This window comes from Dermacentor albipictus, unplaced genomic scaffold (assembly GCF_038994185.2).
Source record: "Dermacentor albipictus isolate Rhodes 1998 colony unplaced genomic scaffold, USDA_Dalb.pri_finalv2 scaffold_15, whole genome shotgun sequence".
In the NCBI taxonomy this organism is placed as follows: Eukaryota; Metazoa; Arthropoda; class Arachnida; order Ixodida; family Ixodidae; genus Dermacentor; species Dermacentor albipictus.
Window position 1 is genome coordinate 9,477,646 of NW_027225569.1, and position 140,979 is coordinate 9,618,624.

The 140,979-nt window shown below is 51.8% G+C and overlaps 4 protein-coding genes, 1 long non-coding RNA gene and 2 pseudogenes across 6 annotated transcripts; 4 read left to right on the forward strand and 3 right to left on the reverse strand.

The window, feature by feature from the left end:
• Positions 1–56,749: 56,749 nt before the first annotated feature.
• LOC135914110 (uncharacterized) lies at positions 56,750–57,602 on the reverse strand (annotated as a pseudogene).
• Positions 57,603–57,764: 162 nt separating this feature from the next.
• LOC135914111 (uncharacterized) lies at positions 57,765–67,641 on the reverse strand (annotated as a pseudogene).
• Positions 67,642–72,202: 4,561 nt separating this feature from the next.
• LOC139051878 (uncharacterized) lies at positions 72,203–74,468 on the forward strand. Its single transcript, XM_070528912.1, has 3 exons — positions 72,203–72,388; positions 73,992–74,089; positions 74,273–74,468. The coding sequence occupies exons 1-3, from the start codon at positions 72,245–72,247 to the stop codon at positions 74,466–74,468; spliced, it is 438 nt and encodes a 145-aa protein (XP_070385013.1). The 5' UTR covers positions 72,203–72,244.
• Positions 74,469–91,983: 17,515 nt separating this feature from the next.
• On the forward strand, positions 91,984–96,674 carry LOC139051864 (uncharacterized). Its single transcript, XR_011509588.1, has 3 exons — positions 91,984–92,006; positions 95,571–95,783; positions 96,507–96,674. It is a non-coding gene; the product is annotated as an uncharacterized lncRNA (long non-coding RNA).
• A 7,843-nt stretch (positions 96,675–104,517) lies between these two features.
• Positions 104,518–121,661, forward strand: LOC135914132 (uncharacterized). 2 transcript variants are annotated; one of them, XM_070528878.1, is made up of 2 exons: positions 104,518–105,650; positions 121,085–121,661. In XM_070528878.1, exons 1-2 carry the CDS (start codon positions 104,749–104,751, stop codon positions 121,587–121,589), a joined length of 1,407 nt encoding a protein of 468 aa, XP_070384979.1. In that variant the 5' UTR covers positions 104,518–104,748; the 3' UTR covers positions 121,590–121,661. The 2 variants fall into 2 exon arrangements, with proteins under 2 accessions (XP_070384979.1, XP_065302956.1); XM_065446884.2 differs by lacking the exon at positions 121,085–121,661 and adding an exon at positions 110,644–111,094.
• On the reverse strand, positions 117,726–120,392 carry LOC135914133 (uncharacterized). The gene is made up of 2 exons (XM_065446886.2): positions 119,966–120,392; positions 117,726–118,016 (listed from the first exon to the last, which is right to left on the reverse strand). Exons 1-2 carry the CDS (start codon positions 120,250–120,252, stop codon positions 117,848–117,850), a joined length of 456 nt encoding a protein of 151 aa, XP_065302958.1. The 5' UTR covers positions 120,253–120,392; the 3' UTR covers positions 117,726–117,847.
• A 10,923-nt stretch (positions 121,662–132,584) lies between the features above and the next one.
• Positions 132,585–136,960, forward strand: LOC139051823 (uncharacterized). The gene is made up of 2 exons (XM_070528838.1): positions 132,585–134,908; positions 135,018–136,960. The coding sequence occupies exons 1-2, from the start codon at positions 134,036–134,038 to the stop codon at positions 135,285–135,287; spliced, it is 1,143 nt and encodes a 380-aa protein (XP_070384939.1). The 5' UTR covers positions 132,585–134,035; the 3' UTR covers positions 135,288–136,960.
• The last annotated feature ends 4,019 nt before the right edge of the window (positions 136,961–140,979 follow it).

A 140,979-nucleotide genomic window follows, 5' to 3' on the forward strand; every position in this document is an offset into this window, starting at 1 on the left:
AAGTACAACTGTATATGTCTTATATCAGTAGTGCCTTCTTTGTCCTATTCTGAAGTTTCATAAAGCACGTAACGCTATAGTGTCAACCTAACACACTTAACCAACCAAGGTCCAAACGCTCAAAACATGTTCTTTCAACGTTTATGATGCCGCCGCTTTCTCGTCACGGCTTCGACGCCACACCACGACACAAGCATCGTCCCAGTCGCTGGCCCAGCGCTCTATCGCCACTCCGAGCAACATAACAAAGGCAGAGAGCTTTGCGTTGCACTGTCACACTGCAGGTTATAGCAATTGCGCTTGGAGAGAAACCAAAACTGCCAAAAAAAAAATACTTGTAGACTAGTTCGCCAGTCAATAGAATGCCAATCCGAAGCCTGTACTTCCCATCATTCCCATGATGGTTGAACGATCGCAGCGCCAGATTTGCCTCTAGGTATACTAATATGAAACTCTATGGGCAGACTGAACTTCGTCGCGGAGTTGAGAGAGATCCAGTGGTTCGAGCGTGCGGGCGGCGCAGACATCCGGTCGACGCGGGCGCTCGACGCGCTGCTAAATAAAATGTACGACATCATCGACAAAACGCGCACCAAACATCTTCGGCCGGTCCTCCCGCACAAGCCGGGAAAGAGTTGGTGGACGCTGGAACTGCAGCTCGAGAAGAGTAGAACGCGGGCCCTGCGGCGCAGATTCCAAAGATGCCGGGATGACGCGCTCCGGCCGATCCATCGTCAACGATATAGCGAGGCGCTCGCGAAATTGCGCCGCCGTATCGAAAGCGCGAAAGTGAAATGACGTGGGCGAGTGGTGCGCCGCATACAGTCGTAAATGGCTAATTTGCGAACCGTTCCGGGCGGCGTTCGGCAGAGCTAAAGGGCGAACGATTCTGCCGCCGCTGAAAAGAGCGGACGGCGGCCGCACGGAAAGTGTTCTGCAATCCGCAGAACTACTGTTGACAACGCTGATAGCCAAAGACGACGCCGACACAGACCTGCCCGTGCACAGGGAAATCCGCGACCAGTACGCGCGGCCCTACGCGTCGCAAGTACAGGACAGCAGCTTCACCGCAGGCGAGGTCGAGGCGACGCTGGAAAAAATGGCTGTGGCTTAGCTAAGGTTAAGCCCAGGATGCGAAGCATACTAGCCTTTATTTTAACGCGACAGCGTTAAGGAGCTCGTGTCGCAGAAAAGCCGGTGTCGTCGGCGTCGGCTCAGGCGTGCGGCGCTTGCTCAGGCGCACATTTCGTTGTCGCGCCGAACGCTGCGTTGCTCGACGCGCACCGCGTCCGATGCGGGGCGCGACGCCGCGAGCGACGGCGGGAGTTGGAGCGCCGGTTCTCCTCTGTCGTGACGTCACGGTGTCACGTGATTTCATGGTCACCGCCGCGCCTGAGGAGCTGGGTTGAGCCCTCGTAATATGCTTCGCATAAAACTAGTCATCGGAACGGCGCCGGGCCCGAACGGCCTGACAGTGGACGCGGGGGTCGCGCTCTGCACGTCCCACCGACGGTTCGTACTGACCATTCTCAACGCGGCGCTCGCCCTCGGCTACTTCCCCAAGACGTGGAGGAAGGGCAGAGGAATATTCATAGCCAAACCCGGCAAGCCACCCGCCACGCCACTGGCATACCGCCCCATATGTATGACGTCCATCCTCGGGAAAGCGCTGGAACGACTGATGTACGAGCGATTGCATCACTTTCTGCTCGCGGGAAACCACATACACCCGCATCAGTTCGGCTTCACGCACGGAAGAAGATCGGTAATGGCGCTTCAATCCCTGTGCCAATTCATCGGCGAACACAGGGCGAGGGGAACGCCGGTCACGATGGTCTCCCTGGACTTTTAGGGGGCCCTCGACAGCGTGTGGCACCCCCTCGTCTTGGGTTACTTCAGGGAGCGCCGCTGCCCCTGCAACCTCCTCGGGCTCCTGCGGACGTTTCTGTGCGACCGCTCGGTACAATTCGAGTGTCATTCGGTCGTCGTGGCGACGGAGGCCACCTTGGGCAGCCCACAGGGGTCGCCCCTGCCCCCCTGTTGTGGAACGTGCTTGTTGACGGTCTGCTGCGACTGCGACTGTTGACGGTCAGCTGCGACCGCCAGGTGTTGCTGCCGGCCGTAGCATACGCTTCGCGCGTGTGGTGGAGCGAGAAACCTGACTGCAGGCTCCGAGCGCGGGTGAACGCGGTACAGCGAACGCTATTACTGACGCTTACCGACGCATACCGCACTACGCGCAGGGAGGCGCTACAAGTGCTCCTTGACCAGCCGCCACTTGAATTAGACCTAGACCGCGTGAACGCGGAATTCGACCTTTTTCGAAGGCGACGAGCGGTCACTTATGGCAGACATAGTTACACGCCAGAAGACGTGCTGTAGCCGAGAGAGTGTTGTAGATATCACCCGTTGGAGGCGCGAGGCTTCCGCTTCGAGCGCCTACAAGCGAACGAGGCGACCAGTGCTTCCAGACGCCCGGGCACGCACATATTTACGCACGGGTCATTCACCTCTCGATCGGCTGGAGCCGCGGTCGTGGTTTGGACGCCGCGTGATAAAATAGTCGCTGTGCTGCGGTACCGCCTCAACGCAGCGTCTAGTGCGTATTGTGCCGAGGTGCTCGCCTTTAAAAGAGACTTTTAGCTTGTACGCTATTCCGGTAAACGGGAGCGGTTTGGGTGGATTACCGGATGGTCGGGGCGTAAACGTGCCTGGTGTTGCAGAGCTCAACCAGACAAACGCATACCTAAAACTGCAGTAACTCACCATATCTTGCTTCGCCACTCGTGCAAACTTTTGGCAGCGGCGTAATTGTGAACACGATTACGCCACTGTCGAAAATTTACCCCAGCAGCTAAGCACAATATTGGCCGCGAGGAGTTACGGAGTCGCCATCTATCGGAAGCGCCTCGCTGGCGTAGTATGAGGGATAACTTGGCGCGCCTCTCATAGGTTTTGCTGTCAGCGCTCACTGAATACACCACACGCGAGCTCTCCCAGACATTTCTGTAAGTACTTTCAAAACTAGAGAAGTTTCTTACTGTCTAAATAATAATCTTGGACAAACTGAAAGCACACAATCGTTTACAGACGCTATCTCTTTACCGAATACGTACAGTGAACGCCACTGCGCCCGGTCGCCGCGATGGAGTCTCACAAACCGGCTTCTTGCGTGAAAGGTAGGTAAACGCTGAGAGCAAACTATGTGAAATATGTTATTATAGCCTTCGTATAACTAAATGTAGCGTAATAGAACGAAGCCTCAATGCAGCAATCGCGAAGATTCGCAGCGACCGACTGCGCGTCTGCATGCATGTCCGCGCACTGTTTCGCTTTCTCGGCGCGCGCGTTCTCGCACCGTGCCATGAGCTTTAGGCCGCAGAATATGAGCATTTGACAGTCCACAAGCAACCATTGTTGCGTGGGCGCTATCAGAGCTGTTCAAAAATAATTTCATTGTAGAGACTTCGACGCCTACGGAGACTGTGGTGTACCGTCGCGACGATTCAATCTTTTTTTTTCTTCTAAATTCCTTGACTTTTCAATACTATTTCTTAAGTTGCATCGCACTGTATGTTTATCGGTGTTCTCAGCGTGCAATTTCGCGCTGCTCTTTTTTTGTAATCCAGTGCATTAATTCATAACACAAACATGACCATATGCCATGCTTTTTTTCATGTGCTTCTTACCGCTTCCTTTCCACTCCACTGAACTTGCCAGTATCTATAGCATCGACAAGTTCATAGACCAAACCGTCATGACATTAGTCGGGTAGCGGACTCGGGCGAGCGTCTCAGTGCGCGTTTTCAGAACATCGCAGACCGGGCGCCGTAGCAGAAATCTTCCTCGCGTCTGTGCTTGCTGCATACCCGAGTTGTAGCCGATGACTGTTTGCCGGTTTTATGTTTCACGAGCCAAGCTTCACGCAGCTTCTTGTCCTGCGGCTACGTGTGAATAAGGCTGACACCGGCCTCCGTTACGTGCGTCCGGCCCAGCGGCACCGAGCAGTAGCCTACCATGTTGCGCGCCTTCAAAGGCAGCCACTACGTATTGTAGTGCTTTAAGCGTTGTAAAGGAGACACTCGAAGCGCGAAAATTTCGCCACTAAATGAGGACCGCAGCGTACGAGGGAATTTACACTCGTTTTCAGCTCGCTTCGGTGCGCCCGAAGCAGCCGACGCGGCCGCTATGTCCACGTGATCCCTCCTAGCACGTCACGCCGACGGTGGCGCCTGCTTTTCCAGTGGTGGAGCTCGAGGCCAATAGTAATTAGCTCTGTGTTTGTGTGGTTGAGCTTTGCGCCACCAGCTGGCGCCACCAATCTGGCCGCTCACCTTAACGCCCCCGCTAAACCGGAAAACCGCCCGCGCTTGCCCGAATACCGGACACGCTAAATGTCTCTAAAGAGGCGCTGAACTACGTCTCCTCGCACGCTCATACGCCGCCCTATTATCTATGTTCTGATAGCATCTCGCTGCTCACGACCATCGAACGGCCAGCCACCGAAGACACCAGGATCGACGAAATTAAAAAGCTCCTACACCAATTGGAGAAGCGCGCCCCGCTGACACTCTACCACGTCCCTGCTCACAAGGGCGTCTACGGTAATGAGTTAGCGGACATGGCAGCGAACGCGGCGGCGACTCGAGGTGTCACCAGGCGCACGAAGATCTCGTTCCGCGCCTCGTTCCACGCGGAGACGACGGCGCAATGGAACGCTCGATGGTCGACGGACCACAGAGACAGAGAACTTTACCGGTAGGTCCCGACGACGTACAGGATCGCGCGGTTCTTTCCGCCGTCGCGCCAGTTGGCCACGTTGTTCACGGCGCACGGACGATTTCCGTACTACTTTGCACGGTTCGGACTGCAGCGCGAGCCGAAATGTCCCTGCGGGATGACGTGCGAAAGCGCCGCCCATTACCTGAATGATTGCGAATTAAGTCGCGAAGTAGCGGTCGAGTTTTTTAAAAGAACGTGCGACGAATCAACTCACGCCGCAAATGTACCCCTCGCTGTTACGAAGTGCGCGAGCGCGGGCACTGTTAACAACGATGGTTGAACTCATCAGCACCAGCTTGCCAGACGTCGCACGACGATGATGAGTGACAGACCACCTTAAAGAGACGCTCACACGCCGACGAGCCGAACCAAAGCCACCTAGAAAAAACTGGCTGTGGCTTAGCAAAGGTTAAGCCCAGGATGCGAAGCATACTAGCCTTTATTTTAATGCGACAGCGTTAAGGAGCTCGTGTCGCAGAAAAGCCGGTGTCGTCGGCTCAGGCGTACGGCGCTTGCTCAGGCGCACATTTCGTTGTCGCGCCGAACGCTGCGTTGCTCGACGCTCACCGCGTCCGATGCGGGGCGCGTAGTCGCTGCGCCGTAGCAAAGCCACCCAGAAACAGTCTCTGTAGCACGCCGCAACCTTCGTTTCTCATTCCAACGAGCAGCTCTGTCTCTCTCACCTCGTGAGTGTCTAGCAGAGGCAAGCGCAGCTGCGACGGCGCGAATTGGAGCGCCGTTTCTCCTCTGTCGTGACGTCACGGTGTCACGTGGTATTGAAGGCGACACCGCCGCGCCTGAGGAGCTGGGTTGAGCTCTAGTAATATGCTTCGCATAAAAAATGTAAGGCCACCGCATCACCTCCTCTCCCCTGTTAATACGTCACGAGAGTCGGATGGTGGCGGTGGATGGGGGAGCGCTGCGTTTCTAGAACGCGGCGCGCGTTTTGAAAACAAATTTTCTCCGTGGCTGCAACGCTAGAGCGGCAACGCGTGGAGCATTTGCTCGTCGGCTTTGGTGGGGCATGCTGCACCGTAAACGCGATTGCTTTTCTTCGATTGTGCGTGGTTCGTCGTACACGGAAGCTCAACGATGCCTGGCTGTTGTTGCGCACCAAACTGCAAGTCCAATTATGACGGAGGACCAAGTGTCCGAGTGCACAAGTTCCCATCTGACCGAGCCACTCGGGAAGCATTGACGAGAGCTGTTCCTCGGAAGGACTTCTCGCCAACGAAGTACGCAGTGGTAAGTATTTCTTCTTTCTGTGGTTATTCTGGGTTTCCAGACGAATGGCTTTCGTCAGCATAGTGCGCAAAATATTCGCGCACGCGTGCACAATAGATGGGTCTCTGCACCTGTCGAAGCGCTTGTAAATTCAATGTTTTCGTCGAGCTTTATACGTGTAACGGCTTGTTTTTTATGCGAAGCATATTACGAGGGCTCAACCCAGCTCCTCAGGCGCGGCGGTGACCATGAAATCACGTGACACCGTGACGTCACGACAGAGGAGAACCGGCGCTCCAACTCCCGCCGTCGCTCGCGGCGTCGCGCCCCGCATCGGACGCGGTGCGCGTCGAGCAACGCAGCGTTCGGCGCGACAACGAAATGTGCGCCTGAGCAAGCGCCGCACGCCTGAGCCGACGCCGACGACACCGGCTTTTCTGCGACACGAGCTCCTTAACGCTGTCGCGTTAAAATAAAGGCTAGTATGCTTCGCATCCTGGGCTTAACCTTAGCTAAGCCACAGCCATTTTTTTTAATTTAAGCTCTGTGAAAAGCATTGCTTGTCAACGGATTACTTGACGACATCTTACGCGGACGTCAAGACAGGAAAAGTGGTCGAAGTTGCCATGAAAAACATTCGCCTGAAGAAAACTTCAGTTCCGAGCTTGTTTCCCAGTTGTCCTGCCTATTTATCGCGTCTGCAAGCGCGTGTTCGAGAAGCGCCTGGTGCGAAAAGAGCGCGCGTGGAAGCTACATATTTGCAAAAAGCAATAATGCTTTCTCAGCAAACCCAAGCAGAAGAGGACGCCAAAAATGTGGTTGGTAGCTTTGCGGACTTGCTCAAGGCCTTGCCAAGCTTTCATAGTTCGGACTTCTGGACAGTTTTGAACACGGGCTCCAAGGTTTTCTTTTGAGACTTGTCACTTCAATTTGCTCCTGCAGTCCGTACTTCGGTGATGGTGCCCACAGACCTGCGCGTCGAAGTATTTTTTGGTGAAACGCGTGTGAGGAAGTGTGGTGATGTGTTAGTTCCTGAAAAGCTGTATGACTTGATAGATTTGAAAAGTGTGTTACACGTGATCGAACAGGCACATAAGGATATCAGCACTGAGCATTCTGAAAAGGCCCGTCATCTACGGACATTGGCTTCGACATTGCTAGAGGAAGTAAGTGGAAAACATTTTGCCCGCGAGTTGCAAGAGTGGCATTTGGAAGTGCTTAAATTCTTGAAGAGTAAAGTTCATCGTGTTTTGCTGGCCGATATCCCCTTCGATAATGCTGGCCGATATCCCCCCGATTTATTGGTTTTTGCTAGCGTTTTGTTCACAATTTCACCTCATGCATACAGATTCCTGGGAAGTTCGATGAAGCTTAAGATGCCGCATCCTGATACGATCAGAAGACTGTGCTCATCGTACGATGTACGCCCTGAAACGGAGCAGCAAGAATGTAGCTTTCTTTCCTATGCAAAGCGTATTGTAAGCAGATATGAAGAGCATGAAAAGACTGTAACGTTAATGATTGATGACGTTCACCTTCAATCATTTTTTGATTACAAGGCTGGCTTTGTTACTGGTGCTGCGGTAAATTCGTCGACTGCAGCAAAAACTGCCCACGTATTTATGATACAGAGCCTGCTCTCTTCAAACAAGGATGTTGTACACATTCTTCCTGTGGCACAAATCGATGCTAAGGCGCTGCACGACTTCCTTCGGAAGATTGTTCTTGATCTAGAGGCATCTGGTTTTAGAATAATCGCAGTGATCTCACACAATAACTCTATAAACAGAAAAGCCATGTCCTACTTAGCTAAGACGGCAAGTGTCAGCATTGTTTACGAGCATCCTGCAGACCCATCACAACCCCTGTTTTTCGTGGTGGACCCAGTTCACATACTAAAGTGTAAAAAAAATAACTGGCTGAATCAAAGAAACATTGGCAAATACATGTACTTTACTGAACCGAAGAGTGATGAGGCTGAACCAAAGATAGTTACAGCATCTTTCAAGGTATTATGCCAGTTGCACGAAGCTGAAAAGCATGAGCTCTGGAAGATAGCGCCAAAGCTCACTTTGAAGGCACTGAACCCCTCGAACATGGAACGGCAGAACGTTAAACTGGCCTTCAAGATTTTTAACTTATCTTGTGTTGCTGCTCTCAGCGTCGCAACGTTCCAGCATGCAAAGAAACATCTCAATATGTCGACACCATTTTGACTTGGTGGTACATTGTTAACGTCAAGACGCCAAGGAAAGGACAGCGGTTGCGAGATCAGTTGCAAGGTCCAATAGTTTCATCGTCATGTCCTCAACTAGAATTCTTAGACAGAATAGTTCAATGGCTTGATCACTGGGGAAGTCTCAAACATGACAATGGCCGCCTGACACGTGAAATGCACACAGCTTTCAGCCACACTGCCCACGCCTTGCACCAACTTGCCGTAAACTGTCTCGAAGAGCTTAATTTCGAGTATGTTCTTTTGGGCAAATTTCAAACTGATAGCTTGGAGGATCGCTTTGGAAAGTATCGGCAATTGTCTAGTGCCAATTACCACGTGTCTATAAGGCAGATATATGAATCTGAAAACAAATTGCGCTTGCAGAAGGTCCTGGACCTTCCAGATTTGGACATGCTACTACCACCGAGTGCGAGCACGTTGGAGACAAGTGTAAATTTAGGAAACGGCCAGTTTCACGTCACTTTGACCGACTCTGACATTGAGAAAAAAACGTCAGGGCTACCGGCACTAACATATGTTGCCGGCTATTGTGTCCACGCAGCTCTAAAAAAGTTGACATGCGCATCTGGCAGTGAAAGCCTTGTGATGCAAGACGTCGATCTAGATGACCCTAAGAATGCATTAATCACGAAGATGACGAGGGGTGGCCTGACGTTTCCACGAGCAGTTGTAGTTAATGCTGTACTCTTTACTGAAATTATATTGGACAAGCTCAGGATACCAGAATATGCCATACGATTTTAACCTTCCTAGGCAGAAAGATACTCTTGTCGGCCTTGTGTTCGCTACGTTTCATGACTTTGAGGATGTAGATGTGTGGGATTTCGGTCATCATGCACAGGAGGCAATGGGCAGGGGCGTAGCCAGGGGGGGGGGCGCTTATGGGGCTTCAGCCCCCCCCCCCGAAATTTTTTCGCACTGTCCATACACCGCAGACCAACGCCACCCCCGGCGCCGGAAATCACTGGGGATTTTGTCTAGAATGTCTTTTTGACGCTCGAAAAGACATTTAACCGCGAAGATTGCAAACTCGGCCTGGATTTCGTGGCAACGCCCGTACACCGGGAGTCACATAACGCCAAGCAGTCCCATCCGAGCACAAAGTTTCAAGGGCGCTGTGATGGTGAGCGGGCTCGCCGCTGCATCTTATTGAGGCCACGGAATCTACGGAGCGCATGGATATCGATTGCGAAACTTTATGGGTATAAATCTCATGAGCTCTTGATGTGAAAGGTGCATTGACATTTCCAAAGTTGTACTTTAAATTTTCAGTTGCGGAAATTTGTGGGTTTAATGTTGTTATAAACATTTGACGCCAAAGGTCTATTGACTTTTCTAAAGTCTTGCATCGGAACATACAACGAGACAAGCCGAATCAACACACTAGCAGACGACTTGACAAAGCAGGCACCGAGGTCCAATGAGACGAAGCGTTGCGGTGGTTCATATGTGCTGTCATGTCACATAAAGAAATATCATTTTTTTTAACCTACGCCAGAACATCCATGTCAAGACACTAAAGCCAACCAAAGTAACTACGTTCTTATTTATTTTTTCTACTTTTACTTTTATTCGCGAGGACACATTGAGCCTCTTCAATTTTTTTTTGTTCTCGCTAGCCTACCCGCGGGCTGCCAGGGCCAGCCAGAGCGCATACGTTTTTCTCGTATGGCCCCGACCACCGTGCGGTGCACTTCGGTGCGCGTTCGGTTTGCTCTGGCTGAGTGGATTTTCACCGGACAGTTTCGGACGCTTTCTGGCTAGCAGACGAGAAAAAAAAAACTATGGTCGCTCGCCGCCATCACTGTGGGGACTCGAAGGATTGCACCGCATTCCTTGAGCGGAACCTTTCCGGAAAGTCTTGTTTCGCCGCTGTAGGATACTTAGCAGTATGCATATGGTTCTCAGTGCACCAAGCGTCTCATGTTTTCTTCGGTATTTCTTCCGTAGCCCCATTAGGTGCCCGAAGTAGGCATTAGATTCTGGCCAACATACTTTCCTGTGCGTTTTTTTTTCATTTCGGTGCCTCTGCCTCACAGAAAAAAAAACACATTGTTGCGGCGCAGCGAATTGTCGCAAGGTGAAAGTTCAATTTTGATACTTCTTTTGCGGAAAGTAATGGGTGACGGGACGCTTCAGTTCCCGGATACGTTTATTATATTACTGCAAAAGCAATTATATCGACACTCCAGACGCATTCCTGCCATCGCCCTCATGTTTCGTATAAAGTCCAAGAGTGATAACATCGTTACTACGCGCTGCATGCTGTATGTGCGAGTGAAAGCGTAGGAGGGGAGCTGACGATGGTGGCTCAGTCTTGTGTGTGCAAAGGAGAAAAGCGGGGAGCAAGCGCGCCGCCTTCCGTCGCGCGCAATACATCGGGGGGAGTGGATGGAATGGGGGCGGAATCTAGGATTCTGTGAATCTATGATTGCGCAACATGTTTCTTTGCCTTGTTTGACGCATTTTATACAGTTACTTCTTCTTACATACATAGACTCAATGGAGACTTATACGTATACTTAAATATCTTGTTGCGAGGTATTGTGTATACATGCAGTGAGTTTTGTTTCCAGTGACACTTTTTTGTCTTTTATCAAGCCGTATTTTCGCATTTGCATATCCCATTGTATCTTTGCATTTCTAATGTACGAGGGCGAGTCAAATGAAAGTGAGCCTACCCTAACCGCGCAATAATGGTTCGGTTCATTATCTGCGAGGCATGCGCGTAGGAGAACGGCATGTCTCCTTTACAAAAGTGACACGCAGGTGTGAAGATCAATGTTCTTTAATGCTCTCATACACTGGGTTGAATATGGTTGCCTAACATAATGGACACTTCAAAAGTTGAACAGCTCGGTGTCGCGAAGTTTTTGACAGCTGAAGGTGTTTCCAAAACAGAAATTAATCACCATATGACTGCCGAGTACGTCGAACACTGCATTTCATTGACCACTGTGAAGCGTTGGAGCAAACGGTTCAAAGGACGTTGCAAAGACATTCCAAGACCGGGCCAAAACCATCGTGCACTCAGCCCCCACACAATTTCAAAGGTTCATGAGCTGCTGAAACAAGAACGGAGGATAAGCATCGATGAACTGGCAGACCGTCTGAACATCAGTCACGGTTCGGTTCACGCCATAATTCATGAGATTCTCGGTTATCGGCTCTTTGGTGCGCAATGGATCCCCAAGATTTTCATCCATCGCGAGAAGACGGAGAAGTTTCGCGCTGCCTTGACTCATCTGATCGGGTATCACATTGAGCATGACGACTTCTTGTTTGCAACTGTGATCGGGGACGAACCTTGGTGCCACTACTACGAGCCTGAAACACGACGGCAAAGCTTACAGTGGAAACATTCGAATTTATCACGCCCAAAGAACGTAAAGGCCATCATTTCCTCTGGAAAGGTGTTGTTGACTTTTTTTTTCGATCGGCATGGTCCATTACTGATAGACTTAAATTTGCTAAATCTTGAGAGGCTATCAATTGTTTCCGATATTGTGAAACGCCAGAACAGCAGCGTGTCACAATCAAGAACGAACAACGTGGAAAATTGACGAATGGGGTCATCTTGTTCCACGACAATGTCTGTCCCCACGTCGCTTACGTGGTTAATACAAAACTGGCAAAGTTAAAGTGGGAAACGCTGTGACATCCGCCATACAGCTCAGACCTGTCACCTTGCGACTTCTACATTTTGGGGCAACCGAAAAAACAGCTCAAGGGAACCAGATACAGACTTTCTGAAGCAGCAACCCAAGGAGTTTTATAGGACGGGAATCACGCAACTCGTTCGTCAATAGGACAAATGTCTAAATTCTCATGAAGACTACATTTAAATAAAGTACTCCGTTGTTGGCTCATTCAGTTGACTTGCACTCATATATCTTGCAGAACTCCTGCTTTTTATACGTGGTCTCTGTCGCGACTATAACTTCGGTGCGATTACTCACGATACACGACAAGGGACAGCTACTCCTGCGCGTAATACATTGGAACAAACGACAGCGTCATTGATATTTTTCACTGGCCATTGCATATATACAAGAATGTAAGCACGGTTCTTGAATGACAAAGTTTCATTAACATATTTGTCCTCAACTTGTTCAGTTCATTGCCTTTTAATTTTTCATATCAGCGGCATGCACTGCTTTCCTGGTTTAGAACTGATATAGTTCTAAAGTTCGTGTGATATTTTCGTTACTTAATAGACAAAAAACATGGAAGCATTGACGTCAGTTATGTTGGACACAATTTTTGGCACATACGAGTATAATATTTTATGAAAAAATACATATTTTGCTTGTATTTACAGAGCGTAGCTTTCAAGAATTCGTTTGCAGCATCTTTGGCAACGACAATGCAGTTATTATTCATGTATTTGATTCCTCGATAAATTGTTTAAGAGAATGCTTTGGATGGAGTAATGGAGTAACTTTATAGAAAGGTCCTGCGAGCTACGGGGCGCAAGGTCCCATAGAGCGGGCTACTCCCACGTTGGGACCGGGAGTTGTAACTCCCTGGCCGCATCGTGGGCTCGCTGGACGGCCCAGAGCTGCTCCGCCAGGTCCGTGCTGCGTAATGCGTCTTGTAGCCTGGCGGAGTCTTGATCCTTGTTTGCGTGGGTCCGACCACACGGCCAGAGGAAGTGATGTACGTCTAGTGTGCTATGGCAATTTTCGCAATGTGATGTTTTGTATAGGTCAGGCATGTAGTGATGTAGTCTGTTCTGCGTGGGGTATGTGTTTGTTTGAAGCATTCTGAACGTCAGGGCTTGAGGCCTGGTGAGCTTATTGTGAGGTGTGCTGTATAATCTGCGGTCTAGATAAAAGTGCTTTATGATCTCGTTATATGTGGAGGGAGGGTCCCGATTCTCGCTGGGATGGTCACGACCAGAATAGGTGGCGTCGCGGAAGGTTAGGTCTCGCGCGCTCCTGTGAGCCATCTCATTGAGATTGCGAGAGGCGTCCTCGATCTCTCCGAGGTGTGCCGGGAACCAGCAGATGGTGTGATGCTGCAGCGGTGCGGATCGATTGATTATTTGTAGTGCTTGTCTTGCAACTGTTCCTTTCTGAAAGGCTTTCACGGCTGAGCGTGAATTGCTGTAGACGTGGGTGGTGGTCGGGTCTGTGAGCGCGAGTGCGATGGCAACCTGTTCTGCTATCTCGGACTTGTGGGTCTTGACTGTGAGAGCGTTTCTCACTTGACCTTGCTTGTTGATCGTGGTGGCAACGAAGGCCTTCCTGGTTGGGTACTGTGCCGCGTCAACGAAACAGGCTAGGATTTTCTTATCACGTATTTCGCGCAGGATGAACGATCCGCGTGCCAGCCTTCTGGGTTGATGGTGCGTGGGGTTCATGTTCCGCGGCAGTGGGCGAACCGTGTAGGAGTTGCGTGTGTCCGTCGGAACGCTTTGATATAGAGTCTCGATTACTGTGGTGTCATGGCCTAGTTTGGCTAGGATTTCTCTACCCTGTTTGGTTCCAGAGAGTCTTGTCCATTGAGCCCGTTCTTGAGCTTCGGCGATTTCTTCAAGCGTGTTGTGTACCCCCAGTTGCAGCAGGAGCTCTGTCTCGGTTTTCTTGGGGATTCCCAGCGCTTGTTTGACTAGCTTCCTCAGTTGTACGTTGAGTTTGTCCTTCTCCGCTGCCTTCCATCTGTGCATGGCCGCCTCGTAGGTGAAGTGGCATAGCGCAAAGGCGTGTGTTAGCTTGAGGAGATTTTCTTCCTTAAGGCCGTGTTGTCTGTTGGCTACGCGTCGTATGAGATTCAAGGCATTATTCGACTTTGTCACAATCTTCTCCACTGTAGCGGCGTTAGAGCCGTTGCTCTCAATGAACATCCCAAGGACTCTGATTTTGCTGACGTGTGGAATGGTTCCTCCGTCTTTTGTTCTTAGAGTAACGACGTGTGTGTCTCTGATTTCGTTCTTTGGTTTGGGACCGCTCCTCGATGGTTTGTAGACGAGGAGCTCTGACTTCGCAGGCGAACATCGCAGGCCAGTGGGAGCGAGGTATTCCTCGATCACGTCGATCGCTTCCTGCAGAGCGCTTTCAATTGATCCCAGGCTACCTCCGGGGACCCAGAGCGTTACGTCATCGGCGTATATCGTGTATTTGACGTTCTCGATTTGGTCCAATTTCTTGCCTAGGCCGGCTAGCGCAAGGTTAAAAAGCGTCGGAGAGATGACAGAACCTTGCGGGGTGCCCCTGCCTCCGAGTTTGTATTTCTGGGACTTGATTTCCCCTAGACGGAGGGTGGCCGTTCTGTCGCTCAGGAACGATTTTGTGTAAGCGTAGAGTCTCGTGCCAAGGTCGAGGTTGGAGATCGTGTCGAGTATGTAGTCATGTGATAAGTTATCGAATGTCTTTTCGAGGTCTAGCCCTAGGATTACTCTCGCGTCTCTCGTGTCTGCGTCAATGATCTCATGCTTGAGGAGCTTCATGGCGTCTTGGGTGGATAGGCCGGGTCTAAAGCCGATCATTGCTGCGGGGTAGACATCTTTTTCTTCGAGATGCCTCGAGAGCCTGTTTAGAACCGCGTGCTCGGCTACCTTGCCGACGCAAGACGTCAGCGAGATAGGTCTGAGGTTATTGATGTTGGGCGCCTTGCCAGGCTTTGGGATGAGCACGATGAGGGCCGTTTTCCAATCTTCGGGTAGGGCTCCATTCCTCCAGATTTTGTTGATTTCCTCTGTGAGTGTTTCGATTGAGGTTTCGTCGAGGTTCCTAAGTGCCTTGTTAGTTACGCCGTCCGGCCCGGGCGCTGACTTGCTGTTTAGGTTCTGAAGCGCCGTGCGTATCTCTTCGGTTGAGAATTCCCGATCTAGCTCTGGGTTGGTTTTGCCGCGATATGCTTCGGCGGTCGTGCCTCTAGCATTTTTGGCCAGAGGGAGGTACTTGTCGGCGAGACGGTCAATGAGCTCATTTTCAGTGGTAATTTTGAGTTCCTCGTGCATGATCCTGTTCAGCGTACGACCCTGGTCCGCTTTGGTTTTGGTTCTGTCTAAAAGATGTTTGAGCAGTTGCCACGTCGTCCGGCTGTTGATGCGGCCGTCCGCGGCGTCGCACACCTCGTTCCATTGCTGGTTAGATAGTTGCGTGCAATATTCTGCAATCAGCCCGTTGAGGGGAGAAATTCTTTTCCTGAGCCGTCGATTGTGTCTTTGTTCTTTCCATCTCCTGGTGAGCGATTGTTTGGCTTCGAGCATGTGGGCCAGTCGGCTGTCCATGCTATGAACGGGAAGATCTGTCTCTATTTCTTTCGTGGCCGCCTTAATGTCGGCCTTTAGTTGCGACGTCCATTGTTCCATTGATTCTTTGCCTGTTCGGCGTTTGTGTCTGAACTCGCTGAACTTGTCCCAGTCGACGTACGTCATTTTCCTGGGTCCTCTGGATGGCGTGTCAATTGTTGTCTCAAGAATGTGATGATCGCTGCCGAGATCCTCGAAAAGGTTGTTCTACTGATAGTTTGGAACGTTGCGGACGAAAGTGAGATCTGGCGTTGTGTCGCGGTTGACCGAGTTACCCGTTCTTGTGGGGTGCTCGGCGTTCGTGATGAGCGTTAGGTCAAGTTCATCGGCGTCGTTTAGCAAGTCCTTGCCTTTGGCTCTGCTGGCGACGTATCCCCAGGCCGTGTTAGTGGCGTTGAAGTCCCCGGCCACGATCACGGGGTTGTCGCCGGCACGGTTGCGGGCGAGCTGGAGTATTTGCTTAAATTTTTGTGCTCGGTGCTTGGGGCTGCTGTGAACGTTTAGGATGAATATGCTCTTGGCGTTCTTGGCTCTAGGGAAGACTTCCGTGAGAATGAATTCGCAATTGCTGCGGTCGTGATTAACGTTGTGTGTCGTGTGGGCTAGCTTGGTGCTGACCAACGTGGCGATACCTCTACATTTGTGTTGAGGTGTCGTTGCGGTCACGTCATAGCCGGGTAGCGAAGGTGTAGCGGTATTTGTCTCTTGTAGGAGAATGACTTGGGGTTTGTCTTTTTTGGCTCGAATGTATTGTTGCAGGGGGGCCTTTTTACGGACGTAGCCCCTACAATTTCATTGCCAAAGGCGAAATGTTTCAGTTTGCACAACCATCTTTGTTGTTGGCGTTGGGTGGCATTTGTGAGGCCACGTTGTTGCTATGTCTATCGAGCGACAACGCCCGAGGTAGCTTGGTGATAGCAGGCTGTGACGTCACAGGCGGGTGGTCTGCCATTTCTAGCGCGTTGAGCCTTGCACCATGGATGTTGATCGTCTCCATCATGTGGTTGATCTGTAGCGTTATCTTGTCGTAACCTTCCTTGACGGTTCCTACTCTCGTCGCAAGTTTGTCTTGCCCTTCCTTTAGTGACGCGACGGTAGTTGCAAGCCCGCTGAGCAGTTCCTTGATTTCCCTAATGTCGCTGTCCGTGCCCGATGGATGTGTGTTTGTCACGGCTTTTCTCTTATGCGGATTGCGCGTGGATTCCGCGACCGGTACTTCCACTACCATGGGTTCTGATGTGACTTCGGTTTGATTAGAGTCGGGGGGTGGTGGCGTTTTGAGTTGTCTGATTTCCTCGACAAGTTGTGTGATGGTTTGCCTTAACTCTTTGTTTTCGTGTTCTAGTCTTTTAATCGTATTTGCTATTTCTACTTGCTCCGGCCGTGCCATCGGACTCAACTGGCTGGCGGCCTGCTGTTGGTGCTGCTGAACTCGTTGGGCCCACGTCAACCGGTCATCACCACCAAATCGTGGGCTGGGGGCGAATCGTATCCTTGACGAGGATCTCTGGCTCGGGTTCCTGGAGCGCCCTCCCGATCGTGACGACAGGCGACCGCGGTTCCTCGATCTCGAGCGGCCCCGCTCGCCGGACAAGCGAGCATCTGCGTTGGCAGCCACGTTGTGGTTGATGGCGCTACACTCGGCGTCCTTGAGCGGCGGGAAGTCGTGCTGACTCAGGGCGATTGGCCCTGATCTCGTGGTGCTGTTGCTTGCGTTTGCTGCAATTTTTCTTGCAACTCGTCTTCTTCGGACGACGTAGGGGAGTTGGAAGCGGTTCTTGCATTCCTTGCTTGCCGTGACATGATTTCCCTCGCAGAGCGCACATTTGATCGAGGTGCACACATGATCTGCGGTAGGGTTAGCTAGTCCACAGCCTTTGCAAATTGCGTTGTCGGGCGAGGGGCATACGTCGGCACGATGGCCGAGTCTGCCGCACACATGGCACATGGCGATCTGCTTGCGGTAAAGGGAACACTTGATCAGGGCGTTGTCATATCTGACATAGTTCGGGACTCGAAAGCCGTCGAAGGCGATGATGACCCTGCCAGTTTCCTTGATTCTCTTTGCCGCCAGAGCGAGCGGGTTGCGTGGGTTGACGATCTTGCGGTTTATGGAGTCCTGCGTCTCATCGAGCGGAACCCCTCTTATAACGCCTTTGCATGTTTCGTGCGGCGCCGTCCTATATGCAGTGGTTTCAAACGTTTGCTCTCCTATGGAAATGCTGCGGATCCTGAGGTATTTAGCTGCGTTCGGTTCGGACGGTGTGCTGACCACCATGATGTTCTGCTTCAAATTGGGGCATATCGTGTCCTCGCTTCGCTCGGTAGATTCGATGCAAGCAGCCATGCAAATTGCTTTGGTGACCGTAAGTTGGCCTACCTTGGCTATGTTGATACCGCCACGTATGCGAATCACGATCTTGATGTCATCTTAGGGCAGCGCGGGCATCCTGCTTGCTTTGATCAAGGCGTTTCTGGCTGTTGAGACAGTTCCGTTCGTATTCCCTCCCTTTCGTTGATGGTTAACGAGGTTGGGCTGGCTCAACGCAGTCTTGATTACTGACGGGCGCGGCGCCACGATAGTCCACCCTGCGTCTGCGGTGGAGTCTTCCGGGCTCATGTCTTGCCCATTGACTTCGTATGCCATCGCTGTAGGGTCGTTGTTGGGTGGAAGGCTCGTTTGTTGTGATCGCCGGAGGCCACCGCAGCCGGGGTGGGCGCGGGGACGTCTGGGGTCGGCGGCGGCTTGGTCGGAGTCGAGACGTGGGTTAATGGCGGCGGCCGTACTCGCCGTTAGGCTTAGAGCCCGAAGCGGGGCGGCGAGAGCTGAAATCACTCGTAAAAAAGTCCAGAGGTCACGCACTTGCCAAAATGTGGTCTCCCTAGGTAGAAGAGAACTTCAAGAATCCGATTCCGAGTAGAAAAGGCACAAAACTGGGCGAAAGGCACATTTAAATTGGCGAGAAAGCGGGAGCCGGCGCGGACGCGTCCGCAGCAAGCACATGCTTCTTCTTCCTCCAAGAGAATGCTTTAGCTCGGGACCAATCCGACGCGGCCTATTCAAACACTTGTAAAACGCAGAAACGCTTTTCTGAGATAATCCTGCTAATCGCTTTTATTGAAATTGGTTGCATTTGAGAGAGACAGTTAAATCCTAGTGTCTGTTGGAAACAGAACTTCGATTTAGGGCCTGAATTTTGTTTAAAATATTTTGGAAAATTCGAAAGTTTGAAAGAATAGAAGCACGACGTTTACAAACTAATAGCTATGCATGAAGAACAGATATTGTGGTTCTGTAAACGGCATTTATCATAACAGTCAAAGCGGACAAGTTTGGTGTGTCAATTTGTATCTTACGTGAATTGGTTACGTTGTGTACATCGGTTCTGCAAAAGCCGTATTTCCACAATGCTAAATATTTTTGAGATTCATTTGTAACATATCTATTTTCTCCCCTGTAGATATACTATTAGATGCAATTTACATAATTGTGATATCATTTTTCATTGTTGAGTCACGGAGTTTCTAACTTGATAGTTTCGTTTTCTGAAAATATTCAATTTTGGCCAATTTTTAATAAATAATTGACCACCTAAATGAAAAATTCGAAGCCAGTAGTCACCAGAATTAAACTTTTTCTTTTAAATGCAACAAACCTTCTCAAATTTGGTGATGTGGTTTCATGGAAAAACGAATGCCCCGTCTACATGTACCTAAATAGGAGCACCGGTGCTAAAGCTTCCTCTTGAGGAGGCTGAGCTGCAACGTGCAGCTATATATATATATATATATATATATATATATATATATATATATATATATATATATATATATATATATATATTGTGCCAACGGCGTAGCCCCCTCCGAACAACATTGCTGGCTACGCCACTGGGCGGTACACCCGCCACTTGATAATTCGATAGCGCCAGGGCAAGCTCGGCGCAACAAACTAGGCGGAAACTTCAGTCCTGGATATTTTTCTTGCTTGAAGGGGCAGAGCTAAATGCGAGGACGGGTTCCAAAAACGATTGTTGTATGGCATTTTATTAGAGTGCGTGACCGGACTAAGGAGTCAAAAGCGCTGGCACGTCCAGTTCACCGTATACGGCTCACTAGAGGCCAGCATAAATAAAGTTTACTGGGGCGGTACACCCGCCACGAAAAGCAGGCCCAGCCGACCACTTGCACGAGCGCTCGTGCAAGTGGTCGGCTGGGCCTGCTTTTCGTGCTGCTATATTTTCCACGAAAAATCAGGTATTTCTGATTCGGCTTTGCTAAATTTTAGCTGGGGTTGTTTTCAAACGTATAGGGACCACATTCGACGTGAATACCGGGCGGAAAAGGCTTTCTTTTCATTTATCGGGCGCTTCCCTGTTTGACCAGCCAGCGGGCCCAACATGGCAATGGCTCATACCCCCTGAGCCGACCATGCCCAACACCCGATGAGACCTTAAGATCTCGTCGTCCCCGACTAAGACTGCCAGCGCGGGTGCGTCGCCGAAGTCGGATTTTTCCGAGGACAGTGACGACATCCTCGCGGCAATTCAGTAGGAGGCCACGCACCGGGCCGAGCCGGCGGCGGCGGGCGACGACGAAGACGTGATGTTCTCGGTCTCCCAGGCGATCGCGGTGGCGCCTCCCGCGCTTGCCGGGGACCTCGGCGGGCGGGCGCAGGCTCGCCTCTGTGAGATCGAGAACGACATCTATCTGTTCTGTTCGAATGCGGCGAACAAGGTGCCCGTCGCCGCGAGGAATTACATCACGACCAGGATATACGAAATCGTCACCCTGTGCTCGGACCTGCGGGCGGACGCGGCGACGGAGCGGGTCGCGGTGCGCCGGGAGGCCGCGGCGTTGCAGTGGCGGGCCATAGTCGCCGAGCGGCGCCTTGAGGGATCAATCGCCTTGGCACCCGGTCCCGGGCGTGCGGGACGCGATCCCGGCGCAACCGCGGCGGATTCCGGCTCGGACCCTGGAGTTCCGGCCGCGGTGGCGGGCGCCGTAAGCTACGCCGCGGCGCTGAGGGCGTCGCCCGCGGCGGAGGCGAGCGCCGTCGTACCGGCCGTGGCGGCGGGGGCGTGCGGACGGCGGCCATGTTCGAGCACGTGGCTTTCCTGACGCCCACGGTACCGACGACGACACCGGCGAGGGACATCCTGCGACTGCTGAAGACGAACATCGACCCGGCCGACAAGAACAACAAGGAGGTCACGTTGCGACACACCAGGTACGACCTGACGGTTTTCTCGCACGCGCGCGATTCCATCGATAACTTGAAGGCGGCGACTGCAGAAAATACCGTCACGCGGGCCTCGCTGCTAGTGCGGGTGGGCGAGCAACGCAATCCGCACGTGAAATTCAGTGGGGTCGACCCGGACGTCGCGCTCGACGAATTCATCCGCGTCTTAAACGATAAGAACCCGGGCCTCGACCTGGACGTTGACCCGTGCAAGGTGCGCGTGACGTACAGGGAGAGGTCCGGTACGTGTGCGTGCGTCGCAGAGGTCGACCCGACCGCGTTTGCGCGTATTATGAAGCGGCCCCGACTGTCAGTGGGGTGGACGGCGGTGCGAGCGTCGGAGGACCTTGCACGGGCCCACGTGCACGTTTTGCGCCTCCTACGGACATGGCAGGACGACGTGCCCGCACAAGGCGGACGCGTCGAAAGGCGTGTGTATGAAGTGTTGCGGCAACCACCTGGCCGCCACGTTTCACGCGAAGATGGGGCAGCCGGAAGTCTGCTGCAACACATGCAGGAAGGTCGGCCGCGAGGCGTCCCATCCCGCAGGTTTCCCTGAGTGCGCCATCCGCATGGAGAGGGTGGCTCGCCTCAGGGCCCGCACCAATTACGGCCCCCCGCGATAGAGCGGCGCGGGCAGCCGCGGGAGGGGGGGTGCCGGGGCCCTGGGAGAGCGGGTGGGGCCGGCGGCGCGATCAAGTTCGTTCAATTGACGTTAGACCACGTCTGCCGAGCGACGGCGCTGCTGACTGATTACATGGCACGGAAGGGATGCGAGGTGGCGGCGATTATGGACCCGTACACGGAGCGGGGTCAGATCCCGAAGTTTCCGCCGCACTACCAGGCGTACGCGGCGGCCGACGGCCGCTGTGCGCGATCGTCACGCGCAGGCCCGGCTTCGACGTGTCCCCAACACACGTGTCGAGGCTGGTGGTCGCGGTGGAGTGCTCGACGCGCGAGTTCGCGATTACGGTCGTGGCCGCATACGCGCCGCCCCACAGGACGATGGACGACGTCTTCGAACACCTCGTTCACGCCATTGACAGAGGTCGTACGCCAGACGTTCTCGTCATGGGCGACTTCAATGCGCACAGCGTCCTGTGGGGCCGTCGCGAGGGAGACGCCAGGGGCACCCGGCTGATCGAGTTCGCTGCGGCTGCGGGCCTGGTGGTCCTCAACGACGCGGCCTCGCCCCCGACGTATGTAACCAAATACGTCGACAGTTGGATCGACGTTACCCGCGCGTCACCGGCGCTCGTGCGGCGCGGCTGCACGTGGCACGTTTCCGAACAAGAAACGTTGTCGGAGCATCGGCGCTTAGAAATCACCATCCACACCGGCGAGAGCACGACGGGCAAGCGTCTTACCAATTACGGAAGGCGAAAATGGTTGGAGGCCGTTCGAGACGCACGCTGGTTCGCGAGCGGTGCGGACATCGCCTCGCCGGCCGCCGTGGACGCGGTCCTCGCGAAATTCTATATGATTATTGATCGCGAGCGCGACAAACAGCTTCGTCCGGCACGCGAGAAAAGGGGCGCCGGCGGCAAGTCTTGGTGGATGCCCGAGTTAGACAGCCGACGCAGGGCGGTAAACGCGATGCGGCGGCGCTTTCAGAGGTGTCGCTGCGATGCTCTGCGGGCCATATTTCCAGCGAATATAGCCGGGCGGTAGCGGCATACCGCCGAGACGTGGCGCGCGTCAAAGAGGAGGCGGACAGGGAGGTCTGCAATCAGTGCAGCCGGTGGTCCTTATTCCAAGCCCCCTTCCGCCTGGCTTTCGGGGCCGCTAAGTCAAGGCTAATGCTGCCTCTGACGAGGCAGGACGGCGGCCAGACGGAGAGCGACCTCGAGTCGGCTTCGCTGCTGCTCCAACATCTCTTCGCCCACGACCGTACGACACGGCGGAGAAGGAGAGGCCGTTTTCGCAGGGCGAAATACAGGCAGTGTTAAACAGAATGCCGCTCGGCTCGGCTCCCGGACAGGACGGTCTCACGACCGAGGTCGTTAAAGAACTATTTGCCGCGCACCTGAGATTCCTGTGCGTGTTAATGAATGCAGCTCTGCGGATGGCCTACTTCCCCAGGACTTGCAGGAAGGGCTGGTTGGTCTTCATACAACGGCCCGGCAAGCCGGTGGATTCACCGAGCGCATACCGACCAATCTGCATGAACTCCATTCTGGGGAAGGTGCTCGAGCGGCTGCTGTACGGCCACCTGTACTATTTTAACACCTCGTGAGGCGACACGCACCCCAACCAGTTCGGATTTACGCACGGCAGGAGCGCGGTGGTGGCGCTGCACGCGCTGTGCCAAACCATCAGGTGCCACAGAGACGACCGCACGCCCGTGGTGCTTATATCTCTGGATTTTCGGGGTGCGTTTGATAGCGTCTGGCACCCTCTGGCACTGAAGTACTTCAGAGATCGGGGGGTGCCCAGAAAACTTGGTCGGCCTGTTGGCCTCCTTTCTCGAGGGCCGCATGGTTGAGTACACATCGAACGCCGGCTCGGTCTCGGCGGAGGCGTCGCTGGGCAGTCCTCAGGGGTCGCCCATCTCCCCGCTCCTGTGGAACGTGGTGGTGGACGGGCTGCTTCGGCTGCCGATGCCGCCCGGGGTGCGCGTGCAGGCGTACGCCGACGACACGGTGGTGCTCGTGCCGGGGAAGAAGAGGGCCCAAGTAATGGAGGCCGCGACGGAAGCGATAACACGCATCGAGACTTGGATGGCCGGGTGCAAGCTCGGTCTCAACTATGAGAAAACGTTCTGCGTACTGTTTTCGTTCGGAAAGGGAGGCATGGAGAAGAGCCACGCGATCATCCGGCTGAAAGGCAGCGCGATGGGGCTCCCCGTTCGTTCGTCCCTTACGCTACTGGGAGTGGTGGTCGACAGGAGCCTGTCTTTCTTTGAGCACGCGGAGCACCTGCAGCGCAAGGCGGAGACGTTGGCCATGAAGTCACTCACTTTCATCCGCCTGCACACGATGCTGCTGACGGTCACGGGTGCTTATCGAACGACGAGGACCGCCGCGCTGCAGGTGCTCGCAAACCAGCCGCCCATCGGGCTGGAGCTCGACAGGCTGAATGCGGAGTTCCAGCTGTTCCGCATGCGAAGGGAAGTCACGTTCGGCGCGCGCACTTTCGCGCCGGACGAGACGCTCCATCCGTATGACGCCTGGGGCGCGCATCCATCGGAGGCGCGGTGTTTCCCGTTCGTATGTGTCGGTGTGTTGGAGGCAAACGCGCGGTCTTCGGAGCCATGGACACACGTGTATACGGACGGTTCCTACACGTAGGCGTCCGCGGGCTCGGCGGTCGTGGTCTTAAAGCCGCGGGGCTCTATCGCCGCGGTTCGTAAGTTCCGACTTACGATTGCCTCGAGCGCATACTGCGCCGAGGTGATAGCGATGGCCGAGGCCCTTAATTACTTAGAAACACACGCGTGGGTGCCTCCGGCGCATATATACGCGGACAGCCTGTCGCTCCTCGCGGCGATGTCCCAAGTAACAACCAGGGACACGCGAATCAAGAGCATCAAGAGCGCGTTATACCGGCTACAGAGACGGGGCGCCGTATCCGTGTTCCACGTGCCTGCCCACCGGGGCATCTTCGGCAGTGAGCTTGCGGACCTGTCGGCGAGATCTGCGGCGACCTCGGGAGCGGACCGAAGGTCGCACAGGTCCTTCAGGGTCGTGAGAGCCGCGTTCTCGGCTACAGTGCGAGAGCGCTGAGCCGTGGAGTGGCGCAAAGAACACTCCGACACCGAGTTATATAAGTGGGTGCCGGACGTGACAAACATACCGCGTGACTTCGCGCCGCCTCGCCGGTTGGCGTGTCTCATGACCGCCCACGGCCGGTTCCCGTATTATTTTCATCGATTTGGCATATCGCAGGACATGCGCTGCCCCTGCGGGGCGACCTGTGGAGACGCGCAGCATTTTTCCACCAGCTGCGCGTTAACGGCCCCTATCGTGGAGAGGATTACGGCGTTCGGAAGCGCTATCGCGCCGCGTGGTTACCCGCGCCTCCTCAGGGACCGGACGGCGTGCTCGCTGCTCGCAGAGATGGTTGGAGTAATCAGCGACCCCATGCCCGACCAAGCTCGCCGAGCGACAGAGAGGCGACCGGCGGTGCTCGGCGTTCGATCTCCGCCCCGGTGTACCCAAGCTGGAACTTACTTGGTGGTTTGGCTGAGTTTTGGGTGGATTTGACCTAGTTATCTTACTTATCTTATTTTTGTAGGACTTATCCGTGATTGAAACAACGCTGATGTCTAAAAACTCTCCTGGACAAGGGCCTAGCCCTTGGTCAGCCTCCCTTTCCCCTGATGATTTGCCTTTGCAATCTTTCTTCCGCAGCGGTGTTAGAAGCAACCCTGTCGCGCTGGTGCCCTCGAACGGTGGATTCATCCGGCTGAACAACCCACAAGCTGTTCAGGCCGAGCTCCAGGCCATGACGCGTCATTTCCAGATGATAAGCGATGTTGGACAATTTGTAAGAGGTGGGATAGTCTGTAGGTCATCAGATTCGACCTGTGTCGCAGACCTCCTAAAGTGTAAGACTTTCGCATCTGTCCCGGTGAGTGCGTTTATTCCTCCTCATCTAGCATGCACTAAAGGCATTGTCCGGGGCGTAGACTCCCGATTGAGCCCAACTGAGACTCTGGAGAAACTGTCTGATGCTGGCGTCATAGCTGTATACCGGTGTAACCGACTGGTAAATGGAGAAAAAGTGGCCACAGAATCAGTTATCGCCACGTTTGCTGGCATGTCCTGCCCTTCTGAACTGAAAGCGTGGCCGCTTATTGTTAGAGTGGAACCTCACGCTTCCCGTTCACTTCAGTGTCGGAACTGTTGGCGGTTTGGCCATAGTGCAGGAGGCTGCAAATCAAATGGACGCTGTCGCGCCTGTGGTGCCGATCATTCTCCCAATGAGTGCACAGCTGAAGCCGAAAGTTGCTGCTTATGTGGAGGAAACCATGCGGCTGACTGTGCAAACTGCTCGGCTAGAGCTAACGAAATACAGGTACTCGAGGTAATTGACAGGCGACGATGTTCGCGGCGAGAAGCTATTGCAGTCGTCAAGGAAAGAGACTTTGGATGCGCTGGCGTCACTGCGAGGCAATCTACTTTACAGGAAGACAACTTGTCGAAGCTCATTGAATCGGCCGTAGAAAAAGCAATGACAAAGGCTATGCAACATATTGTCACAAGTGTTACCGACTGTCTTTCCCAAGTGTTTACTGCGCAGATGACACAGCTATTGCAAACAGCTGCAACTCCAATCACAAAATCAATTGTTGTGCTGCAGAACAGGTAGCCAGTGCAGTCCTGGTGCCGAGTACCACATCGGACCCAACATTTCTTGGATGCGATCCTTGTTCTTCGCGTCAGTCAGACTCGCAGGTCGACATGGAAACAGGTCATGATACCAGGCCGCAAAAACGAACTGGGTCTCCAGTAACTGCTTCTTGTCCATATACCAAAAACAAAAAGGGCAATCCAATTTCTCATTCTGGCATCCAAGAAAGTTCATTGCGACGGTAGTCGCTGAAGTAACTAAATCGGTTAGATCATCACCATAGCTTCTTTAAAAGTGCTACAGTGGAACTGTCGTTCCCTGTTTTCTGCTTCAACAGACTTATATTACTTAACAGCTCATCCTAATCCTGACGTCATAATCTTACAAGAAACCTGGCTTACTCCTGAGAAAAATTTTCATTTTAAAGATTTTCGATCTTTTCGTTTAGATCGCCTTACACAAGGAGATGGCTTAATGATTTTGTTGTCATCTAAATTCTGCCATAAGGCGAAAATAGGTTTCAAGTTAATGTCTTCGGAATGTGAAATTTTGGCAGTGCACCTAAGTATCGCAGGCTACCATACATTCTCAATTATAAATGCTTATTTCCCTACGGGCGTACACAGTACATATCAATTGGATAGTGCGCTTGGCAGCTGCAAAAATGAAGTCATTCTTACTGGTGACTTCAACTCGCATCACGTGTCTTGGGGTTACAAAACAGATTTAGGTGGGACACGTCTGTGGAACTGGATCATAGATAAAAACCTTTCATGCCTTAATAGCAGTGGACCTACATTTGTCCGCGGACAATCTCGTTCAGTGTTAGATTTGACGTTTTCTAGCACAAGTGTCACTGTGACATCTTGGACAACGATTGATTTCTGTACAAACAGTGATCATCTCCCGGTATACTTTGAAATTGCATGCCCTTTGACATCAGTTGAACGACCAGGCAGAATATTTGTTAATTGCAAAAAATTTAAAGACTGCTTGCGGTCCACCATTGCATCACTAAATAATAATAATGACGAAGACATTGGCTTGAATGTTTGCTCAGCATTACAGACGTCCCGACAAAAGTCCGAATTTGTAATTCAGACAGCTAAGCGTTCCTCATCTAGTCCCTGGTGGGACAGCGAATGCACACGAGTTTATCGAAGAAGGAAAGCTGCTTGGAAAAAAAACTTCTACATAATCAGAGCCCACAAAATTGGAAAGATTATCACTTTATTTCGGCAACCTTCAAACGATCTATTAAACAGGCAAAAGATGAGTACGATAAAAACCATTTTGATTACCTAATTCCAAAAACAAACGTGCTTTATTTAATTACCTTCGTTTTAGAAACAAACTCCCAATGAGCATTAATGTAAACTCAATCGTATATACCTCACAGGAAATGCAGGAGCCCTTAGAACTACTGGCTAAAGGACTGGAGAGTCGATTCGCAACGCGTCTTCAAACTTCTGCTTTTTCTCCTGCATTCTCAGGCTACAAGGAGATATCCTATTCGGAAGTAGCAAAGGTTATGTTACAGTTGCCAACTACAGCGCCTGGCCCGGACGGCATAACAAATGCAATGTTAAAGATTTTCTGTCAAGTTGCTCCACGTGAGCTTCTGAAGTTGCTAAACTACTCTGTTAGTAACGCATGGATTCCACAAGAATGGAAGATCGCCAAAATTATTCCGTTAATTAAAAAACCAGGGGCAGGGTATACTATCGACATCAGACCAATTGCGTTGACATCAAACATAGTGAAACTTATTGAAAGAGTGCTTATCGGATATATTATAGAGTTTATTGACGACAATCGATTGTTGAGTCCGTGTCAAATTGGATTTCGATCTGGCTATTCAATATGGCATGCGCATGTAGACCTTGAAAGTCGCATTAACATGGCCAGACAGAAAAAACAATACGCGGCTCTAGTTACCTTAGATATATGTAAAGCCTATGACAGCATTGCGTCATTGCGTCCAATTGCGTTGACATCAAACATAGTGAAACTTATTGAAAGAGTGCTTCTCGGACATATTATAGAGTTTATTGACGACAATCGATTGTTGAGTCCGTGTCAAATTGGATTTCGATCTGGCTATTCAATATGGCATGCGCATGTAGACCTTGAAAGTCGCATTAACATGGCCAGACAGAGAAAACAATACGCGGCTCTAGTTACCTTAGATATATGTAAAGCCTATGACAGCATTGAACGTAGAATTTTAACGAATCGGTTACAGAGCCATTGCTTTCCAGGCTATATAGTAGCATGGGTGCATGAATTTTTAAGAGACCGGGAGTTCTATTGTTTTCGAAGTGGCTATTCTTCCAGTAAATGTAAGTAAACAAGAGCTGTGCCTCAGGGATCGGTACTTTCACCAGTATTATTTGATATTTTACTGAGCAGAATCCCCGTTCACCCAGCTGTCAGTACATACGTTTATGCTGATGACATTGCCTTTTTTGGTATGGCTAGCGACATATACTCTCTTTATGAAATACTGCAGTCGTATCTAAGGGAACTGGAAGGCTGGCTGGATAGCTTACACTTAAACCTGAATGCTAATAAGTGTGCTATCCTTGTTTTTCCCGTTAAAGACCCAGTATACATATCGCTTAACTATCATCTCGAAGATATCCCACAAGTAGAATCACTAAAATACCTTGGAGTGATTTACAACAGAAATCTTAACTGGCGGCCGCATATTGAATATATTGCGACAAAAGCAGCTCGTTCAATGGGCATTTTGCGCAAGTTGAGCAACCGAAGAACTGGTATGCGAAGAAAATCCCTCTTGATGGTATACAATATGTATGTTCGTCCGGTGTTAGAATTTGGATGCGTTTTATTCTCAGGTGTTCCAACATACAAGCTTCGACCGCTAGTTTTGTTGGAACGAGAGGCGCTACGTCTGTGCTTAGGCCTCCCCTTGTTTTTCCCGTTAAAGACCCAGTATACATATCGCTTAACTATCATCTCGAAGATATCCCACAAGTAGAATCACTAAAATACCTTGGAGTGATTTACAACGGAAATCTTAACTGGCGGCCGCATATTGAATACATTGCGACAAAAGCAGCTCGTTCAATGGGCATTTTGCGCAAGTTGAGCAACCGAAGAACTGGTATGCGAAGAAAATCCCTCTTGATGGTATACAATATGTATGTTCGTCCGGTGTTAGAATTTGGATGCGTTTTATTCTCAGGTGTTCCAGCATACAAGCTTCGACCGCTAGTTTTGTTGGAACGAGAGGCGCTACGTCTGTGCTTAGGCCTCCCCTTGTTTTTCCCGTTAAAGACCCAGTATACATATCGCTTAACTATCATCTCGAAGATATCCCACAAGTAGAATCACTAAAATACCTTGGAGTGATTTACAACGGAAATCTTAACTGGCGGCCGCATATTGAATACATTGCGACAAAAGCAGCTCGTTCAATGGGCATTTTGCGCAAGTTGAGCAACCGAAGAACTGGTATGCGAAGAAAATCCCTCTTGATGGTATACAATATGTATGTTCGTCCGGTGTTAGAATTTGGATGCGTTTTATTCTCAGATGTTCCAGCATACAGGCTTCGGCCGCTAGTTTTGTTGGAACGAGAGGCGCTACGTCTGTGCTTAGGCCTCCCAAAATACGTTTCGAATGCCGTATTATACCTGGAGGCAAGAATCCCACCCATAATATGCCGATTTCGCCTTCTGACAGTTCAGACTTTCCTAAGGCTATATGAATCCCCATTAAACCGCCTTCAAATTATTTTCCTCTCTGATCCAGAATTATTTTTTCCTATTCATTGGCCCAGGTTTCATAGACCACATATTATATTTGTGCAAACATTACTTGAACCACTAAATGTGCAAATTCGCGAGGTGCTTCATGATAATACGCATTCAATTTACCCAGAGATCAGGTTCGATGACATTTTCCCAAACCACGCGAAACTACTCCCTTACGGCATCTTAAACGCCATGTTACAAGACCACCTGAGCAGCCTAGAAACAAACGTTATCATTGCAACAGATGCCTAAGAGTGCGAGGAAAAAGCTGGCATTCGAATGTTTTGTCCTGCGCTCGACTGGTCTTTTTCTTTAAGGTTGCCTGATTTTGTGCCAATTTTTCTGGCCGAGTTGTTAACAGTAATGCTAGCTTTACGTAAATTAGACCCAATTATTACAACGGCTGCCATTCTGACTGACTCCCTTTCAGTATGCTCATGTCTTACCGCTACTAATGAGTCACCCATGCTAAAACTATTCCGCTTACTAGTTCCTGCTCATGTGCGATCTGTTCATTTGATTTCGGTGCCAGGGCATAAAGGTTTGTTTTTTAATGAAACTGCTGATTCACTGGCAAATGCATCACTATCCGGCCCTGTTCTTCCTATTCTATCAGTGACAGCACAGATCACGGCGACAAGATTTCGCATGCGATCAATAAGATTAGCCTTATCAAACCCACGTTTGACTGCTTCTCCAGAGTATAAGCACCTGGCATTTCCCTGCCATAGCGAATCCTGTGTCACAAAGATGCTTGAGGTCTGCCTCCCCAAATTACGCTGCCGCATACCCTCGCTGAATTTCTACTTACACAGGTCGGGTTTGGTTCCCTCCCCCCTCTGTTCTTTTTGTAATGAGGAAGAGACGATACACCACTTTCTTCTATCTCGTCGCCACTTTACTGCGCTTAGAAAAAGATGGTTGGAAATACCTTTTCGAAGAATTGGCCTGGACTTGACAGAACCTGCAATTCTTTCGTTCGGAGCGTCCACTTTGGGATTCAGCCACACGGATGCATGCTTCGCTGTCCGAACATTCCTTATGGAATCTAAACGAATGCCCTGCTAAATTCCTTTATTTTTGTTTTTACTTTTAAGTTAATTATTACCCATTCAATAGTACCTTCCTGATGTTATTTAACAGGCAATTCTGCGCTATTCAATGTTATTTCAATAACTATTAGGAAATTTATGCTCCATAATAATTTCGAATAATCCACCCATCTCTTGGCCAATCCCCCGTCGTGGGTAGGAGCCACACGCATCACAGGCCACAACAACAACAACCAGCTAGGTATGGCAGGCATAAACCAATCAAAATAAATGAATAGGGGAGGCTAATGCCATCCCTAAGAAAATTTGTAGAAAAGCCAATTAGTAAAAGAAAAAAAACGGAGGGAAGCCTGTAGAAGTTGAGAAGAGATATTGAGGATGCAGAAGAAGAGAAGTAACTAAGCGCAGACTGAAAATTATGCTCCTAACGAGAAACCAACAACCCCCCCCCCCCCCAACTACCCACCCACCGCTCCGGCTGCCATCCGCAGCACGGGCGAGTTTTATTGAGTACAGCAAAGGAGCATGCGCAAGCCTGCCCAACGGTAGGCCGGTACGGCAGATCAGTGATGCTGCAGGTCGGACCGGTCACTGTCCAGGGAAGGCCGGAGGCAAGCAGGTGAGCAGCAGGACCCGGCAAGAAGGTCACACGATCGGGCGGGAGGAGGAGGTGGCGTTAATGAAGCCAACGGCTTGAGCTGCTACCCAGTCCAGGTACGTCCAAGGAGTGCGTGTTGAGACGGGAGGGCATGTGATGGTGACGGCGATGACGTCTGGAGGTCGGTGGTGAATGCAGCAGGACGGGAGCAGCAGGCGCCTAGAAGTGCAATGACTGAAGCCAGGGGCACGAGTAGGCTGAGGATTGAAGGTGGTGGCAGCAGAGCAGGAATCTCCCAGACATCCAGGAATGAAGGCCAGGCACGAGGAGCCGATGCCAATGCCTGCACATGTGGCTAACAAGAGAGTGAGAAAGGCCGGAGTGCACACAAAGAGCCAGAGAGGATCAGGTAGGAAGGGAAAAGGCGGAGCCACGAAGGACAGAAAGAAAGAAGCTAGCAAAATGAATGATGAGGCATGTAACTAGAGCCAGCTGACAAGGAGAAGCCCCACCAATTGTCGGCTGAAACAGTGCATTTGACAGAAGCAAACATGCAAAAGCAACATGGGTGAAAAGAATGAAGATAGTGAAGAAATGATATGGTCGAATTATGAGCCGTCAGGAGTACGAGAAGGAGGAGGAGAGGAAGGGGAAACAGAAAGGACGGCCAGGCGCGCGAGACGCAGAAGTAAAGCTCGTGAGCGGCGAGACCGCAAAAGACCCGCGTAATTGGCTGGAGTTAACGACTGCACGTGAGCGTCGTCACACAATGCCCGAACGACGTGCACAGTGTTCGGGCAGGTGGTAAAGTAGTCTGAGACGTCCGCGCACACAGCGCCACACGTACACACGTTGGACGTGTGGAGGTTGAATCTGTAAAGATAGGAAACAAAATGACCATGGCCGGTAAACAAGTGGCCAAGACGTTTATTAGGTGGAAACCAGCCTGGGATATCGTCGACACGCGGAACCCAGGGGTATAGGTGAGTGGAAGAACCCTCGCGCTGCCAGTAGCCACTCCATTGTAACCACGCGATGCGTCGAAAACGTGCGCGCACCGTCTTGACTGACGCCGCCGCAACGCGGAGGAGTCCCGTGCGAGCCGCAGACATTGCAGCAGTGTCTGCCAACTCGTTGCCCACGACGCCCCGGTGTCCAGGGACGTGGTGCAGGTAAATCCGCCGGCCCTGACGAGCGAGCAAGGTGAGGGTCCGCTTAAATGCCCATATCCAGTAGTCAGTGTCTCGAAGATGCGACAGGGTGGACAATAAGGAAAGGCAGTCAGTGTAGAGATGGACTGGAGCGCTGGTCGGTAACGAGACTATGTACGCGAGCGCCTCGGCGAAGGCGACAGCCTCGACGCTGCACGCACATGTTGCGTTGATGACCCGGAATTTACGGACGGCTGACAAGCAACCGGTCGGGTTAAATGCAACAAATGCCGCCCCCGCCGAAGTACTCGCGTACGCGCCATCAGTATAGACGTGGAAAGCGGAGCGGGTGGCGATGCGAGCAGCTCCTGCGGGGGAGAGCCGCGTGAACATAAACCGGCAGGTTTCGCCTGGGTGGTGGGTCCAACGAGTAAATGAAGATGCAACCTCGGTAGGGTGAAACGTGTCGCACCCAAAGTGCGTGACCTGGCGGAGCGTCAATAAAGAGAACTCCGCATTGAGGCGTTCCAGGTCAATCGTAAGAGGCGGACAGCGGGCTAATATCTGGAGGGCGGAAGTCTGGGTGGTATGGTAGGCGCCGGTTAATGCGATGAACAACGATCGTTGCACCGACAGGACACGCGTCTGCAGATGCGTTGTCGGGAAAGGCGGCCACCATACAGGGGACGCGTATGCAATCGCAGGCAGCAGAACCTGTCTATATAAACGATGCAAAAGAATTGGGCGCAGCATAAAATGCATGCGGACGAAAGTTAGTAATCGAGTAACCAATATCTCGGCTTTTGTCTTAAGAAAATCAACATGGGCGTGAAAGTTGAGTTTGTTATCGAAGACCACGCCGAGGAGTTTAATGTGGTCCTGATGTTTTAGAAAAGCGCCATCCAATCGGATAGACGGACGGCGCTTAGATGTACCAATGTGCCCGTTGTTGAAGAAGACAAAGAAGGATTTTGACTCGCTAATTTTATAACAAATAACAAATAAATAACAAATGCCTTTATTTCCATAAACGTACAATTTATGGGGGATTTAAGGAAAAAGTTGCTCGCAGCAACTTGACGGGCGTTAAACCCGGTTTGAGGGCAGCAGCAGAAGGCACAGGCACTTTTTTGAGCCGACAAAACAATACATAAGCGAAAAAAAAACATAGACAATGACAACTTGGCTTAGACAGTATGCCAGCAAACAGAAGTGCAATGGAGAAAAGAAAAAAAAAGAAAAACGTTACAAATCATAAAAACTACGCGAAACCACAGTGTACAGTATTGTACAAAAGAACCAGCAATAGAACAAGGTAATCATTTCAGGAAAGAGTAAGACATGATTTGACAGAGGCTAATATCAAATTGAGATATGTGACGACAGTCTACTTCAGAAAATAGTCACAAACAACCCATTAAATCGTCTTCAAAATGTCACTGAAACGCTCAAATAAATGCGATACAGGACAGGAGGTGACATCTATGTTATTACATTTAAGCGTGTTTGATAGGCGTGGTAAGCGGTGGTACAACATTTGAAGAGAATAGTTAGTGCGAGGGTGCGGCACATATTAGTGTTCAGGTGACCGTGTACTGTATTCTGTTCTGTTTCTAGTTAGCTGTGCTAACGATGTGATGTATGGCTGACTTAATTGTTTTGCTTCTTTACGATAGGCTAGTAACAGCCTCAACTGCGACAGAGAATGTAGTGTGAGTAAATTCAACTGTTTGAATAGAGTTGCAGTGTGAGCGTCTACTGGAGCACAACAGATACTACGTATTGCCTTTTTTTGAAGCAAGAATAACCGGTTTATGTTTGTAGCAGACGTTGTACTCCACACGAGGCAGCAGTAGTGTACGTGACTCAGGAAGAGAGCGTTGTACAAAAGAAGTTTGACCTTGCGTGGCAGCGGTCTTAAGCTGAAGAGCGCCCCAGCTACTTGCGCAAGTTTGCCTCCAAGGAAGTCGATGCGATTAGTCCATAACATATGGCTGTCAAAAAAGACACCTAACGTCTTCGCAGACTGAACAAGCTCAATTCTTGAAGAACCTATTATAATGTCGATCTCTAAGCTCACACCTTTATTTTTTGGTTGAAATAAAATAGCTTTTGTTTTGTCAGTGTTAATTCTTAAGCCATTATCCTGTGACCATCTGTGTACTTTTTTAAGAACAGAGTTTGCAGTTGAAACCAGCCTTTCAACGTTGTTCGACGAAAAAAGCAGCGTAGTGTCATCTGCATAAATAATGTATTTAGGTTCACTATCGACAAGAACAAGGTCATTGACGTATATGTTGAAAAGCAGGGGGCCCAATATGCTTCCTTGGGGAACACCAACTGTTACTTCCTTGAACTGGGAGCAGATGCCATTAATTTCAACGAGTTGATTCCGCTGATTTAAATAAGATTTCACTATATCCAAAGCAATACCACGAATACCATAGTACTCTAGCTTCTTTAACAAAAGTTCGTGGTTAATAGAGTCAAACGCTTTACTGAAGTCGATAAGAACCCCGAGCGTGAGCAGCTTGTTTTCGAAGTTTTGCAATATTTGTTCCTTTTGTGTTAGTAACGCGAGCTGGGTTGACCGTCTCTTTCGAAAAGCATATTGACAGTCAGTGAACAGGTTATGTTTTTCAAGGAAATCTGAAATACGCCGAAATAATATTTTTTCAAGTCCTTTTGAAAATACTGGAAGTATGGAAATGGGTCTGTAATTAGGTATCACAGTTTTATTGCCTTTTTTAAACAGAGCAAGTACTTTAGCTGTCTGCATTTTGGCAGGAAATACCCCAGATGTCAGGCAGAGGTTGTAAATGTATGTTAAAACAGGCGATATAATGTTCAAGACGTGCTTTACAGGTGTAATCTGTATGCCGTCAATGTCACACGACGTGGTATTACGCAACTCAGAAAATAAATGGACTAGCTCAGACTCAGTAGTAGGATATAAGAATATACTATCGGGGCACCTGACCTGAACATAGCGGGTGGCATTTCTGTGCACACATGAACCAGCTGCATTAACAAACAAATTATTAAAGTAATCGGGAAGCATTTCATCCGGGATGATAATGCCGTTTTTAAAAATCTCAATATTTGCAGGCGACGACGGCGCTCGGTTTAACAGAACATTTAGTTTTTTCCAAGTTTTGCGACTATCATTTTGACAAGACATGAAGTATTCATATTCATAAGAGGCCTTGGCTTTCCGAAGCTCATTTGTTAGCTCATTGCGGTAGCGTTTAAATATGTGTAGATCGGTTATATTACGAGACTTAACAAACTGGTTATAGAGCATGTTTTTAAACTTTATTTTGCGAAAGAGGTCATCCGTGATCCACGGTTTGCGAATGTGCGATGATCGCTTGCGTCTAGTTCGCAGAGGAAAGTTTTCCTGGTAACACGTGATGAAAATACGTAGAAATTCCTCATATGCTGATTGTGCACATTGTGTGGCATATACATCGCTCCAGTCAAGTAAGTGAATCTGTCTGCGAAACGTTTCGAGACGGTTTGGTGTAATCACTTGGCTGGGGAAAAGACGCTGTCTGTTTTTTTCAGTGCATCGTTTGAAACAGAAAAAAACGGGCATATGGTCGCTCAGGTTACATGAAAGAACGCCGGCTTTTATGATAGCCGTTGAAACATTGGTGATAAACAAATCCAGGCAAGTTGACGCGGCATAGGTTACTCGTGTTGGAACAGAGATAACGCTTGAGCAACCATGCGACTCAAGCAGGATATGAAATTCCCGAGTTAAGCACGTGTCAGCTAGGAGATCAATGTTAAAGTCACCACCCCAGATTACGTCATACTTATACGTACATACATATGCAAAGAAATTTTCGAGAAAACTAAATAAACGTGGAATATTGCCTCCAGGTGGACGATAAAACACCGAGTAAACGCTTCTGCCGCTGACAAAGGATAGAACTTCGTAGTCATCTGTGACACATGAGAATCTTTCGATGTAGTCGACATTAATATTGTCACGAACAAGCAAGCTAACACCGCCACCTCGAGAGGTAGTCCTAAATTGGTTGAAACACTGATAGCCCGGTAGATGCCAAACAAGAGAACTGTGGTTGTACCATGTCTCAGATAACATAACGAAATGGAATTTAAAATTAAGACTGGCAAATAACACATCTAGCTCATTATGTTTGTTTCGAGCAGACTGGCAGTTTTACCGAGCCCAATCGCAAATCAAGGTTAATACCGATTCTGCTAAATCCTGCAATTGCAACCGCGACGAGCCGGAGAGCAACACAACGGTGTCATCAGCGTAAGCCTGTATATGGGCGCCCTCGGGTAGCGGGAGACTGAGCAAAGAGTGAATTACCAGATTCCAGAGCAGGGGGTTAATAGGCGAACCCTGGGGACTGCCGATGGAAGGGCGAGCCGAGATGTCCCCATTCTTACATCGGAGGACGACCGTCCGATCTGTGAGAAAGGACTGGAGGAGGCGATATGGGTTTGTCGGGCAACGGTGCTTGCGGAGAAAAAACAGCACGGCATCGTGCCAGACGCTGTCAAAGGCGCCCGTAAAATCCAATGAAACCAATACTGCAGGCGTCTTGTTGGCCTTAAGGACACCAAGCCGCTGCTTTAGGGCGTATAGGGCTAAAGGTGCACTCCGGCCATGGGTGAAACCGAATTGGTTTGCGTGGAAGAGTTGACGGGAGTGTAGAAAATAATAGAGCCGAGAATTAAGAAGCCGTTCAAGAATTTTGCCGAATAATGAATTCATAACGAGCGGGCGATAGGAAGACGGGGCGGACGGGAAGGCTTAAGAATAAAAATGATTCGACCTAATTACCAGTGGGAGGGAAAGTGCCCCAGTCGGAGAGCGGCGTTGAAGAGGTGGAAAAAGAAGGAAGGGTGGGTCCTGAAAAGATTGTGTACAAACATGCCCGTTAGCCCATCTAGCCCTGGTGCCGCGCGCAGATTGCCCAGAAGGAGGGAGTGCTCGATTTCCGGGAGCGTGGAGGGATGATCGTCGGGCACTTCAGGATAGGGAGATCCCGCGATCTCGCGAATGCGGCTGTGGAAGGCGTTGTCCGCTGCAGGATCATCAACCGCAACATGCGTACGCAATAAAAGAGCAGCTAACGCCTGGATGGAGGTGGTAAGGGAGCCGTCCGAGGTCTCAAGCGGGGGAATGGAAGGTATAGGGCGGAGCTTCTGAAACGCCGACTGAAAAGGCCGGCCGCAGAGGGTGCGCGACGTGATGTGCGAGCACAGGGCGCGATCGGCGGCAGCCTTTGCGCAGCGAAGGCTGCGCTCATACGCTCCGAACGCCTGCGCGTACTGTGATCGAAACACCTCGCGCAAGGCGGGGTCACGTACGCGCTGAAATCGCCCGCGCATCGCGCGCACCCGCGACCGTTCCGTAGTCAGCTGAGGCGTCCACCACGGCTTGGCACCCCTTACTATGTGGCCGTGCCCTGCGCGCGTACCGCTGGCATGAGGTGGTATAAGTATGATAAAAACGCTGAATCGCGGCGTCGAGCGCCCAAGCCGACGAAAAGCGGCAGTGACATATGTGTTTAAACCAGGGATCGCGGCCAAGGAGCTCCAAGATCTGCGCCCGAGCGTAGTTAGTGAGGCGTTTCTAGGGCGCACTCGCGGCAGCGCCCAAGGAGAACTCAATATAGCGGTGATCGGATAATGTGTCCGCGTCCAAGACGGACCAACTGTACCCACCGCCCACAATTGAGACAGACGCGAAGGTCACGTCTATCCACGAATGGGCATAGGGCGTCTCAAAAGTCGGAAGGGAGTCGGGGAGATTAAGGATGTGCAGGTTGTTAGCGCACGCAAATTGAACAAGTTGCGCGCCGCGCTCATCCCCGGAGACGGGTCCCCATAACACGTGCTTCGCGTTGAAATCGCCGCCCAATACAAAACTGTTGGAAGGATGCTGCGCGAACACTTGATTTAGTTCGTCGAGTACGGGCCCAAGGGGACGATGTGGCGGCGCATATACAGCGACGATCACAAGAGAAACGCCCGCACCTTCACAGTGTACCGCTACAACCAGCTGCGATACATAAATTGGGAAGAATTGTAGGTACGGAGCCTGTGCCAGCAGGACCACACGGGGATGGTCGCTGGCGTGAAAAGTTTGGAGTGCGTGGGGCACATTAGGCACGCTGTTGCCGCGAGTGTACGGGTCTGAAATCAAGGCAAGCGTAATGTCATGCTCTAGCATGCGATGAATTAAGAGCTTTGTGGCATCGCAGCTGCTGGCAAGGTTTGCTTGAATGAATTTGAACGGTTGCATGTCAGCCATGTCTAAGATAGGAATGGCGGAGCAGGAGCCGGAGGCCATCCAGACGGAACGAAGGTCTGGAAAGCAGTTCGCCCAAGCCACAATGCATATGTGCAACCAAAGACCAGTGCACGTCGAAGACGGTAGGACATAGTAGCGCAAGGTCACCGTGCAGAGTCGGACGCCAAACATGCCAGAGGGCCTCCCCCTCTCCCTCAGACACCCGCGCGAACGCAAACCCGGCAAACAGGAGAAAAGAAAATAGAGATAGGGTCCACAGGAAAGGGACAGTGAACAAGGAGAATGAATAGGAAAAGAAAAAAAACAAAGAAAGTAGTGGGAAGCCGCACGGCGATCCCCCGTCAGGCCGCCACACCGAAGGCCGCGCGCTCCAAGAGGGCGCACAGCACCAAGCGCCGTCAGCGAACGCGAGCGACAGGAGACCGGCAAGTAGCGATGCAAGGATGGAAATAACGAGGTTAGCCATAGTCGGTACGGGCTCGCAAGCGGGCTATGCTGTCCTGGAGGAGCGGGCAGGTCTGAGAGCCCGCAGGGTGCTCGCTCGGTCGTCCCGCGCGCCTACACTCGCTGCAGCAGACGGCCGCATCCCCCAGGCGAACGGTGCACCGCTCGCCGAGGTGCGGCCCCGCACAGCGAGTGCATACCGCGCGATCAGGCTGTGAACGTAGGGGACACGCGCGCCGGGGGTGACCATAGGTGGAGCAAAATGTTCACGTAGGCACGTGGAGGTCTTCCACCACGGTCGCGGAAGTCCACCCCACAGCGACACGCCCGCGGCTCATGAGTGTCCGAAACGTCGGAGGATCGACTGCAATAACGTGGGGGAAATTTCCCGAACGCTCTCGGAACGATACGCGGACCTCACATGACGAAGGGTCAAGCTTAAGGTCGGTGTTGCGCAGGTTCATCTGATCAAGAAGCGCGTGAGCCGGAATGTCAGGGTCGACGCCCGTAAGTTTGACCTGCGGTTTGCGACGATTTATCAGACGAACAGACATAGCTATATTGGTTGTGGTGTTACTTTCGATAGCCTGTTGTAGACGTTGCATGGTGTCAAGGTCGTCTGATAAAACCGTAACACCGCGAGGCGTTCGACGGAACGTCAAATCAACTAAGTTCGCCTGGATAGGGTCAATGTTGCTCTTAAGGAAACGGAACACGTCCTGCGCGGCAGTGGGCGATGGAGCCAGCGGGGTTAGAAACATTATGTGAGCATGCTCACGTTTGGGTGTCGGAGCCTGCGAAGAAGCCAGTGCAGAAGCGACCGGCGGAGCAGACGCCAGCCCCACCTGGACGAGGCCTGATGTACCGGCAGCCGGCGCCAAAGGACTAGCCGGCACACCGGCCCGAGCAACCGCCGCATAGGTCAACCCCGGAGGCACCAGGGAGGCAGCCTCCGGGCGCAACACGGGGACGGCATCACGCACACGTCCCAGCTGGTCGCTGAGTTCATCAGCGCGGCCACACTGCCGCGCCGCCACCGCGCGCATATCAGCACACTCCCGCATCAGCTGCCGCAGTAGGCCCAGGATTTGCGACCTGTGGCAGTTGGTCACCTTGCAAGTACTGTCGAACAGGACGTCGGCAATTTCCTGCTGAAAGCCCACCGCGCGGTGGTAGGTAGCAGTGAGCGCCGCATCGACGGAGCTATACGCTCCGAACCAGGCGCCGGCGCGCCGTGCGACCCATCAGATCCAGCAGCCAGACCGCGCCCCACTGCCACAGGAGCACCTGCTTCCTGCGAGCCGATACGGATATCTGCGATTAAACGATCGCCATCGACGTCAAAGACAGAACCATCCGATCGCGTCGAGTCGCCGGTGGACGATGCATCTCTGCCACTGTCAAGCGGTGAGCCCGCTGCAGGCACCCTCGCATCAGCCATACCCTGCTAGTGGGTATGAGCCAGGAACCGAAGGGCCCGATCCGCCAACCGCTACGAAGGGCGAAAAAAGCTAATTAAAGGCCTCCTTCGCCCTGAAGGCGCGTCCAGAGGAGGCACGAGGCCCTTAAGCAGTGCCTGAATAGCGAAAACGGCAAAAAGGAGCGAAGGAACCGACCTTTGAGCAGGATTTCCGAGGAGCGATGCAGCCAACGGACCAGCAGTGTCACGAGCCGGCTCGTGACCTGCCGGTTTATGTTCACGCGGCTCTCCCCCGCAGGAGCTGCTCGCATCGCCACCCGCTCCGCTTTCCACGTCTATACCGATGGCGCGTACGCGAGGACTTCGGCGGGGGCGGCATTTGTTGCATTTAACCCGACCGGTCGCTTGTCAGCCGACAAGCGTAGAACAAGCCGACAAGCGATCGGCACAGCAAACTTTTAAAAGCAGGCAGCCCTGATCCCTCTTTTATTTTTTCACGTTTTATGTCTTCCTTTCGTTCGACGCGCTTTTAAAAGCGGGTCGTGCACGCCGTGCCCTCCCCGGCACAAGGACCGCCGCTCGTTGTCTCGGCAGAGCCGGCAGGGGCAAAAGCCCCGCCCTACTCGGCCAGGGGCCGGCTCGTCCAGAGGACAGTGCACGACCGGTCCCCCGGCAGGCGGCCGCTCGCACGCGCACGACTAAAGACGAATAGCGAAAGGGCGACCTGTCGCGAAAGTCGCACAGGCGGCCGCGAGCCGCCTCGTACGACGCACGGTGTTCCGCCCCGGCGCGCGGCGCGGCCTACCATGCGTCCGGCGCCGTCCCGACCCCGCCTTGGTCGGGCATGCGATCGCTAATTACACCGACCATCTCCCGGAGCAGCGAGCACGCCGTCCGGTCTCTGAGGAGGCGCGGGTAATCTCGCGGCGCGAGAGCGCGCCCGGACGCCTGAAGCCTCTCCACAATAGAGGCCGTTAACGCGCAGCTCGCGAAAAAATGCTGCGCGTCCGGGCAGGGCGCCCCGCAGGGGCAGCGCATGTCCTGCGATATGCGGAAGCGGTGAAAATAGTATGGGAATCTGCCGTGGGCGGTAATCAGACAAGCCAACCGCCGAGGCGGCGGGCAGCCCCGCGGTATGTGCGTTATATCCGGCACCCACTTGTACAACTCGGTGTCGGAGTGCTCCCCGCGCCACTCCACGGCCCAGCGCGCTCGCACTGCGGCCGAAAACGCAGCCCTCACGACCCGGAAGGACCGGTGCGACCTTCGGTGCACCCCCGAGACCGCCGCAGAGCCCGCGCCATGTCCGCAAGCTCGTTTCCAAAGATGCCCCGGTGGGCGGGCACGTGGAATAATGACAAGGCGCCCCGTCTTCGTAGACGGTACAGCGCGCTCTTAATGCTCGCGATTCGCGCGTCCCTGGTGATTACGTGGCACAGCGCGGCGAGCAGCGACAAGTTGTCCACGTAAATATGCGCCGAAGGCTCCCACGCGTGTATCAAGGTAATTCAAAGCCTCGGTCAGCGCTACCACCTCGGCGCAATAGGCGCTCGAGCCGAACGTGAGGCGATATTAGCGCACGGCGACGATCAAGCCCCGCGGCTTCAAGACCACCAGCGCCGCGCCCGCTGACCCCGACGTGTGGGAGCCGTCGGTATACACGTGCGTGCCTGGTACGGACGACCACGCCCGAGCCGCCGTGACGTCAAGCCGCGCGAAGGGGAACCCTCGCGCCTCCGATGGGTGGGCACCCCAGGAATTATGCGGATACAACGTCTCGTCCGACGCGAAGGTGTGCGCGCCGAACGTGACCGTTCGTCGCATGCGGAACAGGTCAAACTCCGCATTGAGTCTATCGAGCTCCAGCCCGATGGGCGGCTGGTTCGCGAGCACCTGCAGCGCGGCAGTCCGTGTCGTACGATACGCGCCCGTGATCGCCAGCAGCATGGTGCGTTGTACCGTGATCATGCGGGCCTTGAGCCTACAGTCAGGTGACGGCGACCACCATATGAGGGACGCGTATGCCACCGCCGGCAGGAGTACCTGTCGGTACAGGCGGCACCGCATGGTGGAGTCTACGGTCATGTGCATTCTCATGAACGTCAGAGACTTGATGGCAAGCGTCTCTGCCTTCCGCTGCAGGTGCTCGGCGTGCTCGAAGACAGACAGGCGCCTGTCAACCACCACTCCCAGGAGCCTGACAGACGAGCGAAACGGAAGCCCCCTCGCACTGCCCTTCAGCCGGATGGTCGGGTGGCTCTTCTCCATGCCCCCCTTTCCGAAGGAGAAGAGGACGCAGAAGGTCTTATCGTTGTTGAGGGCGAGTTTACATTCGGCCGTCCACGCCTCGATGCGACGCATCGCCTCCGCCGCGACCTCCATAACACGCGCCCTGTTCTTACCCGGCACGAGTACAATCGTGTCGTCGGCGTACGCCTGCACCCGCACCCCGGCCGGCATCGGCAACCGAAGAAGCCCGTTCACAACCACGTCCCACAGGAGCGGGGAGATGGGCGACCCCTGCGGACTGCCGATCGACGTCTCCGCCGAGACCGAACCGGCGTGCGACGCGTACTCGACGCTGCGGCCCTCGAGAAAAGAACCGAGCAGGCCGACCAAGTTGGCCTGGCAGCCGCGGTCCCTAAAATATTTAATGACGAGAGGGTGCCATACACTGACAAACGCGCCCCGGAAGTCAAGTGATATGAGCACCACGGGCGTGCATTCGGCTTTGTGGCGCTTGATGAAATCGCACAGTGCGTGCAGCGCCATCACCGCGCACCTGCCGTGGGTAAACCGTACTGGTGGGGATGCGTGTGACCGCGCGAGGAGGCGAAATAATACAGCCGGCCCTGCAACAGCCTCTCGTGCACCTTCCCTAGGATGGAGGTCGTGCAGATCGGCCGGTACGAGCTCGGCGATTCCACCGGCTTGCCGGGCTTTTGGATAAAGACCAACCTGCCCTTCCTCCAAGTCCTGAGGAAGTACCCCAACCGCAGTGCCGCGTTCATCAGCATACACGCGAATCGGGGGTGTGCGGCAAATAATTCACTGACTACCTCGGTCGTGAGGCCGTCCGGACCAGGAGCGGGGCCGCGCGGCATTCTACTTAGCACCGCCTGAATTTCGCCCAGCGAAAACGGCCTCTCCCTCTCCGCCGTGGCGTACGGCCGGCCAACCGCCGCGCGGATCTCGGCGTGCGCGGGCGCGTCCGTCTCGGGCCTGTCGCGCGCGAGAAGATGTTCCAGCAACAGCGACGCCGACTCGAGGACGCTCGCCGTCCGGCCGCCACCCTGCCTCGTCAGCGGAGGCAGCATGACATGCGACCGGGCGGCCCCGAAAGCCAAACGGAAGGGGGCTTGAAAAAGCAACCGCCGGCTGCACTGGTTGCAGACCTCCCTGTCTGCCTCCTCCTTAACGCGCGCCACGTCGCGGCGGTATTCCGCCAGCGCCCGGCTGTACTCGCTGCGCAAGAGGGCCCGCAGCTGATCGCAGCGACACCGCTGAAAACGGCGCCGCATCGCGTTAACCGCCCTGCGTCGGCCGTCCAGCTCGGGCGTCCACCACGACTTACCGCCCGCCCCCCTCCTCTCGCGCGCCGGCCCGAGTTGCTTGTCGCGCTCGCGATCGATAACAGTGTAAAACTTCGCGAGGACCGCGTCCAGGGCGGCCGACGAGGCGATGTCCGCGCCTCCCGCGCTCGCGAACCATCGCTAGTTGCGGACAGCCTCCAACCACTTAAGGCCAAGATATAGTCCGGCGTTCTCGGCGCGCCAGGCCGCGGCAGGCGAAGTCGGATACGCTGCGCTAGCGACGCCAGGGGTGCAAGAAATTTGCTTCCTCTAGAGTTCGGCGTGCGCGCGCAGCTCGAGGCTGGCGCCATCTGTGCGTCCGGGAGCGCAACTTCGCCACGGCGAACAGCTGTTTACATGGCGCATACGCGTCGTTCGGGTAGCGCGCTGTTTGTGCGCTAAAATGAAAACTTTTGCGGGATGGCGTTAACTTGTCCTGACAGCCAGAAAAAAAACCCATAAGGTTTTACGTGCGAAAACCACTTTCTTTCTCACCTGGGCTTCTTTAACGTGTACCTAAATCTAAGCACACGGGTGTTTTTCGCATTTCGCCCCCATCGAAATGTGGCCGCCGTGCCTGACAGCCAGAACATTCCCCTCATATTGCTAGTACTTCGGCTACGTCGAAAACGGAAGCGGACCATGTATGTACATGCGAAAGCTATTCGACAAGCGCCCTCAACTCGGCGACTACCACCAGCTAGTACAGGAGCTGCGAAATGCAGCTTACCTGTGGCGAGACCACACTGCTTTCGTATAGCTTCCCACGCGTTGTTCTTGCGCTCTGTGTCGCGGTGGTCCATGCGTTTCACATCGTATACACATCATCATCATCATCATCATCAGCCTGGTTACGCCCACTGCAGGGCAAAGGCCTCTCCCATATTTCTCCAACGACCACGGTCATGTACTAATTGTGGCCACGCCGTCCCTGCAAACTTCTTAATCTCATCCGCCCACCTAACTTTCTGCCGCCCCCTGCTACGCTTCCCTTCCCTTGGAATCCAGTCCGTAACCCTTAATGACCATCGGTTATCTTCCCTCCTCATTACATGTCCTGCCCATGCCCATTTCTTTTTCTTGATTTCAACTAAGATGTCATTAACTCGCGTTTGTTCCCTTACCCAATCTGCTCTTTTCTTATCCCTTAACGTTACACCTATCATTCTTCTTTCCATAGCTCGTTGCGTCGTCCTCAATTTGAGTAGAACTCTTTTCGTAAGCCTCCAGGTTTCTGCCCCGTAGGTGAGTACTGGTAAGACACAGCTGTTATATACTTTTCTCTTGAGGGATAATGGCAACCTGCTGTTCATGATCTGAGAATGCCTGCCAAACGCACCCCAGCCCATTCTTATTCTCCTAATTATTTCCGTCTCATGATCCGGATCCGCCGTAACTACCTGCCCCAAGTAGGTGTATTCCCTTACGACTTCCAGTGCCTCGCTGCCCATTGTAAATTGCTGTTGTTTTCCGAGACTGTTAAACATTACTTTAGTTTTCTGGAGATTAATTTTTAGACCCACTCTTCTGCTTTGCCTCTCCAGGTCAGTGAGCATGCATCGCAATTGGTCCCCTGAGTTACTAAGCAAGGCAATATCATCAGCGAATCGCAAGTTACTAAGGTACTCTCCATTAACTTTTATCCCCAATTCTTCCCAATCCAGGTCTCTGAATACCTCCTGTAAACATGCTGTGAATAGCATTGGAGAGATCGTATCTCCCTGCCTGACGCCTTTCTTTATTGGGATTTTGTTGCTTGCTTTATGGAGGACTATGGTGGCTGTGGAGCCGCTATAGATATCTTTCAGTATTTTTACATACGGCTCGTCTACACCCTGATTCCGTAATGCCTCCATGACTGCTGAGGTTTCGACAGAATCAAACGCTTTCTCGTAATCAATGAAAGCTATATATAAGGGTTGGTTATATTCCGCACATTTCTCTATTACCTGATTGATAGTGTGAATATGATCTATTGTTGAGTAGCCTTTACGGAATCCTGCCTGGTCCTTTGCTTGACAGAAGTCTAAGGTGTTCCTGATTCTATTTGCGATTACCTTAGTAAATAGTTTGTAGGCAACGGACAGTAAGCTGATCGGTCTATAATTTTTCAAGTCTTTGGCGTCTCCTTTCTTATGAATTAGGATTATGTTAGCGTTTTTCCAAGATTCCGGTACGCTCGAGGTCATGAGGCATTGCGTATACAGGGTGGCCAGTTTCTCTAGAACAATCTGTCCACCGTCCTTCAACAAATCTGCTGTTACCTGATCCTCCCCAGCCGCCTTCCCCCTTTGCATATCTCCCAAGGCTTTCTTTACTTCTTCCGGCGTTACCTTTGGGACTTCGAGTTCCTCTATACTATTTTCCCTTCCATTATCGTCGTGGTTGCCACTGGTACTGTATAAATCTCTATAGAACTCCTCAGCCACTTGAACTATCTCATCCATATTAGTAATGATATTGCCAGCTTTGTCTCTTAACGCATACATCTGATTCTTGCCGATTCCTAGTTTCTTCTTCACTGTTTTTAGGCTTCCTCCGTTCCTGAGAGCATGTTCAATTCTATCCATATTATACTTCCTTATGTCAGCTGTCTTACGCTTGTTGATTAACTTCGAAAGTTCTGCCAGTTCTATTCTAGCTGTAGTGTTAGAGGCTTTCATGCATTGGCGTTTCTTGATCAGATCTTTCGTTTCCTGCGATAGTTTGCTCGTACCCTGTCTAATGAATTTACCACCGACGTCCATTGCACACTCCTTAATGATGCCCACAAGATTGTCGTTCATTGTTTCAACACTAAGGTCCTCTTTCTGAGTTAAAGCTGAATACCTGTTCTGTAGCTTGATCTGGAATTCTTCTATTTTCCCTCTTACCGCCAACTCATTATTCGGCTTCTTGTGTACTAGTTTCTTCCGTTCCCTCCTCAGGTCTAGGCTAATTCGAGTTCTTACCATCCTGTGGTCACTGCAGCGCACTTTGCCGAGCACGTCCACATCTTGTATGATGCCAGGGTTACCGCAGAGTATGAAGTCTATTTCATTTCTAGTCTCGCCGTTCGGGCTCCTCCACGTCCACTTTCGGCTATCCTGCTTGCGGAAGAAGGTATTCATTATCCTCATATTATTCTGTTCCGCAAACTCTACTAGTAACTCTCCCCTGCTATTCCTAGTGCCTATTCCATAATCCCCCACTGCCTTGTCTCCAGCCTGCTTCTTGCCTACCTTGGCATTAAAGTCGCCCATTAGTATAGTGTATTTAGTTTTCACTCTACCCATCGCCGACTCCACGTCTTCATAGAAGCTTTCGACTTCCTGGTCATCATGACTGGATGTAGGGGCGCAGACTTGTACAATCTTCATTTTGTACCTCTTATTAAGTTTCACAACAAGACTTGCCACCCTCTCGTTAATGCTATAGAATTCCTGTATGTTACCAGCTATATTCTTATTAATCAGGAATCCGACTCCTAGTTCTCTTCTCTCCGCTAAGCCTCTGTAGCACAGGACGTGCCCGCTTTTTAGCACTGTATATGCTTCTTTTTGCCTCCTAACTTCACTGAGCCCTATTATATCCCATTTAGTGCCCTCTAATTCCCCCAATAGGACTGCTAGACTCGCCTCACTAGATAGCGTTCTAGCGTTAAACGTTGCCAGGTTCATATTCCATTGGCGGCCTGTCCGGAGCCAGTGATTCTTAGCACCCTCTGCAGCGTCGCAGGTCTGACCGCCGCCGTGGTCAGTTGCTTCGCAGCTGCTGGGGACTGAGGGCCGGAGTTTGATTGTGTTGTTCATATAGGAGGTTGTGGCCAAGTACTGCACCAGGGTGGCCAATCCTGCTCTGGGTGAGGGAGTGCGTTACCGGTTCTGGTCACCGGGATCAGGCCACACTCCAGGCCTGTTTGTGCAATTTTATCAACACGCGGATTTTTTTCTTTTTAATTTTTTTTTAATCCGGTGGAAAATTGCCGGCACCGGGATTCGAACCACGGACCTCTTGCACGCGAGGCGGGTGTTCTACCTCTACGCCACCGCTGCAACGCTATACACATGCAACGCGTATACACATGGAAGGTTGCAAATCGCTTCAAGCAGGCGTCCTCACTCGCGCTGTCATCCCACACGGATGTTCGAAAAACCACAGCCGCACTGTCAGTACGCGCACCGCAGGCCGCCATTCTGCCTTCTGCTCGCTGCCGCTGCAGCGCGCAGTGCATTCTGGTCTAGCGGCAGCCGCGTGAAATAGAACACGCTCTATGTCCGCGCCGGCGGCGTTGTGCTCGCCAAGCGCGCCTAAGCACGCCGGCTACGCCGGGACGCCGGACTGTAGAGTGCGCGCTTTTCACCGACGTCGCTTAACCGCGCCGCGCGTGGCCGCGCGCGCGCGTTACGCCGGACTATATCTTGCCCTTTAGGAAGGCCACATGCTCGAATGTTGGCGCCGTCCGCGCGCACCCGCCGCCCGCCTCCGCCGCGGCCAGAACACCAGGGCCCGAGCCGGCAGCCGCCACGGACGCGCCGGGATCGCGTCCCGCACTCCCTGGACCGGGTGCCAGGACGATAGAGCCCTCGAGGCGCCCCTCGGCGACTATGGCCCGTCGCTGCAGCGCCGCGACCTCCCGGCGCGCCTCAACCAACTCGCCACGCAGGGTGACGGCCGCGCCCCCCTCCGCCGACGCGTCCGACCGCAGGTCCGAACAGAGGGCGACGATTTCATAGAGACGGGTCGTGATGTAGTTGCGGGCTGCGACGGGCACCTTGTTCGCCCCGTTCGAACAGTATGGGTAGATCTCCTTCTCGATCTCGCACAGGCGAGCCTGCGCCCGTCCGCCGAGGTCCCCCGAGAGCGCGGGAGACGCCACCGCGGTCGCCTGGGAAACCGAGGACATCTAGTCGTCTTCGTCGCCCGCCGCAGCCGGCGCGGTCCGGTCCGTGGTCTCCTCCTGCAACGCGATGGCCGCGAGGATGTCGTCGCCGGCATCGGAAAAATCCGATTTCGGCGACGCACCCGCGCTGGCCGGTTCAGGCGGAAACGGCGAGACCTTATGGTCTCTGTGAGTGTTGGGCACGGCCAGGCTCAGGCTCAAGGGGTATGAGCCATGGCCATCTTGGGCCCGATGGCTGGCCGAACAAGAAAGCCCCCAATTAACGATAATAAAACCCCTTCCCGCCCGGTTATCGCAACGAATGTAGTCCCAACACGTTTAAAAGTAACCCCAGCTAAAATTTGGAAGAGCCGAATCAAAAATACCTTGTTTTTGAGGAAAAATACAGGTGCCCGATGCAGCCGGCCAGCCAAGCACTTGCACGCGCGCGCGTGCAATTGCTTCGGCGGTGTTTCCCGGCGGTTCACACAACTCGGGGTGGTCGCCCCAGCAGCCAGGTACTGATGTGTCGCCAACTTCATCGTCATCTTCATCGTGCCTTCATCGGCACTGCCATGGTCATCATCGCACGTCAGCAGCGGAACACACGGACGCAGGCTGCAATAAAGCTGCGGTGCTTGCGGCGTTATGTCGGACTCATGTCAGTGTCTTAAGCCTAGTGCGACATATCAGTGGCGACGAGGCCTAGCGTCGCTAGGTAAGAAGACCCGCGTCAGCATGAGTGCTGGACGGCCACCGGAATTTGCCGATGCAGAAGGTACGTGGCCTACGTATCGCGTTCGCCTGGAGGCGCACTTTGAGGCTCATAGCATCGTGGACCCAACGAAGAAGCGAGCGCTGCTCATCGCTTCGCTCACGGACAGTGCAGTGCGTGTGGTGCAGGGCCGGTGTCAACCAAAAAAGGTGAATGAACTGAGCTATGAGGAAGTCGTCGGGTATCTGGAAGATCATTATGCTCCGGAGATCAACGAGATCGCTGCAAGTTATGCTTGCTTCATGCGTTCGCAACAAGACGGGGAAGCTGCTGAGGACTTCATTGCGGACATTCGACGCCTAGCTGAGAAGTGTAACTTCGGCACGTCATTGGAGCGCATGTTGAGGGATCGAATCGTTTGCGGAGTGCTGGATGAAGACGTTCGGCGCCATTTACTGACGCGACGGAAGCGTGATCACCTTAGAAGAGGCTGAAGACTTTGCTGTCTCGGCACAGAGAGCTGTTGAAAATGCCAGGAGCATCAACTCGGCGCACTCAGAAGTACATTTTGCCCGACAGAAGAGCCATTCCTCGAAGCGACGTCCCAAGCCGGAACAACGCGATGTGTGTGGAAGGTGTGGAGAATCGCATGCTGAGGACGAGTGCAAACACCTTCGCGCGGTGTGCCACCGGTGTGGAAAACGAGGACATCTACGTCGCATGTGCCGTCTAGCACAAATAGTGACCGTCGGCAGGGACCTTATCCAGCAAGACAACGGAGCCAGGGTTCGTACGCCATGGCAGCCGGACAGGACACAAGCTCCGACGACAACGACGCCTTGCACACGATTACAGCGGTTCTCCATCACGCAGCCAGTATCCGCAAGGTTAGGCCTGTTTACAAGGATATCAGTTGGAATAACGTTCCGCTCACTATGTTGGTGGACACGGGGTCACCTGTAAGCGTCATTCCCGTAACGGTGTTCCGCAAGTACAAGCAGCTCTGGCCTCCGTTGGAGAGTTCACAGCTCAAGCTCTCTTGTCTCTTGGGAGAACTTCCAGTTGTCGGCCAGCTTAGCATGACCGCTACGTGCGACAGGAAAGATATTCCTGGTACTGTCATAGTGGTCGACAGCTCCGGACCATCTTTGTGCGGCAGAGACACCATCAAGGCATTTAATGAAGTTGGAGTGGCAATGTTGTCGAATGTGGTAGCGCATCTGCAACCGGCTGGAATACAGGCCGTCAGCACAGGTCTGCAACAGCTGCTTGACGAATATGCCGACGTGTTTGCTCCGGGACTCGGCCTGTGCAAAGGACCACCGGTCACATTTCAATTGAAAGAAAACGCGTGTCCACGGTTCTTTAAGGCCCGTACTGTACACTACGCTCTCAGAGATCAGATGTCTGAATCGTTGGATCAGCTGGTCGCGGAAGGCGTTTTGACGCCGGTAAAAACCGCTGAATGGGCAACCCCTATGGTACCCGTTTTGAAGGGCGGTGGGTCCCTCCGACTGTGTGGAGACTTCCGTATGACTGTGAATGCGGCCACTGTGGTAGAACAATACCCGTTGCCTCGAGTGGACGACATTTTTGCTAGGTTAAACGGTGGCGAAGTATTCACGACCTTGGATTTGCGTCAAGCCAACAACCAGTTGCCATTGGATGAGGAAGCAAAGAAGATAACAGTCCTTAACACCCGGAAGGGTCTCTTTTGTTTTAGCAGATTACCGTTTGGCGTAAGTTCTGCTCCAGCCATATTCCAAAGGCGAATGGACGGACTGCTGGGGGATATTCCTGGAGTGCAGGTGTACCTGGATGACATTATCATCGCCGAGAAAAAACATGATTCATCTAGGCTCAAAACCGTGCTGCAGCGGCTGCGGGAGTGTGGTCTCCGACTGAACAAGGGAAAGTGCAAGTTTCGGCAAGACGAAGTCACATTTCTCGGTCATCGTATCGACGCGATGGGTCTGCGACCGAAGGACGACAATATCAAATCCGTTGCTGAAGCCCCAAAGCCCACCTCGGTGAGTGAGCTGAAAGCTTTTCTCGGTCTCATAAATTACTACGGCAAGTTCCTGCCCAATCTGGCCACCACGCTAGCTCCGCTACATGCTCTCTTATCCAAAGGAGTCAAGTGGCAATGGAGCCAGGAACAGGAGAAAGCATTTCAGCAAGTTAAGCAGGCAATTGTGGCTTCCAAGTTTCTGGCTCACTTCGACTCGGATAAGTCACTGCGGCTGGAGTGCGATGCATCACCAGTAGGCATTGGGGCCGTTTTGTCGCACCGCGTGAATGGTGTTGACTACCCCATCGGATTCCGGTCCAGGACACTTACCAAGAGCGAGCGCAATTACTCGCAGTTAGAAAAAGAAGCTTTGACACTGGTATTCGGCGTCGCCCGGTTTAAAGACTACCTGTACGCACGTCAGTTCGTCTTAGTAACAGACCACAAGCCTCTTACTGGTTTATTCAATCCAGGTAAAGCCATACCACCGATGGCGGCCGCAAGAATACAGCGTTGGGCCTTGTTTCTTGGCAACTACAACTACACATTGCAGTACCGGAAGGGCAGTGACCATTCTAATGCTGATGCCCTCAGTCGGTTGCACTTGCCAGTAATGGAGGAGCCGCGGCACTTTGCTGCCGACGAGTACGTTTTGTATGCCCACTCTCTTGAGGAAACAGCGCTTAGCGCCCGCGAGGTTGAACATCGGACTAATCGAGACACCAGCCTTCTGCAGGTTAAAAAATGGATTTTCCAGGGATGGCCGTCATATCTACCGCAGGGCCATGAGCATCTCCGGCCGTACTTCAACAGAAGAACAGAGCTTACAGTCAGCCATAATTTGGTGTACTGGGGACATCGCATTGTTCTACCCCTGGCGGCGGCAAGGCGTGTGTTGCGTCTTTTGCACGAGACACACCCCGGCATGACAGCCATGAAAACCACAGCGAGAACGTTGTTTTGGTATCCGGGACTGGATTACGACATAGAGCGACTGGTGAACTCATGTTCCACATGCGCGCAGGCTTCTGCGATGCCACCAGCACAGATACCTTTGGCTTGGCCAGCCACCGGGGAAAGGTGGAGCCGGCTGCACGCAGATTTCGCTGGCCCGTTGGACGGACAAATGGTCTTAGTCGTCGTCGACTCGGAAACGAAATGGATGGAAGTCATTCAAATGAAAACTGCCACTTCGCAAACCACGGCCAACGCGCTAAGATCAATATTTGCACGGTTCGGCCTTCCAAAAATCTTTGTTTCTGATAACGGACCACAATTTATGGGCAAAGTTTTTCGTGAGTTTCTGGCACGGAACAATGTGCAACAACTCACAACAGCCCCTTATCATACACAGTCGAATGGGTTAGCCGAACGAACTGTGCGTACGCTCAAGGAAGGATTAAAGAAGAACCCCGGAATAGACCTCCAAATACGCATATCGCGGGTTTTATGTCGATATCGCCGAACGCCCGTCAAGGATGGAAAGTCGCGGGCGGAACTCTTATTGGGGTACCAAATAAGAACAAAACTGAACTGTATCGCTCCCGATGAAAGGTCACCAGAAAACCAACCACGAGTTGGAGGGTCTCCAGTTCAGGCAGGTGACCCAGTCGGGATGCGCGATTTCCGAACAAGTCGTCGCAGGTGGATACCAGGAGTAGTGCGAGATGAACTGGGGTCCAGAATGGTCACTGTTGATTCCGGGAAAGGAATTCAGCGGCGACACTTGGACCAGGTGAGATGTCGAACTGTCTCAGACTCTTTCTCGACACAGAGGGTAGCCGTAAACCCTGCAGGTAGCACTCCAATCACGTTGCGACATAGTCCGGAAGTGGCCCAGACGGATAGCCCGCCACCGTTACGAAGATCGACCCGACAGCGACGGCCTCCTGAACGCTTGGACCTGTAAGAGGGGAAGAAGTGATGTGTCGCCAACTTCATCGTCATCTTCATCGTGCCTTCATCGGCACTGCCATGGTCATCATCACACGTCAGCAGCGGAACACACGGACGCAGGCTGCAATAAAGCTGCGGTGCTTGCGGCGTTATGTCGGACTGATGTCAGTGTCTTAAGCCTAGTGCGACATATCAGGTGCGACCCCTCGCAGTCCGTGCTCGCGTATGTGTCCTGGGGTGTCCCGACCAAGGCGGCGTCGGGACGGCGCCGGACCCATGGTAGGCCGCGCCGGGCGCCGGGGCGGGACATGGTGCGTTGGGCGAGGTGGCTTGCGGCCGCCTGTGAAACATTCGCGACATGCCGCCATTTTCCCATCTGTTTTAGTCGCCTTCGGGTTGTTCGCGCGCGTGTGAGTGGCCGTCTGCCGGGGCACCGCTCGCGATACTGTCCTCTGGAGGAGCCGGCGTGCCGCGCGTGTCGCGCGGCTGCCTACCTTTCTTTGTTTTGATGTTGTTTTCTCTTTAACTTATTTTTACTTTTCTTTTACTGTTCGCGCCGGGAGGCACCCCCGAAAACTGATGAGACGCGGCCGGACGAGTCGCATCCAGTAGCTGTGACGCCGGAAGTGCAGGGACAGTGAGCACCGACGCCGGGGGCGTCCCTGACGCCCTACGCCTATCCTCGTGTGTGCGCGACACGGGGCCGCGTCCCCTGGGACCTGCGGCGACTCCGCCGCGCGGCGGACCCGTACCGTCGCTTCCGCGTAGCGAAGGTGACGTCCGGAAGGTGTCGGGCTGCGAGAGGGACGTACCTGGCCACCGGAGCGATCTTCCCGAGCCGTGGGTGACGCCGGGAAACACCCCGAAGTCCGCGGCGGCCCCCGCCGAACAGCGGACCAGATCTACCCGTTGCAGCTGGGGTTGTTTTTAAGCGCATAGGGACCTCATTCGACGCAAAAACTGGGGCCAAAAGGGGTTTAATTTGTAATTTTACGTGATTTCTTTGCTGCCAGCCGTTGGGCCCAAGATGGCCTGGGCTCATACCCGCTGAGCCTCGGCCATGGCCAATACGCGCAAGGGAAAGAACGCGTCGCCGTCCTGGTCCACCCCGCGGCCTCCAGCCGCCGGGGAGTCGCCCCGCTCGCGGGGATCCGATTTTTCGGAGGACGGCGACGCGGTCGTTGCTCGCTTCTGCGATCTCGTAGATCAGTTGCCGGCTGCGGAAGACGTCAAACCCCGGCTGCCGGTGGAGACAAGGATGAGGTGTTGTCCTCGGTCTCGGAGAAATCTGCTGTGACGGCTGTGGCAGCGGCGCCTCCTCAAGACGCCATGTTCCGTGCACAGAAGCGGTTGTGGGCGATCGAGGACGTGATCCTCGCGTACGTCAACCGGCCGGCCAACCGAGTCTCCGTGGAGGCACGGACCTTTTTTATGTCCAATATCTTTGAGGCGGTCGCCGTTTGTTCGAGCCTGGTGGCGGAGGCGGCCAGGCGGGACGGTGTGGCCCACACATTGCAGGGCCAACTCGCCGAGGCGCGGCGCGAGGCGGCCGAGTTGCGGGGGCGCCTGGCGGTCGCCGAGGCCCGGCTGGATGGACCCGCGGTCTCGATGGCTGGCCCGGGGCTTGCCGGTCGCGTTCCTGCCGCGCGTGCGGGTGGCGTTCTCGCGCCCTCGGGCGCTGGCGGCTCGGTGGGTGCGCGCGCCGGCCGCATGGACTACGCGGCCGCTTTGAGGGCGGGCTTTGCGTCCTCTGCCGGCGCGGCCCGCGGCGGACCCGGTGATGCTGCGGCGGCGGGCGCCGAGGCGGGGAGGCCCGCCGCGCTGCACAAGCACGTCGCCTTTTTGACACCGGTGTCGGCGACCGCGACGCCGGCGAGGGATGTGCTCCGCCTTTTGAAAACCAACGTGGACCCGCACGCCAAGAACATCAGGGACGTGACGCTCCACCACAACAGGTACGGGCTGACCGTATTTACGGACAACGACCAATCTGTAGCTAACCTCGAACAAGCGATAGCCGCCAATCCGGTCACGCGCGCGTCCATCATAATGCGCGTCGCGCAACAACGTAACCCATGTGTAAAGTTCACGGGAGTTGATCCCGATATCGGCCCGGACGATTTCTTACGCACGCTAAACGAACGCAACGAGGGCCTCGATCTCGACCTCGACAAGTGCAAGGTCCTCGTCACGTTTGGGGAAAGGGCGGGCATGCGGTCTTACGTGGCGGAAGTCGACCCTGATGGGTTCAGGAAAGTCATGTCGCGACCGCGGCTGACGGTGAGGTGGACGTCAGTGCGCGCACGCGAAGACCTGCACGTGCCCACATGTACGTTTTGCGCGACATATGGGCACGGGCGCACGACGTGTCCTCACAAGGCGGACCCGACTAAGGCGCGCTGCATGAAGTGCGGCTGCAACCATCTAGCCGTCACTTGCAAGGTGAAGATGAGAGACGCCGAGGTGCGCTGCTCGGAGTGTGATAGGGCGGGCCACAGCGACAAGAATCACCCTACCGGTTTCCCCGAGTGTCCGGTGCTCGTAGAAAAAGTGGCGCGCCTCAGGGCGCGCACCCACTACGGCGAACCGAAGTAGAAGGAGCGCCGCGGAGTGGGGCGGTGCGGGGATGGAGACGCGTCCGAAAACTGGCGAGCGTCGTGGGAGCGCCCGCTCGATCGTTGAAATGCGGTGACCGGTGGAAACCAGCATTATACACCTGAATTTATACCACGCCAAGCGCGCGCTGGCGGCCGCGACGCGTCGGATGGCGCGACGAAGGGAGGTGTGACCGAGCGCGGCAGTAGGCGTCGACTGACTGAAAAACTTTATTGTTTGAAATATTTACAGGGTGCGTGTGGAGCAGTCCTTAAGGGGACGTTCCTTATAGAGACTAGGTGGGCACCTCATTACAGGAACCCAATGGCTGTAGCCGCGGCTCGGGCACGGCCGACCAGGGCCTTCTGGCTCGCCAGGTCGGAGCAGCCGAGCAGGGCCGCCTCCCAGTCCTCCCGGGTAGGGTTGGGTATAGGGGGAAGGTGAGGGGTTGATTGGCATGCCCACACCATGTGGAAAATGTCCGAATATTTTTCCTCACAGTGCGGGCACTTCCGTGCACGTGTACGCAGGGTTGAAATGTTTTTGGATTGCCGGGCACAACAGTGTTTTAGTATAGAGGCGAAGGAGTAAACGCTCATCCGCCTTCATGAGGCCCTTACAGGGCTTAGGAAAGATTGCATGGCCATATTGGTAGTGTTGGGTGATTTCCTTGAAGGTAAATACCGGATTGGGGTCGGAGTCCGCAGCGACGGGAGGCGAAGGCGATGCCCGGAGAGTGAGCGCGCGGGCAGCGACGTCGGCCGCTTCGTTGCCCTCGAGACCCTCGTGCGCGGGAGTCCATACTATCGTGCGGGGCGCGGGGACCCCGAGATAATTGCTGCCTTAAAGTAAGCGGTACGCCAAATAGGGAATAAAGCCCCTTTCAATGTTCCTGCAGGCCCCTCATGAGTCGCTAATAATGACCCGCGAGTCCTGATCTGCGGCGGCGAGCGCGATGGCCACCTCTTCCGCATGTGTTATGTCTTGTGCTTTGAACGTAAGGCCGTTCACCGCGGTGTTTTGGTGGACGACTGCGGCCGTAAACCAACGCCCATGGTGTGGGCCGGAGGCGTCCACGTAGAATATTTCGTGCGTCTTCCCATAGTGACGTGCCAACGCTTCCGCGCGCGCGAGGCGCCGCCCACTATGGTCGTCTCGTGTCATGTTGGCCGGAAGAGGGCGCACGTGCAGGGCGTATCTCCTGATTTCCAGGATGCGCACGCGCTCTTCCGTCAGTGTTGGATGGCGGATGTGTAGTCGGGCAAGAAGGCGGCGACCCGACGGCGTCTTTGAGAGTCTTGTGTAGTGGTTTGTCAAGGGTGCTTCTCAGAGTTTCGCGAAGGTGTTGACCATTCCCAAGCCGAGGAGGCGCTGGTTGGATGTGTTGATCGGGAGGTCGAGAGCAGGCTTGTAAATTTTACGGAGAATCACCTCGAGGGCGTTCTCGTCAAACCTGCGAAGGTGGAGGTAAGGAGTCGAGTACAACACTCGACTGGTTACGAATGCATGCGCCAGCCACAAAGCGTCTTTGCACCGTAACCCCCCGCGTTTATTGGAAACCCGGCGAACCATGCGGCCCACCTGGTCCCCCACCTTGCACTGTTTGGCCAGTGTTGTGTCGACTCGGCGCTGTTTATGAATAAAGAGACCCATCACAGAATACGATCACATCATGTGATCGTATTCTGTGATGGGTCCATTTGGTAGGGACAGTTCAATTTTGGTAGTGCACTTCGGCGAGGGGCGAATGTGCACAAATTGCGATTTGGCCGGGGAGCATTGAAGGCCGCAGCGGCGGGCGTAGGCATCCGCGATCTCCGCCGCTTGCTGCAGGTTGGCTTCAATGTCTCTTACCGATCCATGTTAAGCCCAGATGGTGATGTCGTCGGCATACAGCGCGTGCTGTATGCCTTCTACATTCCAGCTGAGCCGGGAGTTTCAGCATTGCCAAATTGAATAGTAGGGGTGAGAGGACCGCGCCCTGCGCGGGGTACCTCTGGTGCCTAATTGGTAGGGGCCATGTTCGTCATCTTGTATCGGCATGTACAATTGCCGGTCGGAGAGAAATTGTTTAACGTACTGAAACGTGTTGTGTCCGCAGTTGGTTTGGGAGAGGTGTGTCAGAATTATGTCGTGTGTGACGTTGTCGAAAGCCCCCTTCAAATCGAAGGCGAGTGATGCCTTGTCATTGAGGGGCTATTCGACGGGATTTAGAATTTCGCGGTCTAGTTGAAGCAGAACATCTTGCGCGGACCGGTGCGGGCGGAACCCGAACATGGTGTCTGCGAAAACGTTTTGGTTTTCCAGATACTCGGACAGCCTACTTCGCACCATAGTCTCCATCAGCTTTCCCGCACAAGACGTGAGGGAGATTGAGCGGAGGTTGTCCGTGGTTATGGCTTTGCCGGCTTTCGGAATGAAAGTGACCAGGGCGCTCTTCCATTCGATTGGGAGGATTGCCTCGTAGGCCGGGTCGGGAAGGTTGGCAAGTAGTTTCACTGTTATTTTGTCTCTTCCCGGCGCCGTTCCTCGCTTCATTTTAGTGAGGGCCGCCTTCAGGTCGTGGAGCTGGAACGGTTGGTCCAGCTCCGCGTTCTCGGAACCTGCATACGAGTACGCTGGCCCTCGGGGGTCCTGTTGTATACAAAGCTATTGATCGCGTAGTTTGCATGCTAATTTTGAGATGTCTCCGTCGAAGCTACGGATAGCCCGTTGGAGATGTTTTTTGTGTCTCGGTTCTGGTTTGAGTCGGATCGATCAAGGCGCGAAAGAGACGCCAGGTGCTCCGGCTAGACATTTGTCTAGCGGCCGTGTTGCATCGGTCCACCCAATTCGAGTCGTTGAGCTGGGCCGCGTACTCTGCTGCTCGTTGGGTGAGCTTGGCGATGCGAATTTTGAGCCTCCGATTGTGTTTTTGGCGGCGCCACCTACGGACGAGGCTGTGCCGCGCCTCTCATAGGTGCAGGGGTGGTTGTCGACCTCCGGCGTGGCCTCCGATAGTTGAACTTGAGTTTCCGCCGAACGCAGGTGCGCAACCAATTCTTGCGACCACGTGTGGTAACCTTGTTCGTGGATAGGGGCCGAATTTTAACCGATCTTTGCACGAACAAACCTTTTCAAAAACTCATTTTTTCCGAAAACAATCAATGATTGGAATGCCCTACCTGTAAGTTCCCACTGGTTACAGCCACCCACTTGATGAATCTTGTTGACTGTAAACCTTGTATATATTGTATGTTTGCTTATTTTTGTATCTGCTCACGTAGCCCCCTCCTGCTTGGACAGATGTCCGCAGTATTGTGAAAATAAAATAAATAAATAAAATTAGTGTAGTTTTGCCGGAACTTGGTCCAGTCGGGTAGGCGGGCTTGGGCGTAGGATCTTGCCAATGGTTTGCTTCTGACGGTTGTGTTGAGTATGTAGTGGTCACTGCCGAGGGTTTCCTCGGTGTTGGCCCATTCTGCGTGTCTAATGTTTTAGAGCGCAGCTCTTTGGCGTCCGTTCCTGGGTTTCGCGTCGTCGTCGTCGTCGGCGTTGTCGTCGGCCTCGTAACCAGCTCGCCGACGAATCTGCTGCTCCGCCGCCGCGCATGCGCGCTGTCGGCTCTCCGGGCGAGGGAGGATGATGGAAGGGAGGAGGAGAGACTGTGGAGGAGGGCTGGCTACACAAATGGCTCTTTGGCGTCCGTTCCTGGGTTTCGCGTCGTCGTCGGCGTTGTCGTCGGCGTTGTCGTCGGCCTCGTAACCAGCTCGCTGACGAATCTGCTCCGCCGCCGCGCATGCGCGCTGTCGGCTCTCCGGGCGAGGGAGGATGATGGAAGGGAGGAGGAGAGACTGTGGAGGAGGGCTGGCTACACAAATGGCTCTTTGGCGTCCGTTCCTGGGTTTTGCGTCGTCGTCGGCGTTATCGTCGGCCTCGTAACCAGCTCCGCCCCCCTTTCATCCCCCCAGCGCTAGCAGCGACCGACTGATACCACTTTCGTGAGTCCGCTACCGCACTCACGAAAGACGTCGTGCACTTCCTGCAACTCGCATTAACCGTCCATCGATCCACACCGATGTTAGTAGTGGGGGACTTTAATGTTGACATAAAGACAAACAGCAATTTCCTAATACTTATGCGGGAGAACATCCCGTTCCTCTCGCTCGTAACGCGTCCCACGGCTGTGACAACCTCGCGAGGCACTTGTATAGATCTCGTCTTTGAGAATCAAGCATTGGTGTACCAAGTCGAACATATATCAGTCTATTTCTCGGACCACAAAGCTTCCTTCATGACTGTCAAGAACTGTTAGTGGAGTCTTTGTTAAAGGAATACGTGTGAAAAATAAAAAAAAATTCTGTGATAGCGCATACATGTGTTGCTCGATTTCTTTGCCTCAATCTATCGAAAAGGTGAAACAGCTTATTTGCTGCGTTCAAATTTCGCATTAGGAAGTAACGTAATCGTCGGTAATTTTTTTGGTGAAGGTAAGGTCCGGACACGTGTCGCGAGTCACGGAGTTACCCACCCGCGTTGGATGTGCAGGGTCGGTGTGAAGAGTCAGGCCCAGCGTAGACGCAAGTTCCGCTAGCTTGCGCCCGCGCTTTTCTTCACGCACGTACCCCCAGAGTGTGCTGTGAGCGTTGAAATCGCCCACGATCACCGGAGGGTCCCTGCCCGCAGCCTTCAGGGCGCGACTGAAGAGGGCTGCGAAAGTTACATTTTTGAGCTTGGGAGAACAATAGATGTTGAGTATATGTAATGGTGCGTTTTGTTTCTTAAGGGGAAGAAGGGTGACCATCATATAGAAATAATCAGTATTGAGTTCCAAATCAACCTGGTTGGCTGTATAATTTTTGCGCACGCAGATACAGGAAGAGGGGTCCTGCTGGAACGTGGTATAATTTGTAAGGGTGGCTCCGCTCCCTGGCTCCTGGAGGGCAACCACCGCGGGGAGTGAAGCGAATGTTGACAGGAAAAGCCGGAGGTCCGCCCGCTTGGCGCGGGAGCGGAATCCCCAGCAGTTCCATTGGGTAATTTGGATGGGGGTGGCCGAATCGGTACGGAGAGAACGCTTAATTTGAAGGCTGTCCGCCATGGTCATTGAAGGGAAAGACCGATTGCAGGGACGCTGCTCCGGAGCCAGCACTCGCGGGGAGGGGAGGATCCTCTAGTCCGGAGAGCGGAGCAGCTGTCATTGTCTTCTACTTCAGTTACAATGGTGCGTCGCGACGTTTTCGGACAGCGGCAGACACGTATTTTATAAGACCGCCGGTTCGTCGGATGCCACGCGAGGATTGAGCGATGTACTGTGCGACGATTGTCGGTATGCTTTCAGTTATTTTGGCGATGGCGGAGGTGATTGCCGCGGAAATTTGACTTTCTAGGGTGTTGAAACGGGCATCTATGCGGGCCTCTAGACGGGCCTCAAGTCCAGCTTCCACGCTCAGTGCTGCATTCGGTGCCGCGGGCTCACTCTACATAGCCTCAGTTGCGGGGCTAGAGGGGGGAGTGGTAGGCTGTTTTGACTGCGATTCCAGGAGCGTAACTTTTTTGAGCAGCATCTCAATTTGGCCCTCGAGAGCTGCAATCTTGGCTTGCTCGGCACTGCGTGCCGCAAGGGGGGAGGAGGTAGGGGAAGAGGAGGCAGCCCTGTCCGTACCGCTCACCGGCGTTCCGTGTTTCACGGCGTTGGCCCAGGCCCTGGCCTCGCCTCGTGGTGGCGACGTCGACAGTTTTCCAGTGTCACCGTGTGGTGGCGGCTGCGTCGGCGGTCGCTTGCCGGCTCCTCCGGTAGAGCTTCTCGGTGCCAACTTCTCGGTGTTGCTGTCGTCCCGGCTCGGTGACTCACTGGGGAGGTTAAGATGGCGGCTCTTGTTCTTGGCCGCCATTTTCCTCTTTGTCCCGCCCTTCGGGGCGGCCATCTTGTGTGTGCGGAATTTTGCCGCACACTCACGTGAGTTTACGGCGTGTTCGCCGCCACAAACAGAGCACCGTGGAAGACACTCGTGAGGGGCCCACACCCCCTCCACAAGCGGGGCTTGTTGCCCGCAGAGTCCGCACGTGTTCTACTGCGTGTTGGGACAAGCATCCGCTCGGTGGCCGACAGCCCCACACAGGCCGCATGCCGGGATTGTCCGGTAGTAGGTTTGCACTGGGATGAGCATGTTCTCATAGTGCACAAAACGCGGTTTCTCCCTCCCGGCGAAGGTTACTTGAGCTTTGTTAGACGAGCCGAATTTCCTCACCTCGACAATGGTGCCTGCTTTCCATTGCACCTGCTCTCGAAGCGATTCAGTGGTGTCACAGTTGCTGACGGCGATGACGCCGTGGCAAATATCGCCTCCGCCTTGCCTAAGGTATCCGTGGAGCGGAATCGGCCCACGTCGGTGTTGATTGAGAAGTCTCCGATGAGCCGATCTGCCGCTGCCGGATTCGGGGTGTGGATCAATATCAGGTTTTGTTTACGGGACGGCAGAACCGTAACAGACCTTCCCACCTCAGGCCCGAGGTAGGCCGTAATGGCGGCACCGTAGTGGTTCTCCGAAAAGGCTTGGTGCAGCGACACATGTTAGCGTGGCTTGAGCACGACCACGAAGTCATCAGGGCCCGGTTTTGGAAATGGCCGAGGCTTTCATAAAGTAAGGGCCCTGCAGCAGTAAGCTGTAAGCTGCAGCAGTAAGCTGAAATGGATGAAGAAGGTGCCCTTTAGGCCATCGAATATGCTCCCATCAAGGAGCAGGAGATGGAAAGGTGCGATAACATCTGCTAGAATCTCCCACTTGCAAAGCCGGTACCGTCACAACTGAGAATACAGAATATTGACGAATAGCTGGGCCCACACTTGTAAGAACCACACGAGAGGGCTGTGAGGGCGGCAGCTGCAGAAGCCAAGAGTTCTAAAGCGTCGTTGAGCACTATTCTTCATCAGCTGACTGGTTCACATCTGTATGCAGGGTTCGGCGGCAGCACTGCAGAGCCTATTGCTTTTCCCTTTGTTCGAAGTCACCAATTGTACGAGGCTGGTTGATGGTACCAGTGTACCACAGAATTTATTTGTAGGAGGAATAAAGAGCACCGGCTGGCCAGCAGAGCACACTGTAAACGAAAATAAACCCAGCTGAGAGTTTTTAAGAGGTGATGTGCCCTAAAACCTCCCCTCCTCAAATATTTACTCCGATGTATGGGAGCAAAACAGCGCCATTCCCTCGTTTCACTCCGCTGGCTAGCTGCCGGAGTATTAAGGCGACATGACGCGATTTTACTCCGCTTAAAAATTTTGTTCTCCCGTGAAACTCCGACAGGGAGTTTTGAAAAACTCCCCTCCGCCGATTCAGGTTAGTAACGTGGCGCTTCCCATGAGGCTGTGCGCCTCGCCAGCGACCGGGCGCGTTCGGCGGAGCGGGCAGTGCTCATGGCTGACGGTTTGTTTACGTCTGTGAAGTGTCGTTCCGTGACAGCGTTTCGTCAATTTGTTTCCCGTATCTCCTTCCAGAAAGTGTTATAGGCATGCCTGAAGCTCACTGTATCTCAGCTTCAAGTACATTAGCTGTGATCACTTTGCTGACAACGATGATTGCAAGAACCACGTTTTCAAGTGCGGAAAAAGGCTTAGGTTTACCTCGAAGCTGCTCACTGGCTCGTGATGTCGGCTCACGTTCTGGCTGTGTTTCCGTGCTGCGTCACCCTGTCTTGTGTTCTTCAGTACGTGAAATGCCACTTCTATGTCCTTTTGAGTACATGCTGACAACGTCCGGTGTAATGTTTGTAAGGACCGCGTAGCAATGGCAACAGCAGCCACTGTTCGAGCGACGACATCCGTGCTAGTCGCGCATGAATGGCGTAACCCAAGTTCGTTGCGGTGCTGTGTTGCCAGTGAGAAAGACCGGAGTGCAAGCAACTGTTTTTATTTATCTGTGAACGGATATCCTCGCCCGAAGAAAAACGGTAGGACATAAGTATATATGTGTGCTTAAAATAAAGCTTCTTATTGAGCGATGTGAATCGAATTGTTATCGCGCATATAGGTTTTGGTCACGTCGTTGCTTCCGATATTGCATTAACATTACGCTCTATCCGAGACACTGATTTAGACGCATGCCTGCTGACTACGAGTTTAGGGGTTCACTCGACAGATCAGCGATGTAGCTCCTTTTCGCAACCGAGACAGATTGCTTGTACTCAGAGCAAGTAGTGCGGTGTATAAAATGTATGTCTGCGCATTTTTCGGTGTTACGTCGGCTGCTGCGGGTCATGCTCACACGTAATAATTTCTTGCTACGCTACCACTATATCGAAAAAATGTAATTTTGCTATGCAGCACATGCACTTACATTTTTCTAGCTTACTGTAACTAACGCACTGCTTTTTGGCCGCGAACGCCGGCAGTATGCGAAGTCGCTTCAGCACTCACAGAATGGCATAGTATTGAAAAATAACACCATTAACTTTTTTTATCTCACTATTTTGAATTAACAGTTTTGTGTTGATTAAGGTACTCTGTTAGTTTCAAAGAGGCAGATCTCGTATGAACGAGCATGTGAGTCGTAATTCTGAAAACAGCACAGCTGCTCCCTTGGCGGTTTCGAGGCACACAGTATCGTGGCTATATATACTGGCACCGTTGCATCTTGAGTATCGCGTGTACGTGGGATGTCTTTCAAATTTCTGCATTGGGCGTTTCTGGAATGTTTATGTATGTCATGATATATGTGCTTTCATTGACTTGTTTCATCGAACTTGACGCGGTCTCGTGTGCATATTTCGAAATTTGACCAGCAGCCTCTGCATGTAAACATGTTCGCGCAAACTGACGCGATGCCTCTTTTTATACTCCCGTTGCACCTCGAAAAAACTCCGTCAATTGCAAAGCAAAACATAAAAAAAGACAGAAAAAAACCTCCCATAATTCCACGCGAAAATTCCGCTCGTGCGGAGTAAAAATTCTACTCCGATCATACGGAGCATAATAAACTCCGAACCGGGGGGTCACTAGAGGACAAGCAGTATACTCCCACCTCGGAGTTATTTCCGTTTACAGTGCAGCACGGTGTCATTCAGCCTGGTTGTCTGAAGCATTCTCTAGCTCATGCCTGACCGATCTTTTTCCTCCTCGGCAGGCATCGCAAGCCTTTGCTACTAGTGCCGCTACAGGCACTGAAACACCATGTGGCAAAAGGTCCGTCTGCGGGCTTTATTGGTGCCAAGCGTGATACTGTTCAGATATGCCATGCATTACAGTCTAAGCTTCGCTAGCTTAACCACATGTGCTTGGCCCTTTCCTTCATCTTCTTTCAGGCGTGCCGCAATTTCCAACAGGCCCATCACTAATCGGTCAAAAACCATTCACTCCTTTCATCAAAAAGGTCACAAGTAGTCATAATGCAAACATCACAGACTTGTTAACAACATAATAATTCGAGTTCTATTTGAACAAGTTGATAAGCTTGAAGTAGCTGCATGCTGGTCATTGCATTATGTGTAGAAATGTGTGAACCTGAGCCTCTTGAGATTGTTCATTTCATCAGCAGGAAAACGGTAATCAATGTCCTTCACTGAACGAATTATTTCTAATGACAAGTGATGTTATACCATGTGTCGCGAAGCACAACCGGTGGAGAAGCCGGGTCGTCAGACCCATCGTAAAGGAAGCTTGGTTCGATTTCGTCGGCATAACCAAGACACTCATTGTGGAGCAGCCTAGCAGGGCAAGGAAACAGGTTCAATACGTAAAGTGCGCTCGAGCCTCGTCGAATGGCAAGAAGGGCAAAAGGAAGCAAGAAAGGATGGTGGCGAGCAACAAGCATAGACGGCGTGAAAAGAACTGTGGAGTCGGAAAACCCAACGCAGGAAACGGGTACAAGTGCGGCAGAGTATGGAGGAATCTCGGTGTCGGCGGTGACGAACACACGACCGGAAGTGTCATCAGTATCTTCAAAAACGTTGGTGCCGATTAGCGACAGGGCGAGTTCAGCATGGGCACATATGATAAGAGGACAGAAAGTCCCATCCTAAAATCATGGCATGGGAGCAGTGAGGCATAACAACGAACTCAACATGGTATAAAGCGCCGCTTATAACAACACGCACGGTACACTTCCCTAAGGGTTCAATCGGCGCAGCGCTTGCTGTACGTAATGAAATGGCAGAATATGGCGTCGCGACTATTCTAAGGGAACGACGAAGCTTTTCCGAAATCACTGATATTGCTGCTCCCGTGTCTACAAGCGCATGAACGGCAATGTCTTCTGCATAAACTTCAAGGACGTTCGCGAGAAATAAATGAGGTCTTGAGGAGTTCGCTGAGATCGCAGTTCTTGCCTCCGGAACTGCGGTCCTTAGTTTTCCTCTCGGATAGCTTCAGGACGACGGATAAGCGGCGACAGAAAACGCCGACGGGGAGACGGAGACCGACGGGTATTGAAGGGTCGGGAAAGAGGAGATGAGGCTTCGAAGGGCTGGGCGGCAGTAGCAGAATGGGACGGAGAGTCGAAACCGCTACTGTGTGCCCTCGGAGAATCTGAAGGATACCATCCACGCCGGCGGCAAAGCCGTGCGACATGCCCAGGTAGGCCGCACGAATAACATATAGGCCGATTGTCATGGGTGCGCCATGGATTGAGAACAGCGGGCGAAGACTGTTGGAAATACTGCCGAGGTGGGCGCACGGGCTGCTGTGGCGGCGAGTAGCTGCTTGGGGGGGGGGGGGGGCAGGATAATATGTTGCAGCTGCTTGCGGAGGGGAGGGAAAGCCGCTGGTAAGTCTGGATTGATTACCAGCAGAAGGAGGCCTTGGATTAGCGACAACGGCAGCGTACGTAAGTGGCACAGGCGTAGGAGGCGGTTGATGAGTAAGTGGTACTGCGTTAGCGACTTGTTCTTGTATCATGTGACGGAGATCTGGAGACAAGCGCGGCTCTGAGGCTGGAGCGACTGGCAGAAGAGAGAGTTGGCGCGCCACTTCTTCTCGTACAAATTGCTTGATTCTGTCGAAAATGTCTGAACTGCAAGGAGTAGAAGTGACACCATCACTCAGAGCTGAAAGCGCGACGTCCGGAGCGAGTGCTTGGCGCGTAGAAAGCCGTTGTTTGCGCAGCTCCTCATAGCTCTGGCAAAGCGTTATGATGTCGTTGACCGTCTGAGGATTCCTTGCCAAGAGCATTTGGAAGGCGCAATCTTGTATGCCTTTCAAGATGTTCTTGACCTTGGCATCTTCGGTCATATCTGGGTCTATACGCCAGCAGATGTCAACTACATCTTCACTGTAGCTCGTAAATGTTTCGCCCTTTTGTTGTGCACGACAGCGAAGCTGTTGTTCAGCCCGGAGTTTGCGCACAGCAGGGCGACCGAAGACTTCTTGAAGTGCCGTTCGGAATGCTGGCCAGGTGGAAAAGTCAGCCTCATGGTTGCGGAACCAAAGATGGGCGACCCTGGAAAGGTAGAATGGGACGTAGCCAAGCTTGTCAGCTTCAGACCATTTGTTGTGGGCACTCACGCGGTTGTATGATGACAGCCAGTCCTCTACGTCATGATCGTCAGTGCCATTGACTATGGGAGGATCCCGTTGGCGTGGCGCACCAGGACAGACGACTGGAGGCGGTGCCATGGGTGGCGCGGTAGGACTAGTCTCCTCAGGCACGGGAGATGTGACAGGGATCGTCCGGCTTCGGAGTTCCAGGGTGGCAATATGTCCAGCACCTTCCACCAAATGTCGCGAAGCACTTTGAGCAGTAAGCGTTCGCGACCAGAACGTTGGGGCAGCGAGAGGTAGTGTAGCCAACCGAGTACCGAAACAAGGTTGTTCTTTCGCGTCGTCGTTGTCTCTCTCCTAGCCACAGCCCCACTGCTCCCTATTTTACAGTACACATGAATTAAATATGTGAATGAAACCTGTCAATGAGAAACAACCCCCACAACTTCAAATTGGCAAGTTCCTACAGTCACAGATGTGCAAAGTAACGCAGCAGCATACACATCATGAAAAAACACTACAAACAATACAAACAATAAAAACACTACAAACAATACAAACTACAAACAATACAAACAATACAAACACTACACACAAAAGCTTGTTTTCTCTCGAGACTTCAAATGCATATAAAGTTACCATATTTCCCATTTTGGGACAATGTTTCTGCCATGGTACAAGTCGAGCAGGTAAGGCTGAAACTGGCCTGCAGCTTCCATCATTTGCAACTGCCCTGAACATTTAACGCAAAAGTAGTATGTATGGCGATCAAAATGTTCAATTTCCATAATTCTTGTTAAGACATAAAGCTTGCCTCTTGCAACAAATAGAGACTCAATTCTGTGAAACTCTGGGCCTATATTTTGTTTCACAAGGACGCTTCCACATCTATAATGGCAATGATCAAGGGTTGCACGATGCACTTGATGAGCAGTTGTTGGCAAAACCTTTTTTGCACACTCTGGAAGAGCATCCCACACAACTTGCTTGCTCTGTACTGTCGAAAGACCCTCATACAACTGGTAGCTGTGCAGTTGGTAGCGTTGCTTCAGCTGGTGCCGCATAGCAAGTGTAAATGTAAGGTTCCTAAAATTTTTTACGGCTGCGGCCAGCTTCTTGAACTGTTGATGCTTTGCCTCAAACCTCATCGACCACATATGTTTAAGAGGTCCCACTTCACGCAAAAATCTTGGGTAGTGCACAAGAAAATGCAACTTTGGTATCACTGAATCTCGGCCATAGCGTTTCACAAATTCAGTGAGGAATGCCTGCACCAGCACACTCAAGTATGCGAGGCTTTCAGCTGGGATTTCTGGTGAAAACACAACATCAAGGATTTCTCTGAACTGCAACAGCAGCTCCCAGTCCTCATTGCTCTCTGGTATCTTTCCTCCCAGGATCAATGTAATGAACCTGAGCAGGCACCACTTATTAACGCGATAGCGTTAAGGAGCTCGTGTCGCAGAAAAGCCGGTGTCGTCGGCGTCGGGTGTCGGCGTCGGCGGCGTTGACCGTGAGCGATAAATCACGGCAGGCGCTTCATAAATAAAAAGCAACTTCCAAGATTGGCCCGGTGGGAATCGAACCCGGGTCTCCGGAGTGTGAAACGGAGACGCTACCACTCAGCCACGAGTTCGATGCTTCCAAGCGGTGCAAACGCGCCTCTAGTGAATGCGGTGTTGCCTTCGAAACGAGCCGTGGAAAGTTACACTGCGGTGTATATCGGTAATTATGAACATGTAACGTACAGAAGTCACAATTACACGAGTTGCGAAGTGCGTTTCCGCTGCATTTCTTCTGCGCTTTCCGCACATGCAGAGCCATCTTGCGGCAAACACAGAAGACCCCCTCCTCTCAATGTACGGCGCTGCCCCGACAGGAGGCGCGCCGCGCGCGCATTGGGACCGCTGCCAGGCGCGTCGCGGGACTCCCTCTCCCCTGACGACGCTTCGCCGTGCTCCCGGTTTAGATTACTATCTATCTCTCTGCCCGTGCCGATCACGACGTTTGGCTGGCGTAGATCGTTTCCCCTCCGAGACACCGAGTTCTTTGGTTCGTTTCGTTCGCTCAGGCGCACGTTTCGTTGCCGCGCCGAACGCTGCGTTGCTCGACGCTCACCGCGTGATAGGTGGGCGCTAAGTCCGATGCGGGGCGCATCGTAAGTGATTGCTGTGCCGTAGCGCATTGTCTTATACCCCTTGGCGGGTCGACGGGAACGCTGTCGCGTCCCACTCTTGAAGGCGAAGCTTAAGCGTCCTCCAATTTTTTTTGAAGCTGTTCCTGTTAAACCAGCACTGCCAGTGATGAAAGTCATGTTGAATGGCACAGGCTTGGTTTTCAAGTCATTAGGACCATACTCAAATGCATACAGATCAGACAAGTCTTGCTTGGAGAGCAAGCCAGAAGAAAGAAGTCCTCTCAGAACATGACGCAGCACACACTCTGCTCCTCCTTCTAAGATGCCATGCATTATATCTGGGGGTAGCTGACGGGTTACGTCAAAGTATGGAAGTGTTAAAAGTGGAGATACATCATTTACCCCATAGAGGCGTTTGTTGGTAGTGCCGTTAACAGCAATGGCTGCAAGATGCATCTTGTGCCTTTGTGCAGTGCGCAGTTTGCACATGTCTTCCGATGTTTTATCTGCCAGCTGGTTCTTAAACACCATACAGAATCTGCACACTCGGCCACGGCTGAAACAGCAGGAGAAGCCGCCAAGGTGATTCAAAGACAAATTGTCGCCACAGATGCCAAAACTAGCACTTGAGCACATTTTTTTGATCCTCTGTACTCGAAGCTGAGGTCATGCTCGTACAACTTATTCAAGTCATCTAGCAAAGGCTGCAAGATGGCTGTCAGGCCATAAGTCTTGACATAGGTGTAGCGCACCAGCAATAATAAATAAATGTTCTGCAGCTGTGATCTGTACTTCATATGAAGGTTTAGCAAGCTGCAGTATACAGCCAGTAGCTTATGCATGCCTCGCTTTGGTCCCAAAGGGTTTGCAACTTCCACCTCATCTGTGTAGAGGAACAGCAGTATGGTGCATTCACTCCCTTCTCGCATTATGTTTTTGAAATGTTCTCTGTATATAAGGCCATCATTGAAGTCTTTGTACACAGTAGGTTCTGAAGCCATGAACTCAGGTGTGGTCAAATGAGACACAATGTCTGGCGCTTTGCACAAAGCGTTCAGCAGCTTTGGTAGCGGCACATAGTGATACACAGCATTCTGGCCAAGCAGTTGCTGCTCTGGCTCAACGAAGGGGAAATTCTCTTTGGCATACCTCTCCCTTTGTCGTCTGCTCTTAATACCATCGAATAGTTGTGACACAAAGGAGCACAGAAGCAGACACTCAAGGTCAGCTGCTGTCTGTGGTGCTTTCATAGCATGAGTGATCTCTTCAGAATAAGCTTTGAGCACCAGCTCAAAGACGAACTCCAACTCTGTAAACAGCATCTCCACAGCAGTATGAGGCAAACTGTGCTGCTCAGTTACTTTAAAAAAAAAGTTCCAGATAGTTGACTTCGCCTGCTGGAGAAACTGATGAAACCCGTGAACTTGGGGCTTTTGCTTGTCTGATGAATCACTTGACGGCGCGTCGTCATCAATGTGGCAAAAGTCACTCTGTGAAGCTTGCCGATTTGGAGGCGATTCCCCGGGCTGAGATTATGCTGCGTCATTTTCCTGCGCTTGGAATACACGTTGGAAGTTGCTCCCGTTTTCTTCTAGCACACTCCTGTGACGACGATACAAGTGCGATCGGTAAGAAGAAAAGTTCGTGTACGTACTCGCACAGCCGTTGATGCCACAAAACACACTAAAATTCGGTTCGGCGCTGTGGGTTATGCCTATGTGTTTCACGACTTTTGTCAGCTGACAAGAGAAGTACGGGCACTTAGGGCAATACTTTACATCCATCGTTGTCTTTACAGAAAGGCACACAGCAGGTTTTCTAACTTTGCCTCACGTGTTTTCTCCGACCACTGCCTAGACGTAGCTCCGCATTTACGTATTTCCTTTCAGTTATTGCAAGATCGCCAAAAAAATTTAGCAGTCTGGAAATAAATTTTGCGTAATAATTTGTTATTCATAAAATGGAAATATTGCTTCATACAACACGGGCCGGCCTCAACACGTGTTGTCAACTACTCTACCTCGGCGAGGAATATTTTCGCTTCACTGGTCTGTTTTCACGTGCTCGACCATCTCCTGTCTGTCAACACCTATATCGCGAGCCTTGCTTGACCCGTTAAAGCAATCACTTATTCGATAGCGACGCCGGCATTCTTTAGAACGCGCATCGGGTTATATTACCTGCTTCTTGCTGTGAAGGTGCTTTGCTTGTCAGGCCATGGCGTGCAAATGTTTGGTAACGTTTGGCGACAAGAACGTCGTCGTGCCTTTTGTTGGCCCTTGGAAGCGCGCACAGCTATTCGAATACTTGAAGCGTGAGCGGGCATTCGCCGGTATAGACTTCGGCAGCGCAACACTGACGGTAAGTGTAATTTCAATATATGTTTGCGGTGTCTCCAGTCACGTTCCATTGTTTGCCTTCAACTCGGGCGATTGTGAGGGTTGCATTCAGTTACCTACGGCAAGCTCAAAGTTACAACATTCCGTGCGGTTGTGATTACTGATGTATTACGCAGTGTCAGGCAAAGCTAAGGTGCAACCGACGGCAGAAAGAAAAGTTAGACAGGTTACAGCGGAAAGAGTCTTGTAGACGCTGTTTATTGTCCTGAACTTTTTCCTCCCGTGGTCTAGTCTTAACGTTGCGTAATAAGATGAACCAACTGGCCCAGCAACAAGTATTTATATGGTAGGAAAATAACTGACAGGGATTCAGACAACAGGAGCACTGGCTCAACTGAACGCTTTATCGCATTGACAATAATTTATATACATATACAAGAATGACACGTGTTGTATGCCAGATAGGCAAGGCACATCAAGACAACATGCTGCCCATGAATTCAACTTCATTGTAATGAAGGGCAATAAATGTTTGATGAATGCAAAAGGCACGACCTTAGTGCATATGCCATGTTTCTACTATGTCCTCATGTGCCCTGCATACCTGGCATGCACCACGTGTCTTTGTTTGCATACTAGTTCTTAATAAAATTTACTGGCCTAAACAGACAATGGTAAACAGTCGCACAATACCGTTAATAACTGCACATAATGATTTTAAGGCATGCAAAATATATGCACTCATGCATAAACGTAAGCAGCGAGTGAGACTTTTCGAAAGCCTTGTTAACGTTCTGACATTCACACCATGCTGTGACTTCATATTGTCACGTGGTAGTGACGGTGAAGAAAGAAGCAGTACGGTGGGATACAAAACTAGCTTTTATTGGGCGAACCCGTGCCCACAAAACAGGCTACACTTATAGCACAACGAAAGCGGCGAACACGCTCGGCGATCGTCGAAAATCTGATCAGCGGGTCAAGCGCGTCTGCTTTTATAGATCAGTCGTCGAATGTTCCGGATTAACTGATGGGACCCGCGTGTCTTCCACAAAGTTCTACACCATTCGTGTCACGCGATGAAATCTGATAACACAAGGTTCGGCGACAACAGACACGCGGATAGAAGCGTCGATAACTTTCCAGAAACGTCGGATACATGCAGGCGCGTCCCTCGCTCTGCGATTACAGTTGTTGAGCGGCGAAACGTGGTTGCGCGATAAAGATAAGTACACGTGTCAATATATAAAATTTGACCGCTATGGATGCTCTGTGAACACAGCCTGTAGAACTTTGATAACCATTTGATGCAGAGTTAGATTTTTAAACCTCATGCTGTTTCCCTTTACCAATTTTTGTTTCTTTTTATGAAACACTAGACCCTTACACAAAATTATACTGCCTACAGTTACTAGATTACAGCTTTCTCTCCCAAATGGAGCACATCTCATTTAAAGTGGTCCTTGGGTTATTTCAAAACCTTTTCTAGATTTTACGTGTCTGACCACTGTAGTGGGCCCCGACCTATGGCTTCCTCATAAATTGTCATTTTTTTTTCTAACGCCTAAACTGAGGTCAAGGCTGTGTACAAGTGTTTGCTGATTTGCCACAAACATTTTTGACAGGTTTTTGATGCCGACTTTGGATTGCATGTCGATGTGACCGATGACTTTATCATTGAGGACAAGTCGAAGTTGGAGATAAAAGAAGGGAGCCAGTATCGGTAAGTTTTGTGCTGTATTTAGCAATTGTCGATTTCAAGAAAAAGTCCTTTAGGGGTGAAAAAATAAACAGCATGCCCAGCTGATTTTGTTAAATTGATGACATTTTTTGACATGCACCTAACTTATTAAGGTTTCTATGAGCAAATTGTGCAGTATCAATCATTATTCTAAATGCATTGCAGAATTGTTGATGTCATTGATGTGGAGGTCCTCCCAGCTGCACCACAAGAACCACCTGCACGCAGAGTTTACACCCTGCCGTCGGTGCCTGTAGATATCAGGTTAAGTATCGAGAAGCACCAGCCAGGCCGCTACTTTGCGAATCGACGCAGAGTGGTTGAGTGGCTGTACCACGACCTCTGCACCTACACAATGTAAGCTGGCTAACCCTTACAACTTCTTCATTCAGCTCATCAATGCATTGCTCAGTAGGGTGTGTTATTATATATATATATATATATATATATATATATATATATATATATATAGATAGATAGATAGATAGATAGATAGATAGATAGATAGATAGATAGATAGATAGATAGATAGAGAAATGTTTACTGATATGAAATGCACAGTTCGGCCTGAGGTACATTATTCTGTGTTGGGAGGAGGGAAAGAAAGAGGGAAGAAAAAGGCGCATGATGGGTGACAATGATGAGGAAATATGTAAAACATACAGTAAGCTATTTGCACTTGCATTACCACTACAGGCCACCTTCAGCAGCATGCTGTGGAATACTAGTGGCACTGCCCACCTTTCAGTGTGGTAACAGCCGTTAGTTTGATTAGACTTTGATTTGCCTCTCACGTGGTGAAAATTACGGTCAGTGAACTGTTCATCGAACTTTACTGTACAACTACAAAGGAATGTCACGATCTTATGGATGTTCCTACTTAAATTTACCCAATTGCTTAAAGCAACTTTCTGAAGCTATTCGTTTTGTATACATGAGATTGCATTTGCCGACTCCCATGACGGAAAATTGTCACCTGTTCATTTGCAGCGTGAAGCTGCTAGAAAGAAAGCTTCCTAGTTGATGAAAAATTCTTCCTATGCGAAAAAAACTCCTGGACTGTGCAAGTACAAATTAGGTGGCATACTTGACACGGTAACTGTTCTGCCCATTAAGTTGCTTTTTGGAAGCTTACCCCCGAATGCAGAGATCTAACTTGGCTCGAACTTGACTCCTGGCAGTCTCAAGACAGCTTCACCGAGCATCTGAAATTGTTCTCGAGCTTGCGAACGACTTGGCTGGGTCAAAGTCTCCCCAAGTTTCAAGTCTGCTCCTGGGCTAGCTTTAACCTGACTTCGTGCGTTATTCCAACATGGCAGCCTCCCGAACGGACGTCGTGCGGAGGTTAGCTGCTTTCGAGTTTGCTTGCCACGTCATAGATACAGCATTTTCGGAGGCGCAGCCCTTGCTGAAAATTCCGCGACTCGCCCTACGTGACCGAGGGAATCCGATGGAGCTGTACGATGACGAACAATTCCTTGGTCACTGCAGATTCACAAAGAACGCTGTGCGACAACTTCTCGCTATGTTGCCCATTCGGGAAAGAGGGGAGAACAGAGGACAGCATGTGTGCCTCTAATGCAGCAGTTTCTGATGGCTCTGCTGTTTTACGGTGCTGGCACGTTTCAAACAGTCACCGTGAGTCTGGTCCGCATTCCTCAGTCAACAGTGTGCCGCGCAGTTGGAAAGATGACCCTGCTCATCGCGGAGCACTTGCGACCGATTCTGGTGCGCTTCCCGCAGTCGTGGAAAGATTGATTGCAAGCGTATTTTCTCATCTCTAATGGTTGCACATGCCATCACTAGTTATTAGCGCTCACAACCGTATTTATGCTCAGCATGCCGAACTGTCACGCACTCATCTACCGAATACGAAACATGCACTGAGCATAATAAAAAGTAGCCCAAATGAGCCAGTCATGCAGAACATGTGCGCTTACCTGTCTTGTGGCGCTTTCGCTTTTCTTTCGGAGCTTCCTCCTTTCCGCTTTTGCTTCACATTGTTCCAGCATTTTTTCAGTTGCAGGTGATCGCGCCGCGTAATCCCGTGGTTGGCATTATATTGTTTTGCTATTTCTTTCCATGTCTCGTTCTGTCTGGTCAACGACGCGACATCAGTTTCCTTGCATTCCACAATATGCTTGTATTCGTTCACGAGTGCCGTCAGCAGGCTCTTTTCGCCTTCTGTAAAACGGGGTGCTGTCTTGCATTGCGGTGCATCCTCTTGGGAGGAGAGTGTGTGAGCATGACATTTCAGTGTCAAAGCCTATTGAACAGGACAGCGATTTCGTACCAAATGCGGCCGTCGTGCGAGCCCCACAACTTGTTTTCCTAACATACCACACTTTCCTAGCAGACGACATGCGCTGCCAATTTGCGATGTCTATGACTGTGCCACACTCTCCCTCTTTGTCTCGACAAAGATTCCATGCGAAGTAGACAAATCGTTTGCACGTGTCATTTTATTTATTTATTTTGTTTTTTATTAGGTGTTGTCACCCATATGGGTGCGGACAGGGGACTCTACGGCGCTCGCTACTCCTGGTTCGCAGCACATGTTGCAGGTTTTCTTGTTTATGACTTCGACCTAGCGCATTCGAATAGGTTGGCCTTTTCTTCAAAGGGTCACGTAGCCCGACCAGAACAAGGGCCGTTGCCTTCCTGCTGGAATGCCTATAGGCAAAAAGAGACGTGCGAGCTCCCTCAGAAACCGACCGTATGCCTCGTCTCGGCCTCTTGCATGCAGTTGCCGGCCAAGACGGTGCATGAACGCCTTGCGGCAATCGAGAACAAAAGCTGTTGAAAGACCACTATACGAACCAACCATTTCGTTCGCTTCTCTACGGCCAGTTATACGAATGTACAACAAGACCTCTAAGTTAAAAAGAAGCTAAAACCAAAAAAAATGTGACTATAAAATTAAATTGCACTCAAATACACTGTCGCCTAAAAGTGGAGCACTGACTTGAAAAAATTGTGAAACCTGCAACTCGAAAAGCGCGCCAAAACAACGAAACTTGAAGACCACTTAAACCCGCCGGTAACGGGCACTTTCCGCAAGCAAGACAAACGCGAGTTATTGTCATCTTAGTTGAAATCAAGAAAAAGAAATGGGCATGGGCAGGGCATGTAATAAGGAGGGAAGGTAACCGATGGTCATTAAGGGTTATGGACTGGATTCCAAGGGAAGGGAAGCAGTAGCAGGGGGCGGCAGAAAGTTAGGTGGGCGGATGAGATTAGGAAGTTTGCAAGGACAACATGGCCACAATTAGCACATGGCCGGGGTAGTTGGAAAAGTGTAGGAGAGGCCTTTGCCCTGCAGTGGGCGTAACCAGGCTGATGATGATGATGTGTTATATCCAGGTTTTCGCTTGAACTTGCCGCTCGCATACAAGTGAAGGAATTGTTGGCGGTATCGTAACATTTTTGTTGGTGACAAAAAGTAATTATAATAATGTTTATATATTCCTTTTGTGAGCAGTATAGTGCAGTAATGCTGGAAGCTACAGCAGACAAGCTTGAAAAAGTGTTACATTGAGTAAACGTGTACTTCAGTGATGAAACAGCTTTTTTTAAATCGGAACAACAGCAACTGTCATCAGTGTTCGTGCATGTTTTTGCTGTTTTGTTGTTCTCGATTGTTGTTTCTACACCAAACAAGTAAGCATGCTTGTTAGGTGTTCACTGAAATGAGGCAACCTTCAACTTCTATTATCTGATCAAGTCAACAGCATTACTGCCAACACATTTTGCCTAGAACTTGCAAGGTACTCTGTAAAATAATCATTTTATATTTTGTGCACCAAAATGTATGTCAAGGTCAGGGTGTCGAACCGGAAAAAGTATGGGTTCAGTTCATGTTTAATGTGCTCCCTTTCACTCCATCTTAGATAAAGATCTAGAACGGTTTGTGAACCAGTTGGCAACACCGAACCGGTCCAGCACAATAAACTTATCTGCTACACATTACACAATGCTATCGACTTAAACATGCTAACCTTAAAAACTCCAGACAACACTGCTCAAGTGACTGCACTTGTAAGTTCCCCAGGACTTGTATTTTTAAGTTTCATTACATTTCTTTTTCATTTCCAATCATGTGTCGAGCTCTTGGGACAACCAGAAGTTTTGTCAGGAGGCGGAAGAAATTGTCCTGTTGGCAGACCGGAAAGGGTAATTGGTGTTGTTATATAAATATAAGGGCAATTCATTGGAAATAGCTACAATGGGCATGCTGATAAACCCGGCCATCTTTTGAGGGCTGCATTGTGCGGCAAGCACGTGGACCAATTCGATGCATCCACTCGCAATTCTCCGTGCTCATTTTCCTGCATTTCTTTATATTGCTAATCATACTGAGAGCAAGTAAAACACTAGAAATTTACTCTGATGTTTGGAGAGAGCAAAATATGAGCCTGCTCGAATAGAGGAAAATAATTACCCGTCAAATATAAATTGAAGTGAAATAAAACTAATAGTTTCTAGAGTCTGTTCGGCAGCAAAACTTATTTACATACATGTATTCTACATGTGACAGGGCAAGGCATCATCTGGTGCACAATCACATTGAAAGTTATGATTAATAATGAGCTCTACTTGGATTCAACTAGTGGGTAGTGCAGTGCTTGTTGAGTTGTAGGCTACAGTACTGCGCATCATTTTGAAGGAATACAAACACGTTAAGGTTGGCAAAGCAATAAATTGCTTTGTATAAACCAAAACAGCGAATTGACAGGCACCGCATAAAGGGCAAGAAGCACTGGCGCAACGGTGGGTAATTATTTTAGATAAGTTGACCTCCTTCACACACATATATATATTTTTTTCGGAAATTTAACTGTCAACCCAACAGCTGCAATGTACCAGAATCACTTAGATGAGTCTCCATTTGGATCGGTGGAGAGTTTTAGTTTAGAGGACGCAAGCGGCTTGCATACTCAAAAACTAGGGTCGATGGTACTGCGCATGTGCCGTACCGTGGCCCCTACTTTTTGCGTATGCAAGCAGCTTGCGTACTTTATTCTAAAACTCTACTGTCTCCATGAAGACTCTAACTAGTGTTCTTATTTATACTTCGAGCTGCTTTGTTCTGAACCCATAACCAATATATATATATATATATATATATATAGTTGCGGGAAGAAAGCAGGCCCACGAGTGTAAAATAACTTATATTTACAAATGATGGATATGGCGTTCGGGCAACCGCCAGACTTCGTCTTTCTCTAGTCCAATTCAACGTCTTCCTTCACTTCACCGTAACATCACCCTCCCGGTGGGGGAGCTCCGTCCCGGTGCAAGTTAAACAGCCTCACTTATTGGGGGGACATAGGGCTTGAGCCTGGCGACGTGAACAACATCACTGGTTAAGTTGGGAGGCACGGAAGGCTGACCGAGTGGGGCGATCTTGTAGGTCACGTCGGACAGTTGGCGTAAGATCTGGTACGGACCAGAAAAACGGGACAGTAATTTTTCCGACAAGCCGACACGACGTGAAGGCGTCCAAAGAAGTACAAGGGAACCAGGTGAAAAAATTGGAGGACGCTTAAGCTTCGCCTTCAAGAGTGGGACGCGACAGCGTTCCCGTCGACCCGCCAAGGGGTATAAGACAATGCGCTACGGCACAGCAATCACTTACGATGCGCCCCGCATCGGACTTAGCGCCCACCTATCACGCGGTGAGCGTCAAGCAACGCAGCGCAGCGAAACGAACCAAAGAACTCGGTGTCTCGGAGGGGAAACGATCTACGCGATCTATGTACGTCGTGATCGGCACGGGCAGAGAGATAGATAGTAATCTAAACCGGAAGCACGGCGAAGCGTCGTCAGGGGAGAGGGAGTCCCGCGACGCACCTGGCAGCGGTCCCAATGCGCGCGCGGCGCTCCTCCTGTCGGGGCAGCGCCGTACATTGAGAGGAGGGGGTCTTCTGTGTTTGCCGCAAGATGGCTCTGCGTGTGCGGAAAGCGCAGAAGAAATGCAGCGGAAACGCACTTCGCAACTCGTGTAATTGTGACTTCTGTACGTTACATGTTCATAATTACCGATATACACCGCAGTATAACTTTCCACGGCTCGTTTCGAAGGCAACACCGCATTCACTAGAGGCGCGTTTGCACCGCTTGGAAGCATCGAACTCGTGGCTGAGTGGTAGCGTCTCCGTCTCACACTCCGGAGACCTGGGTTCGATTCCCACCGGGCCAATCTTGGAAGTTGCTTTTTATTTATGAAGCGCCTGCCGTGATTTATCGCTCACGGTCAACGCCGCCGACGCCGACACCCGACGCCGACGACACCGGCTTTTCTGCGACACGAGCTCCTTAACGCTATCGCGTTAAAATGGTGGTCTCGGTGCCGAAGGTCGTAGCGTCGCTTTTGAGAAGCTTGCGAGACTGTGAGGCGATGACGGGCGACATCTCGGGCCTGGGCGGCTAAGTCAATAGCATCGCGAGCGTAAGCAGTGCTGGGTGACTGTACTGCGGAAGGTAGCAACGCGTCAAAAGGCAAGGTGGGGTCGCGGCCGTACAAAAGGAAAAATGGTGAAAATCCGGCAGTGTCGTGACGGGACGAGTTGTATGCGAAAGTGACGTATGGTAAAGCGACGTCCCAGTCGCGGTGATCGTTGGAAACGTACATGGCGAGCATTTCAGTGAGTGTGCGGTTGAGTCGCTCGGTGAGGCCGTTCGTTTGAGGGTGGTACGCGGTAGCAATCCGATGTTCTGTAGAACAGGAGCGGAGCAGATCATCAACGACCTTCGATAGAAAGTAGCGGCCGCGATCCGTCAGCAACTGGCGAGGGGCGCCGTGGTGCAGGATGACGTCTTTTAGTAAGAAGTCGGCGACATCTGCAGCGCAGCTGGTTGGCAGGGCTCGTGCGATGGCATATCTGGTGGCATAATCGGTTGCTACAGCAATCCATTTGTTTCCTTTGATGGAAATTGGAAACGGACCAAGGAGGTCGAGGCCCACACGGAAGAAGGGCTCTGTAGGTATATCAATGGGTTGAGGCAAACCAGCGGGAGGCATAGCAGGCGTCTTCCGGCGCTGACACAGGTCGCAAGAAGCGACATAACGGCGCACAGAGCGATAAATGCCAGGCCAGAAGAAGCGGCGCCGCAGGTGGTCGTAAGTACGAGTGACGCCCAGATGTCCAGCAGTAGGAGCGTCATGAAGTTGCTGGAGCACGGTGAGTCGAAGGTGCTTGGGGACGACTAGGAGGAGCTCCGGGCCGTCAGGACGAACGCTACGACGGTATAAAGTTCCATCGCGCAAGGTGAACATCCGAAGGGACGGGTCATTGGGCGAGGAGCTTAGGCGTTCCATAAGTGTTCGAAGAACAGGATCCTTGCGCTGCTCGCCGCCAATGTGGAGGAAGCCGGAGAGGGACAGAATACTGATGTCCGAGTCTGCATCGGTATCGTCCGGTTGATCCACGGGATTGCGGGACAGGCAGTCAGCGTCTTTATGCAGGCGTCCTGACTTATATATAATAGAAAATGTATATTCTTGTAGGCGCAATGCCCAACGTGCAAGTCGTCCAGTTGGGTCCTTCAAAGAGGAGAGCCAGCAGAGGGCGTGATGGTCGGTGACAACGCAGAAGCTCCGACCGAAAAGGTACGGTCGAAATTTCGCGACCGCCCATACGAGCGCGAGACATTCTCTCTCAGTAATGGAGTAATTTCGCTCGGGCGTGGAAAGGCGGCGGCTAGCGTAAGCGATGACACGGTCTTGGCCCTGTTGACGCTGAGCGAGGACAGCGCCGATGCCATGACCACTCGCGTCAGTTCGTACTTCAGTGGGCGCAGAAGGGTCAAAGTGGGAGAGAATCGGGGAAGTGGTAAGCCGCTCAATCAGGGTAGAGAAGGCTTTCTCCTGTAGCGGTCCCCAAGAGAAAGAGGCGTCTTTCTTAAGAAGGTCAGTGAGAGGGTGAGCGATGTCCGCAAAATTTCTCACAAATCGCCGGAAATAAGAGCATAAGCCCAGAAAACTACGGACATCGTTCGTTGAACAAGGTACAGGAAAATTTCGCACGGCGTGAACTTTCTGTGGATCAGGTTGGATTCCGGCGGCGTTGACGAGATGACCAAGCATGTTAATTTCACGGCGACAGAAATGGCACTTGGAGGAGTTTAGCTGAAGGCCAGCCCTGCGAAACACGGAGAGTATGGTTGTGAGGCGCCGCAGGTGGGTCTCAAAGTTCGGCGAAAACACAATCACATCGTCGAGGTAACACAGGCATGTAGACCACTTCAAGCCGCGCAAGAGAGAGTCCATCATGCGCTCGAATGTAGCTGGCGCATTGCATAATCCAAAGGGCATGACTTTAAATTGGTACAGACCGTCCGGTGTGACAAAGGCGGTTTTCTCGCGGTCCATCTCATCGACGCTAATCTGCCAATAGCCGGAGCGGAGGTCAATTGATGAAAAGTATTGGGATCCGTGAAGGCAGTCAAGAGCGTCATCAATGCGAGGCAAGGGATAAACATCCTTCTTTGTTATCCGGTTGAGGTGACGGTAGTCAACGCAGAAGCGCCACGAGTTGTCTTTTTTCTTTACTAAGACAACCGGTGATGCCCACGGGCTACTGGAGGGTTCAATGATGTCCTTGTCCATCATCCTGTCTACTTCTTGCTGTATGATGGCCCTTTCTGTTGCCGAGACACGATATGGCCGCCTATGAATGGGGCTGGCGTCACCGGTGTGGATGCGATGCGTGACAACAGATGTCTGGCCAAGTGGACGGTCGTCCAAATCAAAGATGTCCCGATAATATGACAGGAGATGACGAAGAGCTGTTGTTTGCTCGGAAGGAAGGTCGGGGGCGATCATCTTAGAAACATCGTCCGCAGGCGTCGAGTACGAAGGAGTGGATGACAAAGGTCCGTTCGTACTGAGGAAGGATTCAGAGGTCAAAAAAGAAATCTGAAATTCTTCCAAAGGAGTGATATGCGCTATGGCGATACCGTGTGGCAAAATATGTGACGAGAACCCAAAATTGAGGATGGGCACGCGAGCGCAGTTTTCGCGGATCCGAATTAAGGTGCTCGGTAGGGCAATATTACGCGACAAAACCACGTCAGTAAGCGGCGACAGGACGTACTCGCCATCAGGTACGGGAGGACAGGGCGTCAGCAGGACATTTGTAGCAGCCTGTGGAGACAGCCTTGCAAATTCAGCAGCACATAAGCGGTGTGGAGCACAAGTGGTTGCGTCGGCAGGAAGCGGCAGGTCCAACTGTACAACACCTGCGGAGCAGTCAATTTGGGCAGAGTGTTTCGAAAGGAAGTCGAGGCCGAGAATTAGGTCGTGTGGGCAGTGTTCAAGGACGATAAATAGAACAACGGTATAATGGCCCCCAATGGTCACACGTGCTGTGCACATTCCAAGGACAGGTGACGTACTCCCATCGGCGACTCGCACGGTGCACGGTACGGCGGGGGTCAGAACCTTTTTGAGCCTGCTGCGGAGAGCAGCGCTCATAACTGAAAGCTGCGCTCCTGTATCAACGAGAGATCTAACAGGAACGCCATCGACTTCAATGTCCAGCAGGTTTCCACATGTAGGCAGGGTCAATAGAGGATTTGTGGGCCCGGTCGGAGTTGCAGCTTCACCTCCGGGAGCTGCACCGCCTAGTTTCCCGAAGCGAAGCGACCGGTTGCAGAAGGGGACGAAGAGCGGTGAACGAGAGGCGAACGGGACCTACGACCTTGCGGAGACGGGGAGCGGCTGGATCTTGGTGGAGCACTGTCGGCGTTGATGTTCCTAGTCGGCGTATAGGGCGAGAAAGTGCGATTGTCGGGTACTTGGCTGTAGTGACTCGGAGACGACCACCGAGGAGGCGACGACCAGTGGTTGCGGCAATGACGGGCGATGTGTCCAATACCGGAACAATTAAAACAGATGGGTTTATCATCCGCTGTGCGCCATTCAGCTGGGTTGCGACGGAGTGGTGGAAAGCTTTGCGTCCGGGAGCGAGCGGTCGGAGAAATTTGGTAGGCGTTGGTATGGCGGACTGAGCAGAGAGATGGAATGCCCAAACTTGCTATTTCCTCCCGAACGACCGCTTGTATAAGGGAGATAGCGGGTACGCTTTCCCGACAGTCTGAACGAACGGGAGCCGGGGCCATGGCCTCAAGCTCACGGCGAACGATGCGCGTTATTTCTTCCGGTCCTGCGGGCTGAACGAACCGCGGCGGGTCTTCGCAAGAAGATGTCGCGGCGGTATTGGGCAACCGGTCGAAAGTTTGAGTGACGCGGCGGCCCTTCGCTTGTTCGAAGCGCCGGCACTCCTTAATAATTGCATCCACAGTGGCACAATCCTTACACATCAAGAGATTGAAGGCATCGTCTGCAATACCTTTCAATATATGGCCAATCTTGTCTGCCTCGGTCATGTTGTCATCAGCCTTGCGACAGAGGGCCAGCACATCCTGTATGTACACGACATAGGATTCTGTGGACGTCTGAGCGCGGCACGCAAGTTCTTTTTTAGCTGCCAGCTGACGACCGACAGGTCTGCCAAACAGGTCTCGCATTTTTTCTTTGCAAACATCCCAGCTCGTTAGGTCAGCTTCATGTGTGTCATACCATTGCTTCGCAGTTCCCTTCAGATAAAATATTACGTTTGCAAGCATCATTGTAGGATCCCACCTGTTGTTGTCGCACACTCGCTCGTACATCGTAAGCCAGTCCTCGACGTCGACATTGTCCGTGACACAAAATGTTCCCGGGTCCCGTGGGTGAGTGAGGATGACCGTGGGCACGGGCTGCCGAGGCGTTGTCGCTTGTGTCGGTTGATTTGCCATTGTGGCAGCAGGTAGATGACGTCCGCTGCGAAGTTCCGTGGTTGTACCCCGCACCTTCCACCAAAATGTTGCGGGAAGAAAGCAGGCCCACGAGTGTAAAATAACTTATATTTACAAATGATGGATATGGCGTTCGGGCAACCGCCAGACTTCGTCTTTCTCTAGTCCAATTCAACGTCTTCCTTCACTTCACCGTAACAATATATATATATATATATATATATATATATATATATATATATATATATATATATATATATATATAGTGCTAAGGTTTGTCAGGTTCAGGCACATTTGAGAATACTGGTTCAGGTTCAGTTCTGGCCGAACTTCCAATTCGGGTACGGGTTTGGTTCGACACCCTGGTTAAGATCCTTTATGCCACCTCTTTACATCATATAAAAAGGAAGGAAATATCTGGCAGCCATCTTTTGTTACATGCAATATCTTTACCAGTCAATAACCTTTGCCTTTTCTTCCTTTCCTTTGCTACCACTTTTACCTTGAGCAGGCGCAGCAGTTATGTGGCCCTTCCTCTGGACAGAGGTGGGGTGCACTCTTCGCTGCTGTATGACAAGGAGGATCTTTGGGATCAATGACAGGGTGATCAATTTTCTGATCCCTCTGCTGTGTCACTCCTTTTACTTTATGGGCATGTCATTGCTGTGAGATGTCTTCATGCTTGCACTTCATCCTGCATGGTTATGTGTGTGATGTGCTACTGTGACACGTTTAATGGGCTGCCATTGTGGCTCTTGTTCTCCTGTAAAAGCTATAAGAAGACTGTTTTTTTCAGTTGTGGGTATGGGCTCCCTGCAATGGTCAGGCGGCGCGGCGATCGGCTCAGCCGTCAGCGCCACCGTGTCAGTTGCGCGAAACACTGAGGCGGCCGCTGCTACGGAGGCATGCTTTTGCGGCACTCGTTTGAAAGCTTTCGGACGTTCTAAATTGCGGTTATTGGCAATCGAAAACGTCGAGGCCCATTTTGGACCACCGACGCTTAAGAAAGGACGTGAAATCTTTTGCTATAACCACGTATACCGTGTCAAAGAAGTAAACAGCACGGACATCCCAGTGAGGTGCTTAAAATAAATTGTGGTGTTTTAAATGCCAAAACCACGATCTGATTAGGAGGCACGCCGTGGTGGGAGACTGCGGAATAATTTGGACCGCCTGGGGTTCTTTAACGTGGACCTAAATCTAATTACACGGGTGTTTTAGTATTTCGACCCCATCGAAATTCCGCCGCGGTGGCCGGGATTTATTCCCGCGACCTCGCGCTCAGCAGCCCAACACCGTAGCCACTAAGCAACCACCGCGGGTAGCGAAGTATTTTTCGCAACAAAGTAAGTATGCTTACGACGTCGATTTCGAAGTGCGTTAACAAATCATTATTTTATGCCACTTAAGTGAGCAAATACGGCCGTGGACGTCTTTGAACTGTCATTTGTCGCTTTCTTACTTAGAGCGTGCCTTGCACCTTACATTGTAGAAGTTTTGGCGAATTGGCAGGTAAGTGCTTTTTTCTCCGTTGACGAAGTGCCTCGAGCATATTCTGGTATTGTCGTTCGGGCTCGAATGTCAGAAGATATTACCGCTGAAGAATCATAGAGAGCAATCAGCTGAGACTAAACAACGTGAAGATTGAAGAAATATGCACTTGTGTGCTCGAGGGAAATGCTAATTTTCGAATACTCGTCGTGTTCTGCAGTGTACTCCAACCTTAGTTCTGTTGTTCTAAGCGCGAGAAAACATCGGCACGAATGAGCTCGGTACCAGCATTCGCGTCTTGATCTTGGCGCAGGAGGAAGCAAGCGCATGCAAAGCTCCAGCACGGAGCGCTTACGAAGCTAGATTTGACACCTAACAACCACTGCGGGTTTGTTTTGGAGCAAGAAGAGCTAAACAACTATCAAAACTGATTTACAACAGCAGGAACCATTTTACGCATTTTCATGCCGTTGACGCTTTATTGTGTCTTTTTACACATGCAGCTCCTGGCTCTTTTTCATTTCTTTTTCTTGTTTTTGCACTTACGTCTTAGTTCGTTAAGCAGAAATTCGCAAGACCGGCACGAACCGCGACGATCCACTTCATCCGCCGGGTTGCTTCCCCCGGTTTCGAAGGGAAGCGGTACAATTTGATACCGACATCCCCTTCGCGGTTGTGACAGTTCTTAACGCAGCAGTATCTGCGCTTGTTCTTTTTGTTCACACTTCTCACAAAGGAGCTGCCAAGAGGCCGCGGGGAATCTATTGGAAAATTTGAAAAGCAGGCTTGCAGGCGCGCCTGAGCGCACCGCGGTCACTGGTGAAATGACGGTGACGGCCTACCCGCGGATGCTCACCGCCGCTGCCAGGTGGCGCGACATGTACAGGCAAACTGCATTGCAGGGTGCCTATAGAAAGAAGATTCAGCAGTTGAGGTAGTAGCTTCCTCGCATTGAAATCTTAAAAACATCATTGTGGGCAGGTATCGCCCACCTTAGTAAAACAGCAGCAGTCAATGTCTACACCACAGACATAGTTTTTTTCTTGTCCATGCTTCGAGCACAGGATTTCGAGCAATATAAGTCTGTAAGGGGCTAGTTGACTTATTTTTCACTTGATTGGTACATACATTAGTGTACATACATAACAAAAGATTATTGGATAAAAGCTGCGTTAACCCGCCGTGGTTGCTCAGTGGCTATGGTGTTAGGCTGCTGAGCATGAGGTCGCGGGATCGAATCCCGGCCCCGGCGGCCGCATTTCGATGGGGGCGAAATGCGAAAACACCCGTGTACTTAGATTTAGGTGCACGTTAAAGAACCCCAGGTGGTCGAAATTTCCGGAGTCCCCCACTACGGCGTGCCTCATTATCAGAAAGTGGTTTTGGCACGTAAAACCCCATAATTTCATTTTTAATTAAAAGCTGCGTTTGAACACCCCGATAAGCCACACTACCCCACATGAAGACAGAAGGCAACAACGTAGCAATGTTTTAATGTAGTACAAATCATAACATGTGATGTAATCAATGAGCAATGGTGAGTCATCACCCCACCTACTTTAATACTACCAAGCTTAGAATGACAGTAAGTTGAGTTAGTTGGTATGGATTCATAATTTGAAAGCAGACTCAAGGGAAGAGAATGAAGCACAAATGCAGACTATCAACTGAAAGTTCTCTCTGAGGCAAAAAAGAAAGACACAAAACTTATCTACGCACACTTGGGTATGGTAGTGCCACCTGTCGATCAGGAGCAAGACAGTCGCTGTTTTTTATGTTTTATCCTATTCTGTTGGATGCTTCACATACACATTACATCATTACTCACCAACTTGCCCAACTGTCAGCCTTGCTAAACGCCGCTACTCAGTATGTTGTGATACCGCATGCAAGTATACCTGTAGCAATGACAGCTGCGTGTTTACTTCCTGCATGGTATAAAAAGAAAGTTTTTTTTGCTTGAAGTAGGTGCGGATGGATTGCTCGTTTCACTTCCTTCAATAACTTTGCGTTGCCATCGTTTTCATGCAGATATAAAGTGTGAATCTATTCCCACACCGTAATTTGTCAGTGTTTTGTAGAGCCAGCCACCTTTATTTTTCGTCTTTTTTTTAACGAGCGTTTGCCTTCTAGAGAAGCTCTATCGTCAATACCAGCTGAATGTATTTGCAGCACCAATTCACAACAAAGCTGTATAATAAAGGCATAGAAATATGAAAATTAACCACAATATTTGCTTATACAGCATACAAATCAACTGAATCAGACTCTCGGCTAAAATACTTTCCACAACAGGCCGTCATTCTGCACCTATGCGTTGCAAAGGCTAGCAGTGGGCGACACCGTAGCAGATGCTCTGCATGTGATCCTACTTTCTACATAATCGGGTGCTGACGGTAGACAGCACCACGATATGTCCTCGGTGCCGATACCACAACAATGCAGCAAGGATACCACACCAATATAAAGTTCCTTTCAGCTGCGGCCGTTTCTACGTAGGGTAGACGGGTCGTTGTATTATTCAATGACTAATAGAGCATAGAAGAACTCTGGTGTAGGCCTGGATGTGTTCCTGATTGACAGATGGCACTAGCGTACTGGAGCATGCACAAATGAGTTTTGTCTCTTTCTTTTCCACCACACAGTGTGCTTTCAGTTGATATTTGGCATTTGTGTTGTCTCATTCTCTTCTCTTGTGTCTGTGTCTGCACGCCTACCTTTTTTCAAATTATGCTTCCAAGCATTTCTTGTACCATAAAGGACTTAAGCATGTTTGAAAAATCCGGTAGCACAGAACACAAATTGCTGTAATGGCACTGACATGTACTGTGTTTATCTAGGAGGCAATGCTGTGAAGGCTACGGAGGCTTTCTTCACTGCTTGCATTTGCGACCAGGAAAGTGAAAAATATAAGTTCCATGTTTTCGGTGCAACACATATACAATCTCATTTTTCGAAAAACTGCCATTTTGAAGGGAATGTGACTTGTGCAAAGATGCGACATATAGACTGAAAAATGCTCTATGTGTCAAGTAATTCTATTAAGTCTTGTACTTGTGCGTAAAAAAATGTGACCCATCTATCACATGAAAAGCTTCACAGTTGGAAAATATTTATCACATCATGACCAAAGTGACCACAGCGCACCGCTAGGTGTTGCAGCCAAAATAGCAGGTCACCTTTTCAAAGTGAAAAAGGTGTACAACTGTATGAAATTTGACATAAGATTATGCCAGAAGTGTTGTTTTAATATACCAAGAAAATAGTTGTTCTGGAGAATGTGCTGATAAACAGCTTCCCTGCAGGACAAGCCTAGTGAAACTTCCATGACCGCACTACTTTCTCGGCTTTTACAGCATTGCTTCCTTTGTGTGGAGCGCAGCTCAGTGCTAACTTGATGCTAGCTTCTAGTACTTTAAATTATTGTGGAACCCACCAGAGTCTTAATAATACCCTGCAAGTGTCAATGCCATGGCATTACTTCGTAACTGTGCAAGGGCACAATGCACACTCTGGTGAAAGTATTTGCAGCGTTGTTCATTCAGGAGCCACCTATGTAGTCCCTTTCAAAAAGCTTGTGTGACGCATAGTGCATGTGCAATTATGAAGTGACACACTTTATGTGCTTTCCAAGTTCCTTCCATATTTCTGGACTTGCACATGTGTGACGGGGTGAAGGTGACGAAACAAACTTAGCAGCATATATGAGGTTATTCTTAGGAATATATAGTAGCAGTGGGGCGTCAGAGATAAAGCAAAACCATGCTAGCTGCAGAAACCCAGGAAAATGTGTAGTTCCTTGGTTATTTCAAATTGCCGCAGTCCTCTAGCTAGCACTGCATTTGTTTCATATCTTTTAGCCTCATACCGAGAAGCAGCAGGCTAGTGAGCGTATTTCTGTATGCTCCTTAAGGTTAGATTTTCCTGGAATAAATATTTGGGAGTTCTTTTTTTTTGCGCTATACGACTTCGTCTTTGCACATTAAACTAACATGCAAGAAGCTCTTGTACGCCTCGATTATTTGCAGTGCACGCTTCGATCCACGCCAAAACACACTAGACTATTAACCTATATAACCCTAATAAGCGCAATATTGGAGTATGCCTTTATCACATGAAATCCCCATCATAAAAAAGACGTTAAACTGTTAGAATCACTAGAGAAAAAAGCTGTTAAGCTTATCTGTCGTCGTTATGATAGATATTTTTCAGCCTCTTGGAACCTTTCTAACCTGAACGTTATCACACTCCAGAAATGTCGCACTTTGTTTTAAGTTGCACACTTATGCAAGTTCGCCATGTTGTTCTCGGCATTATATTTCATTTTCAGACCCCTCAAATACTTGTCAATATCATGCTCGAACTATTTTTCTGCATATAGTTCTCATTTATACTTGGTTTTGTGCAGTTTTTTCCCTCATATGATTCACTGCTGGAATGCTTTGCCTGGGAATGTACATGAATGCCCTTTAGATGAATTTCTTACAGCTATTAGTTGGAATGTATCTGTGAAATTCATTCCTCTTCCTACTCCTGCTATAGCCAAATGTTTGGCTGCAGTATATACAAATAAACAAGTAAAGAAAATAAGAAGCTAGGTTAACATATTTGGAACAGGCTTCTTCTGTTATATTATTACGATATTATCACGAGATGCTCAAAAGACGAGCCGCCGCGAGAACGACGAAGTGGGGCTGTGCCCGTGGCACGAACGAATGTCAGCCTGGTGCTCTGGCTCCAGTGTAAACAGTCTGTAAATAATTTCTTCCGTCTGTGTCTTTCTGCACGTAACATTCTGGTGGAGGTGAGGGGTCTTTCTACACGTAACAATATGCTTGCTTATGTGCTGTACTGCCACCTTGGATGACCTTCTGGCATGTAACTCTTGAGGCCACTGACATTTCGAAAAAGGCTCTGTATGTGAAACTGCCAGTGTGGCTATAATTAGTTTCTGATATATTTTTTTACTTTCTATAGGTACCCAGGAAAACTTTACGAAGAGGCAGCCAGGGAGCTCATCACAAAGTTCCCCTGTCTGGCTGACTCAACAGGAACTGGATATGTAAGCACATGTAACATTTTCTGTGCTGTCAATGCGCAAAATAAGTGTACAGGTCCAAAAATTAGCTGGCACACAATGTGTAATATAAATTTTTGTTGTTCAGTGTCATATGCACACTAGAGAGCAAGGCAATGCCCTGGCACTGTTGTAATGTTGGCTGTTACATAGAAGGGGCAGGGCAACATGCTAATCAATTTTTGCGCTGGCCGCAACATTATGCCGTAAGTGGCAGCACCATCATTAATAGTCTGGACAGCACTCAGCAGCACACATTGAAACGTACATGATGGTGCTTCACTGTGTTCAATTTAGGCGATTTTCCTGCTAATTAATTGTGTTGACTGTTACTTCTATTATGTCTAAAAAAGTTTCAATAGTTGCTTAATTTATTTCCAGGACTCCTGGCGGGTGCAGCTCCGCTTTGAAGCTAAATATCAGCGGAGAAAGCTGGAGACACAAGATGAGGCCGCTGGTTCCCTGCCTCTCAAAAGAACCAGGCACACTGAGGAGGTTGCACAGAAGCGAATCTCCCGGCCATCTCTTGTATGTATTGAAGTGTCTCATTCTTTTGAGGACAGTCCTGCTGTTTAGGTAGCACTCTATTCTGAACATTTAATGGGCTGTACAGTTGTAAAGACATCTACCATAATATCCTACTTAATGAATACCAAAGTATTATGCAGGAAGGATTGGTGCCACCAAAATTTGACAGTATGTAATTAAGCTATTAAGAATAGTTATTTTCTAATCATGTAAACTGAAAAAAAATTATTTGAATGGTTGGTTATCTGTCATTTCGACTGAGAGATATTCATCGAGGACATAATTGCTTTCATATAGCAATCTGCCACAGCCACATTGGAGGAACATACCGTAAAAACCGGACTATAGGTCGATCCCCCAACTAACGAATTCTCAAAATGAAAAAAAAAATTTCAATGGCAAAAGTACCGAAAGACATGACACCCTTACCGTGAAACAAAGGCGACTCAGGGGGTTGCACAATGGTGACAGTATTTATTTAAATGCTGCTCGCATGTGCACCTGGCCAAGTTTTTAGCGGTATCGCGCAACCATCGACCCGCGTGCTTGTCAGCACCTTATTAACGGCGCTGAGCAGCGAAACAAACGAGATACGCGCATGTGTACACATGCCCTTACTTTCGCTATTTCGCCGCTCCGTGCCGTGATGACAAGGTGCTGACAAACACGCGGGTCGATGGTAGTGCGATACTGTTAAAAATTGGCACGGTGTACAGTACACAGAAGGGCACGAAGTGCGCAAGCGCTACTCCGAATCAGAGCAACGCCTTTGATCAGAGTCGGATGACGGGTGCTTCTCGCTGCCCAGTCCATAGGCGCGTGCGATCTCTACCGCTTTCAAACGGATGCATTCGGCAGTCACAGGCAGCGGTCCTACACGCAGCTCTCGGACGGACTCCGCAACCTTGCCTTCCAGTTCTGCAGTCCGCTGCGATCCGGCACGAAATGACGTTTTATTTTGGTTGCTGCAAGTTGTAATACGTTGCTTTTGCCTCCGCCACTACCGAATGCTCTTTTCGGATACTTCAAGTTCGCGCTGTGCCGCCAGGTTGCCGTGGGCTTCCGTGTACTCAATCGCCTTTTTCTTGAAGGCGACGGTGAATTGACGTCGGCTTCCGCTTATTTTGAAACAAAATGAAAATGCAGCCTTTAATTAATATAACTTTGCGACAATAGAAATGCAAAATGCCTGTGTGCTGTGCCACAACGTCGCCACGCCGCCATAGATGCCGCGCTGCTGCTGATGGCGATGGTGGCTGTTTACTTCATCCGCCCATTGTTGCAGGACTTCCGTAGTTTTTCCGCCAATGTCCGGTATATAAGTCGAGGGTCGACTTTTTGCGATGGTTTTTTTGAAAAAAAGTTCGACCTATATTCTGGTTTTTACGGTAATAAAGGGGCCATAAGAGTTATTACAGGGTGGGGCTAAAACAAAGAACTTCGGTTGCTTAGTATAAGAAATGACCAGATTGGTGTTCCTCTGATAAGTGCAAGTGTCAAAAAGGCCAAGTGATGACACATGCAATGAAGTGCAAGCATGTTTCTTTTGTAAAACAAGAACGACAATTATTTGGACATTTGAAGAAGCTTGCTTTTGAAATGTCTGGATAGCATATCTTCTTCCATGCGAGAAATTCACTGTCCTTTTAGAGGTCTAAATGGCACATTGTTCTATTTCCTGTTTTCTGGAAATAGGCCCCAGCCATGTTGCAGTGCGTGCTTGCATGTGTGGGTCCTTCCCCATTATTGATGTCCCCACTCGGTGAAGAACCAACAGCAGTGCCCCTACCTGTCCCCGTCTTATAAGAACTAAACACCACCACCTTTCCCCCCCCCTTTTTTTTATTGACCACTTTGACTTCCTTCACCCTACTCTATACACCAACTTCTTCTCATCTTCCTCCATTGCCTGTCTAGGAGAGTGACCTTTGCTTATATAAATTCACTGCTAAGCAGACCAGTTGTTCTTTGAGGCAGACGAGTCCCCTTGTCAGTCTCGGTAACATTCTTTGTTTGACCATTGTTAATTGCTTAAAGGCTACCTTTTCTTCTTAAGATATCTTCACACGTTAGTATCTGGATGTAATGCAAGAAATATGTTGGTTTTATGAACACCTTGTGTTATAAGCTGAATTTTTTTATTTGCAGTCGAATCCGACTATATCGAACCCATTTAAGTCGAATAATTCTATATACTGAACAATTTCTGGACACAGTATAGTTACGATGAGTATATATAGCAGAAACGACGCTTACATCGAGCAAAAATAGCAGCAACTCCCGATATATCGAACGTCAAGCGGCAGAAAAGTGCCCCCAGAAGTTGGCTTTCCCTTGCGGTGGTGGGGAATCCCGGCGGCGCAGCTCCATCCAACCGCTCTCCCTACCAAGGAATGCGCTGCCTTGGACGAGCTGTCACCACCCCCCTGCAAAATATGATCTTGGCCCTCCCGCAGCGCTTGCTCAGACAGCCTATCGGAGGCTATTGTGCCGGCATCGCGCAAGATGGCGGAAGTGCGAGTTGTCTCGCTGCTTTTCTGGTTAATTGTGTGCGCACCTTGTGTGCCTTCTGCCGCAGTGTTGTCGTGATGAAGCGGTAGAATTTGCCTTTCGTCGTGAAGCTCGAAATTTTAAATCGAGTTGAACGCGGTGAGAAGTCGGATGTCCCCACAGCATGCAAGATTTCGAGGAGCACTCTTAGCATGATCTTAAAAAAATAAGGGGGAGATTAGGGCTAAAGTGGCCAAACTTGCAAACCCATTGCCCGTGGTGCCCGACACGTACGCACGGCCGTGTACGAGTGGTTCATTCAAAATTGTTTCAGCCGTGCCGGCACGGCTTCTGCATGCTTGGTGATGACTGTAAATTCTGATAAATGCAACCAACCCGTTGCCGAAGTTTGGAGTCAGCTGTCAGAATTTTTGGAAGCTGTTGACAAATCAACAGTGAATAAGTTTGTGAGTGCAAATAATGGTGCCGCAACCACGGGAGAGCCCGAAAGCGAAGACTACATTGCTGAGATTGTACCGAGCACAAGTGAAAGTGGGCACAATGAGGAAAGCAACGACGGTCCTTTGCCCACATCCTCCGAAGTTATTGGTGCGCTTGCACTAGTCTGGTGCTTCTGCGGGAATGCGGAAGGTTGCGGCCTCAGCTGCTCCGACTGCGACTCCTTAGACAATGTCGAGAAGTCCGTGCGTCGCAGACAGCGAAATTGCTCAAGCAGAAGAAAATGCAGGACTGTTTCATGCGAAACTAAGCTAGGTTCACCACTAAAGTGATTTTACAAATGTTATGCACTTTTATGACATCCAATTATTTAGCGGGCTTTTATTGAATTACGCTCTATATCGAACTGATAGGTGTTTTTTTTTGCGAGTTCGATATAGCCCGATTCGACTGTATGTATTTTTGTTTTCCAGACTACCAAGGTTTATTATGAAAATAGATTGTAGTTTAGGCCTTGTTCCTTGCAGCCATGCCATTCTTTTTGTGTGTGGGGTGCAACATATTGCATAAACGACATGAAAATCCTGTATTTCATAACCGTGCTTGCCTTTCCAGGCTCATGACATGGGCGATGCTGAGGATGACATCAGCTTACTCATGCATGTGGAGTCTATGCAGAAAGAGGCAAGGAAAGCCTCTCCAGACACCATTTACCTCCTAGACGCTATGATGCGCACGTTTGCTGAGAGGAGGAAGTGGATCTCAGAAAAAACACCAAGTGTTGGGGACATAGTTGAAAAATATCCGGCCCTTGCTGTTGGCTCCGTGGTACGCATTTGTTGTGCATTCTTTTCTCACACGATGCACATTTTAGTGCGACCTAATGCATGGAGTCTTCAATGGTTGAGATAATTGCTTGAGAACTTATAAGCTGCACAGTGTTTATGGACTCTGCATTGACCAAGTCGCCAAAAACTGTCTGCATGAAGCCAAATCGGCTCTTCTGTTCTTATTCAATTTCTGTAGTTTCATGGTATACTCGGGTCAATGTCCGCATATTCTTTCCTGCTTATGGATTTTTACATAATTTAATGTAGTGAGCTTTCTGTAATACCTCAATTTCTGCCAATTTCTGTTAATCTCGGCATTAAAGCATCAATTCTACCCTTTCTTCTATTCCTATCCTACTTCTCGAGCCACTGTTAAAGATCTTGTGATAAAGGAGGTGGCATCCTATTTGATTCACCAGGCTGTTTTCCAATTGTAGATATACAAACATCACAGTCCTGCAAGATTATTCACCATTCCAGTGTCAACTTAAGGAACCAGTTACCACAGCAATTGAAGCACTTCTGTAGTGTCTGACACCATAAAGCTGCCTAGAATTCTTGCTCTTAATTTCTCGCTTTCTAACTTTGTGTTGTCGGCGTTCATGTTGTCCACTTCTCTACTCTTGCGTCCTGTCTGCACGCCTCACTTATATTTTGCATAATGAATCCTTACCAACTAGCTCAGCTTTCTGTCGTTCTAATCTAACTTTGTACTTTTTAGGTCCTCCAGGAATTTAAAGCAATCACAAATGTGACCCTGGTTGACGCTTTAAGAGGAGTCCTTGACCCAATAGCGCACAAAATTCTCCAAAGTGCCCAGAAAAAACGCCACCTAGAAGGTTTCCTTATAGGGCTGGAGAAAATGAAAGATGGCGTCCCCCAGCCGGAGCAGAACGGTATGTTTACTTTCAGCAAAGGTACATTAACTTCTTGTTGTGCCACATGAAAACATTTGTATCATGAGAAGCCAACAAACAATGACACAAAGGACAACGTAGGGGAAATTATTTGTACTTACTAATTGAATTAAAGAAATGTTAAATTAATGGCAATGAAGGTTGATGAAAAAACAACTTGCTGTAAGTGAAGAATGATCCCTCGTTTCGCATTACGCGTGCAAAGAGAATGACTGGGGTAGACAAGACAGTACAAAGCACAAACTTTTAACAAGATTTCATTGCCATGCAGTGCCAAGGAGCATACGCAGCGGCTGATGTGGTAGTAGCACAGGCAGCCAACTTGCCCTGCTTTCCCCCGACGCCTCTGGGCACATTTGTAACATTTGTATAGGGTCATTTCATGCAAAACGCCCCAGACACAAAAAGCGGCCATCATTGATTTTCTTGAAAAAAAAAATTGGGCTAGATGGCTATTGTGGGAATAAGGTTTCACCAAAGTGTTTTTGTTACAGAAAATGTTTTGCTTACATGAGTGCTCTTTGAGATTTCTGCAAAGAAGCAAAAGTTGGTTGGAGGTACATATTTTTTATTCAGGTCTGAAACTAGATGCAATAACAGATTGTATTGGCATCCTTCCTTCATATTACATCACAATTGAATGCATTTTAGAATTTTCATTGCTTTTTTGACTCAGTAAAAAAAAAGAAGCTATAGAAATTGTGTTTTCAGAAATCTTTTCTATAAACTTCGTTGCTTTTGAGCTACCATAATTTTTCTCCCGTTCTGCCTCTTGCCATACTGTATGCTAAAAATAATTTGTAATTAATAGTAAAATTACTTTTTTGAAAAATACCTGCAGAGTTGGCAAGAAATTTAATTTCTTGTGATATTCAAGCCAAATTTAAGCATTGAGACACTCCAGATCAAGATACTTCAAATATCTCAATATACGCTCCGACCTCTTAGCTTGTGATTCAGAAATTTTCGGTTGAGTAAATTTTGTCTGAAGCGAGAAAACAATTTTTGAAGTCTACAACCAATATCACTAGCAGGCACTGTGTATATGCCAGTGCTGGCGTCGTCTGTGTGTTGTCGTCTGCTCTTCTCCTCATCATCTGCCACCCAGCACTCAACAGCTAGCATACGGGGTGATCATTTTTCAGTTTTATTTAACTTTTATATATTGGCTACTACAGATACCACAATTCTAGTCCTTGAGCTGAATTGTTCAGAGGGGTGGACATTACTTGCATCAAGAATCGAAACACATATTCAACAAAATAACAAATGTTTGCTAATCAATTTCCTAATTGAAATACGTATTGAAATTTACACACTGTAGCTGGTGAGATTGACAGGCATATCCACTTTGAATGAATTTCCAGAATGCCACCAGTTTCGATATGCGCCATCAAACTCTCCGTAAAGATTCACTGTTGGTCCCCTTACTTTTTTTTAACAAAATGCTTTTATGCATTGAAGTACAAGGGTAACTATTTCATCCCATACTTTGGGAAGTATTTTGACATCGGTGTCATTCTGGAAATTCATTCTAAATGAATACTCCTGACAATCAATATGGGCCGTACAATAACTAATTAGGAAGTTCATTAGTGAGTGCTCGTAATTTTGTTGGAGATGTGTTTTGATTTTTGGTGCATGTACACCTCTCTGAACAATTCAGCTCAAGGACTAGAATAGTGGTATCTGCAACACGGGATTTTTGAAAAATTCCATAAAACTGAAAAACGAACCCCCCTTATACTAGCCGTAATCTGCTGGGCGGCAGATGACAAGGAAAAGAGCAGACAACGCGCAGATGACGAGCAGCGGCATGTATAGAGTGCCTGCTGGTGATGTTGGATGTCGACTTCAAATATTGTTTTCTTGCTTCAGGCAACATATACTCGAACGAAAATTTCTTAATCGCAAGGTAAGAGCTTGGTGTGTATATTGAGCTATCTGACATACTTTTATCAGGAGAGCCTTAATGCTTAAATTTGGCTTGCATATTGCATAAAATTCATTTCCTGCCAACCTTGGAGGTATTCGTCTCAAAAGATATATTTATTAATAATTCCACATTATATTTAGCATACACTATAGCAGCAGGCAAAAAGAGAGAAAAATTATAGTAGCTGAAAAAATAACGCAGTTTATTGAAAAAAGTTAGGAAAATGTTACTTTTATTGCATTTTTACTGAGCCAAATAAACATGGAAAATTGTAAAATGCATTCAATTATGACGTCACATGAAAGAAGGATGCCAATACAATGGTCTAAAGTGAAATTTGCTATTGCACCTAGTTTCAGACTGATTAAAACATATGTACTTGCAACCAACTTTTGCTTCCTTGCAGAGATCTCGGCGCTCACATGATCAAAACATTTTTTGCAACTAAAATACTTTGGTGAAACCTTATGCACACAATAGCCATGTAGCCCAATTTTTTCAAGAAAATTGCTGATGGTCGCTTTAGGTGTCTGGGATGTTTTGTATGAAATGACCGTATAGCAATCTGCTACTGAGTGAAAACCAGTGCCATTTCATGTAAATGCAGCACCTGCTGTCACCTAGAGTGAAACATTTTTAATTAGCTGTGTGCAGTGCGTTTCCTACTAAGCTCATGCTGTCATTGGCAAGAGAACCATGTGTACGTGTATGCCTTGGGAGTGTCTGTGCAGTAAGGTTTTTTCATACGTGCTCTACTCCTGACAATGAGCTGCTTCCGTTTCTACAAGCGACATGCACGTAGTGGTCGTGCACAAGGGCTCAGCAGCACAGAATGTTTTGGTTATGATTTATTAAAAGCGTGTAGAGTGCCTGCAACTGTGGCAACGGTGCTTAGCGACTTACGTCATGTGCATGCTTCCCAAGCTTGAGGCAGGTGGCAAACACTATATCTCGGCATTGGCCCCTGCTTGTGGTTACCACCATTAATAAAGAGCAGAATGAACAAAAGCCTGTGGCTACTAGAGTTTTAGGTTTTGTATATTCAAAGTTAGGGGATACAAACTGCTGTGCATATAGTATATAATGCAAACAAAAGAGAGCAAGCAGGATGTTCGACTTCAGTATGCGGCAAGAGGCTAGTTCATCTTTCATATTTGCCGTATTTATTCATCTTTCTTTTTACCACCTTGTTATTTTTCAGACTTGATGCTCACCGCGGCCATATTTGTGCTGCCCAGCCTGGTGAAGGAACGGGTTGAGGCGTTTGTGTGCAGTCGCGTGAGTTCTTTCATTCTTTTAGGAACATATTAGAATGCTCACAGCTGCTGTAAGGTGCAATGATTTTGCCATGTCCGGTTGTACCTTTGTTTGTAAACAGGCTATCAAGGTTGATAATGGTGCATGAGCATAGAATAGGCACCTTAGGTATAGCCATGTGCCGGATATTTCAAATACAAGGCATTTTCTAAGCCCAGTAATTTATTATAAGCATGAAAGGCCTATTTTATGCCTGTTCTGAAGTTCAGGATATGCATATTTCCACAGCAGCAGCAAAATAGATACATGAAATAAACAGCAGTGCAAGGGGAAGCAACTTTTGCATTCATTATTTTAGCGAGACGAGATGTCTTGATGTCTCATTAATAGGGCATTTCCTTAACTGTAGAATAGGCATAAAGTACGCATTTTATGCTTTTTATAAATCACTCATTTTAGAAAATGCCTTGATTCGAAAAAGCAACATGACTATACCTAAGGTGCCTATGCGATTGATGTGAAAGTGCAGAAAATTTTTTTCAGCATTTATTTAGAGCAGTAAAGCATCTCTAAAACAATCTGAGTGCTAAGAAAGCAATTCATGGGCACCTATGAATCCGTATAAACTTAGTGCGCTTGATACAAAAGGCTCCTAGCAAAGTCGAGATCACTCATCAGCCCCTGTTGCCTTAGCAATCATTACTTCTTTTTACTAAAGTTTACATTTTTTACGTCCTCTGAAAAATAAATTCAGCGGAGACAGTAAATTATGCAGACAGCTGGGGAGCATGGGGCTGTGCACTCCTTATGCTAAAGTTTCTGTGGTGGCTGAACTGTGCAAGTTCACTGGTAACAGGATGCACTTTCTGCAGTGTTTGTTCCAGCCATGTACTTATATACATAACGTTTCCAAATAAGTGGTAATTCTGTGTTAGTGTACTCTTGCAAGGCTACTTAATACATTTTTCTGGGCACTAAAACTTAATGTCAAGTGCAAATTATGAACTTATAACTGCTCATATCAGCATCAATAAAATTAGTGAGCTGATCAAAACGCCACTGAAAGTTTATCTAGTGAGATTTGTTCACTGAAAAGAATATTTGGGGTAGACATTAGCAGAAAGAAAAAAAATGTTTGCCAGATTTCGGGAAAAAATTAAAATGCCTGAACCGTCATGTATCTTATTCTGAATACATATTGCTTTTTCTGAATGTTATTATTCTAAGGCCACTTGCAATGCATCACTCTTCCAGGAGCCTGAAGCGGTGCATGTTGTACCGACTGTGACTTACACCGGCAACATTCTGGAGCTGCCAGAGTGTACAGTCCAGCTGGAAGCGCTGGAGATCCAGGCACCTAACCTACTGCAAGCTGTCGCCACGCAAATGGCATTGTACTGGACGTTCGACATAGTTTTTTGTGCAAAAGCACAGAAAACTTTTGATCTGCTCTGCCGTCTTATTGGTGTAAGCAGTGGAATACAAGCTACACCACTTGTGCGTGTGGCACAAACCATGCTGAAGCAATAATGTTTCATAGCATTTATGATGCTTGGAAAATAAATTATTTTTCACACCCCCACCCCACTTTTCTGTTGTGACAATGTTTTGACCAAGTTGCAGCATGCAACCCTCAGCCAGGGCAGACACTGAGAAGGCTCTATATGAAACGTTTGAGGATGAAACATTAATCCCCAGTGGAGGAACAATTCATCCCTGGCAGTGCAAAGCTAGTGTAAAAGTTGATCCTATGGGAGAAAGTGGTGCTCCCCACTGGATCATCTGCAAGGATAAACTGTTAGTCCTATAAGACAAATTGTTAGTCTGAGGGGGAGGATTGGAAAGGATGAAGATTTAGTCCTTGTGGGGAGTATGTACAGGGATGAATGTTTGGTCCTACAGGACGAACTGTTAGTCTGAGGGGGAGCATCGTGAAGGATGAACATTTAGTCCTTTGTGGGAGCATGTGCAAGGAGCATCTGTTAGTCCCCTTGGGAGCAACTGCTAGGGGAGGAACAGTTCGTCCTTTTGCAGTTACTCTCGAAGGGACGAATGCTTCGTCCTTCAGGGACTAAAGGTTGTGGCAATGCACTTGCTCCCCAAAGAGACTAACCCCCCTACCGTTTTTAGTCCTTTGCGGCTGAGAGTGTATGGTTTGAGCCTCTCATTCTCTGCGCAACACCTCCGGTGCATTCCCGTAACGCTCATTGGACGCCCTGCGCGGTGGGAGCTGTAGCGATGCGCCAAACAGGAGTACAAGCTCGTATTTGCTCGTATGGCCTGCCCGAACACTGGGAGACGCCCCGAGCGTCTTACCGCGCTGCTGCTTTGTTTCGCAGCACCGCGGGCGGGGTCGGGGCACGCCCGACAAATCATATAGTGGGTGCCCGTTCATCTGCACGGCTGAGGCATAGGGTGGCGCCCACAGCATCTTCCCGCATCATTGATTGACCCCGCGACGCCGCTGACAGTGCTGGGGCGTGCCAGACACGTAAACGAGCGCACGCCCGGACTCAAGCCACCATGCCATTGGGCGCCCGGCACACTGCTGACCGCGTGGCGAGTGTCGGGATTGCTCGCGTGTTGGGAGAGGCTCCCGGGGTTTTTGCCACATGGCTAGTTGGTTGAGCCGCGGCACCGACGTTATAAGGGAACGCCCGATCTGCCCATGGACAAGTGTAGCTTCGCCAAGCTGATTGGGCTGTGGGAAATGCCCCGGGCGTTGCGGCATGTTAGTTTGCTGCTACCGCCTCGCCATCGGCTGCGTCGGGGCGCGCCCCGCTTGATGATAGGCTCGTGCCGCCCCTCGGAGTCTGTCGGACCTCTCGTAAAGACGTGCACGCCCGTTTTCTTAGTTGACTGCCGCGAGTGCAAGCAATCCGCGGTGCGCCCGAACGAGACCATGCGCGTCGCGCGAGCTCAGTTGTCGGTGGGCGCGGTCAGCCTGTCCCGAGGGATTTGGCCAAGGGAAGAGTGCGGCAACGGACTCACCGGACCGTGGACATTACTGAAGACGACGACCGTCGACCAAGGAATCGAATGCGACGTGTGAGAGGTGTACATCGCCGAACAATTCACACGGCTCAAAGACATATGCGAGAACGCTTTGCAAGTACACTGCGTCTCGTGCAACTGTGTTTCTTTTTGTTTCTTTTTACTTTTCAGTGCTTTCTGCGCTTCCAGTGCTTTCTTTTTACGATTTCCACTTTTAATTCCGTTTTATCTGTTTAAGACATAACGTGTATACATCTCCTCGGCCTCATGGATGAAAGACTATGCCCAGCCATCTAGTAGACACCTGCGGACTGACTCAACAGCTGACGTTCGCGGCTCCCGGCCCGGTCGTACATCCAGAGGCCGCCCATCAAGTCGAGATGACGTCCGCCGACACGAAGCGATTGATGTCACAAAGGCAAAGTGTGGAACGCGACATTTATGTTCAAATTAAGCTTAGAACGACAGAAAGCTGAGCTAGTTGGTAAGGATTCATTATGCAAACTAGAAGTGAGGCGTGCAGACAGGACACAAGAGTAGAGAGAGCGTTCGTGTTGTCCACCTCTCTACTCTTGTGTCCTGTCTGCACGCCTCACTTCTAGTTTGCATTATTTTCAAATTATTCTTCTTCTGCTTTTATTTCTTTTCTTTTATTTTCTTTCACTCTACGTTAGGTCGCGTTCGATTTTCGAGTGCCTTACGGGAGGGTCGCGCAAACGCGATGACCTTCAGTGGATTTGTGCACATGTGTAAAGACTGTGGATGCTCTGGGACAGGAGCGACGACCCGTGGCACCGAGCGAGAACGGTCACGGCACTTGCACTCAGTGATGCCTGCCGCTTCTGTGTTACGTTCTCTTTTCCATTCTTCTCTCTTTCTTTTAATTTCATGACTGTGTTCTCCCATAGTGACTGTAATTTCCTCCCCCCTTTTTCCTTTCTTTTCATTTTGTCCATTTCATTCCACTTTGTTAGGGAAAGGGGGGGATTTTTTCACTTTTCGTTTACGGCATGTCGATGCCACCCCGTCTCCGACTCATTCTTCATAGTCATTAAAAAACCCCACGTGAGGGCTTCTGAGATCGCTGAGACGCCTCAGGACACAAACGCGTTACCTATCCGAACACTATTATTTTCCAATTGGCTTTTCTTCACAAAAACATGCGCTTTGGGTATTAATTAAAAACCCCTATTCATTTATTTTAAATTGGCTTTAAACCTGGTATGCATTTCTGCAGGTACACGATTTTCCCCACCATTTATTTTTGCTTTTGCTTTCGGGAATAAGCGGGGAAGCAGTCGGCTGGGGCGGTACACCCGCCACATGATAACTCGATAGCGCCAGGGCAAGCTCTGCCCAACAAACAAGGCGGAAACTTCAGTCCTGGTTATTTTTCTTGTTTGAAGTGGCAGAGGTAAACGCGAAGGCGGGTTCCAAATATTATTTTTGTATGGCGTTTTCTTGGAGTGCGTGACCGGACTAAGGTCTCAAAAGCGCTGCCGCGTACAGTTCACCGTATATGGCTCACGAGAGGCCAACAGAAATAAAGTTTACTGGGGCGGTTGGACGGGACGGGGAGAACCTGTCCTGCACTTGCACGAGCGCTTGCACGAGCGCGCGTGCAAGTGTCTGGCTGGCCGGTTCCGTCGGGCTCCGCGATTTTCCAGGAAAAACAAGGTATTTCCCATTTGGCATCTTTAAATTTTAGCAGGGGTTATTTTTAAACGTGCAGGGACTTGATTCGGCGCAAAAACCGGGCGGGGAAGGGCCTTATTTTCGTTTTTTGAGCGCATCCTTGTTCGGCCGGCCGCCAGACACACAATGGCCAGGGCTCATACCCCCTGAGCCTGAGCCTGGCCATGCCGAGCTCGCGCAAGGGCAAGACCGCGTCGCCGCCCCGCTCCCCCCCGCGGCCGTCGGCCGCCGGGGAGTCGCCCCGCTCGCGGGGCTCTGATTTCTCAGAGGACGGCGACGCGGTCCTCGCGCGTTTCAGTGAGCTGGTCGACCAGCTCTCGACCACCGAGGGCGTGACCCGGCTACCGGCGGGTGATGGCGAGGCGGAGGAGGCCCTCTCGTCCGTGTCGGAGGGCACGGCCGTGGCGGCGGCGGTTCCCGGCGACCCCGGTTCTACGGCGCGGGTCCGGCTGCGCACGATCGTGGAGGAGGTCGTTACATTCTGCAACCTCCCGGCCAACCGCGTACCCACGGAGGCGCGTTCCTTTTTCTTGACGCGGCTATTCGAGATGGCCGGCATCTGTGCAGAACTCAAAACGGACCTGAAGGCGGAGATGGCCGCGGAGCGCGGCGCGGCCCTCGAGTTGCGGGGCCAGCTGGTCGAGGCGCGTCGCGAGGCCGCCGAGTCGCAGCGGCGCCTGGCTGTCATGGAGGCCGGCCTGGGCGTTCCTGCGACCATGACGACTGGCCCGGGGCCCGCTGGTCGCGGTCCCGCCGCGTCTGCGGGTGCGGCGGCCGCGCTCTCGGGCGCTGGCGGCCCGGCAGGCGCGCCCGCGGGCCGCATGGACTACGCGGCCGCGTTGCGGGCGGGCCTGGCGCCTGCTGTCGGCGCGGCCAGCGCCGGACCCGGTGGTGCTGTGGCGGCGGGCGCCGAGGTGGCGGGGCCCGTCGCGCAGCACAAGCACGTCGCGTTCCTGACACCCGTGGCGACGACCCAGACGCCGGCTCGCGACGTGCTCCGGCTCCTCAAGACCAACGTGGACCCGACGGCCAAGGACATACGAGACGTCACCCTACGTCAAACGAGGTACGGGCTGACCGTGTTTACCGATAATGGGCAATCGCTCAAGAACCTCGAACAGGCCATAAGCGACAATGCAGTCACGCGCGCGGCCATCATCGTGCGTGTCGCGGAAAGGCGAAAACCTCACGTCAAGTTCTCGGGGGTCGACCCTGATGTCGGCCCCGACGAGTTTCTCAAAATATTTGAACAAGGGGCTCGACTTAGATCTTGAGCAGCGCAAGGTCCGTGTCGCGTTTCGCGAAAGGGCGGGCACGCGTGCATATGTGGCTGAGGTAGACTCGGCCAGCTTTCGAACACTCATGTCGCGACCGCGCCTGTCGGTCGGTTGGACATCGGTGCGCGCGCGCGAAGACTTACACGTCCCCACGTGTACCTACTGCGCAACTTACGGCCACGGACGCACGACGTGCCCGCACCAGTCAGACCCGGCTAAGGCGCAGTGTATGAAGTGCGGTGGCAATCATCTGGCAGTCACGTGCAAGATAAAGATGGGAGACGTTGCGGTGTGCTGCTCAGAATGCGGCAGGGCGGGCCGCAGTGATAAGAGCCACCCTACCGGTTTTCCGGAATGCCCGATTCTTGTGGAGAGAGTGGCCCGCCTCCGGGCGCGCACCCAGTATGGCGAGCCCCAGTGAGGGGTGCGCCGCGGGGTGGGGGGGAGCGAGCGGCGCGACGCGGCGATGGGCTGGCGGGCGTGGCGGTCGGGTGCGTTCAAGCGTCAACATGTCACCACCGGAACCGGTCGCCGTGATGCAAATCAACCTGGACCACGCGAAGCGCGCGCTGGCGGCCGCGACGCGTCGGATGCAGGACCTTGACATCACCATCGCGGCAATCAACGACCCGCCCTGCACCGGAAAAACGAAGCCGCACCTGCCGCCGGACTTCGCTTACTTTGGCGCGGAAGAGGAGCCGCTCAGCGCAGTCGTTGTTCGCCCTTACAAAAAATTTTAGTAACATTTTACAAACCGTCTTTAGACAAATGTTACTAGAACCTATCGACATTCTATAAAACGTCTTTAGACACCGTAACAACTTCCTAGTAACCTCCTACCGACTATTGGCCACCGATATTGAATTGAAAGTATAGATATAAAATGTCGATAGAATTCTTACCGACTGCTTATTATCTTATGTCGTTAGAAAGTGTCAACTGTGAAGCGACTATTTATTGACCACCTTTATACATCCTAACAACTTGCTAGTAACATCCTGTCGACTATTCGCCACAGATAGTTGACAGGATGTTACTAGGAAGTCGTTAGGATGTATAAAGGTGGTTAATAAATAGTCACTTCACAGTTTTTAGAAAGTACATAAAAATTTTATTCAGAGGTAATTACTTTGCAATTATATATTGCAAAAGTAAGCTTTGATTATCTCTGAATAAAATTTTTATTTGCTTCCTAAAAACTGTGCAATGACTACTTATTAACCACCTTTATATATCCCAACGACTTGCTAGTAACATCCTGTCAACTATCTGTCTTTGGCGAATAGTGATTGCCAAGTGGCTAGGTGTTGCATGCAACAGAAGAAGACGGGTTTCCATTTGTGCTTGAACACATCCATTTAATATCCCCGGGCTAGTAAGGAGGACGAGTTCTCCAGCTGCCATGGAAGTAGGCTGAAATGTTGCGTTGTGTAGTCTAGAAACGAGAAGAAAAAAGGCAATATATTAGTTTTGCTACAGTGACATTGCAACACACCATGCACCTGTTTCTTAAAAAGGAAGTGCACAAGAGACAAGCTTTCAATCCTGTGAGCTATAAACATCTCCACCTGTTTTGTGCAAAGTCCTAAAAATGCATGAAATGACTGAATTCGTGCATTAAAGCTGGGAGCGTGATGGATGTGCGTAACACCAACAGATGCACGACACATAAACTCTATCGTACCAATTGTCATCTACAAACAAAAGCTGTAAATCAACTTCAGTTTAATGAACTTCGATATTCGTATTGTGACTAGTACATGGAAGTTTCATGTGTGAATTATCTTAGGAAAGGCAAGGTGTCAGTCATAACTATGTTGCAGCTTTGCTTGGGCACAGGTACATAGAAGAGTTGATTTTAACGCGATAGCGTTAAGGAGCTCGTGTCGCAGAAAAGCCGGTGTCGTCGGCGTCGGTGTCGGCGTCAGCGTTTTGCGGCGTTGACCGTGAGCGATAAATCACGGCAGGCCCTCCATAAATAAAAAGCAACTTCCAAGATGGTCTGGGTGGGAATCGAACCAGGGTCTCCGGAGTGTGAGACGGAGACGCTACCACTCAGCCACGATTTCGATGCTTCCAAAAGGTACAAACGCGCCTCTAGTGAATGCGGTGTTGCCTTCGAAACGAGCCGTGGAAAGTTATACTGTGGTGTATATAGGTAATTATGAACATGTAACTTACAGAAGTCGCAATTACACGAGTAGCGAAGTGCGTTTCGCTGCATTTCTTCTGCGCTTTCCGCACACGGAGAGCCATCTTGCGGCAAACACAGAAGAGCCCCTCCTCTCCATGTACGGCGCTGCCCCGACAGATGGCGCGCCACGCGCGCATTGGAGCTGTCGCGGTTCGGACTCTCTCCCCTGACAACGCTTCGCCTCGCTCCCTCCGCAGAATCAAGCGTCCTTCCTTTCTTTAGATCACTATCTCTCTATCTCTCTGCCCGTGCCGATCACGGCGTTTGGCTGGCGTGCATCATTTCCCCCTCCGGGATACCGAGTTCTTTGGTTCGCTCCGCTTGCTCAGGCGCACGTTTCGTTGCTGCGCCGAACGCCGCGTTGCTCGACCATATGGCTCGACGCTCACCGCGTCTGATGCGGGGCGCCTCGTAAGTGATGGCTGCCCTGTAGCCCATTGTCTTATACCCATTGGCGGGTCGACGGGAACGCTATCGCGTTCCACTCTTGAAGGCGAAGCTTAAGCGTCCTCCAAGTTTTTATGTTGCACTTAAGAACCACGAAATGATACAAGCAACATGTAAGCAGTTGAACAGGCATTACGGACGTTCTACAGCAAGATTAGAAAATGCCTTTGTTGTGCAGGCAGGCATTGTCATAGTGAGCTTGTTACTAAACATGTTAGCTTTCCACAAGACAGGATATTATATTATCAGTGCATTCATATGACCAGGGCCTCTATCACAAAAATACATATGCCAACAGTAATGACAATTTTCTAGTTATGGTGGCAAAGCTTGCATTATAATATGCTATTATAATCAGGTTAATAGCTATTTTAGCAGGAAAGAAAGGAGTATACCCTAAGATAGCACTGAAATTGCCATGAAAGGAGTTTTGTTGAAAACTGCACAAAGAATATTAAGATGCTTCTTTGTGACACACATACCTACTATGGTGTTGACCTTCTTGGAATCCAACGGATCCTTCTGTGGAAGGCATTTCACAGCCGCCCAGGGAAGGACCTCCCTTCAACATCTATTGAAAAAGGAGCTTTAAGGAGGCCCTCCGCGAAGTGAAAGCCTGAGTTGTTAGCATCCAGGCACAGCCTCTTCAGCAGGCCCTTTTCAACGTATACACCGTCACCGATGTCTACCTGTGAAAGAATACAACAACCAAAGATTCATTTTATACGCATTTGATCAAGGAATGGTTAGGAAGTAGGGTAAGGTTTGCAAAAACGGAAGTCGCTGCTTCTTGTTGATTCGGTTTAAAAAACAAAGCAGCCTTACGTATACCATACATGCATTGTACTGAGCTGTGTACTTTTACGTAAGACATGGGAACTACGTATTGGGAACTTCAATGCGAAAGAAAGACGTGCATCTGCCTAGAACTAAGCAAATGTGTGCCACCCCTTGACACAGAGTGAGATCTGGTGCTGTTTTAGTGATTAGCAGACATTGAAAGCTTCAAGCCTCATCGAGTATAGGGCCAAGCTGTGCTCGATTAGTGGCGCACAGGTGCTCGAGAACTATCAAACAAGATGCAATTGTCTTCAAATACAATTCTGACTTCCCTTTGCAGACATGCACTTTTAAATTTACTGACTGCACTTGGGTGTAAAGATTTTGTCTGACAGAGTGAATAAACAATATACACAAGCAGCATTTTCATAGTTAGCATAGTCTTTAATAGGTACTGATACCTTCAATTTAGAAAACCCTGTATATTGGGCCTCATCAAACTAATTTCACAAAAGGTTTGTCAAGGTAGAAGCATAGAACTTTAGTCATTAGAAGACAGGTGAAAGGAGTTAATTATTGCAATTATTACTGAAAATTAAATTTCAGACAGCTCATCCCAATGAGAAATTGATGCAAGCAGTTTGTACATGCCACATAAGCATTTAGATATAAAAATAGGGATTAGAGAAAACCTTCCCTTAGAGGTTCATTATTACAAGCAGCCATGCCCTCGAGAAGACATAACTTCTTTTTCTGTAGGCAGAAAGAGGCTCGAGTATTTTATTGACACCATATATGTGCCCATGCATATATGTCATCTCTGTTGTAAACCTTTTTTTCATGTACATGCAAGGTGTGTTTATAACATCTCATTGTGCACAAAATTTGCCTAATAATTTAAAGACCGCGATTTTGTAGCGATGGTATTCCTTTGCGCTATTCGTTAGTAGGCTGACCGACGCGCCGGGCCGTGCTACGTACTGCAGCTGCCGGCCGTTAGCGGTGGGCGAGAAGAGTGATATAGAATAGAGGGGTAAGTATCGCTACAAAATCGAAGTCTTCAAATTATTACGCACTGCCGAACGAACACAAACTTTCAATGTGTTTTCATAATTGTGTGCCCATTCAGGCATAGCAATCAAGGCGGGTAGCAGAATGCAAGTACGCTGTAACATCAGAGGAAGCTTTCGTGAAATTGCTTGCTAAATGTGCACAGCAACATGGCTAACATACGATAGGAAAGCGCTTTGCTCTAGCTAGTTACACAACGCTCATTACGTAAATCATAAGCTTCAAGAATGCGCGCAAGCGCCAAACTTGCTTACCTTTCAAGACTTGGCAAACGCTCCTTCGTCCAACAGGTACAGAAGCACCGACGTTTCTCTGGCGCAAGCACTGTAGAACTGCCGATGAACTCCAGCTCCACAAAAGCACAACCTTCAACAGTCTTCCAAACACTACAATTTGAAGCCCCAGTACCAGACTTTTCACGAGAGCGCGGGCCGGCACCTCGGCAGAACAAAGGCAGCTCGGACGGGAGCTGTACTAGGGCACTCACTGACGACACTGGTGGATCGATCGAAACACACGGCGAACTAATGGCGTTACACGAGTCCGGAGGGTTTGGGATGGTCACTGCACACAACAAGGAGCACGTTTTGTCTAGGCACTTCTAAAATTTAACTCAAATGCCACCTTACTGCAGGGAGCACTTACGACAACCAACGTGGTGTGTCGACCAAACAAATAGTACAGTAGCGCCACTCTGCGGTTTTTTAGAAAAATGTATCTTAAATGAAAAAATTGTGTGTTTTTTCCTAATAACATTTGATAGAGTCTTTTAATAAATTTATTTGGTCCAGAAGTGTGTACTTTGTACTTTGTGATACGAAGTTTAAGGAAATGTATATATAATAAAAACTAAGCGGATGTTGCCTTCAAGATTCGCAATTGCTTCAGGTGCATGCAGGTTGCAAAAGCACGGCCTTCGAGATCAGACTGTCACTCAAAGGAAGCCGTAGTAGGAGGCGGATAGGCATTTAGGCCCCAATCATTGGGTTTACAGTGCCTAGGTAGGCTTCCTTATTTATAAAGTGTATACGGGGACTTCAGCCGAACCATGAGCGAGCTATACAGACGCACGCGGTACGATTCGGTGTCCGATCCGACGTGCGGCGCTGCATGCTACGGCATGAGCGGCGCGTAAGCTCCGCCCACATCCAACTCCCCAGCTTGAGTTCATATCCACGTCGAGAAACGCAATATAAACAACTCTGCACAACACTGCTTCGCTTTACGCGAAGGCTGTCGATAAAATTATGCCCCTGTCAGTGACAGAACACTTCACGACGGCGCGTTGTCCACTGACGGCTCCGCTAAAGCCAGCGATGATAGGGCCGGTAGGCATAGCTAGGCGGACGCTGCAGCCGACGGCGCTTGCGATCCAGTCCGAGCTCGTCGAAGAGTGCTTATTTTTGCCAAAACAATGAACACTGTACACTTAGGTCGGCCGTAATTAAATACAATTTGTTTACTCGACGCAGTTGTTGCGAAGGGCAAACGTGCAAGCGAAGCGAGCGGCCTCGCTCAGACGGTCGGTGTGTGATGTCTGCTCGCGAAAGGCCCTCGCGTCGCGGCTCCCGATCTCAGCAGTAGCTTAGTGCTAGTGTACAAGGCGCTGGTTTGCATAACAGGCACACGTTCGAGATAATTTTACTGAACTGGTAACTATTTCATGTCAGAAACAAACTGCAGCAGGCAAGGAAAAAGAATAACTGCGAGAAACCGGAAAGCCAGCACCGCCTCCGTGGAGGGAACGTCAGAGAACGTCACATGCCAGCCGCGCTGCCAATGGCTGCGGCCAGACGACGGTGCAGTTGTCGGACACGTCGAACGATGAAAATCTGCCCGGTTTGTCGCACGCTGGACGTCCGATCCGGCGCTTCGGCACGGCAAAACACCTCGATTCGGGCTGCAGTTTCGGCGCGTCAGACGCCGGATCGAACACCAAATCGGACCGTGTGTCTCCCGCTTTAGTTGGCGAACACGAGCCGATCAGCGCGCCGTCTAGTGCGATGGTGCATGGCCTACGGGCTTCTTTGACACCTACTGAGCACAAATTCATGATCACCGCTCATATACACGCTTCCCATGGCACTAGCTGTCGTGTTTTCGAGAATACGTGCCCACATCTTGAATTGGTGAGACCATATTTCCTCTTAGCGTCCGGTATTAGAAGCAATTTTTTTCTATGAACATTCTACTATGGTCTGTTACTAGGAAGTTGATTAAAAATTAGGAAAACAGTTACTGTGCAAAAGAAAAACATTTTTTTAATGCAGCCAGTCTTTGCATATTCATTTATAGTTCAGATGCTGTTATATGTTCATTTTTCACTAAATCATTTTTAACAACTTTGTAGTAACCAGGGTTACTAGAAAGTTGATTGCAAATTCTGGAAAGGTACACCTGTCCGTGAAACAACACTGTCTTGCACCAGCCATGTTCACTGAATAATTATAACCTTATTGAATAATATTCATGCATGTTTTGTAACTTGGGTTATGTACTTTAAGAACATAATTATTTTTATTACCTTCCTATTGAATCGTGTTTCTAAAAAGTTAAAATAGTGTGTCTTAACTTTCTAGTAACTTTCTTTTTACATACTGAAGTTAGAAAAGAAGTAACCAACTTTCTTTTGACAAACGTTACTAAAAAGTAAAAGTCAATAGGATGTTACTAAAGTTGACAGGATGTTGATAAAAGTTCTAAAGAAAGTAAGGAAGCATTTTTGTATGGGCGCCGCCCACGCTTCGACGTCTTCCCGACGTACGTTTCCCGGCGGGTGGTCGCGGTGCGATGCACTACGGCACAGCGCGAGTGGCTGCTCGTCGCGGCGTACGCGCCGCCGCACTGCTCCATCGAGCCGACCCTGGACAAACTCTCGGCGTGCTTGGACGCCAATGACCTGCACGAGATCCTGCTCATGGGCGACCTCAACGCGAAACACGCCATGTGGGGCCCGCGAGCCCACGACAACCGTGGTTCCCGCGTTATCGAGTTCGCGGCAGCACGGGAGTTGGTCGTCCTGAACGACGTGGCGTCCCCCCCACCTACTCCAATCTTTACACGGACAGTTGGATTGATGTGACGTTGGCGACTCCCGCGCTCGTCCGTCGTGGCTTCAAGTGGAGCGTATCCTCTGATGTCACATTCTCGGAGCACCGCGCGATCGATCTCATGCTGTACAGCGGATGCGAACGCGAGCGGCGCCTGACTAAGTGCGGCCGGCTACATTTCATCGCCGAATTGCGCGACCACCAGTGGTTCGAGCGGGCCGGCGGAACGAACATCAGCTCGCCGCAAGCGCTTGACGCGACGCTCAGCCGCATATATACGGTACTCGAGAGAATGCGCCGCAAACATCTCCGGCCGGTCCTTCCGCACAAGCGCGGCAAGAGTTGGTGGACGCCGGACCTGCAGATGGAGAAAAACCGCACGAGAGCCCTGCGGCGTCGTTTCCAACGGTGTCGGGACGACGCACTGCGGCCGCTCCACCGCCTACGATACAGCGAGGCCCTGGCTAAGTTCCGACGGAAGATCGAACACGCGAAGGCGTCGGACGCACGGGAAAGATGCGAAGATTGCAGCCGCAGGTCGATGTCCTCGGCGCCGTTCCGAGCGGCCTTTGGTAAGGAGAAAGGGCAGCTGCATTTGCCGCCGTTGACAACACCTGACGGCGGTCGGACGACAAGCGTCCTGCAGTCGGCTGCTCTGCTCCTCAACTCCTTGATAGCCAAGGACGACGCTCATACGGACCTGCCGGAGCATGCGGCGATACGCGAGCAAAGCGCGCGGCCCAGCGTGTCACGTGTGCGGGACCACCCTTTCACTGCCGGGGAACTCGATGCCACGCTTGCCAAGCTTGTCAACGGCTCAGCCCCAGGTCCGGACGGTTTAACGACTGACGTGGTCGTCGCCCTCTGCTCGTCCCACCAGCGCTTCGTCCTTAACATCTTCAATGCCGCACTAGCACTGGGCCACTTCCCCAAGGTGTGGGGGAGGGGCCGAGTCATTTTCATCGCAAAACCCGGCAAACCACTGGACACGCCGCAGGCTTACCGCCCAATCTGTGTGACGTCTATCCTCGGGAAGGTGCTGGAGCGCCTGCTGTTCGGGCGCCATTACCATTTTCTCTTGACGGGACGTTACTTGCATCCCAATCAATTTGGATTTATACACGGCCGTAGTGCGGTTCAGGCGCTGACGTCTCTCTGCCAATACATCGGGGAGTACAGAGCGCGAGGCACACCCGTAACACTCATCTCTCTGGATTTTCAAGGAGCGTTCGATAGCGTGTGGCACCCCCTCGTGTTACAGTACTTCAGGGAACGCCAGTGCCCTCACAACTTGGTGGACCTGCTGCGGACGTTCCTCGGCGACCGCTCGGTGGCATTTCACTGCCACTCGGGAGTCGTCGTGACGGACGCGACACTGGGCAGTCCCAAAGGGTCACCACTGTCCCTCCTGCTATGGAACGTTGTCGTGGACGGCCTGCTGCGCTTAGAAATGCCGGAGGGAGTCCGCATTCAGGCGTACGCGGACGACACAGTGGTTCTAGTTCCAGCGAAAAACCGCCTCGACACCATGGCGAAAGCCGCGGCCGCCCTGACCTCAATCAAGACATGGACAACCACCACCAAGGTCCGCCTCAACCACGACAAGACCGAATGCGTCCTCTTTTCATTTGGCAGGGGGGGCATGGAAAAGAGCAAACCGACCATCAAGGTTGACGCTACTAAGAAGGGTCTCAAATTCAAGAATTCGGTCAAGATCCTCGGCGTTTTAGTCGACCGACGCTTATCGTTTTTCGACCACGCGGAATACCTGCAGCGCAAGGCCGAGACGCTCGCGATGAAGTCTCTCACCTTCATCCACATGCACGCGTCCCTCGATGCCAAGATCCGCCGGCACCTCTACCGCCAGGTCCTGTTGCCGGCCATCACGTATGCTTCGCCCGTGTGGTGGAGTGGGAAACCAGACTGTCGTCTCCGAGCGCGCATTAATACGGTGCAGCGCACGCTTCTGCTGGCGCTTACTGGAGCATACCGCACGACGCGCACGGAGGCGCTACAAGTCCTCCTAAACCAACCACCGCTGGAGCTCGAACTAGATCGATTAAACGCCGAGTTCGATCTCTTTCACCGGGGACAACCCGTCACTTTTGGCCGTTCCAGTTACGCCCCGGCCGAAGTGCTGTTCCCGCGGGACTGTTGGCGCGACCACCCATCGGAGGCGCGAGGCTTCAGCTTCAAGCGTCTACAAGCACACGAGGCGACGTGCGCCGCCACACGTCCGGGCACCCACCTTTATACGGACGGGTCGTACACGTCGCGGTCGGCCGGAGCCGCATTCGTAGTACTGACGCCACGTGAACGGATTGTTGCCGTGCGCCGGAGGAGAGACTGTGGAGGAGGGCTGGCTACACAAATGGCTCTTTGGCGTCCGTTCCTGGGTTTCGCGTCGGCGTCGGCGTTATCGTCGGCCTCATAACCAGCTCCGCCCCCCTTTCGTCCCCCCAGCGCTAGCAGCGACCGACTGATACCGCTTTCGTGAGTCCGCTACCGCACTCACGAAAGACGTCGTGCACTTCCTGCAACTCGCATTAACCGTCCATCGATCCACACCGATGTTAGTAGTGGGGGACTTTAATGTTGACATAAAGACAAACAGCAATTTCCTAACACTTATGCGGGAGAACATCCCGTTCCTCTCGCTCGTAACGCGTCCCACGGCTGTGACAACCTCGCGAGGCACTTGTATAGATCTCGTCTTTGAGAATCAAGCATTGGTGTACCAAGTCGAACATATATCAGTCTATTTCTCCGACCACAAAGCTTCCTTCATGACTGTCAAGAACTGTTAATGGAGTCTTTGTTAAAGGCATACGTGTGAAAAATAAAAAAAAAATTCTGTGATAGCGCATACATGTGTTGCTCGATTTCTTTGCCTCAATCTATCGAAAAGGTGAAACAGCTTATTTGCTGCGCTCAAATTTCGCATTAGGAAGTAACGTAATCGTCGGTAATTTTTTGATGGCTTGCTGTCCCCCTTACTTCGTGTGCCACGTACTGTGACCCTCGGTGGGACCGTGGCTACTGTCGCACAGGCTTGACGCCCCGTGGCACCGACCGCGACTGGTCAGGACACTTGCGCTCAGTACTGTCAGCCGCGTCTGTGTTTCTGCTCTGTTTTCTTTTCCTTTTCTTTTGCTTTTCTTTTCTTTCATTTCATACTTCATTCTCCCATTTTGACTGCACCTTCCTTTTCCTCTTTTCTTTTCCCATTTGAACATTTTCTTTCATTGTGTTGGGGAAAGGGGGGCTTCTTTCCTTCTTTCTCTCTTTGTTTACGGCATGTCCATGCCAACCCGTCTCCGCCTCTTTATTTCATTCCTATTAAAAGCCCGCCGCGAGGGCTTCTGAGCTCGCTGAGACGCCTTAGGACACCAACGCGTTATTTATCCGTACACTTTTATTTTTCCAATTGGCTTTTCTCTACAAAAATATGCGCTTTGGGTACTATTTCACTACCCCTTTTCATTTATTTTTAATTGGCTTAAACCTGGTATGCATTTCTGCAGGTACAGGTTTTTTCCCCACCATTTCTTTTTGATTTGATTTCAGGAATAAGCGGGGAAGCACTCGGCCGGGGCGGTTGGACGAGCGCGCGTGCAACTGCTTGGTCATGGCTACATTATAGCAAGAGTTGCTTTTTAACAACTAGGGTCCTCATTCGCTACGAAAACCGGGCGGGCAAGGGTTTCTTTCTCGAATTCTAAGCGTTTTCTTGTTCGGCCAGCCATCGGGCACAAGATGGCCATGGCTCATACCTTTTGAGCCTGGCCATGCCCACGACGCGCAGAGGTACGCACGCGTCGCCGTCCCACTCCCTCCCGCGGCCCTCAGCTGCCGGGGAGTCGCCCCGCTCGCGGGATCCGGTTCTTTCGGAGGACGGCGACGCGGCTCTCGCGCGTTTCTGTGCACTCGTCGATCAGTTGCCGCCCGCGGACGAAGACCAACCCCGGGCCGCCGGTACAGACAAGGACGAGGCGATGTCCGCGGCTTCCGAGCAGTCCGCTGTCACGGCAGTGGCGGCGGCGCTTCCAGAGCACGACGACGCGACCAAGGCGATGGACCGGATGTACGTGATCGAGCGAGAGGCCCTCGAGTGGATCAACCGGCCGTCCAAACGGGTCTCGGTGGAGTCAAGGTGCTTCTTAACAACCAAGATCTTGCAGGCGACCGCAGCCTGCGCGGCGGTGCGGAAAGAGGCGGCCAAGGAGGGAGGTAGGGCCCGCGAATTGCGGGAGCAACTCGCCGAGGCGCGGCGGGAGACGGCCGAGCTGCATGGTCGACTGGCGGCCACCGAGGCCCGGCTGGCGATGGCGCTTTCGATGGCCGGCCCGGGGCCTGCTGGTTGCGGCCCTGCCGCGTCCGCGGGTGCAGTTCCCGCGCCCTCGGGCGCCGGCAGCTCGGTGGGGGCGCCCGCCGGACGAATGGACTACGCGTCCGCTCTGCGGGCGGGCCTCGCGCCCTCGACCGGCGCGGCCCGCGGCGGACCCGCTGGCGCTGCGACGACGGGCGCCGGGACCCTCGGCGTGCGGCACAAGTGCGTCGCTTTCTTGACACCGATGTCGCAGACCGAGACGCCGGCGCGGGACGTGCTCCGCCTGTTAAAGAGCAACATAGACCCCAAAGCCAAGAACATCAGAGACGTGACGTTCCGTCCAACGAGGTACGGATTGACCGCATTCACTAACAACGGCCAGTCTTTAACTAACCTAGGGGTAGCGATAAACAGCAATCCGGTCACGCAAAGATCAATCCTAATGCGACATGGTGAACCACGTAATCCTTGCATTAAATTTACCGGAGTGGATCCCGACATCGGCCCGGACGACTTCATGCGCGAGCTGAACGAGCGCAACGAGGGCCTTGACCTCGATCTCGATAGTTGTAAGGTCCGCATCACGTTTGGAGAGAGGGCGGGTACGCGGACTTACGTGGCGGAAATGGACCCGGAGGGGTTCACGAAAGTCATGACGCGACCGCGGTTGACAGTAGGATGGACGGCGGTGCGCGCCCGCGAAGACCTGCACGTGCCCGTGTGTACGTATTGCGCGACGTATGGGCACGGGCGCACGACGTGCCCTCACAAAGCGGACGCGACCAAAGTGCGATGCACGAAGTGCGGCTGCAACCACCTAGCCGCCACTTGCAAAGTAAAAATGGGCGATGCCGAGGTGCGATGCTCAGAATGTGACAGGGCGGGCCTCAGCGGCGAGCCCCATCCGACAGGATTTCCCGATTGCCCCGTGCTTGTGGGACGGGTGGCGCGCCTAAGAGCGCGCACCAATTACGGCGAATCAGCGTAGTCGGAGCGCCGCGCGGCCGATTGGCTCCGCCACAGCGTGCCCGAGGTGGGGGCCTGTGACGCGCCGTAATTGACCTTTCCGTCGCGCCGTAATTGGCCTCACCCGCAATGGGAGTTATGTAGAGGTGCGCCGGGCGCAATGCTGGCTTCCTGATTGCTCGTCCGCATCGTGCGGGCAGTCGACAGCAATGACAGCGAGGACACATTTGCGCTTGTCGGGTTATTCCATTGGGCGCCCGACGCAAGGAGGGGCGCGGTGCTCGTAGGTTTAGGCAGAGCAACACAACTGAGCCGCGAACGAGTGCGACGTAGCGCGTCACACGCGGATGCGTGTTGGTGAATGCGGTTAACCCGTTCAGAAGACGCCGATAGCCAGGTGTGCGCGTGTACAAGAGAGCCGCCAGAACGTGGCGAACAACGGCGACAGACTTTCGAAGAAACAGACGCGCCAATGGTGTGACTCGCCGCACTTTGCGCCTGGACGAAAAGACACCGCGCGGACGCTATATACGTGCAGTGTAAATAGTGTTCATATCTATATCGCTCTATTCCATCGCATTTAACTTCCTTTAATTTCAAGTGTTTGATTTTTCGATTTTTCTATCTTTAATAACCTTTTGTTTTTCCTTCTATCAAATTGCACAGTGCTTTCATTTACCATGCCTTCCGGGTGAGGTATTATGAGCAGCTCCGTAGCAGAGGACAGCGGCCCTTTTCCTTCATTGATGTAAGCGGCCCACTGCCTGTTGTACCATCCGGAGGATTTAGGGTGCAATGATATGATGGACGCCTGAGCGAGCGACCCGATGGACGTGACAGACACAAACATTCCGTGTGATATTCATTTTTAACAGGTTTTCCCTGAACTCTATCAGTAGTACTTTTCTCGTTGAACTGCGATAACCATGTATGCGTGTCTTGATGAGTGCGGTGCCTTCGGGAAGGGTGGCGAAACCGTTTTGCTTCACAGCAGATCCGCGCGCCCGAGCCGTACAGTAGATAAAATCCCACCAGTGCACAGACTCAAGGCACCGTCCACGAACTCGGGAGACGCGATCTGTTTAAGTGTTCCTTCCTTCGGGAGACGCGATCTGTTTAAGTGTTCCTCTTGCGCCGGGAGGCGCCCCCGAAGACCTCGGAGCTGAGACAGGACGTGACGTCATCAGTAGATACGCATCGGAAGATCAACTCCAGTGAGCAAAGACGCCGGGGGCGTCCCTGCCGCCAGACGCCAGGTCCTCTTACGTGCGCGACGCCAGGATGCGTCCCCTGGGATCTGTGGCGCCTCTGCCGCGCGGCGGACCCGACTCGTCGCGTCCGGGTGGCGAAGGCGTCGTCCGGATGGCCCCGGTCAGCGTGGGGACGTACCTGGCGGCTGGAGTCGCCACCTCGAGTCGGGTGTGACGCCGGGAAACACCCCCGAAGTCCGCCGCGGCCCTCGTCGACCGACGGACTGGCTCCACCTCTGGGTGCGGTGTACCGCCGCATGGACGAGAGAGACTGACGCCGGGGGTGTTCCTGGCACTCGGCATCGCCAGTGCCGAGCCGCCGCGTGTTGCGCGCCCTCTCGGGGGCCGTACCCGAGACTGTCGTCACTTTCACCTTTTCACTTTCTTTTCTTCCCCTTTTCTTTTCTATTTCCTTCATTTACGGCATGCCCATGCCACCTCGTCTCAGCCTCATTATTCACGATCATTAAATGCCCGGCGCGGGGGCTTCTGCCCTCGCGGAGACACCTCAGGACACATACGCGTTATCGTTAGCCCACAATTTTATTTTTCCAATTGGCTTTTCTTCCCAAAAACATGCGCTTTGGGTATTAATTCAAAACCCCTTTTCATTTATTTTTAATTGGCTTTAAACCTGGTATGCATTTTTGCAGGGACAGGTTCTCCCCACCCTTTATTTTTGCCTTTGATTTCAGGAATGACGGGGAAGTAGTCGGCCGGGGCGCTACACCCACCACATGGTAATTCAATAGCGCGAGCACGAGCGCGCGTGCAAGGGTTCGGCTGGCCGGCCGCATCGGGCTCTTGCTTTTTGCTTCAAAAACAAGGTATTTCGCATTTGGCACTTCCAAATTTTAGCAGGGGTTGTTTTTAAACGTGTAGGGACCTCATTCGTTGTGAAAATCGGGCGGGGAAAGGTTTTATTTTCGATTTTTGGGTGATTTCTTGTTCGGCCGCCCATCGGGCACGAGATGGCCATGGCTCATACCCTTTGAGCCTGAGCCCGGCCATGCCTAATACCGCCAGAGACCATAAGGTCGCGCCGTCTCCGCCTGCGACGGCCAGCGCGGGTGCGTCGCCGAAGTAGGATTTTTCCGATGCCGGCGACGACATCCTCGCCGCTATCGCGTTACAGGAAGAGCCAACGTACCGGACCGCGCCGCCTGCGGCGGGAGACGAAGACGACCGGCTGTCCTCGGTGTCCCAGGCGACCGCGGTGGCGTCTCCCGCGCTCGCGGGGCACCGCGGCGAGCGGGGGCAGGCTCGCCTGCAGGAGATCGAGGACGAAATCCAGCTATACTGCTCGAACGCTGCGAACAAGGTGCCCGTCGCGGCGCGCGCCTTCATCACGACCCGGCTCGGCGAGATCGTCCGCCTGTACTCGGACCTGCGGTCGGACGTGTCGGCGGCGCGGGGCGCGGCCGTTGCCCTGCGTGGCGAGTTGGTCGAGGCGCGCCGGGAGGTGGCGGCGCTGCAGCGGCGGGCCATCGTCGCCGAGGGCCGCCTCGACGGCTCCATCGTCATGGCGCCCGGTCCGTGGGGTGCGGGACGCCATCTCGACGCGTCCGCGGCGGCTGCCGGCTCGGGCCCTGGTGTTCCGGCCGCGGCGGCGGGCGCCGTCAGCTACGCCGCGGCGCTGAGGGCGTCGCCCGCGGCGGGGACGGGAGGCGTCGGACCGGCCGTGGCGGCGGGCGGCGGGGGCGCGCGGACGGTGCCAACTTTCGAGCACGTGGCGTTCCTCACGCCCACGGTTCCGACGACGACACCGGCGCGGGACGCCTTACGCCTACTGAAGATGAACATCGACCCGGCCGCCAAGAACATCGGGGAGGTCACGCTGCGGCACACAAGGTATGGCCTGACGGTTTTTTCGCACGCGCGCGAATCTATCGACAACCTGAAGGCGGCCATCGCGGATAATTCGGTCACGCGCTCCTCGTTGCTAGTTCGCGTCGGTGAGAAGCGAAACCCGCACGCTAAATTTAGCGGGGTCGACCCGGACGTCGCGCTGGACGAATTTATTCGCGTTCTCAATGAGGGGAACCCGGGCCTCGACCTGGACGTCGACGCGTGCAAGGTGCGCGTGACGTACAGAGAGCGGTCGGGTACGTGCGCCTAGGTCGCGGAGGTGGACCCGCCCGCGTTCGAGCGCATCATGCAGCGGCCCCGGTTGTCTGTAGGCTGGACGGCGGTGCGGGCGGTGGAGGATTTGCACGTGCCAACGTGCACGTTCTGCGCCTCCTACGGGCACGGTAGAACGACGTGCCCGCACAAGGCGGACGCTACGAAGGCGGTCTGCATGAAGTGTTGCGGCAATCACCTGGCCGTGACGTGCCGCTTGCAGATGGGGCAGCTGGAGGTGTGCTGCAACGAGTGCAGAAAGGCCGGCCGGGAGGCGTCCCATCCCGCGGGGTTTCGTGAGTGCCCCATCCGCATGGAGCGGGTGGCTCGCCTCAGGGCCCGCACCAAGTACGGCCCCCCGCGATAGAGCGGCGCGGGCGGCCGCGGGAGGGGGGGAGCCGTGGCCCTGGGGGAGCGGGAGGGGCCGGCGGCGCGATTCAGATATGTTAATTGACGTTAGACCACGTTCGCCGAGCGACGGCTTTGTTGACGGGCCACATGGCGCGAGAGGGTTGCGTGCTCGCGGCCGTCATGGACCCATACACGCAGCAGGGCCAGCTCCCGAAGCTTCCGCCGCACTACCAGGCGTACGCGGCGGCCGACGGCCCGCTGTGTGCGATCATCGTGCGCCGGCCACCCTTTGACGTGTTCCCGACGCACGTGTCGAGACTGGTGGTCGCGGTGGAATGCTCGTCGCGCGAGTTCGCGATTACGGTCGTGGCCGCGTACGCGCCGCCCCACTGGACGATAGACGACGTTTTTGAACACCTAGCGCACGCCATTGACAGAAGTCGCACGCCCGACATTCTGGTCATGGGCGACTTCAACGCGCACAGCGTCCTGTGGGGTCCTCGCGAGGGAGACGACAGGGGCACTCGGCTGATCGAGTTCGCGGCGGCTACGGGCCTGGTGGTCCTTAACGACGCGTCCTCGCCCCCGACGTACGTCACTAAATACGTCGATAGCTGGATTGACGTGACCCTCGCGTCGCCGACGCTCGTGCGGCGCGGCCGCACGTGGCACGTCTCCGACCAGGAGACGCTATCGGAGCACCGACGCTTGGAAATCGCCGTCCACACTGGCGCATGCGCGACTGGCACGCGCCTCACCAACTACGGCAGGCGACAGTGGTTGGAGGCTGTCCGTAACTCGCGATGGTTCGCGAGCGCGGGAGGCGCGGACATCACCTCGCCGGCCGCCCTGGACGCGGTCCTCGCGAAATTTTACACCGTCATCGATCGCGAGCGCGTCAAGCAACTCCGGCCGGCGCGCGAGAGGAGGGGGGCCGGTGGTAAATCGTGCTGGACGCCCGAGCTGGACGGCCGACGCAGGGCGGTTAACGCGATGCGGCGCCGTTTTCAGCGGTGTCGCTCTGACGAGCTGCGGGCCCTTTTTCGCAGCGAGTATAGCCGGGCGGTGGCGGAGTACCGCCGAGACGTGGTCTGCAACCAGTGCAGCGGGCGGTCGCTTTTTCAAGCCACCCTTCCGTTTGGCTTTCGGGGCCGCCCGGTCGCGTGTCATGCTGCCTCCGCTGACGAGGCAGGATGGCGGCCAGACGGCGAGCGTCCTCGAGTCGGCGTCGCTGTTGCTTCGCCATCTTTTCGCGCGCGACAGGCCCGAGACGGACGCGCCCGCGCACGCCGAGATCCGCGCGGCGGTTGGCCGGCCGTACCCCACGGTTGAGAGGGAGAGGCCGTCTTGGCTGGGCGAAATTCAGGCGGTGCTCAGCAGAATGCCGCGCGGTTCCGCTCCGGGTCCGGACGGCCTCACGACCGAGTTCGTCGGGGATTTATTCGCCGCGCACCCGCGCTTCGCGTGTATGCTGCTGAACGCGGCACTGCGGTTGGGGTACTTCCCCAGGACATGGAGGAAGGGCAGATTGGTCTTTATCCAAAAGCCCGGCAAGCCGGTGGATTCGCCGAGCTCGCACCGGCCGATCTGCATGACCTCCATCCTGGGGAAGGTGCTCGAGCGGCTCTTGCAGGGCAGGCTGTACTATTTCGCCTCGTCGCGCGGTCACACGCATCCCTACCAGTACGGTTTCACCCACGGAAGGTGCGCGGTGATGGCGCTGCACGCGCTGTGCGATTACATCAGGCGCCACAAAGCCGAAGGCACGCCCGTGGTGCTCATATCGCTGGACTTCCGGGGCGCTTTCGACAGTGTGTGGCACCCCCTCGGCATTAAGTATTTTAGGGACCGCGGCTGCCCGGCCAACCTGGTCGGTCTGCTCGGTTCATTTCTGGAGGGCCGCACCGTTGAGTACGCGTCGCACGCCGGTTCGGTCTCGGCGGAGACGTCGATCGGCAGTCCGCAGGGGTCGCCCATCTCCCCGCTCCTGTGGAACGTGGTTGTCGACGGGCTGCTTCGGTTGCCGATGCCGCCCGGGGTGCGGGTGCAGGCGTACGCCGACGACACCATCGTACTCGTGCCGGGTAAGAACAGGGCGCGTGTTATGGAGGTCGCGGCGGAGGCGATGCGTCGCATCGAGGCGTGGACGGCCGATTGTAAGCTTGCTCTCAACAGCGACAAAACCTTCTGCGTCCTCTTCTCCTTCGGAAAAGGGGGAATGGAGAAGAGCCACCCGACCATCCGGTTGCAGGGCAGTGCGAGGGGGCTCCCGTTTCGCTCGTCTGTTAGGCTCCTGGGCGTGGTGGTGGACAAGAGGCTGTCTTTCTTCGAGCACGCCGAGCACCTGCAGCGGAAGGCAGAGACGCTTGCCATCAAGTCTCTGTCGTTCATGCGGATGCACACGGCCGTGGACTCCACCATGCGGCGCCGCCTGTACCGACAGGTGCTCCTGCCGGCGGTGGCATATGCGTCCCCCATACGGTGGTCGTCGTCACCTGACTGCCGGCTCAAGGCCCGCATGACCACGGTGCAGCGCACCATGCTGCTGGCGATCACGGGCGCGTATCGCACGACACGGACGGCCGCGCTGCAGGTGCTCGCCAACCAGCCGCCCATCGGGCTGGAGCTCGACAGACTCAACGCGGAATTTGCCCTGTTCCGCATGCGACGCGCGGTCACGTTCGGCGTACACACCTTCACGCCTGACGAGACGCAATACCCGCACGATGCCTGGGGCGCCCACCCATCGGAGGCGCGTGGGTTTCCCTTCGCGCGGCTTGACGTAGTGGCGGCTCGCGCGTGGTCGTCCGTACCGGGCACGCACGTGTACACCGACGGCTCCCACACGTCGAGGTCCGCGGGCGCGGCGGTGGTGGTGTTGAAGCCGCGGGGCTTGATCGTCGCCGTGCGCAAATATCGCCTCACGGTCGCCTCGAGCGCCTATTGCGCCGAGGTGGTAGCGCTCACCGAGGCTCTGAATTATCTGGATACACACGTGTGGGAGCCTCCGGCGCATATTTACGTCGACAACTTGTCGCTGCTCGCCGCGCTGTGCCACGTAATCACCAGGGACGCGCGAATGGCGAGCATTAGGAGCGCGCTGTACCGTCTACAAAGACGGGGCGCCTTGTCATTGTTCCACGTGCCCGCCCACCGGGGCATCTTTGGAAACGAGCTTGCGGACATGGCGCGGGCTCTGCGGCGGTCTCGGGGGTGCACCGAAGGTCGCACCGGTCCTTCCGGGTCGTGAGGGCCGCGTTCTCGGCCGCCGTGCGAGCGCGATGGGCCGTGGAGTGGCGCGGGGAGCACTTCGACACCGAGTTGTACAAGTGGGTGCCGGATATAACGCACATACCGCGGGACTTCCCGAAGCCTTGGCGGTTGGCGTGTCTCATTACGGCCCACGGCAGATTCCCATACTATTTCCGCCGCTTCCGCATCTCGCAGGACATGCGCTGCCCCTGCTGGGCAACCTGCCGGGACGCGCAGCATTTTTTCGCGAGCTGCGCGTTAACGGCCGATATAGTTGAGCGGATACGGGCGTCCGGTAGCGCCCTCACGCCGCGAGATTACCTGCGCCTTCTCAGAGACCGGACGGCGTGCTCGCTGCTCGGGGAGATGGTCGGTATAATTAGTGATCGCATGCCCGACCAGGGCGGGGTCGCGATGGCGCCGGACGCTTGGTAGGCTGCGCAGCGCGCCGGGGCGGAACACCGTGCGTCGTACGAGGCGGCTCGCGGCCGCCTGTGCGACTTTCGCGACAGGTCGCCCTTTCGCTATTCGTCTTTAGTCGTGCGCGTGCGAGCGGCCGTCTGCCGGGGGACTGGTCGTGACACTGTCCTCTGGACGAGCCGGCCCCTATCCGAGTAGGGCGGGGCTTTTGCCTCTGCCGGCTCTGCCGAGACAACGAGCGGCGGTCCTTGTACCGAGGAGGGCGCGGCGTGCACGGCGGCCTTTTTGCGAGCTGTCGGGTCGTGCCGGGTGTGTCGTGGCGTGCGCAGGGCGGCCGTGTGGCGTCTGCTGTGGCCGGACCTGTTTCGAGTAAGGCTGCGCGCCTCTCGGCGTGCCGGGCGCGTCTCGGGGCGACGGAGGCTGCGGTGCGGCCCGTCGTGCTGGCGAATGGGAGCGCGAGGAGGCGTTCCCGGCGACCGGACTGGCCTCTGCGAGGGACACGCGCTCCTTGGTGCGCCGGCCGGGCGTTCCCGAAGCAGGCACTGGTGTCTGCAAGAGACCGCCCCGGCGAGCGATGCGCGCTCATTCGCGCGCGCCGCGCGTGTTCCCCGGTTGGTCATCTACCTTTGTTTTTCTTTTCTTTTCTCCTCCTTATTTCTTTACTTTGCTTTTATTGCTCGCGCCGGGAGGCGCCCCCGAAGACCGCCGCGACGCGCCCTAGCCGTGTCGCAGCTAATAGGTTTGCCGCCGGACGAACAGCGACCGTGTGCACCGACGCCGGGCGCGTCCTTGACGCCCGCCACATTTGCTCGCGAGCACGGACTGCGAAGGGACGTACCTGGCGGCTGGGGCGACCACCCCGAGTCGTGTGAGCCGCCGGGAAGCACCCCCGAAGTCCGCGGCGGCCCCCTTCAACCGGCGGACCGGCTTCACCTGTAGGTGCGGAGAAGCGTCGCAAGGACAAGGGACTACGGCACCGGGGGTGTTCCTGGCACCCGGCATCGCAAGTACCGGGCCGTCGTGTGACGCGCGCCCTGATGATGATGATTAATGTTTAATGGCGCAAGGGCATCAAAGGCCAAAGAGCGCCAGGACATGTGTTATGGTTTAGTAAAATTGTGAGATTAGGACAATGATTTAAAATAGAGGCTGTATAGAGGCCTACACGTAAGATATATCTTTAAATACTAGCGAATGAATTCTAAAATAACCACGAAGATAAATATAAAGGCTTAAATGCATTGGTTATGGGCACACATGGTAAATTATTGCGGATTGCCCGAGTCCCTTGCTGTACAATTCTTGCCTACGCAAGAAGTGCAAGAGCTCAGACATACTTTTGTGCATCAGATTGTACCTCACCTGTGAGGCACAATCTGAATGTTAGGATGGTATGTGATGATGTCGAGAAAGTTCACTTCTGCAAGATAATTAAGCACTCTTTTAAAGTTAAATATTGCATCCTCTGATAAGAACATCGAGGGATGGGATGGTATATGGTGTTAATAGAGTTCCCTAAAATGAGCCAATCGGTGTCGCTGAAGTTCAGGACATTGAATGAGGACATGTAGGACGGTTAGGTTCTCACCACAGCGTGTGCACGTCGGCGGGTCAGTTGCAGTCAAGAGGTGTGTGCCATAAGTGTGACCTATTCTGAGTCGTGCCAGGGTGACTTCGATGTGTCTATCAAGCTTCAGTGGGAAAGGTTTCGTTAACTGCGGTTTAAGCAGGTGCAGCTTATTTTCAACTTTTTTGTCCCACTCAGCTTGCCAATGATTATGGAGCGCCTTTCGTACCGCAGGTTTCATATCTATACCAGGTACCCTGCTTACATCGATTATGTCCCGATGAGCCGCTTCCCCAGCATTTTTGTCCGCCATTTCATTACCTGCGATCCCAGAGTGGCCTGGCACCCAGCAAAGAACAAGAGCAAGGTTTTGTTTATGCGCTACGTGGATCTGTTTAAGGAGCTGGTTAATTACAGGGTTTCGGCTTGCTTTGCCACAGGAGAGGGCTGTGACAACGCTTAAGGAATCTGTGTATATTATAGACTTTTCTATCTTGTGTTGTACTATATAGTCAATAGTGATCAGAATACCGTACGCTTCCGCTGTAAAAAATGCTGCTATGGTTATGCAAGGTTTTAGTGTTGGAGAAGTTTGGGCCATGGGCTGCACATGATACCGAATTTTCAGACTTTGAAGCATCAGTGAAGAATGCAGTAGATCTGTACTTGTCTTCAAGAGCCATGAAATGTTGCTGGATGAGGGCACTTGGACAACTGTTTTTCTTAAGCTCTCTAAAGGAAAAGTCACAAGTGACAGGATATTGCTCCCAAGGTGGGATGGGTTCAGAATAGTCACTTTCCTGCAGATCTGTGAAAACTATTGCAAGTTTTTCAGCAACAGATTTTACTGCCAACGGGAACAGCGGGGCGTGTGAAGGCCTGTTTAAGTAAAACTGATTTGTGGACCGATCACTTATGAGTGCTTTGCATGGATGTTGTTTTAGTGACATGATTCTTATTGCATAGGTGACTCCCAGATATGTACGTTGATAATCCAGTGGCCACTGATCCGATTCTGCATATAGACTTTGGACGGGGCTCGTCCGAAAGGCACCAAGCGCTAGACGGATACCTAAGTGATATACAGGATCGAGTACTCTAAGTGTTGTCTTTGAAGCCGACTGGTATACAATACATCCATAGTCTATGCGGGACAACACAAGGCTTTTAAAAAGAGACAGGAGGCAATACCCATCTGTTCCTCACGACTGATGAGATAAAATGTTTAAAAGGTTCATGGTTTTAAGACATTTCAGTTTCAACTGTTTTATATGCTGCATGAAGGTTAGCTTACTATCGAAGATTACACCTAGAAATTCTTTTCTATTTATCAGGTTTTTCCCATGTATCGTAATACAAGGGTCAGGACATACCCCTCTACGCCTGGAAAACAGCACACAGGAAGTCTTTTCTGCACTGAATCTAAATCCGTTTTCGTCGGCCCATTTCGTGAGCCGATTAACAGTCAACTGGATCTGGCGTTCACATATGGACAGGTTGCAGGATTTAAAGCTGATTTGGATGTCGTCCACATAGACCGAATAAGACACCACTGGTGGTATAACAGAGCGGAGAGAGTTCATTTTGATTATAAAAAGTGTGCAACTGAGCACACCTCCCTGTGGTACACCGTTTTCTTGAATAAAAGTGCGCGATAATACATTGCCAATTCTTACGCGGAACTTCCTTTGAGATAAGTAATCTTGCAAAATGTTCAACATGCTACCACAAATTCCATAGGATGACAGGTCTTGCAGAATACCATATCGCCAGGCAGTATCGTATGCCTTTTCAAGTTCAAAGAATACAGATAGACAGTATTGGCTGTGTACAAATGCATCACGTATATATGACTCAAGCAGAACAAGATTGTCCGTTGTCGACCTCGCTCTTCGGAAGCCAGATTGGTGAGGGTCGAATATACCGTTATATTCGAAAAAGAACACAAGGCGACGGTTAATAATTTTTTCAAAAACCTTAAGTAGACAGCTGGTGAGTGCAATTGGTCTATAGCTATTAACTAAAGAAGGGTCTTTGCCGTGTTTGAGTATTGGTAGGACTATTGCTTCTTTCCAAGATGAAGGTATATGACCAGTTGCAAAAATCTTATTGTAAAGACCTAAGATGCAGTTTAGGGTCTCATAAGGCAAATTCTTGATTATTTCATATGTTATTGTGTCAGAACCTGGAGCCGAGCTACCACAAGAGCCTAGGGCAAGCTTGAGTTCATGGAACGGTAATGGTCTATTGTACCCTTCTGATGACTTTTTTGAATGTAGAGGAATATTTTCAGCTATTCTTCTATGCTTTAAGAAAATTTCGGAATAATTTTCCGAGCTTGATACTCTCTCAAAGTGCTCGCCAAGAGTGTTTGCTTGGTCTTCTATTGACTCACCAGAGCGATTGACGAGAGGAAAAGGATGTGGACGTTGTCCTTTTAGTTTACGTACCCTGTTATATACCTTGCTAACATCCGTGTATGAGTTTATGGAGGATACGTAGCGTGTCCAGCTTTCTCTTTTCGATACTCGGCGAATACGGCGGCCATTTGCCTTGCACCGCTTAAATTCTATTAGATTTTCTGTGGTTGGGTAGCGTGAAAATCTACTCCATGCTTTGTTCTGGCGTTTCTTTGCAGTTTCGCAGTCTTTGTTCCACCACGGCTTTCGATTGACTTTATATGTACAGGACTGAGGGATGCAGTTTTTTGCAGAACAGAGAATATGTTCAGTGATGTAGCTGGCCAGTTCCTCCACACCTAGGTGGTCCACATCTTCCAGGCACAGTTTGCATATGTTTCTGAATTTCGACCAGTCTGCACTATGAAGTTTCCACTTTTTGGGGTAAGCTGGTCCATCGTGCCACTTTGTTGTTTCTAGGAGTGTAGGGAAATGATCGCTCCCGTATGGATTACTGATGACTCTCCAATCCAGGTATGGAAGAAGTGATGCTGACCCTATTGCTAAATCTATGCATGAATACGTGTTGTGTGTGGAACTGTAAAAGGTTGGATCTGCCTTGTTAAATATACAGGCTCCAGAAGAAAGAAGGAAGTTTTCTATTGCCCGTCCTCTCGCATCACATCTTGAGTCACCCCAGAATGTGCTGTGAGCATTAAAGTCTCCGATTACTATATAGGGTTCGGGAAGTTGGTCAATCAGTTTTTCAAATTCTGCTGTGTCAAACCGTTCATCAGGCGGTATATATATGGAGCAATTCGTTATAAGATGATTGCACAATATAGCCCGAACAGCCACTGCTTCAAATGAACTCTGGAGTGATACATCCTGGCATGCAACTGACTTTTGGACTATGATTGCCACACCACCTGAAGAAGAATTACCATTATTTCTATCTTTACGGAAAACGACATACTGTTTTAAAAAGTTCTGGTGTGTAGAGTTTAAATGTGTTTCTTGAACACAGAACAGTCGTGGCTGATATTCCGTTAGTAGATCTTTGATATCATCTAGATTGCGAAATAGACCCCTAGCCAAAAATTGAATTATTTGTGTAGCCATATCGAGGAAGATTTTGGTTGCCTGTGTTCAAGAGCACGTGGTAAAGATAGATGGATATGTATGCTAGGGCGGTAACCGTTTAGGTTACCGGTCCCTTTCTTTGAGCAGTTACAGGAATTTTCTCTCTCGTAGCGCGCTCCTGAGAGCGCTGATCTTTCGGCGTCGATGACGCCGGGGATTTTTGATCGACCTCCATAACCTTTTCCGAGGTGCTGGAGGATCGTGAACTAGGCACTGAAACTCGTGTCCCAGGCCGTAGAGTTCGGATTAGCTTTGGGACCTGCGGGACTGGAGTCGGCAGGTCCACTTTCGATGTTGATGGAGCAGCACTTGCTGCAGCGACCAGGGGGGCAGGCGGAGTGATTACCGGGCCACTGTCAGTGACCGCGGTAGACCCCCGTCGCGCCACCTCGGAAAAGCTCGTGTGATTCAAGTATGACAGACGCTTTCTTGCTTCGTGAAATGTTATATTTTCTTTGACCTTTAATGTAATGATTTCTTTTTCTTTCTTCCATTTAGGGCACGTTCTAGAGTAAGCTGGATGGCTTCCATCACAGTTCACGCAATGTGGAGATGAGTCGCAAGTGTCTGATGCATGATCGTTCGAGCTGCATTTCGCGCAAGTCTGCCGTCCTCGGCATGTCTGGGAAATGTGCCCATACCTCTGGCACTTAAAGCACCGTCGAGGATTTGGAATGTACGGCCTTACACGTACTTTGACATAGCCTGCATCCACTGTACTAGGCAACACACTGGTACCAAAGGTTAGTACAATGTGCTTTGTTCGAAGTTGTTCGTTATTCCTGCGGATTAGAATTCGTTCTACCTTGATGACATTTTGGTCCTGAAAACCTTCAAGCAGCTCTTCGTTAGTAAGGTCCATGAAGTCGTCTTCGGACATTACTCCACGGCTCGTGTTCATGGTTCGATGTGCGGACACAGTGACCGCTACATCGCCTATGCATTTCAAGTCATTCATTTTCTCATATTGGGATTTATCTTTCAGTTCAAGGAGCAGATCTCCATTAGACATTTTTGTGGCTTAGTAGCCAGGTCCTATCGTGTTGCGAAGGCATTTCGCCACCAAGAAGGGGGAGAATTTACGTACGCTCGTGTTGCTTTCACTATGGATTACATGGTACTTTGGGAAATTTTCTTCATTGTTTTTCAAAAAGAATTGAAAGGTTGCATCGGTGCGTCCTCTTTTTAGAGGGCGATCAAGGGAAAGTGTTTTACTAGAAGCCATATAGAGCGCCTACTATATCCTAAAGCGCCTAAATATATCTTAAACTATATATATATATAGTTTATATCCTAAACTATACTATATCCTAAAGCGCCTACTATATTTCTAAAGTTGTATCCGACTGTATAGTCGGATACAACTTTAGAAAAAAGGGGAGGCCCCGCCCAGATGACCGAAGCGGCGAAGTCACCGGCCGTCCGGCGTATGACGTCGGTTCAGAGTGCGCGCCCATTGGTGGATACTCGTGTGCATCTGCCTCGGAGGAGTGAACGCCACCTTTTTTCTAAAGTTGTATGCGACTATAGGTACCAAGACGCGGCTGCAGGAGATCGTCAGTGAGGCCCTCGCGTATTGCAACCTGCCGGCCAACCGCGTGTCCGTGGAGGCGCGCACCTTCTTCATGGCGCGGCTTTTCGAGGTGGCCGGCCTATGCGCCGAATTGAAAACGGAATTGAGAGCGGAGGCGGCCACGGAGCGCGGCGCGGCCCTCGCGTTGCGGGGCACGCTCATCGAGGCGCGTCGCGAGGCCGCCGAGTTGCAGCACCGACCGCGCCTTCGGGCGCCGGCGGCCCGGTGGGCGCGCCCGCGGGCCGCATGAACCCGCCTTCAACGCGGCCGCGTTGAAGGCGGGCATCGCGCCCGCTGTCGGCGCGGCTGACGGCGGACCCGGTGTTCCTGCGACGGTGTGCACCGAGGCGGGGAGAGCCGGTGCCCCACACAAACACGTCGCCTTCCTCACGCCGGTGGGGGCGACCGCGACGCCGGCGCGAGACGTTCTCCGGATACTGAAAACCAACGTGGACCCGCTCGCCAAACACATCACGGACGCGACGCTCCACCACACAAGGTACGGGCTGACCGTATTTACGAACAATCCCAAATCGCTACACAACCTAGAGCAGGCGATGGCTGCGAATTCAGTCACGCGCGCGGCTATCATAATGCGCGTCGCCGAACAGCGCAACCCCTGTATCAAGTTCACAGGGGTAGATCCCGATATCGGCCCCGATGAATTCTTGCGCACGCTCAACGAACGTAATCGCGGTCTCGACCTCGACCTTGACAAGTGTAAGGTCCGCGTCACGTTCGGGGAGGGCGGGCGCGCGATCGTACGTAGCGGAAGTAGACCCGGAAGAGTTCCAGAAGATCCTATCGCGTCCAAAGCTCACGGTGGGGTGGACTTCGGTTCGGGCACGAGAAGACTTGCACGTGCCCCCGTGCACTTTTTGCGCGTCTCATGGACACGGGCGCATGACATGCCCCCACAAGGCGGATCCGTCAAAGGCGCGCTGCATGAAGTACGGCGGTCACCACTTGACCGTGACTTGTAAGGTCAAGATGGGAGACGCCGAGGTGCGTTGTTCGGAGTGCGATAAGGCGGGCCACAGGGAAACGAATCACCCCACCGGTTTCCCCGAGTGTCCGGTACTCCTGGAAAAGGTGGCGCGGCTCAGGGCGCGCACCCACTACGGCGACCCGAAGTAGAAGGAGCGCCGCGGGGCCGGGGGGTGGGGCTAAAAGGGGTTCCTTTTGTATTTATTCGCGCGTTCCCTGTTCCCGGGTATTGGGCCCTATATGGCGTGGGCTCATACCCGCTGAACGCCGGACATGCCCAAAACGCGCAAGGACAAGAACGCGTCGCCGTCCCGCTCCCTCCCGCGGCCTCCGGCCGCTGAGGAGTCGCCCCGCTTGCGGGGATCCGATTTTTCGAAGGACGGCGACGCGGTCGTCGCTCGCTTTTGCGATCTCGTAGACCAGTTGCCGGCTCCGGAAGAAGATCAACCCCCGGCTGCCGTTGGAGACAGGGATGCGGTGTTGTCTTCGGCTTCGCCGCGATCTGCTGTGACGGCGGTGGAGGCGGCGTCTTCTGATGCCGCCGGGTGCCGGGCGCAGGAGCGGTTGCAGGCGATTGAGCACGCGGTCCTCGTGTACGGCAACCTGCCGGCCAACCGAGTCTCCGTGGAGGCGCGGACCTTCTTCATGGGCAAGGTCTTGGAGGCGGTCGCCGTTTGCTGGGGCCTGAGGGCGGAGGTGACCAGGCAGGGTGGAATGGCCTACATATTGCAGGACCAGCTCGCCGAGGCGCGGCGGGAGGCGGCCGAGTTGCGGAGGCGCCTGGCGGTCGCCGAGGCCCGGCTGGATGGACACGCGGTCTCGGTGGCTGGCTCGGGGCTTGCCGGTCGCGGTCCTGCCGCGCCCGCAGGTGGTGTTCCTGCGCCCTCGGGCGCTGGCGGCTCGGCGGGGTCGCCCGCCGGCCGCATGGATTACGCGGCCGCTTTGAGGGCGGGCCTTGCGCCCTCTGCCGGCGGGGCCCGCGGCGGACGCCGAGGCGGGGAGGCCCGGCGCGCTGCACAAGCACGTCGCCTTTCTAACACCGGTTTCGACGACCGCGACGCCGGCGAGGGATGTGCTCCGCCTTCTTCAATCAAACGTGGACCCGCACGCCAGGAACATCAGGGACGTGACGCTTCATCACACCAGGTACGGGCTGACCTTATTTACGGACAATGACCAATCTGTAGCCAACATAGAACAAGCAATAGCCGCCAATCCGGTCACGCGCGCGTCCATCCTCATGCGCGTCGCGCAGCCATGTAACCCTTGTGTCAAGTTCACGGGAGTTGATCCCGACATCTTCCCGGACGATTTCTTGCGCACGCTCAACGAGCGCAACGAGGGGCTCGATCTCGACCTCGACAAATGCAAGGTCCGCGTCACGTTCGGTGAAAGGGCGCACGCGCTAACGACCAGGGGATTGCTCGCCCCTGCCCCATGGACATGGGAAACGCCTCCAACGCCCTCCCTGGTCACGGATTGGTTCCTGCTGCTGCTGGCGATGGGGCGCACCGGACGCGACTGAGAGAGCGCGTTCACGGGGATGTTCCCGATCTGTTGGGCGCTCGACGACCTAATGGGCGCGTTCCGCTCGTCGCGATTAGAGGCGCAAACGAAGCGACGTGTGATCGAGCGTGGCGGTGGGCTTCGCCAGTGCTCAGAGGTAGGTAAATACGGTCAGCCCGTCCCGAAGACGCCGGTCGTGCGGCGAGTGAGGCGTCCAGGGCTGCCTGTACATGGAAGACGGCTGCCGCAGCGGATCGTCGACGGCATCGCAGACTTCGGCGCGCCGGTGGTATGCCTCGCCGGACAGTGTGCCTGGACGAGACGACTCCGCAACAACACTGTGCGAGTGCAGTGTGTGTAGTTTGATTTTCTGTCTTGCTTTATTTTATTTCACTTTCTTTAATTTTCTTCGTCTTTCAGTGCTTGGTTTTTCGTTCTTCTTTTTCTTTTCTTTTGTACCTTGTACCTCTTTCACTCAGTTATGCTAAATCGAGTGTTCACTTTGCTGAGCCTCCAGGCTGCGGGACCATGAACAGTCATATAGCAGAGGCTGCGACCACTGCTATCAGCAGATGTGAACGGCCTTAAGGTAGTTCGAGCATCCGGAGGCTGTTGACTGTAGCGTCACGTTCACATTATGTTAATCCACAAAGCTGGCATTGGTGTGCATGGTGCCTTCCGGGTGGGTCACGTAAACGGCCCAACCTACAGCAGATCCGCTCGACCGAGACACACAGCGGATGCCGCCGGCCCAGTCCGAAGACCCGAGGCGGCGACCACGTACCTTTGTGACGCGTGGCTTTCAGGCCCAGTGTCGGTGTATGCGGTGCCTACCGGCTGGATCGCATAAACGGCCCACCGTACAGCAGATTCTAGCGACCGAGAAGCACGGTAGATGCCGATGGCCCAGGGAGAGGACCCGAGTCACCGACCATGGTCGCTTGTGACGCGAGGCTTTCATGCCTTTTGCCGCCTTTGTGGAACGTTTTTCATCTTTTGTTTTTCTTCTTTTCATCTTGTCTGACTGTTTTCGTGCATTGACTAGTAATTTTCCCTCTTTGCTTTTCTTTTCATTTTTCTTTTTCATCTTGCCGGGGAAAGGGGACTTCTTGCTTACGGCATGTCCATGCCACCCCTCGTCTCTGACTCTTTACTCACATTCATTAGAATGCCCGACGCGAGGGCTTCTGACAGGCACGTACCCAGGATTTTTTTCGGGGGGGCCCTCCATCATCATCATCGTCATCATCGCGATCATCATCATCACGATCACCATTATCACCATCACGATAACCATTATCACCATCACTATCACCATTATCATCATCACTATCACCATTATCATCATCACGATCACCATTATCATCATCACGATAACCATTATCATCATCACTATCACCATTATCATCATCACGATCACCATTATCATCATCATTATCACCATTATCATCATCACGATCACCATTATCATCATCATTATCACAATTATCATCATCACGATCACCACTATCATCATCATTATCACCATTATCATCATCATCACGATCACCATTATCATCATCATTGGCACCATTATCATCATCACGATAACCATTATCATCATCACGATAACCATTATCATCATCACCTTCATCATCATTATCACAATTATCATCATCACGATCACCACTATCATCATCATCACGATCACCACTATCAGCATCATTGGCACCATTATCATCATCGCGATCACCATTATCATCATCATTATCACCATTATCATCATCACGATCACCACTATCATCATCATTATCATCATCACGATCACTATCATCATCATTATCATCACCACGATCATCATTATCATCATCACTATCACCATTATCATCATCAGATCACCATTATCATCATCATTATCACAATTATCATCATCACGATGACCACTATCACCATCATCACAATCATCATTATCATCATCACGATCACCACTATCCGCATCATTGTCACCATTATCATCATCATCATCACCATTATCATCATCACGATCACCACTATCATCATCATTATCATCATCACGATCACTATCATCGTCATTATCACCATTATCATCACCACGATCACCATTATCATCACCATTATCATCATCACGATCACCACTATCATCATCATCACGATAACCATTATCATCATTATCTTCATCATCATCACGATGACCATCATTATCATCGCGATCATCATTATCATCCTTCGGCCTTGACGAGCGCTCGTGCAAGTGTCTGGCCGGCCGGTTCCATCGGGCTCTTGATTTTCGCTGCAAAAACAAGGTATTTCACATTCGGCATCTCTAAATTTTAGCAGGGGTTATTTTTAAACGTGCAGGGACTCGATTCGGCGCAAGAACCGGGCGGGGAAGGGCTTTATTTTCGTTTTTCGAGTGAATCCTTGTTCGGCCGGCCACCGGGCACAAAATGGCCAGGGCTCATACCCTTTGAGCCTGAGCCTGGCCATGCCGAGCTCGCGCAAGGGCAAGACCGCGTCGCCGCCCGCTCCCCCCCGCGGCCGTCGGCCGCCGGGGAGTCGCCCCGCTCGCGGGGCTCTGATTTTTCAGAGGACGGCGACGCGGTTCTCGCGTATTTCAGTGAGCTGGTCGACCAGCTCCCAGCCACCGAGGACGAGGCCCGGCTACCGGCGGGTGGTGGCGAGGAGGAGGAGGCCCTCTCATCCGTGTCGGAGGGCACGGCCGTGGCGGCGGCGGTTCCCGGCGACCCCGGTTCCACGGCGCGGGGTCGGCTGCGCACGATCGTTGAAGAGGCCGTCGCATTCTGCAACCTCCCGGCCAACCGCGTGCCCGTGGAGGCGCGTACCTTTTTCCTGACGCGGCTCTATGAGATGGCCGCCATCTGCGCCGAATTTAAAACGGAGCTGCGAGCGGAGACGGCCACGGAGCGCGGCGCGGCCATCGCGCTCAGAGGCCAGCTCATCGAGGCGCGTCGCGAGGCCGCTGAGCTGCAGAGGCGCCTGGCCGTCATGGAGGCTGGCCTGGGCGTTCCGACGGTCGTGGCGGCTGGCCAGGGGCCCGCGGCTCGTGGCCCTACCATCCCTGCGTGCGCGGTCGCTGCGCCCACGGGCGTGGGAGGCCCGGCGGGCGCACCCGCGGACCGCATGAATTACGCGGCTGCGCTGAAGGCGGGCCTTGCGTCCGCTACCGGCGCGGTTGGCGGTGGACCCGGTGCTGCTGCGGCGGTGGGCGCCGAGGCGGGGAGGCCCGGTGCCACACACAAACATGTCGCCTTCCTCACGCCGGTGGGGACGACAGCGACGCCGGCGCGAGACGTCCTACGGCTGCTCAAAACCAACGTCGATCCACTCGCAAAAGACATCACGGACGTGACGATACACCGAACGAGGTACGGGCTGACCGTATTTACAAATAATGCAACAATGCTACACAACTTAGAGAAGGCCATAGCTGAGAACTCGGTCACGCGCGCGGCCATCATAATGCGCGTCGCCCAACAGCGCAACCCCTGCGTTAAATTCATGGGGGTAGATCCCGATATCGGCCCAGATGAATTCTTACGCACGCTCAACGAGCGTAATCGCGGTCTTGACCTCGACCTTGACAAGTGCAAGGTCCGTGTTACGTTCGGAGAGAGGGCGGGATCGCGATCATATGTCGCAGAAGTAGACCCGGAAGGGTTTCGGAAGATTCTATCGCGTCCAAAACTCACGGTGGGTTGGACATCGGTTAGCGCACGAAAGGACCTGCACGTGCCCACGTGCACCTTTTGCGCGTCTTACGGACACGGAAGAATGCCATGCCCCCACAAAGCGGACCCATCTCAGGCGCGATGTATGAAGTGCGGCGGTTGTCATCTAGCCGTCACTTGTAAAGTCAAGATGGGGGACGCCGAGGTGTGTTGCTCCGAATGCGATAAGGCGGGCAACAGGGAAAAGAATCACCCCACCGGTTTCCCCGAGTGTCCGATCCTTCTAGAAAAATTGGAGGACGCTTAAGCTTCGCCTTCAAGAGTGGGACGCGACAGCGTTCCCGTCGACCCGCCAAGGGGTATAAGACAATGCGCTACGGCACAGCAATCACTTACGATGCGCCCCGCATCGGACTTAGCGCCCACCTATCACGCGGTGAACGTCGAGCAACGCAGCGTTCGGCGCGACAACGAAACGTGCGCCTGAGCGAACGAAACGAACCAAAGAACTCGGTGTCTCGGAGGGAAAACGATCTGCGCCAGCCAAACGTCGTGATCGGCACGCGCAGAGAGATAGATAGTAATCTAAACCGGAAGCACGGCGAAGCGTCGTCAGGGGAGAGGGAGTCCCGCGACGCGCCTGGCAGCGGTCCCAATGCGCGCGCGGCGCGCCTCCTGTCGGGGCAGCGCCGTACATTGAGAGGAGGGGGTCTTCTGTGTTTGCCGCAAGATGGCTCTGCATGTGCGGAAAGCGCAAAAGAAATGCAGCGGAAACGCACTTCGCAACTCGTGTAATTGTGACTTCTGTACGTTACATGTTCATAATTACCGATATACACCGCAGTATAACTTTCCACGGCTGGTTTCGAAGGCAACACCGCATTCACTAGAGGCGCGTTTGCACCGCTTGGAAGCATCGAACTCGTGGCTGAGTGGTAGCGTCTCTGTCTCACACTCCGGAGACCTGGGTTCGATTCCCACCGGGCCAATGTTGGAAGTTGCTTTTTATTTATGAAGAGCCTGCCGTGATTTATCGCTCACGGTCAACGCCGCCGACGCCGACACCCGACGCCGACGACACCGGCTTTTCTGCGACACGAGCTCCTTAACGCTATCGCGTTAAAAGGTGGCGCGGCTCAGGGCGCGCACCCGCTACGGCGACCCGAGGTAAAGGGAGTGCCGTGGGGCCGGGGGGCGCGGGGATGGCGACGCAGCAGACATCTGGCGAGCGTCGCGGAAGCACCCGATCGATCGTCGGTGCGCGGCTGCCTGCGGAAACCTACATCATGCACTTAAACCTCGACCACGCCAGGCGCGCGCTGACGGCCGCGACGCGGCGGATGGATGAGGCCCGCATATCTATTGCGGCGATTAATGATCCGCCATGCGCAAAAAGGGCGAGGCCGCAGCTACCGCCAGATTTTTCATATTTCGGGGAAGAGGAGGAACCCCTGAGCGCCATCTTCGTCCGTCGGCCGAATTTCGACGTGTTCCCCGTGCATATGTCTCGGCCTTCGTCCACTGCAGAACGAAGGCCTCTCCCTGCGATCTCCAATTACCCCTGTCCTGTCGCCAAGCGATTCCAACTATAGCACCCGCGAATTTCCTAATTTCATCGCACCATATATAGTTTTCTGCCGCCTTCTACTGTGCTTCCCTCTCTTAGCACCCATTCTGTAACCCTAATGGTCCAACGGTTATCTAACCGGCGCATTACATGACCTGCCCAGCTACATTTTAACGCGATAGCGTTAAGGAGCTCGTGTCGCAGAAAAGCCGGTGTCGTCGGCGTCGGGTGTCGGCGTCGGCGGCGTTGACCGTGAGCGATAAATCACGGCAGGCTCTTCATAAATAAAAAGCAACTTCCAAGATTGGCCCGGTGGGAATCGAACCCAGGTCTCCGGAGTGTGAGACAGAGACGCTACCACTCAGCCACGAGTTCGATGCTTCCAAGCGGTGCAAACGCGCCTCTAGTGAATGCGGTGTTGCCTTCGAAACCAGCCGTGGAAAGTTATACTGCGG

Bases quoted from the DNA above. Each gene is read 5' to 3' on its own strand.
- LOC139051878 (XM_070528912.1), top strand. From the start codon at position 72,245: ATGGCGTGCAAATGTTTGGTAACGTTTGGCGACAAGAACGTCGTCGTG. The intron at 72,389-73,991 runs GTAAGTGTAATT...CATTTTTGACAG, and splicing joins TCGGCAGCGCAACACTGACG to GTTTTTGATGCCGACTTTGG. The intron at 74,090-74,272 runs GTAAGTTTTGTG...AATGCATTGCAG, and splicing joins AAAGAAGGGAGCCAGTATCG to AATTGTTGATGTCATTGATG.
- LOC135914132 (XM_070528878.1), top strand. From the start codon at position 104,749: ATGCCGAGCTCGCGCAAGGGCAAGACCGCGTCGCCGCCCCGCTCCCCC. The intron at 105,651-121,084 runs GTACGGGCTGAC...ATCGCGTTACAG, and splicing joins GTCACCCTACGTCAAACGAG to GAAGAGCCAACGTACCGGAC.
- LOC135914133 (XM_065446886.2), bottom strand. From the start codon at position 120,252: ATGCCGAGTGCCAGGAACACCCCCGGCGTCAGTCTCTCTCGTCCATGC. The intron at 118,017-119,965 runs GTAAGAGGACCT...GCTCTTTAACAG, and splicing joins CGCATCCTGGCGTCGCGCAC to GCGGAGCACGTCCCGCGCCG.
- LOC139051823 (XM_070528838.1), top strand. From the start codon at position 134,036: ATGCCCAAAACGCGCAAGGACAAGAACGCGTCGCCGTCCCGCTCCCTC. The intron at 134,909-135,017 runs GTACGGGCTGAC...CGCGTCGCGCAG, and splicing joins GTGACGCTTCATCACACCAG to CCATGTAACCCTTGTGTCAA.